Raw genomic sequence first — 144,179 nt, forward strand, 5'->3', positions numbered from 1 at the left:
GTGCTTTGCGCTTGGGAATCCATTTATTATCAGCCAGTCAGTTTTGTTTATGTACAATAAGGAACATTAATTATAAGAATGAAACTGCAAGAGGTCACCTTGAATTTAAAAATAGAACACTATGTGCTTCGTCCAGCTGACTGCTGAATTTTTCTGCAGGCAAATCCATATTGAAAGCCTTTGAATTCCTTTAACCTTTCATCCTTCCATAAGCTTGGTCTTGCGATTAACCAGTTTTGGGGGCACTTTACATTGCAGTTTATTATGGTAATGTGTTCTGGGTTTTACTTGGCCAACAGACCCTAAGAGCAAAGCCTTGCATTAATCAGGCATTGAATGCTTCAGTTAATGTGTGTAGATGAAAATGTGCACTCCAGCAGATCATCTGTCATCATCCAGTGATTTTATACAATCGGTTTAAGTGCTTTCACACATTTTACATGGCTTGGAATATGTATGGAAGTGGATAGACATTTGTCAAGCACATTAAATTTAAACTGTTTGGCTGCTGTTCTGGATTCCCATGTTAATATTCTCCTGAAATCGGAAAATATTCAGCTGCAGACACAACTGCAAATCATAAGAAGGCAAAGACCCAAAATAAGAGGTTCTCCTTTTTTTCTCCAATCAAAACTACTCCATAGTGTTTAGCATACAGCAACTGCTCATCAGTAGATGTAAAATAAGGGTGGTTGTAAATAAACATTTGTTTGAATAGGAGTATCTATTATATTCATTATTCAAAACTGGAACCCACAAAATGGCAGGAGATGAGGTGGGTGTGGTTAGTGCAACTTGAAGCCAATCAGTAATGGAGTGATGTTCCTGACAAACTGGTATGGGAAGACCATGGTGTCAAATGCTGCACCTCAATAGAACAAGTGTTGCCTTCATCATCATCATCATCATCATCATCATCATTTATTTATATAGCGCCACTAATTCCGCAGCACTGTACAGAGAACCCATTCACATCAGTCCCTGCCCCATTGGAGCTTACAGTCTAAATTCCCTATTATAGACACCAAATAAAAGACATCACAAATATCAGAAAATTACCTGAAAAAGTATTATAATGATCAATGTCAATCTAGTATAACACACCAAAAATGGCAGGGAACAGCCCTAGGGTCAATTTTTGATAGCAGCCAATTAACCTAAAAGTATGTTTTTGGAGTGTGGGAAGAAACCGGAGCACCCGGAGGAAACCCACGCAAACACAGGGAGAACATACAAACTCCACACAGATAAGGCCATGGTCGGGAATTGAACTCATGACCCCAGCGCTGTGAGGCAGAAGTGCTAACCACTAGGCCAATGTGCTGCCCTGTGTTGCCTTAAAGCTATCTTAAAGCTATAAAAGGGCTGTTCCCTGCCATTTTAGGTGTGTTATACTAGATTGACATTGATCATTATAATACTTTTTCAGGTAATTTTCTGATATTTGTGATGTCTTTTATGTGGTGATTAGGACTCTGTTCCATAAATGGTTTTCTGGTGTTCATTGAAAGTTTTTGTATTTGTTGTTGTTATTATTATTGTTTTATTTCTAAGGTTCTTCAGCGCCAAGCATTAGGGCAAACGGATGTACAAGTTAGACAAAATAAATGCTCATAAGAGAGCTTACAATCTAGTGGAAAAAAGGCATAGCTGAAACATAAGGAATGAGTGTGGCTCATAGCGGAGATTGGAACAGTTGTGAGGATGTACTGAGTACTAAAGATGGGAGTAGGGTAAACTCTAATAAAGAGGTTGGATTTCAGAGAGCTTGTAAAAGTTTGAAGTCTATGGTAGAGTCTGATTGGGTGTGGTAGGAAATGCCATAAGTGAAGTTCTACTAGTACATGTCTCACTTTGTTCCCACTTAGTATTCTTTCTACACTTGTGAACTCTTTTGGATATAGTGACACATAATTAGAGATGCTCACTGACCCCCGTGTTTTGGTTTGGTTTTGGGTTTTGCCAAACCGCCATTGCGTGTTTTGGTTTTGGTTTGGTTTTGGATCTGGATTACCGTCGTGATTTGGTTTTGGTTTTGGTTTTGGTTTTGCCAAACCGCCATTGCGTGTTTTGGTATTGGTTTAGTTTGGTTTTGTTTTGCTATTTGTTAAAATAATTACTTTTTTTTGGCCTAAAATAACATAATTTAGGTATTATTTTGTACCTACAGTATTATTAACCTCACTAAAACTAATTTCCAGTCATTTCCATTCAATTTTGCACACCTCATAGGTCACAATATGATTTTCATACACTTTCAAAGAAAAATTGCTGCATTTCTTGCCAGTGATAAGAGAAAGGCCATTGTCATGCCTGGGCATAAGACCAAAAATCCACCTCTTAAGTGTGGAATTATTTTTACAGAAATCCTGACAACAGTTGTCTAGCCATTTGTAGCGTTTTTAAAGCCACACTCAGTAGAGGTAGGGACCTTAACCATCTGAGATCCTCATCCATGTTACGTTATTTTTCAGCGAGTTCTTTGAAAGCTGTTGGGAAAATCAGAAACTTAGGTTAAGAAAAAATAACAACAAGCAGTCCAGCATCATCTGCCTCCCTTCTCTCATCTACATCCCAGCACCTGCAGTCTACCCCCCCCCCCCCCAACACCTTCATCATCAATATCCCCATAACCAATAATTTACAGTTAAACAATCCTTTGCAAGAGGAAGCAAGTATGAAATCTGTCACCCAGTCGCAAAGCGGATCACAGACGCCATAAGGACTATGCTAGTATTAGATCTGCGTCCAATGTCCATTATTAGTGCAGCTAGTTTTAGACAGTTACTTGAGGTGTTCTGTCCCTATTACCAAATTCAATGACGACCCCATTTTACTCGACAAGCTATTCCTCACCTCTACCAGACAGTTCTTAAAAATGTATTCATTGGGCTACAAAATGACATTCTACCCACTGCGGAACTGGGCAAAGTATAGATTATATGACTGTAACAGGCCACTGGGTTGGTCATTCGCCTTCACCAGCAGGGACAGCAGCAGCATGTACCCAAGTATGTCACATTTTTCTGAAATAGGCTACTTTGTGTATCAGCAGCTTCACTAAGAGGCATACAGCTGACAATCTGTTCCAAAAACTAAGGGATGTCATTGAAAGATGGCCAATCCTGCTTGGACTCTCCTGAGGATATGCCATTTCTGATGACGACCCCAATATTGTTCAAGCATTACAGCGGGGTTGAATTCCATCACATTTCCTGTTTTGCACACACAATCAACTTGGTGTTACAGAACTTTTAAAAAATGACATGCAGGGGATGCTGTTTGTGTCCGGAAAAATTTGGGGGCAATTTCAGTTTTCTGCAACAGCATGTAGGAGAATGCAGCAGCTGCAAGAAGACTAGCATTTGAGTAGAATGTACTTTCGTCCAGCGAAGTAGTCACCTGTGAAGAGAGTGCAGACACGGTTAGCTTGAGTCAAGTGATTGCCTTAATACATTTTCACAAGGAGCTATAGAAATTTAACGTGTGACATAAAACAAAGTAAATGTGCTAACTATATTTTAATTGTGGACGAAATACTTAATTTGCTTCGCAAGGATCCAAGACCTATCGACATCTTGTTGAGACGTCTTCTCCTTCAGTTTCTCAGGCAACTGCTTGTTGTACAAAAAATTGCTTTCCCAAGACACCCAGTGGTGATGCAGATGAGTTTGCCTGCAAATTCTACAGACAAGCCTGCTTGTCTTCCTCTTCATCAATGACTCTTAGCAATTGAGCACTCGACTTTGGGTGTATATTACACCCAAACCGTATTAGTGCAAATTAGGAAAAATACAGTTTAATCCCTGCTAGGCCCTCCACCATCCTTTGCATGTTAATAGTAGGATTGGTTGCAGTTATGGGCAAGGTCACACATTTTTTTTTGTCAAATCCTTCAAACCAGCCCAGATGTCAAACTGTTGTGGTCTGCCACCTGCGTCATCTCTGCTTGTGTTTGGAAAGTGCAAATTGGTGGCAGAACCTCACGTGCCAGAACTGCTGCCACTGGTGCCACACTGCTGCCTCTGGTGCAGGACTTACACAATCAACCGCATCTTCATCAGCGCCCTCGTCGGATACCCAAATCTCCCTCACATCCTCTTCTAAAGACAAAGTGTCATCATCACTTGGTGTATCACCGGCTACACTCGGGCTGTTCAGGCACACATCAGCAGAACTGCTGAAAGGGCCCCTCTTTATGGGTACACTAACAGAATGCTCACGATTACACATACCACTGTTGGATGGACTCTCCACAGGGATTGGTTTAATTTGTGATTTAGAGCAAACATTATCCTCTAATGCCTTACTGTTATCTTGCAGCTCGGCTTTGACGCGTAACAGTAGTGCACCACTTGTAGGCTCGGTAACATTTTTGGATCTGCCACTAACAGAGAAAGGTGAAGGCCTCATTCTCTCTTTGCCACTGCGTGTGTAGAATGGCATGTTGGCAATTTTTTTTTTTTTATCGGCACTTAACTTTTCCTCAGTTACATTTCTTTTTCGCTTTAACGCGGTAAAAAAAAATTTGGGTGTGTGTTTTTTTGACTGATTTCAAAAGACTGTGTAGTTTGACATCGCCTTTCCCAGATGACGTACTGGGAACACTACCATCAGGACTGGTGACAGAGCCTGGTTGCTCATTCTGCTCATATGTGGACTACTTTGAATCCATTATGAGCCCAAAGCACTTGTAGTTCTACAAATTGTTTTAGATACTGCTGACAAATATGACTTTTGACAGCCAGAAAAATTAATGCAAAAGAATGGGGGACACCCCAAAAGCACTTGGGAGTGCTAAAAATTATTTTTTGAGACTGCTGACAAATAGGACTTTTGACAGCCAGAAATATTAATGCAAAAGAATGGGGGACACCCCAAAAGCACTTGGAGTGCCAGAAACTGCACAAAAAAAACCCTCCTCTTACTGCTGTAACAACTGGTATTAAGATTACAATGATATTGCATACAAAAAATAATGTGTCCAAATACTGATCTGTCCCTGCGCTGATCTAGCCAGTGTGACCTAACCCTGCTCTCACCCTCTGTCAAATGGCGATGGATTGCTGTGGAGGCTGGTATTTATAATTTTCAAATCTCGCGAGAACTGAGCTCAGAAATACGAATACGATGACGTTTTGTCTCGATTTCGAATCCGAATGGGCGGGAGAGTACCGAGCGTGCTCGGCTCGGTACTCGGATAGGCTAAATTCGGATGAATTCGGATCTCGGGAACCGAGCCCGCCCATCTCTACACATAATACATGTGTTTAATACACTTGTATGAGACAAATTTCACAAATCGAACTTGTTAAATAATATAGGTTAGAAAAGTGTGGCATAGGTGATTGATAGGAGGATGACTTGCTCACTTTCAGGAGAGGGCTGGCAAATCTTAGCCTGGAGGACAAGACTCGACTCAGCAACTTATTTTAAAGGGAACAAAAATGCAGGTGGGCCAGTGACCCAGCCCACGGTAGCCCACTATGGGACTGGCCCGGGGGGCAGACGCCCTCCAGCCCAGCTTGCTCCTGTTCCCTTACCAATATCATTATGATTGACATCCCTAATTACTAACAGTGCTTGGTGTTCAAACAGACAAACCATGTGAGAAAACATGAAACCTTTTTTATTTTAAGTGATCTCAATCTCCATGACTGAAATCTGAAATGACACTATGATTTATTTACGTCTACTTTGCGTTTGAACGTTCACCCTAGGATAAAAAAGATATATTTTAAGCATTCAGCAGTTACATTTTTCTTAACATTTATTTGGTAATATATAAAGCGAGAATAATGGTTGGAAATGTGATTCATGAGAAAAAGCCACCTGCTTCCAAGTTGAAAATAGCGTTGGTGCTAAGCTGCCCGCATATGTTTAGATTTTGCTTGGTCAGTTCAAACCAAACTGCCCAATCATGATACAGTGTGTGGCCCAATGGTAAATAATCAAAATCCGTTCTAATTAAATTTGATCTGAAAAGATGGACTATATTGTTAGCTGATGACCCCCATGTGAGCTATCTTCTGATCTTTAAACCTGTTTCCTCTTCTTTAATTCAGGAAGAGTGTCAAGGCAAGAGGTTAAAGTTCAGCTAAGTGGCACGCCATATAAAGTGACCCCCTTACGTGCACAAGCTCACAATATTAAACAATAAATACTATTGCTGTATGGCTTCGCTAACATTTTTGCCAAAAGAGCTCCCAACAAGCCTCCCTTTCTTTTTAACTTCACTACCTAATACTAATTGTACCTTATTTATCTAAGTTAACATTCAGAGATATAAGATGAACACTGAAACATTGCAGCCTGTAGTTCAAGTTTGAGGTTTCCATCTATACAGCTAATTGTATTTTTTTTTCTGTTTTTTTTCAGAGAACCCATTGGGAGGAAGAAGCTGGGTAAGGCTCTGACAAATGTTTTAGCTAATACATATATGGGATCTTTTATCCAGAAACCTTTTCCCAGAAAGGTCTGAAATCAAGCAAGGAAAAAAGTAATACATTTCTGCAATTGACAAGATCATTGAGTGCTTCCTCCTACACTCATTGGTGCTCATGCTGAGTTGGAGATATATGAATAACAATAAAGAAAAGCTCTAAAAAATGCATGTAAAATAGTGTTAGGGGAAAATGGGTAGTTTTTTAAAAGTAATTTACAATATTTTAAGCATAATGCTTCAAATGATGTAAAACATATTAGCTGGACCCATTCTAGATAATAGATCCTACACCTATGGCTATAAAATCTTGCATATTTCTATCCCCGGATGAAATGATCACTGGTGGTATGAGTAGGGCTTTTGTGTTTTGTGTGAACTGCACAATGAGGTGGTGATTTAGCAAAGCACACCTGAAAAGATATAATGTAGAGTTTTATATGATAATCAGCTTGAGATTAAAGGGGATGGGAAAAAAAAGCAATGCAGGAGGCAGTCGCTGCACCACCGCTAACTGGAGAGTTCCCTGAGGTAGGTAAGAACCTCTCCCAGATATATTGACTAAAGCTGCTGCAGATCTCGGGGCTGTTTCTTTTATTGCTAGGAATTACAGTCTTTTATGTTAGTGGAGGCCAGGTCAGGTAGGTTTTACTTTCGTAGAAAGCCCCTGCAAGGCAATAGTTTGGTCTGAGGAGTCCATCTTTTAGGACACAGCCATCTTGGTGCTGGGTCCAGGAGGGTGGTTTTTTTTTTGTTTTTTTTTTTGCTTTTATAAGGTGAACTTAGCACCTCCTCCTTGTCATGCTCTTTCACTGAGATTAAAGCATGTCAAAAGTAGCTGACCTCTCCAATCCAGCTCTCCCCTTCTATAATACTGGTGCCGTGAGTTATAGTTTGGAGGTAGTTTGAGTTATTCTTAAAGTTAAAAATAACTCAGAAACCACATCCAAACTGTTTTCCTGCTATTGTTTTTTATTTTTTACTATGATTTTCTGGGCTTGGCACTGTTGGCAGATTGACCTTCTTTCTTTTGTTTGTGTTCTGCTTATTGTATTTTTATAACCTTGCCTATCTGCTATCTCAGACAATTGAAATTCTTACAGAGCGGGCTGTGAAGGTGTCTTCTGTAAATTGTTGTAGATGCCAAGTTAAATTACCTCTGGCACTTTTCAGATGTGGATGCACAGCCTGCCAGTTTGAGGATCATGTGCTGTGTATGCCTGGGAACTCTGGTACCAATGTGGCAGAACTGACCTGGGCTAAGTCTTTAACCAGCTCCATTGTTAAGATTGCTCAGGTCACCCATTCTTGTAAGAGGAGTTCTTCTCAGGTTCTGAGGAAGGTTCTTTTGCACATATGTCCCCTTTTGTTGTAAATAGCCACAGGCTTGTGGGTTCCGTGTGGGCATCTCAGGAAGAGCCTGCATGGGCAAGAAGTCTTGTGACTTCTGTTCAGCGATTAGTCAGATTTCCCTCCTCTGTTGGATTCTGTAACTCTATTCACCTTCTTGCAAACAGAATTCTGTTTTTTTTTTCCCCCATTGTGGTCATGAGTCAGATTCTGACTTAGCGTTGGGTTTGGATTTATAGGGTTCCTAATACTTGGAAGAAGATCCTTATAGCTAACAAGAGGTGGATAATCTCGGCTGTGACCCAGGTATTGAACATCCAACATACAGAGGTTCTGGATCCTTCTGAAACTTCCCTATTCAAAAGGACAGCTTAGAGAATGGTATATTTTATTTCTTCCCAGCTGGATGATTTGCTTGGCAAGGTTTGGACCACTCTAGACCATAAATTCCAGGTGTCCTGTAAGCTGCAGAATTGTTATCCTCTTTCTGTTGATGAAATAATTGAATGGGAAATGCCTACCAAGGTGGATGTCTCAGTAGCTAGGTTGCCCAAGACGACTGCTATTCGCATTCCCAATGTGACGAACATTAAGCCTGGCGCTGACCATAAGATAAAAGGATCCTTAAGCCCATTTTTGTAGCTGCAGGGGCCTTTTTGCTACCCAATTTTTCCGCAGCATGGGCTGTGAAGAGGCAGTCAGAACAGCTGTCAGAAGGCTTGATAGCTGACCCGGATGTGCTGCTTTTACTGGAGCAAATTCAAGGAGCCACAACGTATTTGCTTCTAGATGTCAGACTGATTTCAAAATAGGATAACTGATTCAGCAGTTTTGGTTCGTTACAATGTCTATAGCCTGTGGGTATCTATAATGTATCTTGGAGACAATTACCAAGTGGTTTCCCCCAGACAAGACAAAACCTCTTGCAATGTGAGAAGCATTCAATCTCTGATTTCTTAAGGGGTAGTCGTTCTGGTTCCAGAGCACCAGGTGTCTTTGGTGTTTGGTGTCTTTGGTGTTTTACTCAAACCTTTTCTTGATTCAAAAACCTGGTGGTTAGTTCAGGCCTATTTTGAAACACCAAGCTCTCGGTAGACCAATTCAAGATGGAGTCTATGAGAGTGGTAGTTAGGGTTTTCACCAAGATCATGGCAGTCAAGGCATCTTTGCTGTGATCCAGGGAACTAAAATTATACCCTACTGGGACGATCTGTTGATCAAGGCAAAATCACCAACTGTGCTTCTGGCCCATGTGCCGGAGACTGTAGACTTTAGAATCACATGGGTTAATTCTCAGTCTCAAAAAGTCCAAATTGACACAGTCAAAATGGATTATCTTTCTGGGTCTTTTCTTCGACACCCAAAAACAGAGGATGTTCTTTCCATTCTGTCCTTTTGGAGTATAGTAAAGTCACTCACTGACAGACTTCTGAACATTTCTGCATGAGGGTACTGAGCAGAATGGTCTCATCATTCGAGGCAGTTCAGTTTGTTAAGTTCTATGCAAGAGCGTTCCAATTAGAACTTATCTTGAAGTGGAACAAATCTCGCCTTTTTCTTTCCAGCCAAGCAATTCACCTTTCCCAAACCTTGTGTCATTCTTTCCTTTGGTGGCTGAGGAAGGAGAACTTCAGCAAAGGTCGCCTTTTTCCATATGGGAGTGGACACCACCCTGTCCTCCTTCTTGCCCGCTTTCAGGGTCTCTGCGTCGGTACTCCTGGTAAACGTGTTTCAATTGCGAGCAGTGTTCTGTGCAGTAATCAGCTCGGAATATTTATTTGCAGGGAAGGTCCGTGAAGATACAGTTGGACAGTGCCATGGCCTTGGGATACCTCATCCTCTAGGAAGGCAAAAGAATTCACCTCACCATGCAAACGAGATAAACAGGATCATTTGTTGGGTGGAAAGAAATGTTCAGGCCATTATGGCAGTTTCCTTCCCAGGGATAAAGGACTGGAGGCAGACTTTCTGAGCAGACAGACTGTTCATCCAGGGAGATGGTCTCTTCACACAGATGTCTTTCTCCAGATTGTGGAGCCAGCCCAATATGATGACATCTCGGTTGAACCACAAGGTGGAGCATTTTGTTCAAGGGCAAAGAACAAAGGATGGTCTTAGTAAATGATATGTCAATCCACCCATGTAGTTTCACCACTGTATATTAAAACCCCCATTATTTGGAAATAAAACCTGATACACTATATTCTGGTTCTCTTTTTGTTACATATACACCTGAGGAATCAACTGACTTTTACTTATGAAGATTTCAACATTAACAAAGACACAACTGCTTTTATTTTTTGTTTTGGACATTTTGATGTCATTTATAAATATTTCTTATGTTTAACTTTGATAAAATCATTTATCTTTTGTTACAATAGAGTGACTGAAGGCAAGCGCCCATAAATGCAGAACACCTATTGATTTTAATTTGCTAGGTCAGTCCAATGGCAAATTCATCTAATTTACCGATTACCTATTTCCTCAAGTAGCAATGCTTCCGAGGATTCAAAAGTGAAAAGAGAGGGGTTCCAGGTCATTCTTCTAGCTCAAGATTGGCTGCAAAGAGCCTGGTACACTGACATCCTCACCATGTCTGCAGTTCAGTCGTGGCATCTGCCTCTCAGGCCAGACTTCTTAGGGACTTTCTGCATTAAGGTTTACAGGGTCTAGCTTTAAAGTGTTGGCTGCAGAAGCCTTGATTCTCAAAGCAAAGGGTTTTGCCCGACAGTGTGATCCAAACCATGCTCAGTGCAAGGGAACCAGTTTTGGCCAAAAATTACCAATGTATGTGGATGAATTATATTGCCTTGTGCAAAAGGAAGGGGTTTTCTAACTCTTCTTTTCCAGTGCCCAGGCTCCTTGTGTTCTTACAGGGTGGGCTGAACGTCGAGTTGAGCCTTAGCTCCATTAAATTTCAGATGTCAACTATCTCTGTCTTCTTGCAAACAAGATTGGCCTTGTAGCTAGATGTTAACACATTTTTACAGGGTGTGCTGCACGTACATCCTCCTTACACTTTTCCACAACATTCTTTATTTGAACATGGACTTAAAATTTTTGACTTGGAAAACTGTTTTCCCTTTAGCTATGTCTACTGTTAGAAGAGTTTCAAGCTGGCAATTTTGCCCTGCAAGTGTCCTCTTCTTATATTCCATAAGGATAGGGCAGTCCTTCATACCAGGCCTTCCTTTCAGCCTAATGTGGTTTCAAACTTTCACCTTATCCAACATATAGAGATTCAGGCCTTGGTCTACTGTAGATCTCCAGAAAAAGAGGGCTCTCTTCCGTCTCTTGATTTGGTCAAGGTTTCGAGTATTTGTGTTCATAGGACATGAAAGATTCACAAGACAAAGACTCTTTTGGTTCTCTATGAGGCCCATAAAATAGGTTGGCCAAGGAATCTGTTGTGAGATGGATCATGGATTAGATCAGTAGTCCGTCAGGCTTATAGATGAGCAGGGCAACCTGTACCAGAAATTCTCAGGGCTCATTCCGCTAGGTGGTTGGAGGCCTCATGAGTGGCACGGGATGGGACCGTGGCTGAGCAGCTGTATTGGGCTATGACCTGGTCCTCGGTTCACACATTTACCAGATTCTATAGATCTTATGTATTTGCATCTAAGGGTGCTAGTTTTGGAAGGAAGGTGCTTCGCACCACCTCTGCGGAGTGTACCCACCCATAAGGGTTGCTTTGGAATGTCCCCAATGTTCCAGTGTCCCTCAATTGGATACGTGAAAAAATGGAATTGTATACATGCATTAAATCCTTTTCTCCAGATGCCCTCCTTTTACACTCTAGTTCTCTTTGTCTGTTTGGTGTTGTTTGAGAACATAATTGCTCTCCTCTTTTTGTTGTGTTTCCCCTTCTCTGTCCTGTGAACTTGGTTAAAAAGTAACTGGTGTGCACTCCGGCTGACACAGGGTAGAAGCTACAATTCAAATTCAAATATTTAAATTGCCCTTGCTCCTGACTGCACTCTATACCCCAATGTTCCGGTGTCCCCCAATGGACCACAAGAAAAGGATCTAAACAACATTCACCTTTGCCATAAGTGTGCACTCTTACAGCTAATCAGTCAGCACTTGCTGGTTCTTTTATCGGGTGAAATGCTTGGCATACTCTTTAGTTGGTGCTATATGATGGTTCAGATGGCACTCTAACATATTGCAAAATGTTTTAAACTTCTGGATGCTGCAACATCAAAATTGTGTGTTTGCAGTTTGTACATTTATTTTTAAATCTTTAATGTAGGTAGTAATGGCAAAGGTGTACTGTGTAATTAGATTCACCTGTCTAAATAGCATGCCATCATTCAGCTTGTGTGCCTCAATAAAAGCCTCATAATGGGTTATACACCCTCTACAGATTGGGAGGTGCCTCTATTTCCCATTTTAGAAAGTCGGGAGGTATGGTAATGGGCTGTAGTGTTCAAGCCATTTCTGGAAATTTGCTACTATAAGAACACTATCATAGTCTTTGATGCAAACAGTATAATGGTGGAATGTGCCATTTTCTCTGGCACTCGGTACGTAGTTCCTACTTTAGTATGCAGTCATGAATAATATATTTGCTTATACTGTGCAAAGAAGCTGGAAAATAAAATCCATGATACATGTATATTTGTAGATCATCTTACACTGCGTCTAGTTTCAATACGAGGTGGATGAGAGGATGTTGGCAAAACACATACTGTTAAGATACATGGTAAACCTTATGCAGAGAATAGGGTATGCTGCTTTTAATGAGCAGTGTATCACAATGTTTTCCTTTTTTTTTACCTGGCTGTTCTTTTATGAATGTTCATTTCTACCAGATAAAGATAAAAGTGGTGTGCAAATGAAAGTTTATTTCTAGAGTTTGATAGACTTTTTACACTATATTAGCCTTCTATGAACAAATGTATTGCCATGGGCATATATGATAAGTGTTTCCGATATACCCACACTGAAAGTATATGTTATTTGTACTTTAAAAAGATTCATAGTACAATCAAGTGAACTACTATACACAGAATATGCAATCAAATATCCTATGTTCCTATATATACTAAATTCCTTATCAACTTCATATACATATTTAATTTCCTACAGTAATTTTGAATTTGTTAAATTAAGATGTTACTATCTCTAATAACTATTTTATATTGTTCTGTGATTTTTTTTTTTTTGTACTTAAACCACCAGATTTATTGAGCACAAAAACCTTTCTTTCTGCTAACAGATGTGAAACTTTTGAGTGCTGCACTTCTTGTGCTCTGTTGCCCTCTAGCTGTGACTAAATGTAATAACTATGTGACTGTACTGTCATACATGTTTATGTAGAAATATTCTTAATATTGCACCTTCTTGAACCTTCATCTTGGCGGCAGCTCTGATATTACTGATGAGAAAAATGTGAGCAGCTGACCATTATATACAAGAGTCCCTGATCCTTACATGTGGCAACGTTCCCCTGTAGTACAATTGCATATATATGGGATAATGTACCCCCAACTGTAAATTAGAACTCTGAGGAGTTCTGTGACAAGTTCACAGACAGTACTTTTTTATCACAGGAATGCAGTGGGGCTTTCAAGTTTCTGTAATATATACATTATATGCACTATGCTATAGTGCACACCTTGGGCCTGATTCATCAAGGAACGTAAATGATGATTTTGTGCGTATAATCTGCAAATTTAATCTGTGCATGCCCAGAACCAGACCATATTGAACTAAACACAGCAACATTCATTTCACCTATTTATGCAATGGACACTTACTATAGCTTACGATTTCCAAGAGGGAACGAGACGGGGAAGTGGCTTTTGTCCATAGTCAGTATGTAGTAAGGCTACGCCAAAAAGGAGCACAGGCAGTCACGTCTGATTCCAGCTCTGGCTGTCTCTAAGGCACTTGTTTTTCTGGCATATCTCTTGCTCCAGCTACAGGGCTAGTCTAAGTCCTGATTACTAGTGATGACGGTCCCGTATGCATGCTATAACGTCTGTTGGCAATCAGGAGCAGCTGTAAAAGTATGTTCAGTAGACATTAAGAACATCCTAATAAATGTATTTCATGGGGAAAAAAATATGTATAAAAAACAATATCTTTTTTTTCCTTTTACTGTTTTATCGTTATTGCCTATATTATAACAGGTGACATTAATTTAAAAAATTTGTGTGTGTTTTTTTGCAAAATAATTTATTATTATGGTATTGAGCGTATCCTGCAGTGTCTTGTGTAGTAGAGCTGAGCAGACCTACACCCGAATTAATCAGAGCACATATCTTCTGATCCACTCCTTATTGAGTTCAGTCGGTCGTATATACGAGCTTCGTGCATTTTAAAACAAACGCATGTTGCGCTCAGTGTGCACCTTGATGAATTAGTCCCTTATGTGCACTCTACCTTTATAATACACATAGTTTTTAAATAAATACTGGAGTGGTAGCAATAATGGTAAGGTATAAATGAAATGTTAGTTTTTATGTAATACAAGTTTATAGTGTCACTTGTGTATTATAAAATTGCATATATGTTCCTGCATGTATGCAGTGCATATTAGATATTGTAATTACCAGTGCAAATGGCACAATATTGCTCTTGGTGTCACTGTAACTATGATATTATGAGGGTATCATTATCATCAATAATTTACATTGACTTATTTGTCATTTTGGGCAGGTGGAGATTCCGCATCAGCTGATGCTTTTAACCTGGATCAGTATGTGGTGGTTGCAGCATATGACAAACAGGAGAGTTCAGAAATCAGCCTGGGTGTTGGGCAAGTGGTGGATATCATAGAGAAAAATGAGTCTGGTAAGAATACGTTTCTAATTAGATGATTAGCAGTGAGCGCACACACTATTCAGAGCTCTTGTGTGTGTGCGAAATCCAAGATATCGTCCAGCGACAATAACAATGTGGACTTTCAAATGTTGCCAGTTTTCTTGATCCAAAAAGCCCCCAATGTTTCATTGCCTTATAACTGCTTCTTTGTCAGGACGGATAAACTTTGGACGTCATCTTGTTTGCAATAATGGCGGCATTGTAGGGTTTGTTGGTACCGTAAGATGTAGGACAATTCCCCCCTCCCCCCACTGATTATTTTTTTTTGGGGGGGGAGGGGCAGACGGTGCATCTTATGATTGAAAAAATACAATATAGATTGAGCAAATGTCTTTTAGATATGTTGTGATCTAATGACTCCTTGAGTGCGCCCAAACTGTCTTGCGTGCACACACCCATTGTATTTCAATGGTAGCGGGGTGAATTTAAGTGCAATCGGCATGATGCTTAATAGCACGGTTTGGCTGTTAAGCCCATGCTCCATATGTGTATTTCCTTCTGTGACTTATATGGACAGTAAATAAGCTAGAGAATACAAATTTCTTGGTCACATAAATATTGTGGGGATTCCTAATATCCTTAATAATTTACAGATGTAATGTACATCACACCAATACATACGTACATGTGGGTGGACATAAATACACGTACATGTGCACATACATATTCACCACATGTTGTAAATCTACAACAAAACGCATGTAGGATCCCTGTGTAGAAGGTAGGAAAATAGGAAACAATGGTCAAATGAGGATTAGCTTTATAAAAACAAGGTGTGTATATTCAATCTTGCCTCGTATCTATCCAATTAAAGTGCACCTCCACGTTCCTGCCCTGTTTTTTGTTAGTTTGCACTACACATATGAAGAACTGGAAAGAAGTGTTGGTGTCTTCTGATGCTGGGACACTTTTTGATTTAGCTTTTTTTTCTTTACATTTTAAATTAAAGAGAATTAATTATGAAAAGTGAGGAAGAGATGGTTATGATAAAAACATATCTAAATTACCTTTATCTTAAAGCTTTAGCCTTTTATTTTCTCATTATTACCTTTCACTGGGAGCCACTTAATACAAGTGATATTCCGTTCAGACCCAGAATTGATTCTATAACAGATGCTTGCTGCCTTTGTAGCTTAGGGAAGAAGAATGTATAGATAATTAGAAAACTCTTTTCTTTTTTTTCTGTCTGGATTCTTAGCATTTTTGGCTGCTCCCCAGAATACGCCTAGGAGTCACTAGGAAAGAAAATAAGATTATTCCGTCTTCAATAACACAGTAAAAATATATTGTTATTCAATGTTTTGCTGTGTACTTAATAAGCAGATTATTTGTAGGAAGCCATTATAAAGACTGGTATTTGTTGGTTTCAGGCTGGTGGTTTGTGAGCACTGCAGATGAGCAGGGCTGGGTACCTGCTACTTGTTTAGAGGCTCAAGATGGGGGACAGGATGACTTCACTATTCAGCCTGAAGAAGGTGAGGATAAAGCACCAGTTTCTCTCATCCCATCACGTCATCCAGCCTAATACACACCACACAACATTAATAGGGCAGTGCATGGATACTGGAAAAACACAACCATTTCATGCTGATAATGATGATCTTTTAATGAGTTTTCCAGATAAAAAGGGAAAAAAAGTGTAGGATTTTGTTGTCTGTCATCACAGCTTTGTGTATGTGTCTCAGTGTGTCATGGTGCTGTAAGTTCTGCTACGGTGTCTAAACATGTCTTACTACTCTGTGTACTATATATATGTGTGTGTGTTGTGTCTTACTCTGCACTTCAAGGACATTTATTAGAAATATTGTGCCAGAAAAATGTTAAAAAGGGAAGAGAATTATAATGTTCGAATATCTACAAACTTGGATACCTAAAACGACCCCATTAAGAGAGCGGTTATTTGGAGAACTATGACAGCTCCTCATTTCCTGTTTTGTCACTTCCTGCTTTCCAACATGCTCCCAGCCCCATGGAGATACTGGTCCTTGCCTAGGCATGTCGGCCGCCGACGGACTCTTGGGGACTTGTACACCAGTGGATGGGGTCCAGGTGCAGAGTGGCTTGTTTTATTGTCTCTCTTTACTGTCTGCGTCTGCTGCTGTTTGCATGAATCTGAACCAATGGTGTTTGCATGACTTGCACGGAATTTTACTTTAATAGCAATTGAAATATTATAACTGCATGCCTAGGGATGTTTTTCATAGTGAACAAGATTCAATGAGAAGCAGGTTTTAATCTATTATCCAGACTACAAGTTTTAACGTGTCCATGGATTGTGGTTTTGTATTTGTATGTTCCTAAAGAGAAATATATAGCCAAAATATTTTTCAAATTGCACTTTTTCAGTAATTGGGGGAAGCTATTTTCCTGTTCACTCTTTCTACTCTACAAAATTTGAATATGGTATATTCAAGATCCTCGTTCAGAAAGAATTATGCTGCAAAGTAGACTGAAAATGGTTTCCCTCTACACTGCTACATGTGCAATTCCAAAACATTAGTATGGAAATTCTGTTGTATTTTATTGGAATGCTAGCTTGCATACAGTTTGAAACCAGTGGTTTGCTACCCCTCTTCTTAAATTGGATGAAATACAGCAATTAATGTTAATTGGGTAAACAAAAATCCATGCAAAAAGTTATTTTACGAGAGGTGGGATGTGTTTTATAAAAGTATTTATCTTTTCTTTTTTTTTTATTTAACCAGAGGAAAAATACAGTGTCATCTACCCATACACAGCAAGAGATCAGGATGAAATCACTCTGGACAAAGGAGCCATAGTAGAGGTCATTCAGAAGAATCTAGAGGGATGGTGGAAAATCAGGTATGGGGTTTTTTTTTTTTTTCCATCAATGTATGTAAGGCCATTTATAAAGTGGAATCTATCATTAAATCATGTGCTAATGCACTTTGCAACAAAAGAAAAATTATCTTTGAATTTTAAAACTATGTTTGAAACTTAATTTAGGGGATGTAGAACTACAATCGCCAGCATGTCCTGGCATCCGGGGCCAGCTGTGAACGAAGCTCCTGACCATATTTTTATCCTTTTCAACATTCATGTGACCAGTAAACAGACCCAAATCAACCAGTATAAAATGCAGCAACTATTTGGCTTGTAAAAAATACCAATTGGCCAGTACAATTTAGCACAAATTTCTGGGTAGATTCAATTAACCACAAAGTGTCTTGCGCCCATTCTGGAGACACTTTGCTGCGGATATTGTTACATAAATATCCGCTAATTTTTCCTCTCTCCCTATAGAGGAGCGAGGAAAAATGAGCAGATATTTGTTCCATATTAACTATAAAGGTGCACAGCCACGATGTTCTGCAGAACATCGCGGCTAATTGGATTTGCCCCTTGGCCTCTAAACAGGTTTCTCAAAATTGCTCATTGTTGAAGATCTCTGCTAAATACACTATGTAAGAAAAGGTGATATATCCCCTTTAAATGATTCTCAATGGTTGCATATTTGTGAGGTTCTCGCATTAGCCTCAGTTGTGGATTTGATAAATAGGAGACAGTATGTTAATTGGCTTGTCTTATTGCAGGTACAAAGGTGCAGAGGGCTGGGCCCCAGCATCCTATCTAAAGAAAGTCAGCGGGGACCTGCTAGCTCAAAAGCTGGCTTCAGGATCCAGTGCCAATTCCAGTGCTCTAGACTTGGATGGGATGTCCAGGCAGCAAAATTATGCTGGTCGAGATAGGGACCTTCCTGGTCGCCAGGTTCCTTTCACAGACTTTAAAAGAAGTGAGACTCCTGAATTACATTAGTACATGCCTAGTTATGAAGAAAAAACCACATGCTGAACCTAATGCATTGCTCTCTGGAGTAATAGGGCAAAAATAATTATGTCATGTATCAATTTCATCTCTGGAAGTACAATATTTAGATCTCAGTGTCTTCCCAGATCTGTTATACTGGCGCTGGATCTTCTGATGACATAAGGGTAAAACATGTTTTTATTAGGCATGTAAGAGTGGTTCTATTCCTCAGCAATGATTGCAGGCATTAGTTTTTGGGAGATGCAAGAAGAATATGCAGTATGCAAGATTGAACTATGTACCTACACCAATAAGCCACAACATTAAATCCTTCTGCCTAATATTGTATAGGTCCCACTTATGCTGTCAAAACAACTCTTACCCCTCGAGGCATGGACTCCGCAAGACATCTGAAGGTGTCCTGTGGTACCTGACAGCAAAACGTTAGCAGCAGATCCTTTAAGTCCTGTAAGTTGCAAGGTGCAGCCTCCATGGCTCTGACTTAATTTTACAGCACATCTCACAGATATTTGATTGGATTGAGAGCTGTGGAATTTGAAGGCCAAGTCAACACCTTGAACTCTTTGTCATGTTCCTCAAACCATTCCTGAACAATTTTTGCAGTGTGGCACGGTGCATTATACTGTTGAAAGAGGCCACTGCCATCAGGGAATACAGTTGCCATGAAGGGGTGTACTCTGTCTGCAACAATGTTTAGGTAGGTGGTACATGTCAAAGTAACATCTACATGAAAGCCAGGACCCAAGGTTTCCTAGCAGAACATTACCCAGAGCATCACACTGCCTCCATCTGCTTGCCGTCTTCCTAGAGTGCATCCTGGTGCCATCTCTTCCCCAGGTAAACAACGCGCACTCAATCGACCATCCACATGATGTAAAAGAAAACAAGATTCATCAATCTAGGCCACCTTCTTCAGTTGCTCCGTGGTCCAGGTCTGGCACTCACATGCCCAATGTAGGTGCATTCAGCGGTGGACTGGGGTTAGCATGGGCACTCTGACAGGTCTGCGGCTATGCAGCCCCATATGCAGCAAACTGCGATGTACTTTGTGCTCTGACACATTTCTATCATAGCCAGCATTAACTTATTCAGCAATTTGTGCTACATTAGCTCTTCTGTGGATTTGGACCAAGCGGGCTAGCTTTCGCTCCCCATGCTTGGGCGCCATGATTCTGCCGCTGGTTCACCGCTTGTCCGTCCTTGGACCACTTTTTTTTTAGCTATTACCCACTGCATACTTGGAACACCCCACAAGACCTTCCATTTTGGAGATGCTCTGACCCAGTCATCTAGCCATCACAATTTGGCCCTTGTCAAAGTCGTTCAGATCCTTACGCCTGTCTTTATTTTTTTCCCTCCATAGGACACATCAGTTTCAAAAACTGACTGTTCACTTGCTGCCTAATATATCCCACTCCTTGACAGGTGCCACTGTAATGAGATAATCAATGTTATTCACTTCACTCGTCAGTGGTTTTAATGTTGTGGCTAATTGGTGTATATAAACACACACACACACACACACACACACACACACACACACACACACACACACACACACGCGCGAGTCGGGTAGTCACAGCACCTAAGGATTGGTATCTAACGCTTTGCTACACCCCATCACTAGCCAGTAACAACTTATCCTATTATTTTATTCCAAAAATACAAAAGTGTCTTTCTGTTCCTGCAGAATCTCCTACGATGAGACAGAGACCACCTCCTCGCCGGGATCTTACTATTGTAAGTGTCTTTTTGTGACCCTGTGTTATTGTTGTTCAGCATTTTTGTTTTTCATTAAATAGACTAATTTTCCTCTTTGACATATTAATTAATTTTCTATTTTTAAACATGAGCTGTCACTTTATTATTCATATAGAAATACACTGAGCACATAGTATTAACATTTCTGAGTTTTCCTCTTCAGCTCCATTTTAGAGCCTCAGACGTGATGATTGTGCACCCTGTGTTATAAGGATCTGTCAATGCAGGAGAATCAGCTCAGGACAGTATTCTTTGCTCCTCCCTCTGAGATAGTGACTATACACAAGAGTCGTATTATATTATTTCTAGGTGCCCAATGAATATTCATGCATCCAGTGGTTGTGCCATTAGAATTCCACCTTGTAAGCCCCCTTCCCCCACCCAAATAATAAAAATACAACACAGACATTAAATCGCCCTTTGAAACCGGTGGTAATCGTTTTACCAATTACGAGAACTCCGACAAGGTTGACACCTACAAAAAAAAATCCAACTGGCTATAGAAACAAATGGAATAAAAACAGACCTACCTGAATGACCGATGGCACCAGCATGCTGACAGCCAGTGATTCTGAACACCCAGCTGTCCAGCACTTCAGTGTGACGTCAATGCGACTTCAATCAATGTAGTCGCAGATTAAGTGTTTAAACACTTAACCTGCGGGGTCCACACATTGCCGCTTTAAATTAACCTACATCTATGTCGCGCTGACATCACACTGAAGTGCCGGACAGCTGGGTATACAGAATCACTGGCTGTCAGCATGTCACTGCCATCTGGAGCTTCGGTATTCAGGTAGGTCTGTTTTTATGCTATTTGTTTTTTTAGCCAGTTGGATTTTTTTGTAGGTGTCAACCTTGTCGGAGTTCTCGAAATCGGTAAACCGTATGCAACCCTTTGAAACACAGTGCAGTTTCTATGATGGTGAAATATATGGACACAGCCTCTTTAATAGTGGGGGGAGGGTTTCTTTGGTTTTTACACCCTGCCCTGCCAAATTTTGTATAAAAATGATACAAAACAATGACATCTAATGCATTACGTCCTAACTACATAAATAATATCCTAGGATAATATAGGGCTCATCCACTGCCCCAATGTTCACAGGTATGTAATGTTATAAAAGTATAGCGTTTAATACTATCCATCATCGTGTTCTATGATTTCTGGGTTGTTGTGTCCAGCCAAGTGTAGGACATCCTCAGGGGAGGTAGTCAGACACATTTTTAAACCATGTTTAACAGATTATATCTCAGAGGAAACAAATAAGTGAATGTGGAATATATTCCTGTGACATATAATTATTGCATTTTCTAATGCAAAATAGAATGCTTTCACTGCTTTGAATTAGGATCCCTACAAAGCATCAATAATCTCTGACGTGAGTGATATGTATTATTGTTGCACAATAGCATGTGTGGAAATAAACTACACATGGGTAAAATAAAGCACTGTCCTTGTTTTATTTGGAATGCAGACATAGCTTAGTAGGACACTAATTGCCCATGTGCAATGATCCCTAAGGAATATTACATTTTTATTTGTTGCAGTGCAAGTATGTCAATACATAAGATTTGTCTACATGTTTTATTGGTCTTTTTGATGTATGTGTTGTCTTGTTTGCTAACTTGATACAACAGCCCAGAGGACTAAATCTCCCAAAGCCTCCTACGCCTCCTCATGTTGAAGAAGAGTATTACACTATTGCAGACTTCCAGACTACCATTCCTGATGGCATCAGCTTCCAGGCAGGACTGAAGGTTGAGGTGAGAGTTTCTTTATTAAATATACCGTAAGAGCTTGATTAAGTTTTAAGTTTTCTTTGTATCAAACTGTATACTAGACTGGGATCCACACCACCCTTGCCTGCTTGTCCCTTCCCCTCTCATTTAATGTGGTCTGTTGCACTTTACTCTCTCATTGACTCTCTCCTATCACCCATTTCTCTCTCATATATGGTCCCCATGTGTGCTTAAGGGTGGATGGAGGCTGGCCCTAGTGGAGAGCAGGAGAGGGGTGACATGAGAAACAGGAGGGAAGGACCCTGCCCCAACTAGATATGTACCATGTCTGTCAGCTTAGGCAACTTGCCCAAGGCTGAAAGACAGACATATTGCTAAGCCATTCAGGATAGGGGGCTGATCCCTGGGGAAGAGCCAGCTTCCAGGAAGGACCACTATACCAGGGTTGGCCCTCTATAGGCCAGAACGGACCGGCTAAGTCCAGGCTGGCCAGAACTGGGCTCCGGGTTCCTCTTTCCCATATTCTATAATAACTGGCTGCAGCCTTGTGCCCCATTGACTCATGGGCCCAAGTGTACTGCACATCTTGCACCAACTGTGGATATGTCACTAATAGTCTGTTAATATTTGCCAACTTGTACTTCCAATTACAGGAATCACAGACTCAGGCTTGACAAGATACTGTACAATAGATATACATATGCGCTCAATGCCAGACTAGGTGACACACTCGCAGCAGCGGGGGAACCAAGGAATCCCTCCTTGTAGATACAGTACAAATAAATATGTTCCAACTGCGCTCGCGAAGTGTTAATGAAGAAAAGGGGTGAATATTGCAGCAGAATAAATAAAACACATCACATACAAGGGCTGGATATGACAAAAATAAAGGTGGTGTATCAATGCATACCATAGAATGAACTGTAAATTAGTCTGAATAGAGAAAATAACCAAAAAGAGCAAAAAATCCTTGGCTCTGAGTCCACAAAAAAACACACAACGTCTCTGAAAAAACACTTGCAGGATTTGGAATTGCTGTCAATGGAGTATAAACCGATTAGGGATCAATCCAGAAATCCACACATGTCCACGTATGTCAGGATATACCTCAAAAAGAAGAGGTATATGTGATGTGTTTTATTTATTCTGCTGCAATATTCACCCCTTTTCTTCATTAACACTTCGCGAGCGCAGTTGGAACATATTTATTTGACAAGATACTGTAACCGGAAATTTGTCAGAAATACACCTGCGAGACTCCTGTATTTGTAAAAAGATCAAGAATATATTTATTTAATTTTTATTTATTTAATTTTTTTTTGGTATTAAATACTGTATATTGCTCATGCAGAACATTTTGGTCTTCCACTGTTTGGTGTGGAGTAACTAAGTTGTATCTGCAACTAAGCCCTTATGGCCACTGCCGTAAATTTCATGCATTGTACTAGCAAGTTTAATGCTAGTACATGAAGACATGAAAGAGTCTGGAGACCATTGATTCCAGTGACCTGATGCCCACTTACTATTTTTCTTGTGTTTGATAGCATAGTGATAGTGTTGCATTTTTTTGAAAGCTGCCTGCTCCATTCACTTGCACTTAACCACAAGTGAATGCATTTGGAAAGCCTAGACAACCCACAATCACCTCCAGATTCTCAATTGTGTGTTTGACATGTAGTTTCACTGGCATTTGTCTTTCATTTGTAGCACAAAGTAAACTCCAGTGTAGATATGAGCAAATGGAGGGATTAGTTCTAATCACAAGCCATTTATCTTAAATGTATGGATAGTTAAAAAGAAAGATGTCCACTTTTCTGTATTTAAATGTATATCCAATAATAATTAGATTTGCAAACATTGCAACTCTTGTTACTTCTGATCTGTATTGTACACAAACCGGGGAATTGGGGTGGCCTAATAATTCTGCGACCAACTGAAATTACATCTCTTTCGTCACTTACACAAATATGTAGTGAACACTATAGAATATAAATGTCCAGCAAGATGGAGTCCACTGCTTTATCTGGTTTCCAGCAAGAGAATAGCAATTCTCATAAGTCACCCAACCCCGTGAATCTGCTGTCTGAGACTGCTGCCTCTGTATGCCTCAAAGTAGACCGCCCTTGGCTGGTAGATACTTTATACACTACTTAACACTATTGTCAGTGTTTTGGCTTTAATAAAATGTCTTGTAAAAAACTTTTTTTGTTTTCTTCTACTGTGCTTTTATATGCTGTCACTTGTTTGGATAGAAGCTTTTAAAACCGGACTGTGGTAGTAATCTTTTTTACTGTACTGTATAAATCATTACTGTTTGTTTCCTGCTAGGTAATTGAGAAGAACCATAGCGGCTGGTGGTACATTCAGATTGATGATAAAGAGGGCTGGGCCCCGGCTACCTTTATTGACAAGTACAAGAAAACTAGCAGTGCTTTAAGACCCAACTTTTTGGCCCCTTTACCCAATGAAATGGCCCAGTTGTGCTTGGCAAATGCTTCTGGAGAGCTCACCTCTGCTGAAGAAACCCCTGGGCCTTGTAGGCCTCTCCCTGAACCACCACAAAATGGCACAGATACTGTAGCAAAGTGGTCAAAGGATTGGAAGAATAAAGATCAAAGCTTTAAAAGTACTCCTTTGGATAGCAAAGAACAAATGTTAAATAGTGTGTATGATGAGGCAGCGTTGGACGATGGGGAGGAGAAGCCAAGTCTACCTCCAAGAAGGGAATCCATGTTGAAAACAGATGATGTTGCTGAGCGACCAAGTATGCCACAGCTTCGTGCTCCCCCGCCAAAGCCACCAGCCAGCATGATCACAACTAGCCCACAAAGACAGTTCCCCCCAAAAGAGGTCAAGAAACCAGAGCTAAAAAATGACAAAAGCAAAATGTTTCAACTAAAAAATGAAATGGGTCTGGAGTGTGGGCACAAAGTGTCACCCAAAGAGCTGAAAAAACCAGTGCTTAAGCCTGTCACCAACAAACCCAAATCTGATCTGCCTTCAGAAAAGCCAGAGATGATGGTCCCAAACCCATTTCAGAAGTCCAAACCACAGGTTAGGCCCAAACCACTAGCTACAGCTAAATCTGAAGTCAGTACTGATGATAAGGTTGATATTTCAAACTTGAGAAGCAGACTCAAACCTGCTGCCAAATCGTTAGATAAAGCAACAGAGCAGGAGTTTTGTGTAGGCAGTGGAGCGAGTGATGCTCCATTGTATACTGCACCTTGTCTTGGGGCTGCTGGCAGACCCCTTGATAAACCAGATCCAAGACATCCGTACAAACAAGACAATGAAATTCCTAGAGAACCACCATCTAAAGCACTACCTGTACCTGTGAGGACTGCTGACATTGAAACAAAGGCTGCAAGAGATCCACCCCAGAGGCCTGTAGTCCCACCAAGAAGACCCCCTCCTCCCAAGAAAGTGTTTGCTTCCAGTGAAGCAAATGAGGGGCCAGCAACACAGCAAAAAGAGAATTCTGATTTTGTGACAAATAGACCAATACTAGTTCCACCAAAAGCCAAACCGTACCTTCCTTCATCAAACACTGATGACTCCAAGGTAAGAAATAGCTTTGTTCCAAAGGTACAGGCACCAAGGCAGGTAGAAAAATCGCTACCTTCAGCACCTCTTTCTGAGGTACCCAAAGATTCCTATTATGTGGCCATTGCCGATTTTGATGGAGATGAGGATACCAGCAGCTTTAAAGAAGGGACAGTATTTGAGGTTCAGGAGAAAAGCTCCAGTGGCTGGTGGTTCTGTAGGGTTCTTAGTGGAGGCCCATTTTGGGAGGGCTGGATACCTTCCAATTATCTAAGAAAGAAGCCATAATGGCCCGCTTAGTTTTCACAGTTCAATAGTCTCCCAGTTCATGTCTATTTAATTAGTCCATTTATTTATAGTTTTTTTTTACATAAAACCCTGCTTTTTGTTTAATACATTCCATTTTTTATTCACTTCTTTAGAAAAACAAGAAAACAGCTTGATTGTTAAACGAGGGGTAGGGCAGTTTTAGGTGGTATCAGACCATTTTAATGAGCTATAGTTCCCAAGAATGTTACTGAATCCTAGGGGCTAGAAATGGACTTAAAATTATTTTCTTTGGGGGCTTGCTTGTGGCTGAAACATGGAAGAGTTCTCCATATTTGGCTGCAGTACACGTTGTTTTTCTTTTTTTTAAATAACATTTTAGCCACTGTTGACAGTGATATAATGATCTTGGCAGTATAGTACAACGTTGGGGGCATTTACTATTCTTTTTTTGTTTTTAAAACTCGTGGGAATAAAACTGACTGTACCAACATAGTTTGATGCATAGATTATGGGTTACCACAGTGATTTATCAACCATTTTTGACCTGCAAACCCAAGTATCAGAGTGCCATTGCTCTGGGAGTACCAAAAGGGTAGGTTCCCAATATAATGCATTGCATATCTGATAGACGGTGGACTCCAAAAACAAATTCTAGGACCCCAATTGGCATCCTGACCAACAGGTTTCATACCCCTGGGTTAAAACATATGAAAACAAAATTGCATATGTTACTGCACTAGCTGGAATTAAGCTTACAGGTGCATATCTCCTTTTGCACTCTCAATGTCCATCTGGGCACAGCCACATCATTCCAATTAAATTAATTGAATGATTTCTTCCCCGGAAAAAGTCTTTTTATGATTTATCTGTGTTAAAATTAATGCAGTTCACATTCAACTGCTGCAATGAATACATGTTGAAAATGTAGATGCTTATAAACTTTAACCTCTGTTTTAACCAAAATAGCAGCTGCATATGCATGCAATTTTCTAGACCACTACAGCCTAGACCACTACTGGCGGGAAGATGGAAAGAAAGATTAAATAAATATGAGAAACCACACACAGTTGTAGTAAAGATTTCCTGCCTAGAACATTGTTCCTTGTTTCCCCTGGAAAGGTTCAGTATCTGTACTGCTGGAAGTCAATGAACTAAATCAGACAATGGCTGCCATTGCTTGTCTCTAACCTACAGTAACTATACAACAATGTGTTCCCAGCAGGAACCTATATGTCATGCAGCTGGAGCTCTCTTTGAATATATTTGAATATAGCAACTCTGAGTCCGTTTATTTCTAACAAAATTAAAATCTATCATGGAAGGGATATATTTAAGGTGTGTTATTCTTAAATGTTACAAACATTGATATATATATTTTTTTCAAATGAAGGAGCCGTGCTCCGTGTCTTTTGCCACTGCCTATAACTGCTCTAGAACTGTGATCTGGACGTCTATTTACAACCATGTAACAGTTCTGCCTCTTGTTTTTTGTCTTGTGTACTTTGATGTACATTAAAACATCAACAAGGCAAAACACATGCGCACATTGCACATTTTTCATTGTACTATATTGTATCCGTGCAGTATTATATAAACTGATGTGTTGCTTTACAAAGGAAGAGGTTGAATCCTCTTCTGCATGTTACCAGTAGCTTTGTCTAAATACTCTAATTATATGTATCACACAACCATCCTTTTTATGTCAATCTATTTTCTATCTGATTATTCTATGGTGCCATACAACAGCATCAAGATCCACTGGTCCTTTGTCCAATGAACACATTTCCATGTATATCATGTGAGATAACTAGTTATTTTGCAATGTTATTCTTCATCTAGGGTTGTAATTATGTGTGATGGTGCCTTTCTAACTGCCAGTTTGGCTATAAACCTTGTTAAATGTGGTGTGATCAAACCACAATTCCATGAGCTAAACCAAATTATTTTCATGCTCTTTACCCTAACTGTGATGGATCCACAGAGATTTTTCTTTCAGTCCCCATCATTGGGCCTTGATAATGCATGCTCATTTTGTAAAAAGAAAAAGTGTGTCCCACTTGGCTGCAATGAAGACACCAAAGAAGTAGACTTTTTATAACTAGTTATTGACATTTCTTCTATTTACATTAACTAACTGTCCATCATAAAGAATTATGTGGCTCACCTTTAATATAACTTGCAACTATGCAAACTCATTTCTATACATTATACCTTCAAATGTCAAGATATTCTGCCATTGGTGTCATGTCACCTGTACTATGACAATAAAGCTTTTATTTTAAATTTCACTTTGTGTTTTATATTCATTTATTGCCCGGAACTTTGCCAAAAATCAAACGAACTAACGGATTCATGTTACTGTGTTACTCCATTTCTCCACTTGGTGGCAGTAAAGCTTTATATCATATATTCATTGCCGTGTGATAAAATTGTCCATCCCAAGCCTGTAAACTTCTAACTTAGGGTTTGACAGGCAAGTTCTTGAAGAGCTCTGAAGGTGCCATGTATAAATTGCAAGGTTCTCTCTTAGCAGAATATGTCACATAATATTAACATAACTGATGTGGATGATTACATATTAACTTGACAGGGCTGCGTAATATGAACAGCGCTATATAAATAAACGGTAACAACTAACGAAAGTCGCTCTGACCATGTAAAATATAATTAAATACAGACACAAATAAAAAAAAAGTACAAATTAAATGAAAACATCTGTTTTCTCTTTATGAATCAAATGGGAATCTTCTTTCTTGCTGCAGTCCTAAGGAAATGAATGAACTGTCTTGACTTCATATCATATAGCAGCCTAACTAATGGAGTATAGTAAGTAGGAGGGGTTCTCCTCCTCATCATCAGTGCATGTGTTTCCACAAGCACCCGCAAGAGATATCCGTCCTGAGAGGTGTCTGTGTTAAGGTGTACCTTCATCATGTTCATGAGAACACGTCTTTATTGTACTTGGCCTATACTCTTCTCCCCCTTCTCTGAATTCTTAAGCTTGTAACCTTCAGTCCTCTGTGTATGAACATCACTGGTATTGGTTAGCAGAGTAGACATGCAAAGCAGTGCGCCTGTGTCCCATGCCATGTACCTTATAAAATCAATCCAACACCTGAGACTTTCCAGGTTTTTCTGATCAGTAAAGACAGAAAGTAGGCACTCTAGACGGTATATTATGTCACTCCTTCTTTCATCACTTGACTTTTACCTGCCTCTTCATAGCTGCGCAAGGGAGTGGTAATGATTCATTTGATTTCATTGATCAGGTTTACCTAAATGATCCCGCTGAAAAACCAAAGAGTCCTTATGTCGCACCAGGTTTGGCAGACCAACTTGGATAGTTGTAGCTCCTGTGGCAGTAATCCCACCATCTTTTGATCTGGAAGTGATGTTGGATTCCTGTGACATATTTTTTGGGCAGTGTGTTCCAGAGCAGCTGACGTCCTTTCCAGAGTCACCGGTATTAGGAAAGGCGCCAGCAGCTTTTGAAATCTGTTTTAGCTTGACTGGAAATATAGTACCCATGAATCTTAAGTACACATCCTGCAGCATGGATCTGGAACCTGCTAGAATGATACTTGATATTATGGAGTAGAATTAGGTAGGATTCTTATACATCCACATTTTCAGTATGTTTATTGAGCCTGTAGAAGGGAAGAAGACCTGTAATACCCATAACAGAATATGTGGAGCCTGTGACAAGAAGTCCTATGTATAAAATGTATGGCACATAGAGAAGATGCAGGGCAACAGGTTAAAGAATTTATTGGATGGATGATTTAGTATTTGTGTTAAGAAGAAGTTCCAAGCAAACCAAGGGGTTGAAAAAGTCCAGGTTGTAAATGTGTATGAAACGCTGATAAAAGGTAGTGGAACTATTACTACAAGCAAGAAAGAATTCTTCAAAAATGTGCTAGAGTACATTTATAAGTTGGCTAAAAATGATTAACCCTGTGGGTGCAAATATGCCACAAGTAATGAACTTCCTTCAGGAGGGTTTACAGAAGGACTTGCAGTACATTAAATGTGCATATTTCAGTACAAAAGATAAGCGGCAGAGGATTCAGTGGGAAAACACTAAGAAGCAAATAGTATTAGTCCCTGCTTACATCATGTGTGGCACCATGGGACCTTGATTTAGTCCTAGAGTATTTGATGCCAAAGCCATTTGAACCACTGCAGTAGTCACCACAAATAACTTGCACTCAAGATCTTATTGTTGGTGGCAATCACTTCTGCTAGAAGAGTGGGTGAACTTTAAGCATTATGGTGCAAACCACCACCTCTTTACGTATACAGTGACAAGGTAATAGAACAAACCCAGACTTTCCACCTAAAGTAGTGTCCATTGATTTTCCAGAACCTATTGATGGAAGGGAAAGGAATTTATACACACTGGTCATGGTGAGTGCAATCTCTGTGTATATTTCAAGGAATAGGAAAACCAATGATCTATTTGTAATCCTGGAAGTCTCTCTTTCCAAGGACAAAAACCATCAAGACACACTAGCAAGAGGGATCTGGCAAGTGATAGTGATAGTACAGGCCTACAGTGCTTGGATCCATCCCATCAGTAAGGTCTGCCATGGAGCAGGAAGAGGTAATAAGCAAATGTATACTCTCCAATAATTTCTAAAATAAAATAAAAAGTCAATGGAAAACAAAATATTCTGTGTTATATTCTTTTTAGAGGCAGCTTGGGAATTTACGGAATGAAAAGTGGTAGAAGGCGAAGCCACATTATATATGTTCTGGATTGTCGCCCTTTTTCCAGGAACTACACAGCTAAATAAGAGAACCCATCAGTAAGGGCTACCATGGAGTATATTCTGAAGAAAAGAAATTCTGTGAAAATAATTTGCTAGTCTCACACTACTCTTTACACCCAATCTTTATGCACGTATTAATATAAACAGTGAACTACAAAACAGTGCTAACTTTTTGCAGAAGAAAAGTGAAAAATAAAAACTTCAATCAATAATACAGTAAAACAATAAAAATATAGTATTGTTTCCTCAGAACATCGCAGCCAATTCAGTCTGACCCTTTGAGAACTAAGATGATATTTCATTTAATTCATTAAACACTGAATATTAGCAAAACATTAAAGAAAGGGTGTATGTATGTATGTATGTATGTATGTATGTATGTATGTATGTAGAAAGAGAATAATATAGAGAGTCTATATACAGACACACCTTCCTCCAAGTATGTATATTACTAGAGAACAAACCTATACAAATGATGCATTATCAATCATGAAATTGCTGCCTCCAAGCTGTTTATCCAAAACTTGATTTGATTCATTAAACCCCTCTCGATGTTCCTATGATATTCTAGAAGATGGGTATACAGTGCTCTTTTAGTTCGCCCAACCTAGAATTTATTGCAAAGGCATCTCAAAGTATAAAACACATAATAGCTAATGCAATTTATATGTTCTTGGACTAGGTAGTTATGTCCAAATAGATTTACATTCACTACTAAGTGTGCCATTATTTCATTGCAAATTAAACCAAAAGCAAAGGTTATCTGTGTGGAGTTTGTATGTTCTCCCTGTGTTTGCGTGGGTTTCCTCCGGGTGCTCCGGTTTCCTCCCACACTCCAAAAAAACATACTAGTAGGTTAATTGGCTACTATCAAAATTGACCCTAGTCTACTCTATACCTGTCTGTCTCCCTCTCTGTCTCTGTGTGTGAGTGTGTGTATATATTAGGGAATTTAGACTGTGAGCTCCAGTGGGGCAGGGACCGATGTGAATGAGTTCTCTGTACAGCGCTGCGGAATCAGTGGCACTATATAAATAAATGGTGATGATGATGATGAAGGTAGCTATGGAAATGACTTTTCCATGGTGCGTGTTACCTCTCCCAGTCCCTTAACTAACTGCCAAATTGTCCTCTTTTAAGGGTAGTTGTCATTTTGAATGGAAGATATATCATTAATATGCCACCTTTAACGTTATTGGGTACTTGCGAACAACAATTAGTCTGGTTAAAGTCTTGTGTATAGTGAACCATAGTCAGAAAGCTAATTAGAACATTATTAAGACCTGGGGGTAAATTCATCAAGTTGCGGGTTTGAAAAATTGGAGATCTTGCCTACAGCAACCTATCAGATTCTTGCTGTCCTTTTCTAAAATGTACTAAATAAATTAAATCTGAATGGTTGCTATAGGCAACATCTCCACTTTTTCAAACCCGCAGCTTGATAAATTTACCGCCTGGTGATATTAAAAGCAAAAATAGTTGACATCATCATGGTTTCTGACTGGAATGAAGACAGCCTAGGTGGAGGTAAGACAGGGACTTTATTATATTCCCTTCAATAACCCTCATGTAATGTGCCTGTTGCACTTAGCATATTATCCTTCCTTACCTTTTTACCAGTTCAGCGTGGTACACACCAATAAGCAGAAATTAAACCCCCAGTGCTCAAACTTGTAGTTGGAATTAGACAACTGGCATTGCACTCCTCATGAAAAAGCCTTAACTTGGTAGATAATTGTGTTTAAATGAGATGTGTGTGCCCAGGTGTTATGTCCCTGGCAACTGACTACTCAGTGCATGGCCAGAAGCATTTGATATGGTCCAGTCAACCTCTCTTCCAGGGTAGATTTCCTTTTATGTAAATCCAGGCTCCAATGAGTGACACGTCTGATCAGGCTTGTTTCCTTGCGTCTCATAGACCTGGACGTCATAAAAATTGATGGATAGCTTCTGGACTACAGTAAGGCCCTAATCAGATATTTCCGTCATTTGCAGGTCAACAGTAGACAAAGTTAATGGAGATGATGGCAATTCCAAAGGTCTCTTTATCAATACGTCATGAGAGCATAGTCCAGTCTTTCTGTTAGTGGCAGATCTAATTCATTAGGGTTATAGGCAATAGATCAGGCCATTTTAACCCCTTTTCTGCATGCATCTTGGCAAATGTATTTATTTAATAAACACAACGTTGTCTTTCTTCTTTCCACAAAGGTTGAAGGTAAAAAGGACTGTGAGATTACAGCTAGAGTGTTACATATTTTACCTCTCCTGTGAAATGTTTATTCCTAACTCAGTTGATCCACATCAGTATCCCAACCTTTTTTTTTTATTTATTTATTGTGCCTGTTTTGGCACATTGTAGAATCAAAAGGACAGTGATGTGTAGTCTTTATTTGTTTTCAATGCATTCACACAGGTGTTTAAGTAGGAATATATTAAAAGACATCAACAGCAAACAGACCTACCCTGAGAGAGTGAAAAGCCTCGGAGCTCCTTATTGGGAGGATCCTGGGCTTACTCCTGACACCAACAAATATCAATTCCTAACACCCTGTTACATTATGCCCCTGTTAATACAGTTGGAAATCAAACCATCCATAGTGGACTCCTCTAATCCCTGCCATATTTAGAGAAAAATAATCTGCATTTAGATGACGGGATCCAGATATGTGATCTATATCAAAAGCAACAGGCTGGAGAGCCAGATAACATATGTATTACATTCAGGGGCGGATCTAGGAAATCATTATACCCCGGGCGATGTAGGGGGGGCGATTTAGGCCCCGCCCCCTTTCCGACTTCTAAGGCTGCCGGCGGCTGCACAGTATGTGCAGGTCCGTTCAGCAGTGACAGTGTGCTGTCCCACTGCTCTGATTGTGTTTAAAACACAATCAGAGCAGCCGGGCAGCACACTGTCACTGCTGAACGGGCCTGCACAGTGTGTAGCTGTCGGCAGCAAGCCCCTGCTAGGGGGGGCGATCGCCCCCCCCCCTCCCCTGGATCCGCCACTGATTACATTACAATCTTTAATGGAGTTTAATTAGTTTAAAAGGGGCATGGCCCAGGACTAACTTAAACCGTTAAATACTGGACTGAATAAGTTGTTTCCCTTAGGTACCGTTTTCTACCAATAAAAAACACTGGCTATCCTACGTCATAAGGGATACAATTGCCCTCAATCCTACGTTTGAAGCATCTGCCTGTGAAACAAAAGGCTGTGAAATACAGGACTCTTTAAGTCAGGACCCCAAGATTAAACAAACAAACAAAAATCAGACCTTGGCCAATGGGGCCCACTCCACTATATTAACAGATCCTTTAAGGGCACTACTTTTGTTGAGAAATGAGGGCTAAAACTCTGATAATACCTGGCAATAATGAAAAATTGTTCATCAACATTTGAAAGGAAGATGGCACTCCATGTAGGCCAAAAGGCATAGTTGTAAATTGAAGAAAGGGAGTAGCAAGGGCCATAATAGGTTTTGAAAACTCCTCACAACTCAAACTTGCCAATACCCCTTTGTTAGATCAAGTGTGGTGATGAACCTGGCTGAGCTGGCTGGTATCAAATTAAAGGGGCAAATTATGTTATCACTAGTAAGATCAAAAGCAAGATGTATGCGCTAGGAAAAAATAAAGAATGCTACAAGATATCAAATGCAAGAAGCAATGTGCCAATCCCCTTGCCTCTTTAGAAAATACATTTCTTGTCCTGGATGCAGGATAAAATTGTGCAAGCAATAGCTTGAAACCCATCACCTCTTTGAGTAACTTCTACCCCTGTCCTGGATGCAAAATAGGTGGAGGGAATCACCAGGGTTAGTAATAGATCAAGTGGGAAACACTCAAAATATAAATTTATGCACTACAGTTTTTGTAGACATAGAGTACTTTGGGGCTTTGGGTAGCTCTGAACCATGTAGAAGACAGGTAACCAGGTATGTGTCCTGAGACTAGTTTTGAAATGTAAGTGCATAAAATGTTTGTTTTTATTCCATGGATAAAAAACAGCCAGGGAAAAGAAGTGTTACAAAAGAAATGTGTTGTGTCTATGCAATGGCTTAGATTCAGGAATCCTTTCAAAAAAAAAAAATCAGGTTTCACATGTATGTGCTATACAGTAGGTGAGAGATATCCATTGTGTCCAGACAAATGGTCTTAGTTAATTGACCCTGATTGCAATGAAGCTATATAGCCTTAGAACAATAGAAGGATTGTAGATAACCGTTGTTAGGGAATTTTTCCTGGTCACCAAGGAGTGAAAGCAAACTGAGTATTTTCTTTTATTGTTTTGTTTTTCGTTTTGTGATTAGTTTCCTGTCACTGGTTGATGATAAGGATTGAATGCAAAAAAAATATCATGTTTGTTTTTTTGTTATTTGAAACTAACTTTATTTTGTTCCTCTTTTCTGTAGATAAGGACAAACAAAGAAATATATATACTTAGTAATTAAGGGGATTGATAGAGGAGAACAAAATTTCTCTTGAAGGACAAATTAACAATGGGTCATTGTAACACTCTTTCTTCTATTTGCACTGCAGTGGCCTATGATAACATATTTGGCTGAAATTCATTCTTTAAAATGAAGTGTGCACATACTTTGCTCTAATGTTGTTTTATATATTTCAGGAGGACACACATGGGAGATGGAGTTTGTGTCACAAAGGGTTAATTTTGCACTTCTCCATTATAGTCATGAAAGTCTATTGCAAAGGTATATAGTTAGTGTGATCAGAAAATAACGAGTTCCGTACGAGCTAATGATGGACAACACTGGATTGGATGGGTGACGTAACTCCCAGTTAAACTTGAGAAGAATGGGGAGGGGTCGTAGTTTAGTGAATAGCAAAGGGGATTAGTGGAATAGTAGAACCATTTTCCCATAGTGTCCAATTCAGCTGTCATTTTGCTGTAAAATCTCCTGCTCTGCTTTTCTACTTTTCTGTTTGTCTGCAATCCTTTTTGTTTTATTATTCTTTGCTCTCCTATTTCTCATCCTTTACATCTCTGTCAGTATCTCATTATTTTTTTATAAAGAGATACAAAAATATGTAGACATGGTCTCACTCATGGGGCTAAGACATTTGTGACATCGGGCAGAATCAGAGGTACACACATTACATTGACATAGTCACGGAAGTAGCTAGGGTTTGTTTTTATGTGTATAGAAGCTGCTGATTTTAAGCAAGAGTTTTGTTATGGAAATATGATTCATGTTTTATAGATTGCATGTGGTATATTCCTTTTTGTCTCCTGTGTAAGGTGCGCCTCTATATGCATAATGGGTGGTACAGGAGACTCACTGAAGGTAAATTAGGTGGACATACAGATATGCATGATGGGCAGCACGATGGCGTAGTGGTTAGCACTTCTGCCTTACAGCACTTGGGTCATGAGTTCAATTCCCGACCATGACCTTATCTGTGAGGAGTTTGTATGTTCTCCCCGTGTTTGCGTGGGTTTCCTCTGGGTGCTCTGGTTTCCTCCCACAATCCAAAAACATACTGTTAGGTTAATAGGATGCTAACAAATTGCCCCTAGTCTGTCTGTCTGTCTGTGTGTGTGTGTGTGTTAGGGAATTTAGACTGTAAGCTCCAATGGGGCAGGGACTGATGTGAGTGAGTTCAGCACTGCGGAATTAGTGGCGCTATATAAATAAATGATGATAATGATATGCATCTCTGTGTAGAACATTGGAGTAGGATTTTTGCCACAAGACTTAACATAAGTGAAACCCTAGAACAAGTAAAATTTTCATGTTTTTATATTTTTCACCATTAGACAGACATGTACTGTATATTGTTATAATTGACGAAAGTGTTATAGAAATAGACCCCTTTTCCCTCCGCACTTAGCCAAGTAGCTGAATGTGTGGGATTGAAAATGGCATGTGAATTGGCAGAGGATAAATCAATTGTTATAAATTAGTCTTCAGTATTTTTCTAGTATAGGGGGTGACGTTGAGGCGACTGAAGACCTTTTTATGACAATGGTAGTACATAAGTAAAACACTCACATTACAAGTAGGACTTGTGACAGTGACACAGTTACCAATGTTTTGTTTTTTTTCTTTGTATTGTTTTAAATTGTACTCACACATAAATTAGTTAATATATGAGATTTGTGTTACCTGAAGAATAAACAGTCTGGAAGGCAAAGGGATGTGTTCAGGAGTCTGCTGGACCCTGGAGAGATGGACAAGGTACGCCTGTGGCTCCCAGAGTGTATCTTCCAGGCCTAGCTGAAGTAGCACCTGGTCTGACTCAGCTGGGTAAAGAAGGTATGTGCAAGCTGGTAAGAGCATACTGGTGGGCATGAGATGTTTCTTATCAAGTTAGTGGGAAGGCAATGTCCTGTCTTACTTGATTGAGAGAAAATGTCAGAAAGACAATACCAATAGAGCCACCCCATACCCCTCCTACAGGTGGATAATAAATCCACTTCATCCAATTACCACCTTGCAGGATCCTCAAGTATGTACTGGTGTACCCATGAAATATATCTGGGTAAAGGTTTATTGACATTTTTCTAATGTATTGCTGTGTCATACTCAGGGTTTTTGTTAGTAGATGTGGTATCCCTAGGGTTATAGAAAGTTATAGGGGTATTCATTTTATTGGTAATATAATATTTATACTAATATATTGTGGCAAGAGACCGCTACTGCAGAAGCACACGTGAACAACTTCTTCCTTTTTATGTAGTTTTATTGTCAGGATGGTAAATGTTTTGACACCATACAGATTTCACAGCAATTCTTGGAGACCCTAAACGCCAACTAGACATAGCTCAGCTCTCTCAAGACCACCCAGCTTCCCCAGCATTGGTCTCCGTGCACAAATGATACAAACAAGCTTTTATACCTGATACTCCTCCCCCAGCCTTAGCTTGATGGACAGGTGACACACCCACCTTCTCTTTAAGAGGAAACACCCATCCCTGGCTCTGTTTGCACTAACAGACACACCCTGTCTGTTTGCTGAGAGGAAGGATTTCAAATCATGTAAGTTTAACCAAACTTAAACTATTGCTTTTCATACATAAGTCTTTACATTCAATCTAGGTGCATTACTGCACAAATGTTTTACTCTACTTCCCTGCTTTCTCTGCATATTGCCAGCTAAATGCCTCCTTTTGTTACAATATATATATAATATATAATATATATAATAATTTATAATGTATGAGCAGTGATAGCAAGTTACATACTTTTGATCAGCCACAAACCAGTGGGAAAATAGAGTAACGGTACTAGATAGAACAAATTGAATGGTATGAGGGTTCAAACTTCATTGGAATGGCTGGTAGCTTCGGCCACTAGTCATCCCCACTCATAATCACTCCGAATCTGCCTCTTAACCTGTCATCTTTTGAAATATTTTTGACTTTTCTTGTGATGAGTTTGTAACGGAGAAACTGTTTTAGCTCTTGAAAGGAAAAGCAAATAGTGAGAGAGCAACAAAGAAGGTTTGAAACACTGTCTCTTGAGGTGTTATGTTGGACTGCGAGAGTATGTTGTGGAACTGTAATTTCCTACGCTCAGGTTGTTTGACAGACAGGTACCAAGTGTTGACAACCAGCATCATGTCCTTAGGGGTAGCAGAGAGACACTGGTACCCATTCCATCCACTGCAGAGGAGTCAACACATTTGGAGAAGGTTCCAATTACACTCGTGAATCTGTTCTGGGAGACCCCAATTGCAGTTAACAACACCTGAGCTAAGGACTTTGCATAGACTGTTGCCCAGCATAAAGTAGCAATTTTTCCTGTTTTCCCTGTCCCGTGTTTCTCTCATCTCATTCTCTTTTCAGGATAGTCAATTCTTTAAATTGTGAACAGGTGACAGAGGCTGATTCAGGTAGTAATATTGAGGAGTTGAGGATGAAGAAGCTATTAGCACAATCTGTCCAGCCAATTACTCTATTCAATTCAGGGCTAAAGGAAAATTTGCCAAACTTGGAGCTTGGAGACAGTGTGAGGGCTATTGTCTGAGGAGTATTGCATCTGTAAGTACTTTGACCCCATGGTTGAAGAGAGGTGCATCCAGCGATGCCAGTCCAGTAATATTCGGACTTGAGCAGGCATCCTTGAGAATGATTATCATTTTTTGGTGGGTAAGGTTTTAGACCAAACTGAGTGCTCGGTGTGCTCTAACGTGCCTCAAGTAGGACTAGTTCCCTTTCCACTATATATTCCTGAGGCACTCAGGATTATGGGGTGGGAGGTCACTAGGGCAAAGGTAATACAGCTATGTCCCTTAGATTGGAGTCTCCCTATATTTGGCAGGCCGATCACTGTTTCATGTACAAAGAAACATGAGTATTGGAAGATTGGGAAGAACGAACAGACAATAGCCCGCCCCACAAGTGTTGACGAAGAACTGTTGATATTATTAGATTGTATATACTAACTCAGGTTGAAGGAGATCGTAAATGACATTGTTGATAGGCATAGGTTGATGTTATTGGTGACAATGCATTATGCATTAAATGTTGTCTGAGATAAAAGACATGCTTCGGACAGATGAACATGTTAGGCATGAAGAACTGTAGTAGAATACTCTATATTGTTCATATATGTTCTATCGCACCCTTGAAGGGCATACAAAAGGTTATCTCCAAGCTCCAGAAGTATATGTTCCATAATAAAAGAAAATTGTTTCTAGGATTGTGACTCTCTTTTATGGTAACCTGACTGAGATCTACAGACAGTGTGGTCATACACAAAGGGGGACACATTACAGAACAATGAAACGTACTACTGAGATCCTGCAATAATATCTTTAAGGTGATAGTTTTGTGCACTATCAAAGGGTGGTGCTGTCAAAGTCGAATAATTGGATGAAAGAAAGTATATTGATTAATATTATTTTACCGTGCGATTGCATTCAGTGCGCCACGTGTCATGATGCAATCGCACGATCTATAAGGCATACACTTACACATTCACTTAAATAAATGTGGATTCGAACCTTAATAAATATGAACTCTATATAATAGTAAAATGTATTAGATTGTTTATTTATGCATCGATAATACTATAGTAAAGGTTTTTATGGTTCAGGTGTTTTAAAAGGTAAAGAGTTATATTAAAGTCTTATATTAAAGCTTATTTCACCAGCATTAAGCCAGTGTGGACAAAGTAGTGATCGCAAGATACAAGCAATATGAGATTAATACTCAAAAGTACTTTTTGTGTGGGTCAGTTTGAACTGGTCATTCAGAGTGAAAACATGTGGACAATATTTGGGGGAAGTTGCCCCTCACCCTTTGAAAGGATCAAATTCACTGACCTATAACCAGCAGGGAACTGGAATATCATTAACCCTGGACCAAGGAAGACCTCACTAAGTGTTCTCTGTATACTATATACAAGCATGCTGGCCTTTGTTGTCACTCTCTATGATCTGACTTCATGCGACCATGACTGGGTGAAGCAATTTAAGGAAAATGTAATGTATTCTGTGTTTTTATATTTTCCTGCTTTATTGCAACATCTTTAATGTGTAAAAATGGCTTGCTGTAAATCCTGCTATATTTTGCAATTAAACATCTTTGTGCGTTGGAACCACATCAATCGCATTGGACAATGGTTATTTGTAAGCGATAAAATAATTTTAATACTCATGTACCCATTTTTTTTTTTCAAAATAGGGCATCCAATATTCCAGGATCAAGACAAGAATGAACTGAGCTAAAGAAACAAGTTGCTACAAGTGGTGAAAGTGTCCAAGACAGGTAGGAGAGAGCAGGACAGTCTGCCAACTGACCTGAATCTGGTAGGCCAGTCCTGAATTTGGGTGACTGTCTAACTTAGTCAGGATTTGGTCCGACTGCAAGAACAGTTGGGAGGTATGTCCCGCTTCACAACGTACTGCTTGTGAAGGCAGAGCTGTGTGCATCTAACAGTAGTGCCTGTGTATTTATCTAAAATAATAACCATGTTACATAATAGGGGCCCTGCTGTCTTAAATACCCTGGGCCTCTGGGCCTTTATCCACCTTTGGTTAGGGGAAGGGAACTGATAGCTGCTCCCAGTTCCCAGACAGGACACAGACTGCAGAGCAAAGAGCAAGTCGAGCAGCTCTAAGTATCACAAGATTTGGTAATCTCATGAGACAAAGAGCTTCCCTGCTCACTTTACAGGAAGTTCCCACCCTTATGGATGTCAGCAGCACCAGAAGCATAGATAAGTACAGTGGGCTGGGGGTGTCATAATGTGCCTGGGGGGATGGCGTGATGTGGCTGGGAGGGCATGATAAATGTAATCTTTTATTATAATGTATGTATCAATGCCCCATGTTGGCCACACCCACAACACAATGTGGTCTCTGCCTTTTCAGCGCCACTGCTGCACGGCGGCAAACAGTTTCTTTTCCTACTGGAACTGAGATGGGCCTGTGTACTTTAAATGCCAGGGCTGATTTTTAGCCCCAGTCCGGCCCTGCTCACTTATATGTGAAATTGATCCAGATTAAGCAACCACCAATCTGTTTTAATCTGGAAAAATCCCTCCAGACCCTATATTGCAGTCCTATTATTTCCCCATATCCACTACTATCCTTCATTTTAATTAACAGTCGAATTCCTGGATACACTTTTCCACTAAAGATTTGTCTAACCCTTTCTTAAACATATCTGTTGAATCTGCCATTACACCCTTCCCTGGCAGTGAATTTCATATCTTGACTGCCCTTCCTTTGCTGGTTGTGAAACTTTCTCTCTTTTAACCTTAGGGAGTGACCACGTGTCCTGTGTATATTCTTTGGGGTAAAAAGTTCCCATGAAAGCTCTCTGTATTGACCCTTAATGTATTTGTACATAGTAATCATATCTCCTCGTAGACGTCTCTTTTTTAAAGTAAACATGCCTAAACTGGCTAACCTTTCCTCATAACTTAATGACTCCATACCCTTTATCAATTTTTTGCCTTTATCCTTCTCTGAGCTCTTTCTAGTTCCAAAATATCTTTTTTTATAGAGTGTTGCCCAGAACTGTACTTCATATTCAAGATGAGATCTTACCAATGATTTATACAGTGGCAAAATTACACTTCTCTTCTCTTGCATTTATGCCCATTTTTAAGCATGCCAATACTTTATTTGCCCTTGCAGCTGCTGCTTGACATTGAGCACTATTGCTAAGTCCTACTGTCTACGAGTACTCCCAAATCCTTTTCCATTATAGATTCCCCTAAATTAATCCCATTCAATTTATAGATTGCGTTCTTGTTTTTGATCCCTAAATGCATAACCTTACATTTATCTATGTTAAACCTCATATTCCATTTGGCCGCCCAATCCTCCAGTTTAAGTCCCGCTGTAGAGAAGCTACATCTTGTTCTGATTTTATTACCTTACAGTTTAGTGTCATCTGAAAAAATGGAAACTTTACTCTCTAAACCATCACAAAAGTCATTAATAAATATATTAAAAAGGAGTGTCCCCAGCACGGAAACTTGAGGTATTCCACTTAAAAATTTTGACCAATTAGAAAATGTTCCATCTATCACAACTCTCTGTTCCCTATTCTCTAACCAGTTTTCGATCCATGTACAAATGTTGTTTCCTAAACCCAGTTCCTTTATTGTGTAAACCAACCTCTTGTGTGACACTGTATCAAAGGCCTTTGCAAAATCTAAGAAGACCACATCTACTGTGCTGCCCTGGTCTAGGTTCCCACTAGCTTCCTCATAGAAAATAGATTAGTTTGACATGACCTATCCCTCACAAATCCATGCTGATTCTCACTAATAATCTTATTGCGCACCAAGTAATCCTGAATACTATCCCTTAATATACTTTCCAGTAGTTTCCCCACTATTGATTTCAGGCTTACAGGTCTATAATTCCCTGGTTGTGATCTTGTCCCCTTTTTAAACAACGGCACCACATCTGCTATTTGCCAGTCCCTTGGAATTGAGCCTGATAAGATTGAATCTATGAAATTTAAGAATAGCGGTCCATTTCTGAGTTTATCTCCATAAGAACCCTTGGATCTATGCCATTTGGACCTGGAGCATTATTTATCTTAATATTCTTCAGTCACCTTTTGGACTTCTTCCTTTGCCAGCCAAGTATTAATTAATGGTTCAGTTTTATTTCCATTTTTATGTATTATTCCTACCATTTGTTCCTCTCTAGTAGATACTGAAGAAAAGAAAGTGTTTAATACCTCTGCTTTTTCCTTAGTATCACTTATCAATTCACTCATCTCACTTCTTAGGGGTCCTGTATATTATCTTTTTTAATCATTTTGCCATTTATATACTTAAAAAACTTTTTGGGATTTGCCTTACTTTCTTTTGCAACTTGTTTTTCATTTTCTAATTTAGCCAATCTAATTTTCATTTTGCATGTTTTATACATTCCTTGTACCTACAGAAGGACTCCTCAGACCCTTCAGACTTAAACAATTTAAATGAACGCTTCTTCCTTTGCATTTCTTCCTTTACCTTTTTATTTAGCCATATTGGTTAAAACTTAATTCTTTTACATATTTTTCTCATAGGAATGAACTTATACACGTGTGTTTCCAACAACACAGCCCACTTTTCTTCCGTATTTTTTCCTTCAAAAACGTTATCCCAGTCTATGCACTTTATAGACTCCTTTAGCATATTAAAATTTGCCTTTATAAAGTTTAAAGTTGATCCAAAGTTTCTAGTTGACCCCTTATACCGTTGCTTCTGGAAACGAATTTCAAATGTGACCATATTATGATCACTGTTTCCCAAGTGCTCCTTTACTTGAATATTTGATATTACGCCTACATTATTTGTTATTACTAGGTCCAGTATAGTCTGGTTCCTAGTTGGTCCCTCTACTAATTGCAACATGTAATGGTCTTATAGCGTGCTCAGAAACCTATTTCCCCTAGCTGTACCACAGGTCTCAGTACTCCAATCAATGTCCGGATAATTATAATCCCCCATAATTAAAACTTGACCTAGTTGTGTAGCCGTTTCAATTTGCTGTAGAAGCTGGGCTTCCTCAATCATACTAATGTCTGGTGGTTTATAGCATATCCCTATCAGCAACTTCTCTGAACTTTTTCCTCCACTGGATATTTCCACCCACAATCCTCTATATGATCACCAATATTCTCGTAAATAACTTCCTGAATACTTGGTTTTAACTCTGGCTTAATATAAAGATATACTCCTCCTCTCCTTTTATTTACCCTATTCCTCCTGAAGAGAGCATAGTCTTTCAAGTTGACTGCCCAGTCATGTGTATTATCCCCACCAGGGGGTAAATGTATCAATGTCCAGATTCTTCAACTCCGGAGAGATCGGCGTCTTCAGCGCTTAAATTTAAAGCGGCGCTGCCTTGTAAAGGGAGCGCCGCTTTAAATTTAAGCGCTGAAGACGCCGATCTCGCCGGAGTTGAAGAATCCGGACATTGATACATTTACCCCCAGGTCTCCATAATACCTAGAATATCATACTGTTCATTCATTGCTACTCCCCCATTTTACCTGTCAGGCTTCTTGCATTTGCAAGCGTACACTTAAATCTTTTGCCTCTCTTAGGTATTTCTTTTTGCTTTAAAAGGGCCTCTCCTTATCGGCTATGCTTCCCTTCCCCCTCTCTCCACCCTCTTGACTCTTGTTAAATTCCTCCTTACTACTTTCAATATCTATCCCATGCTTTCCTCCTAAGTAGTTTCCATTATAGTGCCATTAATACTATATTTAGCCTTTGCATATTTGATACTCAAGTGCATTTTTTGGTATTAAACTGTAGTAGCTATGCTCTTGACCATTCCTCTAGTCTACCTAGATCATCAATCATTTGTTTTACCCCTCCTGGTGTGTCTATCCTGTTGCATATGTTTGTGTCATCTGCAAAAGGGCATACTTTCCCTTCAATACCATTTGCAATGTCAACAATAAAAATATGAAAAAGCACTGGTTCAAGTACAGGTTCCTGGGGTACTCCACTGGTAACCTTTCCTTCCTGTGAATGCACTCCATTTACTGCAACTTTTTGTTTTCTATCCTGCAACCAAGATCTTATCCATTCAACCAGTGGTCAAAGTGTGCCAGTATACCATACCGCCACTTCTGTCATTTTAGCTCCTGATGTGCAGCCTGTCACATCTATGTAATGTGTGGCTGCATAGTACATAGCTGTGACAAACTGTACATTCACGTATATAGCTTTGGACTTTTGAACTTTTTTGTACCTCTGCAGCTCCCGTACTTAGCTGCAAAGGAAAGTGAAAGTATGTGTTCCACCTGCATTCCACTCTCACCAAGTAAACAGAAAAGGGAGCAGAAGGAAAAGTAAAGCAGAAGTAGTAAAATAATGGAGAGAGAGAAGAAAGCCTCAGGAGCATAGGTAAGAGGAACAAAGGAGAAGAAGGTGCAGGGGGATATGTGACAGGAAAGATGATGTTGCAGGGATATAGGTAAACGGTAAAGTGTAAAAGGAGAGAAAGCTTAAGAATGTGAAGGTCAGGGATGCAGCCATCATAAAACACTATTAGTAATGAGGGATGGGAATGCACAGACACATTTTTTTGGGGGGGAGGGGGGGGGGCAAATCATTTGGGCACCAGTGTTAAAAAAAATAATTCAAGCTATCATACTCCATTCACTTATATTTTCCATACCCCCACTTCTAAATTTACACTTCAACCACTGCATTCAACAATATTAGAATCAAATTCTAAGATTTGGGTTTTATTTAACAGTCTGCAATGTGTGACAGTGTCTAAAGTCTACATAAACTACATATATGGCACCCCTTGATCTATTAAATTAGTCACCCATTCAAAAAAGTCATTAAGATTTGTTTGACATGATCTTCCCCCAGTAAATTCATGTTGTTTAGGATCCTGCAAGTTACTGGATTTGAGGTATTCTACAACTCTTAAGAGTGTTTCCATCAATTTCCCTAGTACTGATGTAAGGCTCACTGGTCTGTAGTTACTTGCCTCTTCCTTTACATTTGTGTAGTGGGACTACATTTGCTCTTTTTCAATCCTCTGGAATTACTCCTGTAACTAGTGACAGGTTGAATAATTCTGTAAATGATGTTACCAGCATCACTAGAAGCTCTTTTAGTATCCTTGGATGTATCCCATCTGGCCCCATTGATGTTTCCCCTTTGTTTTGAGAGTTCTGTTAGGACCTTCTCCTCTGTAAATGTACTTGTATCTGCCTCATTTTTACCAATGCAAGGGATGCAAATTAGTTTATTATTGTGACTGGATCACTGATAAATAACTTCTGCCATAAATTTATTTAAAAGGAAATTGTGCAGGGCGCTTTTTTTTATATAATTGCACATGCACTTATTTTTGATTTTGTGTATATTTTGAGATTTACCCTGGTCTCATTATTTCTGAGACCAGGGTAGAATTTGCTTTTTCTATTTTAACCTTTCTAAAGCACATGCCTTATTTCTGATGTATGTATCTGATACAATGAGCCTTTGTTTACAAAGTCTTTTGTGTATTGTGATGTGTTTTGTATGGAAGTGTCATTGTTTGGGGGTTTGTAAGGTTGCTAGTGGAAACCTCCAATTAGGCCTATGGGGAGGGAGACCAATAGCAGGAAAAACCTGCTCTGACCAAAGGCCCAGAAGGGGGTCATTACAGTGTGGCCTTTTGCAGTGTTTAAACCTTTCTGAACATTGTGAACAGCATGTGGTGCATGACATCACAGCGTCTCTAGAATTTCATAGATAAGTGTAAATATTGTTGGCTTTGCAATGCATGTAAATCCATGTTTGTGTAAACACATTACATAATGATTCTAAAAATAGTCTGCGTCTAAACTGTATAAAAGTCACTGGTTTGTATTGAAAACTTGTTCTTCTGATTTCATCTGACTTGAGTGAGCACTGATACCTTTAACCAGTGTGAGAGCAAATAAGCACCATGCTTCAAAGACCTGCTTGGAAACATCTTCAATATTGTATTCCTGTGACCTACACATTAGTCCAAAAATCTAATCCATTCCCACCTGTCCTGAGGTTTGGACCCAGCTTTTCCGATAACACCATTCTGCCTGCTACCCTGGTCAGTGTGATAGGCCAGGGGGTATCCATCCACAGCATCCCTGATCCAAGGGGTCAGGAATACCAGCCCAGGTACATCAGCAACGAGATACGCTAGCAGTGTCAGTTACCCAGAAGAAACCCAGTTCTGGATGCCGTTATAGGAGTCTAGTGGTGGCAGCATTTGTAAGCCCCTCCTCCTGCAGCAAGACGGCGCATTTGGGATAACAAAAGGGAATGGTGGCAAAGTAAGCCCAGCCAGTTCCCAGCAACAACAGACAGGGTGGCATAGGCGGTCCATCCTGTCACAATTATTTTTGCACATAAGTTAAAAACTGGCTGTTTTTCATGTAGCACACATACACTTGATAAATTAAAGTTGATTTAGGACATGCCCTAAACCAAAACTGTCATCTTATTTTAAATTTATCTCCCCCTCCAATGCAACATGGTTTTGCCAAGGTGCAAAGTTACTCCCTGGTTTTTGCTTTCCTTTCCTTAATGAATCAGGCCCAGAGAGTGAGACTATCTTTAGGCTTAATACTCCTTTTGTTTTTCTCCGTTCACTTATATACCTAAAAAAAAAAAAATTTTGCCTCCTTTACCATTTTCACATCTTTATTACCTCCTTAGCCTCCTACTGTCTAACAAGATACACCACTTGGTCTTTAGGAAATATAAGCAGACTCAGAATAATGAATACAATCTTTTTTGCTTTCCCAATACCTGCTAATTCTTTTGGAAACCACGCTGGCTTGGCCTCCTTTTCTTTGTGCTTTTCCTAACCCTTTTAATAAAATGTCTGTTGCTTTAAGTATTGTCTTTACATTCTAAAAGAGGTATCCTAGTGTTGCCTGTTCCATTTACTTGGACACACCATTACCAGTACTCTTCCAGGAGGAGCCAACAGTTCTGTATCATGGGAAAAACAGCAGGTGGGCTGGAAAATAGATCATGGATTAGAGCCAAATGGTTTTAACAAAACTGTATCTACAATTTGCCACTTCAGTTTCAGGCTCAATTTGTGTTGTAGAGAATGGATCCCACCCAATGAGAAGAGTCATTGTACTGTCCCTATAGGGACCAATCTAAATGTTACATTGTATAATAAGACCATGTATACAGAAGGACATATAATACAGCACAAGGAATAAGAACTCACCAGGGATGCGATCTTATTTGCAGAAGAAAGCTTACCTATGGATTGGTCAAGTTGTTGTTATTTGGCACTTCTGTTTACTGCAAATAGACATATTCAATTTCTTCTTAAATGTAGGATTGGGCATTAGAAAAATGTGTGAAATTGATATGTATTTTGCCATTTTACTTCTCATGTATGGAGTCAGATAGTTACATAGAAGCAGGCCCGGCGCTCCCATTAGGCAAGGTTAGACAATTGCCTAGGGCGCCGGGACCTGCAGGGCGCCTCGAAATGAAAAAAAAACGGAAATCCACGTGGAGGAGAGGAGGGAAGGGGCTATTGAATCTTACCTGCATGAAGCTGCTGCTCTCTGCTCTGTCTTCTCCCCTCCGCTGGCAGTGACAGGCCGTGATGATGATGTCATCATCACGGCAGGTAAGTTAAAGAAAGACATGGGGTGGGGAGGGAAGCGAAGCGGCGATTTTCAGACTGTGCCTACGGCGCCAAGGACCCTAGCACCGGCGCTGCATAGAAGCCTCATATCTTTATTTCTTGCACACATACCGTACATATCGATCTATTTATCCCTGTATATATAGACTATATGTATATATTCAGTTTTGTTTTATTTTTATATTTAACTTAAGACAGGTTTATTTTTGGATGGGTCACCCCTATAGCTAGCACTAAAGGATGCAGTTTAACTTAAATATAATCAAGCTTATTCTATCATATCCAGGACCCATGGAGATAATGGGGCCCGCAACATGGGGAACTAGCGAGCTGTGGGCCCGATTCACTCCTCTCTGCTCCGGGGCCCACAGCTTGCTAGTTCCACCTCTGATTTAATGGTAGGAGACCTGATTTGGGAGGTCTCTTACACAGGCCCGGCACTACCATTAGGCAGCTGCCTAGGGCACCGGGCTCTAGAGGGCGCCACTGGTGTCCAGCACTACTCTATTATCCTGTGCAGGGGCAGCTGCTACAGCCCCTGCACAGCTTCAAGTGGAGCGAGTGATCGCGCCCTGCCCCCACTCTGCCGATGGGAGGCACTGTCATTTCTCAGTTCAATTCACCCTCCTTCCCCCCTCACTGCCTGTCGGGCGTGACTTCATCACGTCCCGACAGGAACAGTGAGAAAAGCAGCATAGAGGAGCAGCTGCTGAAGAGATGACATGTAAGTAAAGAATGCTAGGGGGAGGGGCAGTGTGAGGGAGAGCGGACAGCGTGATACAAGGGGGGGCAGTGTGAAGGAGAGGAGACAGTGTGATACAAGGGGGAGGCAGTGTGAAGGAGAGGGGACAGTGTGATACAAGGGGGAGGCAGTGTGAAGCAGAAGGGGGGTCAGTATGAAGCAGGGGGGGCAATGTGAAGCAGGAAGGGGAACAGTGATGGAGGGGGGTGTGAAGCAGAAGTGGGAGTGTAATGGATTGGGGACACTGATGAAGGGGGGACAGTGTGCTGGATAGGGGACATTTTGATGCAAGGGGGGGCAGTGTGCTGCAGAGGGGAGTACATGGTGCTGCACGGGAGGAGGACATGGTCAAGCAGGGGGCGTGGTGCGCTGTGGGGGGGGACATTGTCAAGTGGGGGAATGGTGTGCTGTGGGGGGGGGCATGGTGAAGTGGGGGGGGGGCACAGTGTTCTGCAGGGGAAGCAGTGTGATGGGTCATTCTCAAAAGTTTTTTGATCCCACATCTTACACTTGGATACTTCCCCTCTAGAAATCCTGTGTTTGCCCCTGGACAGCAGTGGAGTCTGGACAGCATTTTACATGAAACATCACTGCAGCCAGACCGCTGGAGGAGGTAAGGCTTATCTTTTTTTTTTTTTTGTAACAAAAGTGTAGTGTGTGAGGGTCTTTGGTGATGAGGGGGGAGGGGGCGTTAGTTTAAAATTTTGCCTAGGGTGCCGAGAAACCTTGCACCGGCCCTGCTCTTACACTGCCCTCTGATGGTGGAAGTTTTTGCATTGTCACATAGACAATACAGTGGCATGACATTTGCCAGACCATGGGTATCACTCTAAAGACAACACAGAGCATATGGGTAATATTGGGACTTTTCTAACCCCTAACTCTGGTTTGAACAATTAAAGAAAATAAAAAACGTGGTTTAACTTGGTCTTTCAAAACACAGAAGTGACCCTTGAGCACCAGATTAGGCCATGCATCATTGATACACCCTATGGGCATAACAGATTTTAAAAAAAAGTCTGTATATTATAAATTACAATCACCAGAGTAAAACAACTTAACAATTCTCTACAAGCCATATTTGCTTTATTTGCCTTTGAACAGAAATAATTTTTAATGGAACATATAAAAATGTACAATGACAAAACAAAAAGCACAAACAAAATGAAAAGTGCAAAATAGACAACCAATATTAAGTCTTATATAGACTAGAATATATAATCTTAAAATGCATTACAAGCATCACAGTAAAGAACCATAAATCTTTATTTTTTTTTCCCAAAAACAAAAAACGTAAAGATCCGGGGAATAAAGTTGAAGTATACAATGTTCACTGAATTACCAAAAACAAAACATTATCAGTGGTAAATCTATAAAACATGAATTTGTGTTGAATTGGTAATAGGTAAGTAACTTTTAGTGTTTTATTATTATTATAACATGGCGTCTGAATATAAAAAGTGCACAAACAAGCTCAATAAGGCACAGACATTGTCTATACAAATTATTTACCATTCCATAAAACATTTCAAAATTACAAATCAATAACTTTAATTGTACAACGATTGTCTTCCTGGAGTGGGATGGGTGGAATAGGTGTAGCGAAAACAGAAACCAATTACAGGGAAAAAGGTTTGCTGATTATTTTGGCATGGTGGTTAAAAAGTGGAGGCACAATCTGGGAAAATTTTAATATCTCCAATTTTATCGTTAGAAATAAGGCAGTGAATATTTCTATCAGTTTGTCACAAAATCCTGAGATCGTTAATGAATAAGCAAGTCTCTAACACCTTTATACGAGTCAAAAAGAAAGATTGTGTTAAAATCTGGCTACTTTAGGCTTCGTACTGCCCAAAATTAAAAAGTATAATAGCATTTAAAATCAGAAGAATGGCTCATAATAGGATCACAGGTAAAGAGGACCTGTCTCCTACACAGTAGAGGCAGCGATTTCATGGATTTAAGAAATAATGAGACTGGAGCCTGTTTTAATAGCATATGTTCACCAGGAACTACTGCATTTATTCATTATTTACAAGCAATGACTTATATTTATGATGCAGATATTCGTTCCTAGTGAATTAAAAGGCTACATTCTCGGGAATATTAGTTGAGCCTACAAAATATGGATGCCTCAACTGTGTATAGGCAACAGGCCCACTTTATGAAGAGTGGTATTTGATACAAGTCAACAATTTTAACTCGTAGGCCACTTTAAGACCCATTGCTACCTGAATTTCTTTTTGGAGTGTATTTTTTATCTGTAAAGTTTAGACCAGAACCATGTTGTTTAGTCAAAGTCCACAAATAAAGAGGCAAAAGGTTTTGACCAAGCTCACTACATTTTTCTTTTTCTTTTATTTTATAGATGAATAGTCATCCCCACAAAACCAAGTAGTTCCAGATGATTTCATCCCTGCCAGTGACAGGAACAGTCATTTCTCTAGGGGCAAGCATGTGTAAAATACAAATATTGGTTGTAATGTCCATTATAATGGGGATGTAGGTGTACTGAGGCTACAGCACAAATCTTTTAAGGATTTGTAATATTTGTGTTATCTTTGTGCAGTGTTCCAAAACTATTATAATACCGGAGCGGGGCACTAATGTCTACAAACAAGTTAGGTTTTAGGGTTGTATCAGCATTAGTGAAGTTATTTTGTTGACTTTACCACCTTTATGTATATACCCAATAGTGGGTATTAAAATGACATAGATCATGCAACTGAATACAAATCTAGTAGTTATTAGTGATCTGAGTAGATGTACCCTTGTACTAATCTAACCAGAAGTCCAACATCAGTGCAAAGTTATGTAAAGATCTCTCTTCAACTAACATGCCTAAAACCCTAATTTTTCATCCTGTACACTTGCCACACCATCAGGTAAAACAATACTCTGTCTCATAAAAAGTTAATTGCTTCTACATCCAAGTGTTAATATCAGCTCCAAACCAAACTCAAGGTTACCTTGAAAAACGTTAGCTACTGCAACACACGAAATATAACACCAGGCTCTCTAACACACTGCCTGCTACGCCACCTCAGTAAGGCAGCCTACATCACACAAAGTTATATATACTTGTTCATTTGAAAATACATTACCACCATTTTCAGCCTCAAGGGTTGGGAATTGTATTATCTTATGTAAAGTAGTAATCCCATGAACAAATGGTGTTTTTTTTTGTTTTTTTTTAACATAAATCATGGTGGCAGGGTGTAAGAATAGGGTTTGTATTTACCATTATTCCATGGCTTGATTCTTCAGGCTGCTATTAATGATTTACAATTCTGCACAGTGTCATGGACTACAATGGCAACCACAGTCCCATGGCACATTATGTAATGAGCAGATAGGCTTTGGAATACCCCTCTTTGCTCTGTCTACTCTGTGCACTGTAAGATCCTCCCCTTCCTCCTACATTTCTGCCTTCACTTGAAAAGCAACCTCCAGAGAGATTTTGAAAATTAGATAAAGTTTAAAAAAGGTACCTAACTCGGTATTAGAAGAAACAAACCTATGTGAGATTGCCGTTTTAACCAGTTATATATGTTGTCAATCTTACAATTTATTTGTAGTATATACTGCTGCAGTTAATTTTGCATGTAGGTGCAGAATCTGTTTTCCAATACCCCAATGTCAAAATAGAGGTAATGAACACCATTTCCACAAAACCAGGTGTACTTTAAACATCACTAACAGCTATTATAAACACCTACAATGTTTAAGGCCAGCTAAGGATAACTACTTGTCAGTCACATTGCAAACATTACTTGTCCAGACCACAAAACATCAACCTCTATTTTATGCACAATAAATCAGGAGTATGCAGACTGTGAATTCAGTTAGGCACTATATAGATTGATGTCACTTATTTCTAATGAATTGACAGGCTGCAGTCAAATATTAGTTCAGCCTACAAAACAGCCTTCAAGTGTATGTAATTTAAAGCGTTAGGGTTTGTTTTTTTTGTTTTTACTTTAAAGGCAACAATTTATGAGAAGATGGAGAAAGAGTGGGGCCAAAACACCTCCTGTCCATTCATTTCTAAGTGATAAAATACTGCTGGCAGGATCTGCCCAATACTACAAAAAGTTTGTATAATTTTAAATAGGACAATCTACTTGAAAGCAGTGAGTAAAAAAAACTTCACAGCACCAAATTAAGCAGCAGTAAAATGATTCTTAAGAGGATGATTATATAAAAAGAGAAGACCTTACATTAGGGTCTGGGCATTTTACAAAGAAAGTAGTGATCATCACCTAATCTCCAGAGTGCCTCACGTGCAAGAAGTAATGTATCTTTGTGGGGTTTTTTGTCACTACACCACAAAACATTCTATAATACAGCTACCTCTTATTATGACTTTGTTTTAATCTACTGTTAAACGGAAGTCATTTATTACAGAAACACATCTAGGAAATCCCTATATAATTTGCTAAATGGTTATTTATTTTTCTGCCGCCATCTGGAGAATATAAAACACTTATTAATGTTATTTTTAATATATCTACTCGGCTGCTAGAGAATCCAAATAACTTTCTTCAAGTGAATTTGAAAGGAAACTAGTCTACGCAATCACATTGCCTTTGCTTTTCCCCTTCATTACAATAGAACTTTTCCGATAGTCAACAGAGCTATGAAACTTTCTAAAAAAAAAAACCAAAAAAAAAAAACCATTTTATATTTTTAGATGTTAGAAACCCAAAACTCTTGTTCTGAAGTAAATTCTTTTTTTTTTACCATAAGACAGCAAAGGAATAACATAAACAAATAAAAACAATTTACTAATTAAGTTTTTGGACCGGGGATATGACTCGTGACACTTGAAATTCCATGTAAAGCTGGCCTGCCTTTTAATAAAAAATATGCCCTATGACAAACTAAATCTCTATTTTTGGTGACACACTCAATTAGAAAAATATAGGTTTATATTTCAAACACATGGATTTTATAGGTAATGGAGTCTTAGAACAGAAAACATTACTTTATGTTCTTGCTAATCATCTGTGTTAGTGAGTGGTGAACACCGAGAACTACAAATAAGTAGCTCTGAAACATTTAACTAAGACAGTCCTATACCCATTTTCCAAACTCACAATCTAGCTCAACTCCTTAAATAAAACATTCCTTGTAATGGGTACTTGTAACGTACTGTGGATATAAAAAGTCTACCCACCCTTTCTAAAATTGCAGGTGTTTGTGAAGGCCTGAAATGAAGATACATAAAATCATATCTTTTTCCACCTTTAATGTGACTTTGCAACCAACAACATCCAAGTGAAAGACTAATGAAAATTTTTATCTTCATTTATTTTTCCTAAAAATTGTCTAATACCCTGGTTTCATAATTCGACACACTCTTTCATAATGGGGATATAGCTGTGTTCAGAGTTAACCACATTCAAAAGGTAATTATTATACACCTGCTAGAAATGAAAGATATCAATTAGCCCCAAATGAAGATCAGCTGCTCCTGTAGGATTTCCTTGCCATTTTCTTGGCTGCATCCTATTATGATAACCATGGTCCGCAACGAGCTTTCAAAACATCTACGGGATCTTATTGTTTAAAGGCATAACATCAAAAGAGGAGAAAATGTCATAGAACAGGGACATTACAATGCCAAGATCAGTTGAGACCACGGTTTAAATATTTGGCCTTAATTCTAAAAGGCAACACAGCTAATCACCCAAAGGACACGTTAGCTACTTTGAAGCATTGTGGTGGTTGCATCATATTTTGGGACTGCTTCTCTTCAGGAGGGATACAGAGCACAATAATTAGCTCTGAATATTAAGTCATGAAGATGAAGAGGAATTTTACCTTCCAAAGCAGACTTCCAAGGCAAGGATTAGCTTCAGAAAAAGGCAGATCAAAGTCTTGGAATGGCCCATTCAGAGCCCAGTCCTCAATCCCACAGACAACCTGTGAATGACCTATAGAGGGCAGTACACTGGAGATCCCCTTGTACCTGCAATTTCAATAAGGATGTGTAGACTTTTTACATAACCAACCTCAGTAGTGCAGGGAAAGAACTACCTCATTGTGGAAAAACATTGGCAAACATTTTGTTTGAAAATCTCTGTGATACCCACTTAACTGTACCTGCAGTCTCTGTCAAATTATTTGTGCCTGATTAATGACACTGGAAGGCACTACTCCTTTGTGTATGCACTGATAAAATAATGATTTGCTTAAATGGGCCTTGGGTGAGAACATTTTGGTCAGTTGCACCCCTGAGTAAAGGTACCTCCACAACCAACTTGTTGTTGTATTTGAGCAGTAAGTACACCCTGAACAATTGCTTTATGACCCTGTATTGGAGGTATTCCTTTATCAACTGGCCATGAGTAAGAATACTGGCACAAATTTGTGGCGCCACATCAATGCCTTAAGTTTAATCCCAGAGTGGACACATAAAGCACAGCTTTCATTGAGGGAAAGTCCCTGTTTGACAATCTTCAGAAAAGTCAGCACACAAAACATCACTGTGAAAATTCAGACTCTCCACGTTTAAGGACGGTATGTTTTAATGACGTCTTTTATCACCCTGCGACAGATGGGACAACAGGCGTTGACCTGCCTCTTCAGCTTCAGCCCACAACTGCTGCACAGACACATGTGGCCGCATGTATAGATGACTGTTTCAACTTCATTATCAAAGCAAACCGCGCACTCCCCATCTTTGCTTCCTTGGGGTTCTGGTGCAAATACAGGCGATACGGGAGGACTCAGTGGAGAACTAGGAGCGGTCACTGTAAAATGAAAGTAAGCAATGTATGAAGTACTGACTTAAGTGATGAAAACACCATCTGATAAGTGAAACAAAAATTTAGCTATGGCACTAAATGCTATTAGGAAACACAATTGAATAAAGTGATTGAACAGAAATAAAATATTAAAGCGATATTCGTAAAATAAAAAAATCCAGAATTCTGTAAATCTTTGATACGATCCAGCATTGTTAAAGAGATCTTAAATTGATAAATCTCAAAGAGAAAAAAATATATTTAGTGAAGTTCTGTTTAATAGTTGAAAAATGCTTATATGAAACATGTGGTATCACACTCACAAGATGCGAGTTGAAAGCGAGCCTTTCACAGATATCATCTGATAGAACTCCTTACGAATTTCAGCACGCTGTAAGGAGGCTCCTCTATAGATGAAGAAAAATTCTCTCTCCAGTGTTCCTCCAAATACACAAATGATGAAATGATAAAAAAAACTGCATAGTGAAGTATTGTTGGATTAAGGTAGAAAACACCAACCGTACAATTTCAATAAAAGGTAAATATGGAATGAAGAAAAACTGTTAAAAATGTATAACAATTTTATTAAAACATATATCCACAAAGGGAACAATGGGACTGGTAATGGAACAAAATGAAAACACTGGAACTGATGTCATTCAAGGTTGGCATTTCCTACCTCAATCCAACAATAATTCACTATGCAGTATTTTGATCACTTCCATAATTTGTCCATTTGGAGCAACACGGGAAAGAAAGAATTCTTCATCTATATAGAGGATCCTCATTACAGCGTTCTGAAATTCGCAAGGAGTTGCATCAGAGGATATATGTGAAAGGCTCGCTTTCTTCTTACATCACGCGAGTGTGATGCCACATGTTTCACATAAGAATTTTCACCTGATTTTATTTCTGCACAATCATTATTTAATTGTGGTTTCTAATAGTGTTTAGCACCATTGCTAGATTTGTTTCACTTTGTATTTGACATAGGAAAAGGTCGTTTCTTATTTCTAGCAAGGCACCTTGCCCCTAGTGTCAGCGGCTAGGTATACTACACTTTGCATTTACTACACTATGCGTTAAGATTTGCTCCCCTCTCCCTTAATTTGTAACTTTTTGTATTATCATTTTAGAGCTAAGCAAGCTCATGCCTTTACTTAGTCTACAATACAGTATAAGCCCAAATATCTGCATTCTCCAAAAGGGGGATAGTTTTGTAATGAAAGATATCCTAACTGCTGTGAAGCTGTAGCTCTACTGTACAGACTTGTTACATTTATCAATCAATGCTCTCTCCTATTGTTTCCACAGGACAAGAGTGGATTGCACAAGCCTCTATGTATTCCTTTCTCACTATTCCTGTGTTATATTCTGGAATCTGTTACTCTGTAGAGAAGATGGGGGAACAAAAGAGTAACCAATATTTCATACATACCCAGAGACGACTCAGATGCTGAAGAGGAGCGGTTCACACTAAAGACCATATCCGAATCACTGTCATACTGGGAACCACTTGGAGAACCAGATGGAGAAAGAACACTGGACTGGACTGTGCCTGATGAGGAGAAGATTATGATTACTGCCACAATGCAAAGTAGTAAAACTAAATAAGACAATTTTTCTGGCTGCTTCTTTTTAGAATTGTGATGATTTTTCATTTTAAAGGAGAACCTAAGAACTGTTTTCACTACTGTACCCACTGCGGTAGACCATGCTGTGCACTTTAGTAGGAGGACCCTGAAATGAGATTGCCATCTCGGGTAGAAGGCTGGAGGGGAAATGGTGAAGCCACACCTTATTTCAGTCATATAGAAAAATCGTACAGAAAGTCTCTGCTAAACTGCTGTATGAACAAACGCAAAAAAACAAAACAAACAACAAACCTATAGGTAGGTTGAATTTAGGAAAATGGTCACTTCATGCATCCCGTTTTTTGCGACAAAACATAGTGGAGAAATGTGAGAGCAAACTGTACATCACACATATAAAGTAGTCACACAGAATCAATTACAGGAGTGTTATCATGGTATCAGTGTGCACATAAACATTAGTTCCTAAAGTTTATATATCCAAGTGCAAATGATCAGCACAACATCATCATATAAATGAAATTTGAAATTCAGGAGCCAGTGATAGAAGTTATCAATATCTTTTGGAAGTGAAGAGGAACAGACAGAGGAGTGTAACGTGCAGAGGGTAATTATAGTTTGCCAATTTCTTTTTTACATTCCTTTGTTTGATTGGTTTCCCATTTCAAAATATCCATTTTGTTTGCAATGACTTAAATGGAGTATGTTAATGGATATGGCTGCAGTAACATATTGGCAGTATGTTCCCACACTATCTCTAAACCACAAGCCTCCTCCGCTCGCCTGTAGGAGAGAACATCTGCGTTACAAAATACACGGCTAACACTATGCAACAGCCCACAAATAAAAATAACTGTCGGAGCCAGGATGCTCGTTCAAACACAGGGCAGAGAAACAGTTGTAAGGTCTTGGGAAAGGCACTCCATCTCATGGCATTTGTAGCCATGAGACAGGAAATGGTGAAGTCAGAAGCACCAGCACATGATTGGGAACAGACAGACATGCTCATTTTTATAGTGTCTATTTTGGAAAATGTTTGTCTTCTGCAGTCATTCTCTAGATTTTCACATGTCAAATAAACAGAAAGATCTACTGTGAAAACAAATATCTAACTACAAGAAGCTATCTAAAATAAATCAATATAGGCTATCCTCTTTCTCCAGAATTAGATTTCCGCTTGCTAAGAAAAATAGAACAAACGCACAATGTTTGCAGATTAGATGGTGTTGATGAGCTACTTTAATTGTTTATACAAATGGGCTTTTAGGTTGATTTATATGGGATTATAGATATTTGCTAGTGCTGATTCATCTTTGGAGAAGTTGTGTGCAGGTTAGATATAAACATTTCCCTTAACTCTTACCCAACCTCTGTGATCTTTAAGTTCCAGTGCAGCAGTACACAATAATTCTGCCATCATCCAAAGTGATATGCACAGCTGCAATCTTCACATACATATTAGCAGTCACAATAAGGCTAGTTTGAGTCAGGCACTGTTGAACACAGTAGGGTTTCCTAGTGTGTTAGGTGTACACCAGTTTCCGTAGTATATGCGAATTTGCACTGCCAACAAAAAAAAGTGCACGCCTATGCCCATATGCAGATTCGGTACTTGTGCCACCTTACGCTTAGAGAGGGAGAACAGGGGCGTGCAAAACACAGTACAGTAAGTGCATGTTTGCGTGATTTTATACTGAGGCAGAGATGCAGAAACCTCTCTTAATAGCCCTATCACTTGTGGTGCCTAAATTTTATGATTTCGGGAGTATATATTTTTTTTAATGTATACTTTACTGCTTTCATTTGTACATGTGGAGGAACATTATAGCTACTGTATTGTAGAGGTATACTTTGATCAAAACTAATAGGAATGTGTTTTTTGCCATTAAAAAATGCTTATGACCTGGTTGGGTGTATCTGGGTAGAAAGTAGGATGCCATTGGAGCATAAATACGCAATTTTTATGCACAGATTTTTTTCTGAGACATTTTTCTCTACATTCATGTGTCCGACTCAGCATAAGCCCCAATATTTACTCAGCCTATACTCCCCTCACACACTTCCTTTCCTCAAATAACCCTTGTACTAAGCACCTGTACCAACGTAACGTAAACAATGATTTGTTCATTGCTAAATTTAAAGACCACTACTTGCCTCTATTCACATTGACCTCACTGCTACATTTTACACTGCTGATCATGCTCATACAAAAGCTGCCTTCTCTAGGTCTTCAGGATATTGTCTTTTCCAGGGAAAGGAGGTGCCTGCAGACTATAAAACATACTTTTTCTACCCCTCTGGTTCCCCCATATTTGTCAGTCATATTTAAGCTTGTGTATATTCTATTTTAAAAAGTAGTTAAAATAACTGTTAGCTTGTATCGTTCGCATGTAGACTAGTCCATTGTTTCAGTCTAGGCAAAAAGGATTATTGTCCACCAGTCCTGTATGAATGTACTTCACACCAGGGGTTCTCCTGTCTTCCTTTACCTTTGATCTGTGTGTGCTAGCATAGGAAAAGGGTCCACAGACAGAGCTCTATGTTTAATTACAGAGGATGGCATTGTGGATTCAAATGCAAGTGTGTCTGGAGTGTGGTCTTTCCTGTTTACGCAAACTCTGCTGTCACATAACGCCTATTCCTATTTAAATCAGGCGTGACTAATCTGCTATCTCCTTGTCTGTAGGTTTACCTGTGAAAAGGTAAACACACAAAAAGGACCAATCAGGCCGGTCCTGGAATTGCTGATGAGGTCATTTCTGGGCTTAAGACACTCACAGAGGGCAGCACTACAAAGTGATAGCTGAGGTCAGGCTGGCGTTGAGATATAATAATCTCTGCCCCTGACAGGAAAGGGACAAATCGGTCCCTGGAGTACTGCCGTTGCCCCAATCTACCTCTCCAGGTCTTGGGGAGCTGTGTGTCCGCCGAAAGCGGCAGCAGTCCCTGAAAGTAACAAGGATTCTGGTGAGGTGTTTTCATTCTACCCTGTATGCTGTCTATGCCAGACTGTAGTGTCACGTGTTGCAAGTTATTATTTAAATATGTTTAATGCCGTTTGTTGCTACCATTTTGTTAAATAAACTTGTTTGTTTTATTTCAGATATTTGCCTGGGTGATTTTGAACCTTGGATAGGTACCGAGTAGGCCAGCTGTGCGGCCCAGAAGGTTACACTAAACCGGGTATCCTCACAGCATCCTACCTATCAAGTTGATCCTTCAGTGTTTGTTTCGTTGGAGCCACCTCTTCTCCGCTTTCTCTAGCCGTTGGCATACCATAAGGCTCAGTCACCACTGTTTGTCCCCATCTATACTACTTCCATTCGGTTTTAATGCCATTTTGTGTTTGATACAAATATATCTATCCTTTCTGAATTTTTCACCATCTGTGTTGACCCAAGACACGGAATGACTTTTTGGCATTTTATCTTGGATATCCTCTCACCAATCTTTCAAAAGCTGGGCGAACAATATAGCCGCCAACCAGCAGAAGCTGCTTACCAGACATTTCTAGTTCTGTTGAGAACACGTAAATAAACCCTATCACTCAAACTTACTGCCTTGATGTCATCCTTTATTCAGTCTTTCCCCCCCCCCCCCCCCATCCAATCAGTTTCCAAATCCTGTTTAATGCACCTAGGAAATATCTTCAGAATACGTACATATCATACACAAGACAAAGCAAAACTTAATGAACGGCTGCAATTTCCTATTTACTTGTCTTCCCCTAACCAAATTTGTAATTTTCCTTGTGAAATGTGTCATCTACTGCTTCTCCATTGTGTCAGTCCCTACATTGGTGGCCTTTACTTTATATAATCAAATATAAAATAAGTCTGTGAAAGTACAAAAAACATTGACAAAACTGCACCAACATACATCTCTTCCCTTGTTTCAAAATATCTCCCAACTCAGTCCCTCCGCTTTGCCCAAGATCTGTACCTTTCATCCTCACTCATAACTTGCACCCATTCTCGAATTACAACACTATTCAAATCAGCAGTTGTTCTACAGAATTCACTTCTTTGTACAGCAAGACTTTGCCCAAGCCTCCAAACCTTCAAGCATTCTGTGAAAAACAGACCTCTTCAGGCAAGCTCAAATTCCCAAACCACCATCTTAACCTCCCTAAAAAATTCCACTCAAATACCACACCCTACATAGCTCACACAAAACTTACATTTATTCTTTTTCTATACTCAAACAGCCTACTGACAACCAAATCAATATTGCTGCATCACTATGCACTTTTTCTTATTGGTTGGACAAATATGAATTGTAAGCAGGGCCCTCTCACCTCTTTGTCATTTTGCTATTAACCCACTCTTGTTTTAATACAGTGTTTGTTGCCAAATGTAAGAATCTGCAGATTATGCTGGTGATATATACATAAGTAATAATAGATACCACAACATAGTAGTGTTGTATTTTTAACCATCGGGTACAGCAACACAATAAAACTATAAATAACAGTGTGGAAATAGAATGGAAGACAGTGTACAATAGTCTTAGTATCCGGAGGTCTTTTGCTTGGTTACATATGTATGGCTTTTTACATGTATTGTAAACTTGAAATGACCCAAGTGGAGTCTAACAGGCTATGAGCTATGTGCAAAACCACAGCAAATGCTGGAAAAATGAGGTTGTAGGAAGACTAAATTAAACACAGCATATACTAGTTCAAAAATGCAACTTTTTTTTTTATTATAAATAATCTTCTACTTACCCATAATTCTCAGTTGGTTGACAATCCCGTGGATGGAAAAGAACACCCAGAGTGGCTGTGAAGAATCCACACATATCAGCATCCCACGACTGTTTCCGTTTATACCATGGTGAATCTCCCCACTGGGCATAAATGAAAAACTATGGATATCCCCATTGCTCATTGTGAACAAGCCTTGATGAACAACCCAGTATTCCTTCCTGTCTAATAGATAATCTGGGTTGGATGGTAGATCATAGGTTCGTAATGTGCTTGGATCACAGGAGGTGATACCAAATGACAAGGAGCCATAGTAAGGCAATGGCAATTGGCCTGTCTCTATAAACAGGGTCTCACCAATGTGCATTGGCCGATCAGTGAATACTATCGTCCTGTTGCTCTCTTGCCAGTTAGTGTATGCCACAGTTCGTTCGGGTGACAGGGTGATGTCAGCACCACGAGTGGGGTGAAAATGCAGCTCTGTGTCCAACAAGGTGGGCATGCCTTGTGCACGCTGTCGCCTGTTTGGACAACAAGGTATGGCATGGTTATCTGTTGGTGGTGGCACTCTACTCAAGTTCAAGTTGGCAATTTTTGCCACCACCTGGTTGTTCTCTAGTTCATTATTATTGAAGTTTGCTGAATCATGGCTACTTTGGGGCAAGCAGGTGCTCAGCCGCGGACTGCTCAGTCGTCCTGGAGGCATGGTCTCTGCAAACATGCTATCTGTGGGACCAAAGAAAACAATTTTAGACATTTATGAACACAGAATAAAGATGAAATAGCAGAGTCTTCTGAAAAATTGGTTCTGTCATGAGATCAAGGATTAGAATTAGAGTGGGATGAGTTTCTTAAATACAGCAAAAATCAGAACTAAAAACAATAATTCTTTCAGGAAACCATTTAAACTCCAATTCAGGAAAATACAGCCTACCAATTAAAAAGGAAGCAGCAATTTTATCTCATGGGTGGGTAGAATATCAAAAATGTCGGTACTACCAATTTTTACACCCATTACAAACTCTAGCCGCGCTGGTGCCGCCTCGAACCCTCATAACTGTACAAACCTTGTGCAATGGGGTTATATGGAACAACCTCAGATCCGTTGCAATCTGCACATCAGACCCTCTATTTCTAGACTGCCATTGTTTCGCAAGTATTACCAAGCTACCTTAGCCAACTGATGTTCTGTCAAACCTTTTGTCACACTCTAAAAGGTAGGTTGACCTTGAAAATGACATGATCATCACAGGCTCGCTAGAGTTCTTGCTCTCTAAGCCGCACTGCCCGCAGCTAAAATGATCTCTACCGTTCGACTCTCTCTTTCTGTCTGGGACTCTGCAAACAAGGCTCTCAGCCTGTCGGAACATCCCCCTCCCCTCACCCCATTTGGCACCATCCTCTTTTCCTCCCTGGCCAGGGGAGAAAAAAAGTCTTCTACACCAAGGCGTGGCCTTGGTGTGGAAGGCTGCGGGAATCACACATTTCACTCAAATTGTGGGTGATTTTGGTCCCCATTCATTCTCATATATACACGAAAGACAACACATTCCCAACTCAAAATTCTTTCGACATCTCCAAATGCGACATTGCATCCAGTCATCCTCCTGTCCCCTTGCCCTCGATGCCTCTCCCCTTTTAAACGCAACAGCATGTACAACACTAATTATAAAGGGGCTATCTCCCTTCTCTACCACTCTGTACTGGTCCCTCAAAACCCCTCACAGGCTCCATACATTACTGACTGGGAAGTTGACCTGGGAGTATCCATAAGCAATGAATAGTGGGACACAATTCACATTTGAATTTCTAATTAAATTAAAAAAACAAAAAAAAACCCAAAAAACTCTTATAAAAAGGTTTTCACTAGGTGAGAGTGTCTGGTCCCAACCAGCCTACACACTATGTTCCCCACCACATCGGACACATGCTGGAGGCAATGTGAACACAGAGGTGATTTCATGCACAGAGTGGGCATGGCCTAGACTAACCTCCTTTTGGATAGCGGTTAGAGATCACATAGCAGAAGTTACCGGGCTCACTCTTAACTGGACTCCTGCTAACGTTCTCTTATATGCCCCCCATCCTCCACCTTGACGAATCCACAGACAAATTGATTCATATCTTCTGCGCAGCAAAGTTTCAAATAGCCCATAACTGGAAAAAAAAAAGCAGCCCTCCTTCCCACTAGGAGGTACTTAATCATATTTGGTTGGTATCCCAAATGGAATAGATCGCCAGTCTCCAAAACAACAAGTTGGCATCCTTTCACCAAATTTGTGATACTTGGTATTCGTACCACTCAACACCCCTGCGTGGAGTCCAGTAAAACCACTCCTTAACCTACCACAGTCACTCACCCATCCCCTTCCCCCTCTGGCATGCTCACCTCCTAATATTCCCCTAACCCTCTCATCCCCCATAGAGTTGCAAAATAACAATAGCTGCACGGTTTATGTACAGGCCACAAGCCCTTCCTTGGCTCTTTTTAACCAGATCGCTGGACTGGTTAGGAATATCTCCCTCAGATGGTCTATTATGTCGGTCCACTTTGTGTTATATGTACCTTGACTGCATAATTTTTTTTGCAATGCCATACCTGTTTTTATCTTTATGCTACTTTCAAACTTTTACAAATAAAAAGATTTAAAAAGGAACAGCACCTGATGAATAATTATGTGTCTCAGTGATGTCATCTAGTAAATTTGTGTACTCATATATTATGGTTCAGGCTACATTAATGGCTGCCTCCACTGTGTGTACTAGACAAGAGGTCTTTAATAAGAGCTCATTCAGGCCATAACCTGAAGACATTTCTTCATGGAAAACATATCATACATCCCATTTTCCATCCCCAACCAACCTTGTCAGGCTCAGCCAACAACCCGTGGTAACCCAGCTGTAGATGAACAAAAACTCCCAGCATGCTACGCTGCTGTATGACTAACATGCAAAACGTTCAGCACCAGCTGGAGTGTCACCAGTTACCTACTTTTGGCTTAGAGCATCAGTGGATTGAGCCAGATTTTGAAAACACAATACAGTAGTGTGATAAATGAGTAGGTGTCAGAAGCACTGCAGCTGCCTCATGTCAGAGATGGGAGTTGTGAAACCTCTCTTTCAGGCCTGAAGCTACACCAGTTTTTTGTTATAAACAAATAGTGTGAGAGCTCATTTAGATCCGAATGGAGTGAAAGGTGTATTAACACTCGTGGGCCTGATAAAATATTAAACAATGCTGAGAACATGACCTCATACTTTTAACTGATTAGTCATACTGGAACAGAAGCATTGTAAAGGACAGGGGTGGAAAATTAAAACAAATGTTAATTTACTATTTTCTTAAACGTAGAATAGATGCAAATAACCTTTCATTTCATTGTTCTGTGGATCAAAATAGGGGAGAAGGTTGTCTGTATTGTATATCAATCACTAGAATAATCTCTGCATTAAAAAACAAATTTCGGAAAGGAGTGGGGGAGGGCATCAAGCTTCACCCTGGGAGGAGACTACAAAATGTCTGTAGTCCAGATTAATTTGTAAACAAATGAAGGCGTTTAGCTTTAAAGATATAAATAAAATAAATGAGGAACATATAGAACATTTATGTTTAGTAGAATTTTTAAAGTGCAACCCCTTCATTATTTAATACAGTTATGTCTATGTATGGAGAGAGAGTAAAATGTGTTCCAACACCCATTTCCCCTTCTTTTTCTCCACAGCCATTTAAGGCAAGGCGTTTGCTCCAAGTGTTTACAGAAGTTCACTGTCCTTTTATAAGAAGGAGAAAAACTGTCCTAGGAAATCATAAACAGAAGCTAAACTAACCACATTACAGGTAGTAGTGACCAAGTTTAGAAGTTATCGTATTTGTGTGTCATTATAAACAAAAAAATATCTGCAAACCATGTGCTCCTCTGTGCACACTTAAAAAAAAATTGTATGTGAAGAAACAGGGACGTCACAGTGTTTATATCCAGTGAAAGATAGTTGAAATCCTGTGAACTTTGTTACCCAAAGCTCTGTTCTTTTTCAAAATCTTTCAAATACTCACCACATTTTATGAGGTTTTGCATTTTTCTTCCAACCTTCCTCATTTTAACTCTAAACCAAATCGAGGTTTGTTGAAAAAGAATTTACGCATTCACTACTAATTATAAACACACACACACATATATATATATATATATATATATATATATATATATATATATATATATATATATATATATATATATATATATATACACACACACACACACACACACACACACACACATGAGGATGCACTCAATTCACAATAAGTAAATAAAAAATTAGAGCTGTGTATAGTCCATAATTAAAAAAATAAATAACAGCATCCATACAATAATATGCCCTGCCCTACGATCGTTTCTCCTAGTTCGCCCCCGATGAAACGTTTGTAGGTCAGGGCATATTATTGTAATATATTTTGTATTTTCTAACTGCTGGTGCTGATAGAGAAACATATACATATATATATATATATATATATATATATATATATATATATATATATATATATATATATATATATATATATATATATATATATATATATATATATATATATATTATCACAAACACTTGCCAACTTTTTAAATCTGTACTCCAGGAGATCCGAGTACAGATCATATGACAAAGGGTAGGAGGGGGCATGACGTCATTATGGCACTAAAGCCCCGCCCCACCACATAAACAAAAAATTCACGGCATTGAATAGCAGGGGCGTGGCTTAATTATGAGATTAAGCCCCACCCCCGCCATTCAATGCCGTGAATTTCGTCTTTTTACAGGGTCCGGGAGGACTCCCCGAAATGATATATTTTTTAGAATTATATGTTCACTGGGTGGCACAGTTCTACTACTTTTTGGAAACACATATGCAAAACACTGAAAAATATGCAATACACAAGTTGCTATAAACACAGCCCTTTAACTCTTAACAAGCTTTAAATGTACCTATTAAGTTACTCTAGCTCCTGTAATCGCATTCAGAGTCCTTAATCTGTCATGTCACGGGTCAGAGTTCATTTGTCACAGTCTACTGTTTGGTCACAGATGTCTTAATCTACAGACAAGCCTGAGAGATGTTACCATAAGAGGAAATCTAAATGAGCTAATGCTTGTACAAGCATACATGAGGATATGAGCATAGGAATTTCTCAAACTCCCTGTAATCTTAACAACGACAGTGAAAGCCATCCAGAGATCCAAATTGCCTGGATGCGATTAAAGATTTTCATCTGATCTTTTAAGTCATTGTGATACTCAAGTCAGAAGACACATATAGCATCAGCAGGTTTACAATGTCTATTTTAAGTACCTAGTGTGGATGCTGGTGAAATTTAATACTGTGCATCTCCAGAAATATAACCACTTTCCAACAGTTTAACCCTCCCATCAAAGCAATGAGTAAATGACGGTATTGTGGAAAACAGCAGGCTTCTTGTGACATAATGCTTTGCTTAAAATGTTTGTTTAATGGAGAAGAAAAGCCATATATTTAATAAAATGCATCCATCATTATTGAAGCTGTTCTAAGCGCCTTTAAAAGGTCACCAACTTAAACAAAGCATTAAAATAGTTGTGGCATATTCACAAAGGATGTTGTATAAAAGGTAACACTACAAATAGTTTTCTAAATTACTTTTACCAAACTGAACACGATAAATGTCAGAATGTGATATTTAACAATATATTGAATAGAAATGGCTCCCTATTTAAACATTTGCAGCTGATCTATTGCATGTCTCCGAATTTTTGGACTGCAGTACATTCTTCAGTGCCTTCATACTCTCTCGACTGATGATAAGAAATGAAGTTCATGCACAGCTGTGACTTCACCTTTTGTGAGACGTCATGGAAGGGAGCAGCTGAGCAGGCCAACTGCTCCCAAAGTACAGACAGCTAAATCCAATGGTAATAGAGAAGTTATGGGAAACCTTAGTTGACATTGACGTGATGCATCAGGAGGAATGTGGCTCGTCAATGGTGGAACGCTTATTGTTATCCATTTCTTGCCCAAACTTTACTGTATGCAGGAAGTCAAATGTAACAAAAAAAGTAATACATTCAAAGCCATCAAACAGTCTTAGTCTCCTCTTATAATACCAAATTCAGCTGGCAGGCTACCTACGTCAGAGCATAAATACTCAGGCGCTTGTCTAAATGAGGTAATTTGTTGATCTGTTATTTCAATGGTTCTAAGTTTCCAAGATCTTACAAACTGAATTAGAACACTCCTGTATTTAGTGATAAGATGGGCAGCTGGAGTTTCTCGTGTAGGGTCAAGTGCTGGACTTTCTAAAAAACCCTATTTGATAACAGAGGAATGCAGCGTAAGAGGCCCTAAAGAGTCTCTTGTGGGAGATACAAGAGACTCGATATAACAAGGATACTGAGCCATGCGCAGCAAGCAAGAGGGAATGTTTCATCACATAAAATGACAGCCCGATTTATTATACGTTGTAACTCTAGCCACAGAAGGAAACATTTCAAATCACTACAATAAGACCCTGATGTGAGGGCAATTAAAATAGTTTGGTGTCTTATACCACATGCAACAGGGTGTACAAATGCATTTTCTATGAAACGTGCAAGATAATCGTACCATCCAAAGTGCTTTTTTTTTTTGCTACAGCTATGCCATTGTTGTAAATACAATTACTTGAAGGGTGCATACTATAAAATACCATGGATCTTACAATCATTGCCAATACATTCTGAATGTACACATAAAAAGTTGCTGCAGCCCAGTATGACATCTTTAGTAAAATCCTGTTGAAATCAACAGGCTCATGTAATGCCGAATGACAAATATGTTTAAAATCAATGAAGTATTATCACTAGGTATACACATATTGCTGCTGTTCCATTTGTTTTGCAATATACCTAGAAGACATTTAATATGTGCAAAACTGAACTGGAAAGGTTATTGCAGAGAGAAGGCAAAAAAGGAGTGATACGGCTTTCTGAATTCCAGGTAAAACGCATTCTTAGCGAGCTTAGCTCTGGCAGCATATGAAACATTACATGCATGAAATATATAACTTTACAAACAAACAGAACTTGGCGAAAAGCAAAAAAAATTACCTAGTATTTGTATTTCTTGGGTAATACCATAGACATCAATCAAGGCCCACAGAGGACTGGAGACTTTAACACCACAATGAAACAGTATGGGCTCCTCATCATTCACACTGTAGAAAACTCTTCCATGGCGGTCTACCCAAAATGCCAAAATATTGTCCCGCTGTGCAAATCTCTCAGGTAAAGCTTTCGCCCAGTACCCAGGCCGGGTAACTAGATCAGGGCATGCATATTTGGGTATATCTTCTAACTTCATCTGTGCTGGGTCATGAATTGTGAATCCAAAACGTAGAGCCCCACTCCACCCATGGTGTACAGATACCAGCTTCAGGCGGACTTTTTCATAAAGATGAATGGGTCGACTTGTAAAAGTGATTCCATTACAAAAGCTATTGCGTCGGACAGCTTTTCTTCCATGTGTGTCTAGTCGGATATTCTTTCCTTTTGTTTGGCAATGAAAACGTGGAGACTCTGTACGAGACAGGACAAGTCTCCTTTCCTGGCCACAGTGAAGAAATGTGTAGCATGGTCTGTTGGCTACTGGACGACTGTGATGGCTTGTGTCTGCAGGAGAATAAAAATATATGTTTAATGATTATCAATATCTTCACTAAGACCGAATGAGATGGAATCCGAAGACATTTGTTTAATGTTGGAATAGGAAAACAGGTACATCAGGGGTGAAATATATACTTCTGCCTAATACCAAGTTTTTTATTTAATAAGAAGCAAGTACAGAAATGGTTGGACCATGATGTAATGTGTGTCTCTGAATAGGCTAAACCAAGATTTTGTGAATTAATGCATTTCAGAACAATCCATTAATAGTCAAAGAGTCTAATAAATGCTTATCTGCCCAACACCACATTATATGATGTGTGAAAGCACAGCATAAAACCATATTGGTAATTCATTCTGCACACACCCATTACACAATATGTTTTTTTTTTTAGAAGTCTGTATATATATCTCAAAACTCAAAAGATGGAAATAAAACATCCCCCTAGAGCATTATTCGGTGGGAAGCTGGAATTTACTTTCCTATCCATTTACCCCAAAGAGCAGAATGGTTATTTTGCTTGTGGAAATATGTAGCAGCCATTTCCTTTATTATATATGACTTTGTTCCCAATCACAAGGGCCACTGTTTGGCTGAAATATGGAGGAGGACAGGTAATGTAAATTCATCCCATGGATGTTACGTGTTGCTCCCCAAGCCTTTCCTTCCTTCCTGGGGCCTTCGTGTTGGAAACGTTTAACCCTTTGATCTGCTACAACACTTGTTTGCAGCTGGAGTATTACAAAGGATGAGGACAATGGGTTTTAATACGCTATCCAAATACTGTACTACTAATTTGACCTGGAATTCCTGTGTACAGTACATCCACATTTTTTTTTTTTATAAAATAAATAACATTACTGACATTAATGATTGGATATGGACATTGGATGGAAAACTAACCATAACAGCACCACTTTCATTCAATAAATCAACTTTTCTGATATTTTTTTTTCCTTTTACAGACCAGAGAACTTGTGAACACCCTTCAGAATTTCATGGATTAAGTATACATTATTTTTTAGAAAATAAATGACTTAATGGGACACAAACATGTGTTCTTAACTATCAACTGCAATGTAGAATTCAAATCTGATGTCATTTATGTACATATCTGCTACGACAGCCAGTATTTTGCGAATATGGTAATAAATTTGTACTTATTATATATACTTAAGGTGGTTGTAAAAAACACACTGAAAATTAGAAAACAAAGGTATACAAACTTAGAAAAGTCATACATTTCCTGGCATAACATATGGCTGTGAATTTTCTGCATTCTCTTGCATATGTCATTCTCTTGCACAGTTCTAAGGGGTCTACATGGCAACAGTTGTTGTGGATGGTATATTTAGCTCTACAGGCTTCTAAAAATGTCACAGGCGCAGAGGAGGTGGGGCACAATAGAACACTGTATGAGCTCCATACAAATCAGCAACAGTGGCACAAGCTACACTTCCTTCGGGAGTATGTCACCATTATTATTCTTGCCTCAGTCATAAAAGAAATTGGCCTTTGCAACTGTGAATTATTTGTAAAATCTAGCAAAGCAAAAGTACAGTAAAAATTTTTTTTATATATATATATACACACACATATATATATTTTACACACATATATGCAAACACAGTCTATACACTGAATTGTTATAGATATTTTTAACTTGAGGAAACTCACTTAACCAAGTTTGTTTGTCTTTTTTCTTCAATACTACTTGAGTGTTTCATTACAATGATTGTCCTAGTCAACCTGTATGTTATAACAACTAAATGTTACTTTGCACAGGCTTTAATAGGAATGGGTATATATGAGTATAGGGACATTAGTGGGGAATTGAACAGCATTAGAGCATCACTGTGATGCAATGTCAAGCAATTTTTTCCTGAAAAATATAAAAATAAAATTAATAGTTGTTTAGTAAGTGGGGAAATATATATTTGTTTTGCTACAATATACTCTATTTTAGTGTGGAACCTACATGCAGGACATACATATTTAAAATTGTGTGTACATGCCCCATTTAAACTGTTTAGAAAACAGCCAGTATAATGTATATATTTATATTATATATACACATCGCATAACATTTTGTTTATTTTCTCAGCACATAGTAAGTGACTAAATATAACAAGCCTCTGCTTGCTCACATATCAGCTACAATGATTGTGCTGAATTTATACTATTCTGCTGATAAGACAAATGCAGGCAGGTGCTATGGCACTCACTATACCGGAGGGCAATGCTAATACAACAAGATACAGAATGCAGTTAGACTGTTATTTATACATTGGATTAATGTATAAATGTATCCCTCATGGAATGCATGGTCAATAATCACATGACATCTAATATGTACTATTTCTTACACCATAAACACAAGTGCTGAGCCAATTCTAATCAATAGCGTAAATGAAAGCAGTTGAATTGCTGGCTTAGGAGCATAATGTTTCTCACCATAGTAGCCATCACATCCTTTTTTATATTTTTTGTTTATCTATATGCCCATTTTATTGCCCAACATACACACTGATACTGTACAGGCAGATACCACAATTCATCACTACCTGACTCAAAGAAGCCCACTATCTAATTTCTATAGTAGAAAAAAAAGAAGAAGAAGAGGGAGCAATGGAAACCCAGGAAAAAAACAAAAAACCAGTCAAACGTCTATCACAATTGTGCCTTTATAAACTTATTATTATGCATTTTTTATATGATCAGTCACCTTTATTACTAGAGATACACATTAGAGTTGTATGATTTGTACATTTGCCTGTGAAGTCACTGAAGTATGCTTACTAGAGCAGGCAAGTTACGGTATATGGCATTCCCCCATCTCCACCGAAATCTTTTGTCTTCAGTACAACAGGACCAACACTCACCCAACCTTATGCAGCAGTAAGCACTGACAAAACATTAAAAACATTTCAGCACTAACATCCAAGTTTTCCACTCCTTCTTTCACCATTCTGTATGCTGGGGCACCACTAACATGGTGATTATTTTCAGCTGGATGGGCTGGAATGACCACTTGGGGGAATGAAGGAAAAAAGCAACTATACTGCAGGACTCTCCTGATGTAGTCCAGTAGTGTATAATGACAGTTGCATGTCTATCACTGAGTTTTGCATGTAAATGTCATTTAACATTGCAGGACTTGGTCAGAAGGAATCCTGCAGTGTAGCAGCAGTTATCCCTATGAGCCCACTTCTGGTTTAAAGAGTAAAAGTGATGCACCCTTTTCAACCCTTTATGTTGAGGGGTGTTAAATACTGTTCTTGATGAAGCCCTGCACAACAGGGGGAGAGGAGCAGATGTAGATCCATAGTGAGTGGAAAAAAAGTGTCCGGTTTATTGGTCCTTTCAGCCAGTGTATGTGGTTATTTTTTGATGATGCCAAATATACCCTGTATGATCTGGCTTGTTCAGGGTTGGCCACACATGTGAACTGTCAAATATGACAGCAGTCCAGCTGCTGGTCCCAAGCGAAAGGATCACCCTATGATAGGCACCTTTAGTAAAACAAACAGTGAGTATGTGCCAGATTGTAAAGATGCAAGTACTAGGTGTCTATTGAATATTCATATTCCCAACTCTCATGGAAGGATAATACTGTCTTTCAGGGACTGTGGAATCCAGTCATTAGAGAAGTTATTCATTTCATAGGAGATGAGGTTATTTAGAAAATATATGAAGTGTCAGCTCTTCTCATAAAAATCTAATGTATAGACACTATGGGCCTGAGTCATTAAGGAGAGCAAAGCATAAAAAAGGAGTAACTTTGAATCTGGGCAAAACCATATTGCATTGGAGGGGAGGTAAATTTAAAATGTGGGGACAGATATATATTTGAGGTAGGGAATGTACTAGATCAACTTTAAATTTCAGTGTAAAAATAAATCTATCAAGTATTTGTGTGCTAAATGAAAAAACAGCCAGTATTTATCTTATGTGCAAAATAATAAAGTAATTTGCATCCCTTCCATTGTAACATGGTTTGTCCCGGAGTACTCCTTTTTCCTGCCTTACTTTCCTTAATGACTCAGGCCCTATATATGAGCCCAGAAAGAAGCAATAGTTAAGAGTCATAAATGCTCAACAAACAAAACTAGTTTCTGGATATTACAGCAATATTGATCACATGAAAAGGCAACAGTAAATCTTGTAATGCTATAATCTTTAGTCTTCTATTAATGAAGCCTTGAAATTTGGGACGTTACAGAATAAATAAGAAAATATTTTAATTGCACTCTATCAGCTTGCCTTCTCATATAGCACAATATCAATCTACAGTCATGGCCAAACGTTTTGAGAATGACACACATATTATTTTTCACAAAGTCTGCTGCCTCAGTTTTTAAGATGGCAATTTGCATATACTCCAGAATGTCATTTAGAGTGATCAGATGAATTGCAATTAATTTCAAAGTTCCTCTTTGCAATGACAATGAACTTTATCCCAAAAACATTTCCACTGCATTTCAGCCCTGCCATAAAAGGACCAGCTTACATCAGGTCAGTGATTCTGTCGTTAACACAGGTGAGTGTTGACAAGGACAGGGCTGGAGATCACATTGTCACACTGATTGAGTTAGAACAACAGACAGGAAGCTTTAAAAGGAGGTTGGTGCTTGAAATCATTGTTGTTCCTCTGCTAACCATGGTTACCTGCAAGGAAACACATGCAGTCATCATTGTTCTGCACAAAAAGGGTTGCACAGGCAAGAATATTGCCGCTAGTAAGATTGTACCTAAATCAATCCTTTATCGGAGCATCAAAAACTTTCAAGAGAGAGGTTCAATATTTGTGAAGGAGGCTTCTGGGTGCCCAAGAACGTCCAGCAAGCCCCAGGACCATCTCCTAAAGTTGTTTCACCCACGGGATCGGGGCACCACCAGTGCAGAGCTTGCTCAGCAATGGTAGCAGGCAGGTGTGAGTGCATCTCCATGCACAGTGAGAAGACTTTTTGGAGGATGACCTGGTGTCATATTGTTTGGGGCATCTGGAAAAATGCTTGTCTGGAGAAGGAAAGGGGAGCGCTACCATCAGTCCTGTGTCCTGCCAACAGTAAAGCATCCTGAGACCATTCATGTGTGGGGTTGCATCTCAGCCAAGGGAGTGGGCTCACTCACAATTTTGCCCAAGAAAACAGCCATGAATAAAGAATGGTACCAAAATATTCTCAAAAAGAAATTTCTCCCAACCATCCAAGACAGTTTAGTGACGAACAATGCCTCTTTCAGCATGATGGAGCAGTTTGCCATAAGGTAAATAATAACTAAGTGACTCGGGGATCAAAACATCAAAATTCTGGGTTCATGGCCAGGAAACTCTCCAGACCTTAATCCCATTGAATAATTGTGGTCAATCCTCAAGAGGCGGGTGGACATACAAAAACCCACAAATTCTGACAAACTCCAAACATTGATTAGGCAAGAATGGGCGGCCATCAATCAGTATGTGACCCAGAAGTTGATTGACAGCATACCAGGGCGAATTGCAAAAAGAAGGGTCAACACTGCAAATATTGACTCTTTTGCAAAGGCTTTTATTGACAATTACATTAAGTTTATGCACTTATAAAATGCTTGTAATTTTACTTCAGTATAGCATAGCAACATCTTACAAAAAAGTCTAAAAACACAAGCAGCAAACGTTGTGAAAACAAGTACTTGTGTCATTCTCAAAGCTTTGGCCATGACTGTATTAGTCTCAAAGGTTTTAGGAGATGCTGCTACTAAAAACCAGTATGCACTGGGCTGACTTCACCTAATAACTAAAACATAAAAAACAACCATGAGCATTAAGCCCATACTCTTTGAAATAACTTATTTGAAGATTTAAAAAAAATATCTCCTAATTGCTATGTTAGGAGATATTATGTATGCCCTGTTCATCACTGTCTTTAAGGAAGAGATGCTACCTATTTTAACACTGGCACACCTCCGAAAACACCAGTGAGTACAAATTTAACACTAATGAAAATGCATATGAGAAATCTGACAGCCATTTGTTACTAGCATGTGGAGCTCACTAGGAGCTTCATGAAGGCCTCAATAATGTGTTTAACAATAACAACAGGATGTGGATAGAACAAGGTACATTCTGAAAACAGAAGACAAATGGAATGCTACTGCAACGTTAGTTGCAGCAGTAATGGGTATGACTTGCAGTGTCCTTTCCAATTACATACATGTTACAAGCAATCCAGACGCTAGTAAACCACATATAATTAATGTCAATGAACTTGGAGGCTTCAAGAATGAATACAAGCCCCCTAAAATATGGAACATTATAAGAACTTGTGATGATTAAGAAACTTACAAAAAAATATACCTTGAACATAAATGCATTATACCAATTGATTTATTTATCATACAAATAAAAATTATTATTATATACAATGTTATTTTTGTATGGATGTTGAGAATACAGCCTAAAGTAAACAGAGCACACACTGACTATACAATATACACACGCTGGAAATCAATGTCGTAGGATCAGGACTGGTTGTCCTAGTATTAATATAACAGTATGCTTTATCATTGCTCATCCAACTTAAGACCAGTGATGCCATTTATAATGGGTGTTTTCTGCTTCAACATGTATTTCAAGATACTATTGCAAAATACAAGACACTCCTCCAATTAAGAGAGGACTAGTAGCATAATATAATTGTGTTTTTATATTCCCAATGTGGACATGGATTAGACCATTTCCACTCTTCAAGCAAAAGATTATATAAATATTTCGCCATCTATTCTCCCCTTGATTGGAGTAGAGATACTAAACACTGAATACATACAGCACACATACAGGATGTCTATATGTTTCCGGAGTTCCACTGATCTACATTAACATTGAAATATTTTATTTTGCAAAATATACCCACATGCTCCAAAATTCCCCCACATGCCACCAAGATCTGACACTTGCTCTAAAATAGGACCACATGCTCTCAGAACCCCACTTGCTTGCAGAGATTAAGCGATTTCAGGACCAGCAGTCTGGGGCCACAGGTGAAGGCTCCGGCCCACCAGACACCTGTTGCCCACCACCGATTTAGATATTTAAAAACATTTTTGAATATATTTAAAGGAAAAATAAAATCCTCTTTAGTTTTGCTTTACTTGAGCAATATGGAACAAATACAATTATACATGGTTACATATTACCCAGAGCATATGTTTGCAGTTATTGAGTTCTAGCTACCAAGTACTTACACAGAAATATGCTATTGTAATTGGAAATAAAATGTGTTTATGCTTTATCACCTTTTTCATATTAAATTACAGGCAATCAAAACCCTCCCAACTGCAGGCTCTGGTGCTGCTCCCCTGTGGCCTCCCAAGTATAAGGGGGAGCAATGTGGAAAAGGAAGGAATGAGTAAGTGAATATTTGTGCTCAATCCCAACTAATCAGCCAAAAGGCCCCGAAGACACAGACAAACAAAGCAGAGTATTGTTTAAGAGAAGATCGGTGCAGAAATAAAACGTAGAAAAGAAAAGAAAAAAAAATTATTCCGTCACACTATTATACTTTCCACATGAGACTTTCCAACTCGCAACCAGACAAGTTCATTATACAAGATGCTGTGAGAAATTGTTTATTACACTAATCTCACGACAGCAGGAAAATCTCTATGTGGTGCAAATGTGTACAGCGCAATAACTCACAGACACTATCTATTGGGCCAATCAATCACTGATTGGTTGCTATGTGTTACTGCACTGAGCTAGTAACTATGTTACATCCCTACCTCCCCCAACCCAAACCATGAACCAATCAAGTTCTGTATTTCCAAGGGGCAGAAAACTAGTCAGGTAATTATGTAAAGCTGTACAGCTAGTAAATATGTCGTAACAGGTCACAATACAAAATCCACATTGTAGTTCCACAGATGGGTTCTTATGATGCAGCTGTAGAATGGAAAAAAATTGGATATAAAGGACTCAATTTTCCATACATAATTCAATCTCACGTTTGAGCCGCAAAATTACAACCTATTCTAAATATCATACTGCAATAGCACATCCACTGGGTAGCATAAATATGGCTGTAGTTTCATACAGAACCTTGCTATTAATCTTGTGTCCGTTACAGTCGCCATCACTGTATCTATGCACGTCACACCTTTAAACCATTTACAATGACTCATAGAAGGGCTGGCAGGGACTATTAACGCCCTGTGTAATAATTAAAAAACACCATCACCAGGGAGAAGAGACAAAACGATGTCACTTCAGGGATCCCAATCTTATCACCGCAAATGGCTCTGGGAGGGGGCTGGTGGGGAAACTATTTTTGGAGTCCTCCTGCCCATTGAGCCAGCAGCGTTCCACCACCACACCCAATCCATAACCACCCTTAAAGTGAGATGTTTGTTTTTACTACATAGACTCTATTAAAGTTACTCCATGCTGAAAACATAGATAAAAGGCGGACAAATCTTTACCTGGGAATCTAAATGTACAGCATTTGTTGGAACAGGAACTGTCTTTGTTAATGGTTTTAAGGGCATAGTGAACTTATTCACCTTTCATTGGACAAGTAATATCTATCGACAACGTTAAATAGTGCTGCAATCCAATAACATTTAGCGTGCTCACACAGGCAGGGGTCTCCCCAGCTTGACAAATGAGTGCCAACTTATACTTAGGGCTGGGACCTGATGTAAAAATGATTGCACAGAAGTAGGAAACTTTACTGCACATAATTCATAATAACAGAAAATGATGACAATGATCTCTAAACAGGAGAGACTAATAAGCTAAATGCTGGCATAAAGATCATTTGTAATGCTGGCCATACCCTGCAAGAAAAAGCCAATATCAAATATTGGCTCAATATTGCATTGTGTGTGACCCTAAAACAACCACTCTGTGTGATGGTAATCAGAATGATCACTTTGAGGCACCTGATTAGAAGTTGACCACAAACTGTCTGCAAGTGTCTGGTCCTCAGGGGAGTACAGCTGTGAGAGTCCCCCTGGACTGTCTGGGCCCTTTAGTCTGACCAACCATACCCCTTCTTCTCTGCGATGCTGTGGCTCCCAGGCTCTGATAGGCAGAGAGCGTGTGGCGTGGTGACGTCATCATTGTGCGCTGCGCTCCCACACAGTGACCGCACGCAATCAGTGAGCGGGAGCCGCATTATCACGGAGGAGACGGTAATTTAATTGGTCATTAATCTGATAGGGGAGGGGAAGGGGGAGATACGAGTTCAGATTAAATCGGGTAATTCTAAAGAGGCAATTTTGCTTGCACTTGTCAAATGTCCCTCTTTGGTCAGTTGACATATTTGGAGGTATGCAATCCTCTTGTTCCTGCCAAATACTTCAAGAGATATCATTACGAAAATGCAGACGATTCCTCAAAACATCCCGCTGATTGTCCAACACTGTGAATGCTTAGACAACAGCTTAAAAGCTGCAGATTGGAAAGAAAAAAAAAACGAACTTTATGCAGGTGCAAAGCATCAGAAATATGACAATTTCACACATGACTAACAAATGAATATTTTCCACTGTTTACTGGTACTCACTGAGGGCAAGATGTACTCTAGAGTAGTGAGGTATGTTTTATCTTCTGTGCACATCTAATAACTTTTATAAAGCCAATAAAAATAAAAAATGTACAAAATACTGATTGCACTCTAACATAACAGGACATATACAGAGATATGTAAATATATTAAAATTGGTCTTTGCAACAAAACATTTACACATATATTTGTTCATAATATAATTGTTTTGGTTATATTTTAAAAACCATGACTTGCAAGATGACAAAAGATCAATTGGTGGACATTAACATGGGAGACATGGCTTGTAAACATCTCATGTAGAAAAGCCATCACAGAGATAAATGAGCCATAGCCTGCAATAAATTATGAATATTGGCAGATCAGTCACTTCGTTTTTATTATTACAAATTATTGTTAGAATTCAAATAGTTTATTAAAGAGTGTCATTCTCAGTTACATACTCACGAAGGAAGTGGTTTTTAAATCTTGATAGATTTAAACTGCTATTCTGGCACAACAAAGAGCGATGAGTCCAGACAATTTTGTACAGTAAATGTGGTCAAATTCAGAGCAACCTGGCCAGCCACAGATTAAAATCTGCTAAATGCGATGCTTGGGGGCACATGGGAGCTATGCAATGTGGTCCAGATTGTGTTATTGTGAAATTAGGACAAATAAACTCCACCTGCCCACTGGGTGACTATCACTGGAGTTGTTATTTCTAAATAATAATTAAAGAAATGTATTCCACTAAAATGGGATGCAATGTTTAAGTTCTAGTTAGCGAATATATTCTCCATGTGCAGCTATGTTCTACACTGTAGTTTTATGTTTCCACACAATTACTATGAATCATTAGTTTTACAGTACAAAGTTACATAATTCTGAAGCATAATACTGTAATTAGAAATACCCATGTACAAATACCATGACATTCCCTGTATACATATCCATCCACCCACATCATACATTGCTGCCATGTATTAATTAAAAATGCCTGCTGATCAACTACTACCTAACTTAGCATAATGGGATGATGTTGGGATATTGAACCAAGGATCAAGATTTGAAGAGAATAAATTAGAAGAATATCGTCCACCGCACAGTCCTTACTTACAAAGTGGATCTGTCTGCCCATTTTCCCTTGGGCACTGTCATATCTGTGTTATAGACAGGCAAATCAATGCCATTTATAACTAATAAAATGGCAGCAGAGGAGATGTGTGGCCAGGAGGATCACTCTCTTGATGCTCTTGCGGATTGCTATTGCTCACCATCTCCACCTACACCTCCCTGATGTTCAGCAGGCTCTGTAAAAAATGTGGGGGTAATAGGTTCAGCTAACTGCACCTTATAAACATATTTCCAAACATGAAACACCATAATGTTGTTAGGAAGTTATAATATTTTACAACGAAAGTAACATGTATACAAGTCTTTATGGTCAGGATTGATTAGAGAGGTATCACTTAAGCCATGTGGATAAGACCATGAGCAAAACAACCCTCAAACAGACCAGCTTCGTTTAGATCATTATAAAACTATGTAATAGAGATTCACATCTTTAATGGGCTACAACTGAGTCTAAATTAGCACCATCTGTTTGCCAGGTTTTTACTTCTGCCATTTAAATGAAGCAATATACCATAATGAGACGATATCACCATTATTGTGTGCACTAGTCAAGTTCCCCTGGATCTTTATTCACTAGAGTAGTAGATTTTGCTAGTTGAACAGAGATAAATGTCGGATTCAGAGCAATAATCTTCACACCACAAACAAATGTGGTTACTAGTTTGTGTGACAAACAGCTTTGCAAATAACAGTACAGTTCTATTTTCTAATTTAAAAAAAACAAAAAACCAAGGGGATCTTTTAAATTAAAAGTCAGCTAAGATTCATGTTGCATTGGAGAAATAAAGAAGAAGAACTCCAACAATTACTCCATACAATGAGAACTGTAGAGAGTATGTAAATCCTGGTGATGTTTGAAATGCCTCCTTACCCCCTTGTTTAGAGGATGGCATTTCCTGAGATTTAAATGTGATTGCCATTCAAAGTCTGGTATTCTGTACAGCCGATTAGATAGCTACTCACAGAAAAAAGGTGTCCTCCCAACAGAATATGTATTGAGGATTTCACTCTGTGGGGGACAGATGACATTTAATTACTGAAATAGAAATTTCACATGCACATTAGTAATAGATCTTTAACACAAGCTATGACATGGGTCCTTGAAGACTGAAGTTCAGTAACCACAAAGCACACAAATTATGGATTTGCATTTACTTGGTGAAGGCAGGTGCCGAATTTGAGACTGTTTAACAGGTGCGCGTTCAAAATTCTGTTTGCAAGTAAGCTGTTAACAACAAAAAAAAAATCACCTGGCAACTAAGTGGAATGTTTTGTTTCACTGCTTATTCACTGGTCAATTAAGAACAATCCTATCATATGACCATGTTCCATTCATCACCTCTCTGTACTCCATAATTAAATACACATACAAGCCTGGGCACAAGCAGTCCATAAAGATTATGCCCAGGAGACATAGGTCATTACAAAAGACAGAATTATATTAAAGAAAATTAAGTCAACAAAGTTTTGCAGGGTTTTTCAAAAGGTCAGTTAACAAAATACCTGTCTACATGTGATATATAGATCTGTAAACATAGCCATTAGTCAGAAAAGTGCCTGCAATCATATTAAAGACACATAGAGAAACTGGTGTTTTATGTGTCTGCTCGGGTGTGTTTATAAAGATTTAAAATTCCATTTGAAATGATGGCAGGGGAGTGCGTAGTAGTAGTGAGATTGGATAGGAAAAACAATTTTCAACTTGATATTAGATCTATCTATGCCGCACTAAAATACACAATAAATGCTGTTCTTTCTACTTTTCTAAATTAAAAACTGGGAATGTTAGCCCTACATATCGCAATATATGTTATGCTGAACAACACACCAAAGTCTTCCCCTTCTGGTCAGTCCCAACATGATCAAATGCTATGCTTTTTTATTTGGGCTAAAGGCTTTCCTGCACACAGGTTTTAAAGGCAAATCTTCCCCAAGCGCTAGAAGCCATGGGAGACCTGGGACTCACCCGACACAAGTTGGAATTAATGTATAGAACTAAAGATTGGGGTGCAAGAGAGATGGGACTTACATGGTATAAACAAAAGAAACTCTGCACTCTCCATGTACAAAGTGGGGTGTTAAAGCAGGTTGCTCAAAATTGAATAAACAAAACACATGAATATTCTGCACATACACAATTAATGTTGTAGGGGGTACCTTTTCCATTATATTAGAAGTCACCTTTGAATTTTCTGACCTCTGTAAAAGCACTTGGTATTAACTCCTCTGACTTCTAAAATCCCTGCAAATTACAGTAGGGGGTGCATTACCTCATATACTGTACTTTCAGCTCTCGCTAGCTTTCAGCTCTTCTTTTGTATCTTTCCATCTCCAAATGTCCTCAACCAATTTAATCCCACTAAAAATCAATAATAAATTGTATGTTACATTGATGTCCCTACAATCGTGGGCAAAAGTTTTGAGAATGACACAAGTATTGGTTTTCACAAAGTTTACTACTACAGTGTTTTTAGACCTTTTTGGTAGATGTTGCGTTGGTATACTGAAGTAAAATTACAAGCCTTTCATAAGTGTCAAAGGCTTTTATTGATAATTACATTAAGACTCGTTCACAACTACTGAAACTCTCTCCTTCAAATTCTTGATGATCCGATAAATGGTTGAATTAGGTGCAATCTTACTACCAGCAATATACTGGCCTCTGAAGCCCTTTTTGTGCAGGTAACCATAATTAACAGAGGAAGAACAATGATTTCACGGACCACCCTCCTTTTAAAGCTTCCAGTCTGTTATTCTAACTCAATCAGCATGGCAGAGTTACCCATACTTGCCAACTCTCCCGGAATGTCCGGGAGACTCCCGCATTTTGCGAGAGTCTCCCGGACTCCCGGGCGAGTGTGGCAATCTCCCGAATTCTGCCCACTTCACTAGGAAGTGCCCACTTCCTAGTGAAGTGGGCAGAATTAGATCCCAAACGCCGCGATTCCCGATGAATCGCGGCGTTTAGCCCCGCCCCCGCTGTCAAATGACGCAATTTGCGTCATGACGTCACAGGGGGCGGGGCCGAAATGACGCGATTTTGGCCGCCCCGCCCCCTCACGCCCCCCTCCACTGGCTGGCTCCCGGAAGAGAGCTGAAGAAAGTAGGTAAGTATGGAGTTACCTCCAGCCTTGTCCTAACCTGTGTTAACGAGAGAATCACTGACCTGATGTTAGCTGGTCCTTTTGTGGCAGAGCTGAAATGTTGTTTTTGGGATAAAGTTCATTATCATGGCAAAGAAGGACTTTGAAATGAATTACAATTCATTTGATCACTTCATGACATTCTGGAGCATATGCAAATTGCCATCATAAAACTGAGGCAGCAGACTTTGTGAAAAATAATATTTGTGTCATTTTTTTTTTTTTACTAAAATAATAATATTTAACATAGTGTAGTACAAACTTACTTTAAAGACATTTACCAACAAATAAAGGGCCAACCCCTAGTTTAATAATAGAGTATGTATTATATAGTATGTAATAGTATATTAATAAGATCCAAAGCTCAACAGAATGGAAAAAAAAAATAGCTTACATGATTTAGATGCTCTTTTTATAGTGTTTATGCATTAATCTCATTCTCAGACGGCTCCAAAGACTTATATAATTGGAAAAGGGTTTTATAATATGGTATTTATTTTTGAACGCTTCTCTATACCATTATTTATGTACATGAACAGCGAGTGAGTCATTGTGGAGAACGTAATTCTAGTCACTGATATGTATACACAAAGATCTTATGATAACATAAAATTCGAAGCTACACACAGATGCCAAGTGCTACTTACCAATGCTAAAACGTTATAGTGAAAATGTGCTGCAAATACTCATTATCCTAAAAAATAATAAAAAAATCCCCCCATAAAAAGACAAAAACAAAAAAATCCCATTAAGATAACTTATTGTGGGTGTATACATTGCAGTGGTGCTTGCGAAGGGAAAAATGTAGGCATTACTGTTCACCAAAAAACATAAAAAAATATACTATAATTCTGCCCATAAATATAAAAATCTATTGTATATTTAATTAAAGATCATTTGACCGCAAAGCTTATCCATATTCTGGTCTATTACTGTCTCCATAATGGGAGCTAAATAAATTTACTTAGAAATATAGTATATTTTCCCCTTTTAAGATGCCTAGTGCCCACAAGTTAGATATATAAACTGTTACTATGAAACAAACAGCCACATTATCAATAATTGTATATTAATTAACCTAGCTCTGGCAATCCAGAGAATGGAACAAGGGATATCAAGTAAGTCCTAGCTTCTGTGCTGCTTTAATTACATGGAGGATGTGCGCACACACATTCCAAATCAATAATATCAGAGAGGAACCTCTAGTCTTACATTGGGACTTCATTTTAGTAATACAAATTACTGCACCGCGAACCCCCCATAAAAATATATTTTCATAGCAGTGTGCCTTTAAGGATATTTCAGGGAGTCCTTTATGATTGGTGATTGCAATTCTAATCTCCATGACTAATCACACAGTGCAAAACAGTGCAAAAATGCACAAGAAAATATACATACACACACACATATGTTCCCAAGAAAGAAATGTTAACAAACGTCTCTAATAGAGGGAAAGCAAGATGGCATGGATCCCAAAGTCAATTACTGGCTGGCCTTTCCCAAACAGAGCTCAACATTCTGGCACAGCCCTCTGTTTAGCACAGCCCTCCACCAGGGTGGCCTCCGTCATTTACCCACATCCTGTCCTTTTCCATCCGTAAGCCTCCTCATTCTTCACTCCCCAGGTTTGACCACGTGCCAGACAGACAGTAGCAATCCCAAGCACACAACTCAACAGTGGCAAGACATACTGTGGAACCATGGATTATGTGAAGTAGAAAGTTGCTTTGACTGCTTAGAAGTAGGTTTTACCCCTTTTAGAAAATCTTAACATAAGGAGAAAAAGCGCAGGTCACAAAGAGTCAATTATAAATAACAAAAAATGAGGACTTGCACAGGTTTTTAATTGAAGCAAATGCATTAGAACTTCCAGATATTTGAAAAGGCCCTTACAATAGGGGTATGGGCTTAAATTTGCAGGTTTGCGGATATTCCAGACAATGCATCTGGTGAAAATAGAAAATACGCGACTACAAAGTCAAACCTACTTCCTTCCACTTTAAGACCACACCCTCATTAATTTCAACTTATATTGTATTCTATATGTCAAAAAAATAAAAGTGCCATATAGCACCACAAGTAAATAAATTACAACAGCTCTTTCCCATCACAGACATAGTTAAGTTGAATAATGAAAAAAGGATTGCAGAAAATAAATAAATTAGTCCATAAAAGTTTTGATGTTTCACCCAATTCAATGGAGTTGCCAGACCCTGTGCAAAAACAGAAAGTTGGATGAGCCGATTCCCCAGCCATTTTTCTTAACTATTGAGGAACTGCTACCAGCTATTGCCCTTACAGCGTGATTTAAAATGCAGTTCAACAGCAGCAGAAAAAAAACCATAAACATACCACCACTGTACTATAAAATCTTTTTTTTTTTTTTTTTTTTTGCTGTAATAGAATGGGGAATCCTTCTGTCTTTGCAATCCAATGAGAGAAAAAAACCAGGGTAAAAGCTGATGCAAATGTTGACTATGAACACCTGTCATTGAAAGACTGGGACCCGAGTTGAGTGCGACTGTACTTAGCAGCTAGCCAATCAGAAGAGGCCAGCTTGTAATTAGATGAGCAGCCAATGGGACGCTCAGTTACTCAGCACCAGTGTTTGTAGTGTGCAGTTGTGGCTTTTATGATGTGTTTTTCTTACATTGAATTATTTCTTACATTGAATTACAATGGATCAGGAACAAATAAGGAATACTGTATTTAGAATACAGTGGAAAACAAAGGTTTGGGAGTGTTTTATTTGATGTGAAATACTTTTGTGTCAAAAATGACAAAAAGTGACAAAATTATTATAGGAGTGATACCTTTATTGGCTAACCAAAATACATTGATTATATTTGCTAGGTTTCAGAGCACAGAGGCCCCTTCATCAGGCAAGTTTATTCAAATAGACTTTATTTGACAACATGTGTATAATGGACAGTCTTAGGGATCTTGGTCCAGTACACTGGATGGCAGAGCTGTCACTACAGGGGTCCCAGACTTTTTAATACCCCAAACCTCACAGCCAAAAGGGGCTGGGAAGAGTTCAAGCACTTTTCACTCAGTGCTGAGGAGACAGGAAGCACATTGTTTTGTTTTGGTTTTGAACCCCCTGTCCCATAAAGGCATCAGCCTCGTGCTGACAGCACAGGTGTTGGCTCTCGCCATGATAGAAGGATCACACGATGGAGGCTTCTGTGCCATAATGTGCTATCCCAACCTTTCCAGCATGGTGCTTATTCCTACTTTAGCAATGGGCATCCTATTTTAGTGGAGGATGCCTAGTGCTAGTTAAGGATTTAGAGGGGAGCCCATTTTTTTCTTTTATTTTTTCTTTTCTTATTTATTTACTAGCTGAACTTCTATTATTCAAACAGACCATTCATTTCTGCACCCTGGAAATGAAAGACTATTGAAACCATCAAACCCATGCAACCGCATCCAGCACATATCCATCAAAGGTATACCGCATGTGATCTACATAGTGCATGTATGCATTTTCATATGCAGCTTGCGGGTGTAAAATATATATATATATATATATATATATATATATATATATATATATATATATATATATATATATATATATATATATATATATATATATATATATATACATACATATACAGACAATTCTAGTGGGTAACTGGCCACGAGCACTGAAAAATGTATTTTATCAACAAATTATTACTTTTGGTGTTCTCTGCTGTTACCACAGACCTGAGTTGCTGCTAACAGAACATTATCAGACGTTCGTTAATCTCAGCAGCTACAACAGCAACATCTGTTCGTACCTAACCGCTGCATCCGTTTTTAAAAGGTTTTTTTTCTTAAAAATTAGAAAAAAATAAAATCTACATTTTATTTATTGATTACAGTGAGATTCAAGCACATTTGAGTTTGTATCCTTTAGGTGGCAAAAAGCTTTTTGCCACCTAAAGTTTGGCAAGCAGACCCAGGCAATAATTTAATTTTCGTTAAGTTTAAAAAAACAGCAACAGTAAAATCCAAAGAGAATTTAAATTGGACTTTTCTTGCTCGTGTACATGGAAATTAATGTAGGACTTTTCATTCCTGCTTTAATTTCAGATTTTTGGTCATTATCACGTGAAAAATGAAGAAGCTAAAATTAAACATTATTACGTGCAAAAACAGGGCTTTGAATGTCAAAGGGTTGTTATAAATGTAATTTCATGTATGTTCTCCTAAAACTAGAGTGGCTAATTTGCACATTGTCAATACAGAACAGTAAAACTTCAGTGGGAATGTCTCTCTAGCGCTTCAAATTGCAAAACTCTTTGCTGCACTTATGAGACTCAAAGGTACATCTGTAGATGTGACTTCTGCCTGCACTGTCATGCACTGAATAGTCAACAGGTACAGTCTGTCCTTCTGGATTACAGTAGCTGCATACGGTCCCTAACGAGTGGCTAAATAAGTCTCCTACCTTTTTTCAACTGTATGAATTTGGAATGCATCTTCATGCAAAGCAACAAAGATATGTATCTAGTGTCACTTAGCAACGACATACTTTGGTATATTAGAATTGCGTTGAGCCAAAGGCATGCATTAAATTAAGCTGTAACTACATTGAAAACAACAACAAAAAGGATCATACATTTTCTTCCGCCTGGCTATGGCAATAAGGACATTCGCTTCTACCAGCCAGCACTCACTGACACTGGCCACAAACATTTTCTCATTCTTATGCATGGTGTGGCTTCAAAGACATATACAGGGTTTATAATAACACCATTCTCAGTTTATTTGACCTGCATGGGATCCCATCAGAACACTGTGGGAGAAGCTTCAGTAGTCTGTAGTGGAATGGGGAGGTAATACGTTACTTTATAACAGAGGTGCAGTGGGATGTCAAAGCTACACTGAACAATGTATTTTACCTCAATGGTTTACAGTGGAAAATGTCAGTTCTGGACATAGTGGTCATTTATGGTCACTGGCTCATGCAGCTCTGAAGACAAGACTTAAAGAAAAGCATGACAGGGCACAGGTGTCAAAATATAAAATTAACAACTGCATTCAAAGAAAATTAAACTCCAAATTAATTGGAATGATGTTATCTTAAAAGTACCAGTAAACTTTTATATACAAAAAAGGCAGCTTACAAAATTCCCAAAATAAGATTTCAAAGTTCCCACAACATGGTAAGTGTAAGGATACTAGATACTATGTTATGTACCTAATTGCAAGGCAATGTTCTCTTCTCAGTCATTTCATGGTACTCAACACTCAAGAGACTTTTATCTGACTGCAGTACAAAGTTCTGAGCTGTGATCACCAGAAGCCTTGCTTCCCACTTCTTATCAAACCATAATCTAAAAATAAATTCCTGTAAATTTTAGGACTTCTTAAAAAAATAAATTTAACATTAAAGTTGCTTTAAGTAATTTAATAAAAAGGTATAGAAAATAAATCTGTCTTGTAGTTCCTCTTTTACGGCTCAAATATTTTTTAATGTGCAAAATCGAATAATGTAACCTCTCTAGTTTCTCCAGTTACAACTGGAACAAGTAATATACAATGAGAAAGAGGAATTCAGAAAAACCAGAGTTTCAACATTACATTGTTTGTCATCCTTGAGGAAACAGAAGCAAAAAACAAAAAAACTCATGATGGCCAGTAGATAATTTTACACACTTTATAATATCCATTAGTATTTAACACTTAAACTGGTCCAAGGAGCTTGCTAAGCAGAGCTCCATCTATCCCTAAAGGACAGAGCAGAGCCTGGACAGCATTTAATCAGATACAATAGTTCTATCGTGTATCATAACCTAAAGGGTAGACAATACTCATTTGTCCACGTAAATCACAGGGAAGGAGGGCTTTTCTTTTTAAATTAAGCTGGCCAAACACCCTGCAGCCAATTTCATGCGATTAAACGGATATGAAAGCACATATCTCCAAATAGTAGTAAATGAGCCCATCACAGTGAATAGAGTAATTATTGGACATGGTAGAAAATGACTGCCATCCAACTGTATGTGGTCATCTTCCAACATCACCAACAGGCCTCTATGAAGCTAAATGTGACCTGCCTAAATTGAGCAATGATGCCATATCTCTCTCTCAGATCGGAACACTGTCAGGGAGAGGGATGGGTAACATGGTACAGCACTCTAACCCTCAAAAGGGCTGCACATTACCCTCCAATCTCAGTAATAAGTTAAAAACAATACATTTAATCAAAAAAAAGTGTCACCTTTCTGTAATAACATATCAGGGATTTTAATCACGTGTTACAAGCAATATAAAGCAAAGCTGACAATAATGCTGGAAGGAGCTGAGGTCCACAGGTGAAGGCTCGGAGGGCTGTCTGCTGTCTATCATTGCTCTAGAATATCTTGTAGGGGACAAAATGCAGATCATCTGTAAAATACCAGAGTAAGAAGATTGCCTAATGAGAAGGTATTTTCATTCAGCAATAACTTACAGTCCATCAAGCTGAAAACTTTGTTCCCTGCTGCTTAAATACAAGATATGTTTCACATGTGAGAGCGCTTGCCTCGGTAATACATTCCTAACCCTTTCCAGATATTAAGAGATCATAAAAAGGAATTATTAAATAACTGCTCAGGATGTTGACAGCTTCCTCCCCCTTTATCCCAACAGGCATTTTGGAAAATTTGTTTTGCGCCAAGTCTAAAAACAGGAAGGACTCTCCCACCTCGTATTGATTTACAAGTAACATCTTTCTGGCATTGAGAAGAGGCTGCTCCATACATACAATACAATTCTGTACACGCCTCCACCCTGCAGCTACAAGGGAAAAAAAAAAAAGAAAAGAAAAAGGCCCATTATGTGACTTCACGTGCTTATTTACTTTTAATTGAAGATGGCCTAGATTTATATTATTCTAATGAGTCAAGGTGGAGTTCAACATAAAGAAACAAGCATGCCAGAGAAGGGGAGGCTAGATGTATCAATCGGTTAATGTTTAAATAGATGTCAAGACTGGGCAAGTGCATGACTGCTCTAGAAGATGGAGTGCCCAAGAAATCAACCTGCACTATCTGGATATTATAAATGCAGAAAAACGGTTGGCAACCTGCTGACTTGGATCCTCAAAAGCAGCCTCTCAAAGTCTCTAAATTACAACACATTATAGGCCATTAGTAGTAGTTATGTCCAATAAAAGTGTTAGGCTTAGTACTAGTGCCCAGTAATAAGCCATCAATAACAACAGTATTATTCCACTAGTAGTACCAGCACAATGTGCTGCTGTGTCCTGCTAGCTGGAAGTAACAATGCTCTAGTCGCACCAAGTGTTCCATGTCCCTTGACAGGATACAATTTTTGCATTGTTGGTTTTTAGTGACCAATTAAACGATAGCTATGCCTGCCCAGCAAAATATAAAATGATGAGGATTCTTAGCGTTTCTTGAACTGTGCCATTTCTGACCCTCCTCCACTACTTTCCCAGAGACTCTCTTTGTCCCACATTCGGTGGGTGGAGAAAAGGAGAGAGGAAACACATAATTAAAACAGAAAAAAATAAATCCCTCCCCTTAAATAGGACACATATCACTGTTTATTTGTAAGGAATCACAAAACTCTTCAGCGCTGGACAGTCAGAGTTACAGATCATACATAAAAAAAAAAAAACACATAAAAACAGAACAAGTACATATGAGGCTGACAAAGAAGGTGTATACACAAGACTGAGGGTAGTGAGGGATCTGCTCAGGAACATACAGTCTACAGGGAGAGAGCAAAGCAGAGACAATAGGAGCAACAGATGCACAATTATACATATATCTATTGTAATGCTACAGACTAATGAATATTGGTGTATGGTCCTCTAATAATTTCTTTTGCACCTAGTGTCACATTGATATAATTAATATAATACGTAATGTTTGTTTCCATTCTTGCAACAAAGTGTTTAGCAGTGAACAATAATGAATCATCCAGTTCCACCACTAACAGTTGATGGCATGTCAATCTTTCTATTCTCTACTATAACCTATGTACACATGCAGTTTAATTAACATCACAGGAAAAGGGACACAAGTGACTCATCCAGGATTCAACTTGCTGGCACGCTAAACTGCATGTATGTGCATACAGAACTTCCAGGTTGTACCATACTATCCAATCCCATGCTGTGTTAAGCCCTACATGGATAGTAACACTGGGTTTGAAAGAAAAACACACAATGGTTTACATTGCAGTTCTTCGCAAATCAGTAATTCAGATGCCTAAAACAAGCTTTGATGTATGGCTATCCATGCTGAAAGTCAGGTAAGATAGAAAAATATACCAAACTTGGTTAATCTATAGGTTATCCCAAATTGCAATTTGTTATAATAATCAGTGCCACTGCTGCCCTACTTGAAATCTATTGCAATAATGTTACATTTCTCTATATTTTCAGTTCAACAATATTAATGATTAACTTTCGTGAAAACTGCAATAGAAAGAAATGAAGTGTTAATCGGAAAGCCAAGCTGCAATTTGTCCGATTTCTTTTTTCTTATCCATTGTGCTAAGCATTACTGCGCTCTTAGAATTCCACAGTGCAGAAGAACTGTTGGACACAGTCAGTGTTTTGCTAATTCATCACCCTGATAAGACAAAACCAGTTCTGGCATGGTGTGCTGGAGAATGTCTCCACTTCCAAACTCATGTGTTAATGCACACGAATTACCAACAATGGCGCCAATAATATTAAGTGTACTGCACAAAGAAGGCCCAGCATCTTGCCTCCTGGTCATTGTTCTCAGATATGTGCAGAAGTAAAAATGTACATCTCATTTTTTTTCTTGTGCATTTGTTAAAAAATATTACAATAAATACATTTATAATGGGTCATGCAGTTTTTTTGTTTTTTAACATCTATAGAGGCGTTCTTAAGCCTAAGCAGCTAGCTATCATTGCACTGGGTACAAACCATGGCGAATCAAATAAGCCTATATGTGGTTATTTAATGCATAGATCAGTTTTATTTTTTTCCAGCAAATAACCCCAGGGTGTCCAGACATCCTTTCCAATTACATGTAGAGCTTTGTCTGAAATTGATTTGCTCTTTGGCAGTCAAGTGATCCATGTTATCTCCAGCCTTGGGAAGAGGAAAGGATTTCTGCTAATTAAGTTTGGGATGTTTACAAAGTAATACTTCAGCGACTAAATTTTATGATGAGTCCCTTGGCAAAAATTCATAAGTCTCCTCTTTGTCTTTCAGCCGTCCCTCCGGCCTGGTGTTTATGAAGAGAGAACATTGTTATGGAAGACAAAATGTGCCCTCAATCCACCAACACAGATGAAAATGAAGGGAGAAAAAAAAAATGTGCTGAAAGAAATACTAATATCCTCAAAAATAGTTATTTGGGAACCGTAAGGAAAAATATATCCTGCTTACTACTCGGATTTAAGTTTCACCTCACTTGCTTTTTAAAAATTCTTAGTATAATAGGAATGTACACAAATAAAAAAATTGCATGACCATTAGTTATATTGGCGACAGACCTAGAAATATAGAATTTGACGGCAGATAAGAACCGCTTGGCCCACCTAAACTGCCCATTTTTTTAACCTATAATAACCTTAAACCCTAATGGGTCCTTTAATCTTTCTAAGGATATCCTTATGTCTATCTCAAACATATTTAAATTGCTCTACTGTATTAGCCTCTACCACCTCTGATGGGAGGCTATGCCACTTATCCACTACCCTTTCTGTGAAGTAGTTTTTCCTCAAACTTCCTCTGAACCCACTTCCCTCCAGTTTCAGTGCATGTCCTCGTGTTCTAGTACTTCGCTTCCTTTGAAGAATGTTTCCCTCCTGCACCTTGTTAAAACCCTAGACAAACAGACAAAGAAGAAACAGACACCCACAAGTATCGGACAGAACATTTAGAGTTGGGAGCAATGTATATACATGAAGAGACCTCAGAAGAGCCTTCCCTACAAGCCTAACAGCTAAAACAAATAAAAGCACATCTTGCAGATGATCTAAATGAAAAGGTCTCCCAGTGGCCTGGTCCTATGGAACTGGTGGTTAAAAATATTGTTCTTGTGTAAAGATGGTTATAATCGATCTGGATTATGCCAAGGTGGCAGACAGCTCTTCCTTTGAGAGAGCAGTGATCGGTTCCTTCACTTACTGATTCTAGCAACTGTTTGTGCCTGCTTCCCTGGGGTGAGACTCTCTGGGCTGTTTGTTGCTCCTAGCCCAGACATGTCCCTCTTACAATCAGCCCTGGATTCACTGGCCGGAAATGGCTCCCACAGTGCTGTCGATTGGAGTAAAAAGGATTTCATTGGGCAGACAGTAGATCTCACATCCAATTTTGAGAGGAAAGGGGGTGGGCAAATAATCAGGCCGCCCCATGAGCCATTAAGCCCAAGATTAAATGAAATACTATTCATTGGTGGTATCATAACACAGCCCAAAAATGACCAGATAAACATGCAGAATAATCAAATACTGCCTTGGCTTTACAAAGCATTAACTTTTAAACAATATGTATTGTTTTATTTATTTTTATGTAAAGGTATTTGAAACAAATACTGTTTTTGAAATAAGGGAACGTTCTATTGAATAGAATTTAAGTCCTTCATGTTAGGCGACATCATACTTTTTTAATTTGTCTTTTTTTTTCTTAACTAAGACAACTTTATATTTATATGGAAAAGTTGGTGTCCTACTTATGAACTCATTCGGACAAACCTGCTGCAATTGTTCACCCTGGCTGTTGCACAACACTATCAAAGTACAGTTTTGGCTATACTTGTGGACAAATTGAGCAGATACAGTCACTGAGGGTCTATATTGAGCAACTGGATACCACAGTCTATGGCTGTGCTCCCAACCAATAAGTAGTGACAGAAGGACTGCTATAGGGAATAGCGGATAGTGAATGGCATTTAAGAGGCACAGCTATAAAAAATAAAAATTTGAAAAAATAATATTTTTTTTGTTATATAACAACAACAACATGTCCCCCTGGAAACAAATCCACCCTAAGTATAGTACATAAAATTATTGATGAAGTTTATAAAACCAATGGCAAATCAGTCATTAAAATAAAAATCCACAAAACAAGCGTAATATTTTGTACGTCTTACCAGAAAACGTTTTGTTCTGGCAAATTAATTAATCGAACAGTGCATTATGTATTTTTAGTGACGTTGGAAATATTCACTCGAAAACAGCTCAGTTAATTTACATATGCATAGTGATTAAAGACTGCTGTGTTCTTATATTATAATCTGCATAGAAGAACAGTGTATCCAGCAGGACAGTAGTAAGGGTCTGGATACGCAGCCTTTCAGGGATAATGCCTGCCTATCTTTAAAGCTGATGCTCATGAATCACCAGCACACTTAAAAGAGGAATTTCTGTGACATGTAACAAAGATGCTTGCGTCAATCTGAACAGTTCTCCAATCTTTTTTTTTTTTTGCACAAATTGGAACAGAGGAATTCCCTAGAACATGAACCCAAATTATTTGTATAGGAACCTAGAGATGGTGTGCCAGTGAAGACCTTGGTTCATTGCATTTTCAATGCAGTGAATCTGCTAAATATCTATGGATGCTGGTTAAAGCTAAATAACCACAGAAGCTAGCCAACCCCATCTATAAGCTTCTACTCTAAGTTGACCTGATCAACCTAATTTCGATCTATTTTGTGCTAAGTTTTTTGTAGCTAGTTGAAGTCCTCAACATGACAACCCACCAACTATCCTTGACAGGACTTTGTGGATGCTGAAATTGGGCATTTACATTTTCTCCTCCATTGAGTGTTATCGATAAATGTTAGTAGCTCACAAAGCTTAGCGTTATTAGTCAATAGCCCATATGTGATATTATTGCTTAGGGTCTATTTCATGTTTTGCTACCAACACCTGAAAAAAACATCACTCAATTTTAAAATTTCCTTAGAGATTTGTACTATTTTGATAAACTTGCACATGATGACCTCAATATATTTAACAATGGAATGTTTATCTTGCTCATGAACCAGCCAGTTGTAGATTCTACGTGTAGAATGTTGTCTAATTATCATATAAGCAGATGGAGGAAACACAGGAAACCTTGTTATTACCATCTGCTCTAAAGATCACCTTATTCAAAACAAGTTTATTTATATAAAACTTATTTTACCCATTCCCATTTCTTTCGTTTCAGCCTATTCATGTGCCTTGTGGAAAGTGGCACTTTCACTCATGTCCATACACAGTGCAGCTCTTGCCTAAAGTCCTTCACAATCTGAACACAGATTTTCTATTCATATTTAAGACTTGTGGTTGGTGTTAGAAAAGTCAACAAAATTATAAGTTCATTTACACTAATAAATAAGTTTTCTCTAAGGGGTTGTAGGGAAACAAAGTCTCCCAACCTTGACAATTAGAACAGTGATCTGCCTTTCTAGATCAACAAACCGTACCTGAAAATAAACAAATTCAAATAGCAAGTTAAGGGACTCTTCAGCCGAATGTCCTTCCTGTATCCCGCCTTGGGTATATTTTACTGTTGTGCCTCATATATAAAATAAAAATTCTTGGAATTAGTGATCCTTAAATCAGGGCTACTAACTAATGAAAACGGACTAAAACTAGAATGGAACAAAGCCACAACCCAACCACAACACAACCAGGGCCGGTGCTAGGGTCCATGGCGCCCTAGGCATTTTGAAAAAATCGGCGCCCCCCCGCAAAAACGACGCCCTCCTCCCTCCTCACCCCGTCTTTCCTTACCTCACCACCGCCGCCTCTCTGCTCCGTCTCCTCCCCTCCACTCCACTCACTGACACTAGTGAGTGGAGGGGAGGAGACGGAGCAGAGAGGTGGCGGTGGTGAGCAATAGCCTCTTCCCCCCTCCCCCGTGCATCTGAATGCTGTGCGGCGGCCGTGACAGGTATGGTCAGCGGTCGCCGCACAGTTTTAAAGTAATTTTCATTCTGGAGGGCGCCCTATGCAAGTGCCTAACCTTGCCTAATGGGAGCGCCGGGCCTGGGCACAACAACCTTGTTTGGAAATGATTACAAACAATGGAATGGGCAGCACAGTGGCGCAGTGGTTAGCACTTCTGCCTCCCAGCACTGGGGTCATGAGTTCAATTCCTGACCATGGCATTATCTGTGTGGAGTTTATATGTTCTCCCTGTGTTTGCGTGGGTTTCCTCCGGTTTCCTCCCACACTCCAAAAACATACTGGTAGGTTAATTGGCTGCTATCAAAATTGACCCTAGTCTGTCTGTCTGTGTGAGTGTGTGTCTATATTAGGGAATTTAGACTGTAAGCTCCAATGGAGCAGGGACTGATGTGAATGAGTTCTCTGTACAGCTCTGCGGAATTAGAGGCGCTATATAAATAAATGATGATGATGAATGGAATAAAGTAAATTTTAACCCACAACTTACTACAAAATTTATATAAGTCACATGACTTAATAAAAGAGAGAAAGAGGCTTTTTTAGTAAGTTACGTTGAGGTGCGTTCAAGTGCATGTGAAAGCACAAACCAAGGAGGAGATTTAATTCAGTGCGAAGTGTCTCATGAACATCCATGGAGACACATCAAGCCGATGTTATGGCGGGAATCCACGCTCTGTTTTCCTTGCATATCATAGAGTTTTAAAAATAACCCAGCGGAGATTACGATCATAATGGCTGGCAATGTGCGCAACCGGACATCACTGTCACGTCAGCAGAGCCCATTACCAGCAATTGACCCCCCCAACCCATGACATATGTACAAGATCTTTGATAAGTTTACTTGCATTATATGAATTATGAATTTTAGTCCAGATATAATTTGCACTTTGACCACAAAATTCCTTGTCCTCTATGTACTGAGTAAAATCTGGATCCCGTCATCCTCCTAAGCCCCTCAATGGAGAGGATAACATTCATATTTTATGCATAGCTTAAATGAGGACTATACATTCAATAATTGCATTCACAATAATACCTTATACAGGATCTTTAGCATGTTTATTGGCTTTCAAAATATTAATATTAATTTTTGAAAATAACTTTTTGAAAGCCATAGCAATACCCAATGGGCAGAGTAACTATTAGGACATGATTCACAGCAGTTCATCATTTACAGTACTACATCTTTTTTTTTTCCTTTAGTTCATCTCACTTTCTCCACACACAAATTTTCTTTACTACGATTACCACAGAGACAGACGTTCATGAGCCCTGCACAGATTCATTTAATTAATATCTCTTGGCAGAAAAGCATGGCAGATCATAAAACCTCATCAAAGAGAAACCAGCATGTAAACACAGTCCTGTTATACAGACATGAAAAGCCCAAATAAATGCCTCACAGAACCCTGTTGATTTGGATTTTTACAGTCCACATTTTTAAAACTGGCTCTTGCACATGAAATTATTAAATATATGACTAAAAGTAAGAAAATCATCACTGATGAATAAGTAATGTATAGATACAATATCAATATAGTATGGAGAATAAAAAAAGAGAATTCAGGTATGGCATCTCTCATCATGAAACCTGTTAACCAGAAGGTTCTGGAAGCCAAATGTTTGCCGTCACTGGTAGAGGATGCCCCCTCCTGCAGTCACTGGTAGATGATGCCCCCTCCTGCAGTCACTGGTAGATGATGCCCCCTCCTGCAGTCACTGGTAGATGATGCCTCCTCCTGCAGTCACTGGTAGAGGATGCCTCCTCCTGCAGTCACTGGTAGAGGATGCCCCCTCCTGCAGTCACTGGTAGAGGATGCCCCCTCCTGCAGTCACTGGTAGAGGATGCCCCCTCCTGCAGTCACTGGTAGAGGGTGCCCCCTCCTACAGTCACTGGTAGAGGGTGCCTCCTCCTACAGTCACTGGTAGAGGGTGCCTCCTCCTACAGTCACTGGTAGAGGGTGCCTCCTCCTACAGTCACTGGTAGAGGGTGCCTCCTCCTACAGTCACTGGTAGAGGGTGCCTCCTCCTACAGTCACTGGTAGAGGGTGCCTCCTCCTACAGTCACTGGTAGAGGGTGCCTCCTCCTACAGTCACTGGTAGAGGGTGCCTCCTCCTACAGTCACTGGTAGAGGGTGCCTCCTCCTACAGTCACTGGTAGAGGCACTCCTAAAAATATACTAATCAAATGATATGACAGGGGCAATATTTGTAAATACTTTGTTAGTTTTTTTTAATGTAATTTAGTATTTTAGACATGGCACTATAAAAGATTAGAAAACCACTTGTCTGGAAAACTAAGTATAAAACATTCCATTAATGATCCTATATCTGCATAACTAAATATAGATCTTTGCGTGCATTTAGAACCCATATATAAGATATATGGACGTTATACACAATATTTTACACATTGGTATTGACTGCCACTTACAATCTACTAATGTTATTACAATATTAATCAACAGTATTATTTCCAGTATCTGCTCATAAAATGTTATCGACTGTAAATCTATAATAAGATATTGGACCTAACCATTAGTGAGTCATTTATATTTATATTATTAAGTATTTTATATTTTTAATCATATTATTCAAAGTTATATTATTATATCTATATATGTTTTCTAGCGCCTGTTTGTCAAAAATATTTTTCTATTAATATTTTGGGTTTGCCCTATACAGTTTCTTTGAGCAGGTCATAAAGACACATCAGCGTTCTTTGTGCTTATTAAGTTGAATGCCTCCCGTTTACTCCAAGAAACTTTTTATGGCTTAACTACATCAGATTTTTAAGAAAAAGCAACCCCCCCATCCCCGCACATGTCCCACCACTCTGCTGATAAAAAAACCCATTGGGAATTCAAATAATGTGCTTTTGGGGAATCACAAATTAATTTCAAGACACAGAAAACAATAGTTTTAGAACCCCATCTTTTGTTACTTTAACCCATTAATTGTTGGCAAAACTACAAACAATGTAACTGTCTAAGAGATGTACAGTTGTGCTCCAGTGAAGTCAAATGGGTTAAGAATAAAAGCTTTCAATTGCAGTGGCACAACAGCGAAAATTTATCTTAAGGGCCAGCTGACAACTCACAATATCCATGCACACGGACCATCTGCCAGGGGCTCTCATTGTCCTGCTGCTTTCAGCTTTTCAGACTGTCTTTAAATACACAGTCCAAAAACAATACTACAGTCAAATCGAGTTTCAAGGCTACCTATGAAAAAGTTGCTCATGTCCGAATATACTTTAATAATATTTCTGACATTACATTAAACGCATTATCAAACAGGATACGGATAATAAAGCGGCAGTTAGAGATAAGAGAACAAACATAAAATCAGTGCTATGAAATGATTGTATGCTGTGCCTTGAACAGCTTTGAAATAAATGTAATGGGGGAAGGCGGCTGAATGTCAATGCCATGCTATTCTGGTCCTGATGGTGACAAAGAGGGTTTGAATCAGCTTGCATTCGGTGGACAGTAGTAGCATGGAGGCAGCATACAATAGAGACTCGGAAAACCTTTTACTTACTACAATGTGCATATAAAATATCTAGGTTCATCCACAGAACCATTCTGCACATGTATGCTGTTCAGGAGAGGGTTAAAGTGACAAGTGGTTTCAACTGAATTTATGTCTGAAGTTTAATTCTGTCTAGAACAAGCATTGTGCAACGGCCTTGGTTCAATTTCAGCAGCTTCGTTTTCTTTGTACCAAATGTGCACACGTGTGGGACAATGGCAGCAGCTTTTCTGTGGCATCTGTCGCCTCAACTAGTATGGGCACATGCCTAATCCCTGCAGAAGAACGGTCTGCCTGCCAAGTTTTCAAAGACTGGGTAGCCTTCAATTACTTTACCCATCCTGTGTATTAGCTAAACTGTAGTCCATCATTTTTTACATATTTATTCTGCCTACAATAATAACATGGACAAATAACTCTTTACCCACAGAATATCTAGGGATATAATTTTCCAAAACATTTCCAAGACATTATGCCAAAGCATATGCCTTGTTTCTACTCATTACTTGTCAAATCAAAAGACCACTATACAGAGCCTTGTAACTGTAAAAACCAGGCAAAGAAAGAGTTAAGAGCATTCAATCATGATCTGGTTATGTGAAACCGCTAATCTTTTTAATCCTTGGTTACACATAGGCAAACATGAATTATGGTCTTTTATTGCCCAGTGAAACATCACAACTGTTGTGCAGAAAGTCCAGTAAGCTGTTCACACAATATAACCAAGTTATTACATAATAATTTCTGGCCATAAGATGGAAACACAATCAAAGATGACCAAAATGAGCCAATTTGGAGCTTACAATACGTACAACAGAGTGCAATATCTTTAAATATGGATAAAACATATGATTGACAATCTGCCAAGTGCTAGACGTTCCACATAATTACTTCAATATAACTACTGGATTTTACAATAAAAAAAAAGAAGCATGAAATAGAAATGAACCTGTGGATGAAATCAAATCTCAAACCGGGCTATATTTTACTGTACAACATACAGAATTCATTCAAAGTATTTACAACAGGTGTATTTCAAGATATATATATAAATAATATATTATATATTAGTGGGGAGTATTTATCAATATTTATGGCACATTCAATGTAATGAAATGTGTGTCATGAAAGGTCAACTATGAAGGAATATAGTTTTCCTTGGGTCATATTCTTATTCTCGAATATAATAATCCATAAGGACGTCAGTTAAATCTAACGCTAGATATATATCCAACTCAGCCTGCTCTGTTCAGCACTCTAAACCAGTGAATCCCTCTTATATACCATTAGGGTAGGGTTATCTTATGTGTCAAGCATGTACAGCTACTGCCCCACCTACAGCTTATTGGACCAGGACATTAAGAACGGTATGGGGAGGCTTCTGTCATACACAAGGTGACGTATAACATACTTCCATATGTATTTTCCTGAACATCCATTACTGCACCCAAAACCTCAGCAAACAAAACTGTGGAGACAAATAAAGGTCTTCCTTGTGTGGCCCTTCTCAGCCATGTAAAAGGCATTGCTGAGGCAGCTCTGCCTCATACTACACTGTCTGTGTTCCCCTATAACTGTGAAGGGTCACCACTGAAACCAGACAGTAGACTATCACAGCAAAGTGCAATGCTATAAATGTGGACATTTCTGTCACAGGAATCTCTAACCAACATATGACCATTTACAGAGAGTCAGAGCACCTGGATCTGGCCTGATAGATTGGTACAGAATTGGCTCAGTGAGAAGCTGGCACCACAGCTACATAGTAACCTTCCCCTTAGCAACATGGGAACAGCCGTTAAGAATTAAAAAAAAACCCCACACATAACAACTTAACTTTACATGATGCCCCGCCCACGCTGCATTATAACATTGTATCTCACCGCACCGCCTGCTCTCACATTCTATAACCCACATCACACACTCACTGCCGATCTGAGAGATATATCCTGGTACATAGTACAGGTAATGCCCCGCGTCAATATCCCAAACAGTAGCGGCTGCTCCTAAAATGCAAACCTTCCTCTGTTTAATGATCAGGTAAAACCTGTACATGATCCTGCTACAATAAAGCCGGTAGGACACTGGTAAAGGGATCGATGTAGACACTAAACTACTATCAACATAATGAAATAATAAATATCATTCACGTGACCCTCTACCAGGTATCTCTGTAAGATCAGACCTGTGATCAGCAGGAGGGTCAGCAGATAACAGACAGACTACTGTAGGTCTAGGTGACATGGACACATGAACATGACATGAATGGCATACACCTCTTTGCCGGTCTTAAGTCTGTCATCTGCACAGACTCGACAATCCATAGATCCCTGTGATCGGGTAGATCCCATGTAATCCAGTGCCCAGCACGCTGAATGATGCCCAGCCTCACCTGGCAAGGTTTTGTGCGCGGTGTTCCCCATAGCAGAAGGTGCACAGCTTATAGCAGCGGGAGGAGATCACTGAGCCCTTTCCTGGGCAGTGAAGGTCCATTTAACACCTTGCTCCCGATGCGGACTGCACAGTGGTCTCCTGTCAGCGCTGACCCCAGGTCTGACGGCTTCTCCGCTCCCTTCCTCCGTGCTGAGCAAATCCCTGAATCAAGTGATTGGATTCACAGCCACCGCCGCTCCAACACCGGGAGGCGGGGCCACCAGACTGACGCCACGCCCACAGCCAGGCACCCAGCCCTATCATCCTGCATTAATGAGGCTCAGTGGGGGGCTCAGTGTCAGCTGCAAATACACTATTGGTGCGACAAATAAATGAACACAAATGTAATTCACAGCTTTGGATACGTGGGAGCTGCAGTGGTTATGTTATTTATTTTTTATTTGCTCTTCCTGCATTTCTTATTTTTAAATTAATTGTGCCAGAGAGATTGTTAAACTGAGTTATGCAGTAGTATTATTATAAAAACAATGGTATACTGTCTACTAAATGACTGTGTATGAATGGTCAAAATGTGCTTGTTTTTTTTCTGGTAACTCCTGACAGCTTTAGAAGTGCTCACTTTACAGAACACTTTCTGTGGTTTGTATAGCAAGGATAACATCAAAGTACACATTTACACGTCTAGTTCAGTGGCGCACGCAGGGGGGGTTTCTGAGTCTCTAGAAACCCCCCCCCCCCCCCCCCCAGGCCCGGCTCTCCCATTAGGCAAGGTTAGGCACTTGCCTAGGGCTTTGGAGGGCGCCACAGAATACTAAAAGACTTTAAAACTGTGCGGCGACCGCTGACCATACCTGTCACGGCCGCCACACAGCATTCAGATGCACGGGGAGGGGGGGGGGGAGAGGCTATTTTGTCACCACCGCCGCCTCACTGCTCCGTCTCCGCCCCTCCACTTACTAGTGTCAGTGAGTGGAGGGGAGGAGACGGAGCAGAGAGGCGGCGGTGGTGAGACAGGGTAAGGAGAGGAGGGAGGAGGGCGGCGATTTTTGCGGGGGGGGGGGGTGCCGCTTTTTTAAAAATGCCTAGGGCGCCGTGGACCCTAGCACAGGCCCTGCCCCCCCCCCGCGCTAACTAAGTGGCCACTATAGCTGCACTGTCCTATACAGCAGCCGCGGCGCTGTCAAAGAAGCATCCGCGGCGGTGCTGTATTGTATACAGCACCGCCGCAGACGCTTCTTAGACAGCGCCGCGGCTGCTGTATAGGACAGCGCTGGCGAAACGGAGCATGCGCAGCAGCTCTCTCTCTGCTTTTTTTTTTGGGTCGCGGGGGGAAACCCCCCCCCGACAATCCTCCGTGCGCCGCTGTAGTTATTTAAAAGGGTGATAATGGTGATTTTCTATCAATAATTCATCATCAGTTATTTATGTAGCACCACTGATTCCGCAGCACTGTACAGAGAACACATTCACATCAGTCTCTGCCCCATTGGAGCTTACAGTTGAAATTCCCTAACACACAGACAGACTATGGTCAATTTTTTGATAGCAGCCAATTAACCTACCAGTATGTTTTTGAAGTGTGGGAGGAAATTGGAGCACCCGGAGGAAACCCACGCAAACACAGGGAGAACATACAAACTCCACACAGATAAGGCCATGGTTGAGAATCAAACTCATGACCCCAGTGCTGTGAGGCAGAGGTGCTAACCACTAGCCACTGTGCCATTTATATATAAAAAAAAATAGTGTAGGGGCAGCTAAGATTGCTCTGCTTCCTCAGGGATACTGGCTCGGAGCAGTAAGACTTAACGCTTCGGCAGCCCTGTCTCCGGGGATATGTGCAACCTGGCTAGCCAGCTTGTGCATGCGCAGTACAACTGAAGTGCACAGATTTGAGCTTTCAGTTCCACTAATAAACAATAATAACAATAAAATTTAACAAAATAGTTAATAAAAAGATAAAAAATATTTGAAAAATAAATAATGAACTGGTGATTGAAAAATGCTTTATTCAAATAAATAATTTTTTCACAATTTTTTTTTTCAGTTATCACCATTCTGAGATGGGGATAACAGATCAAGGATTGTACCAGTATAGCAACAATAATTGTTATCACAGGCGGTAACCCCTTGTTAGATACTGTGTTAAGGTACTTTATGCTTATTACTTTAACATGCTGCTTCACCACTTTGTACTGCTACTTTGCTCATTACTGTCCATGTCTCTCCACACTGCTCCATCACTTGGTCCATAACCCAAACTAAATTGTCTGACATTTACCTGCAGTCTCTCCATCGTCCTCTAGAATGTAAGCTCTCACGAGCTGGGTCTGTCAGCCATCTATATCCTTGTATGTCCTTTGTCATATCTGATGCTGAATTAGTTCTATATGCCGTGCAGTTTTTACCGATAATGGTATCCATAAATTATTCTGCTCAGATGTACCCACATACCTGTTATTAAACTTACTGTATTCACGCAAGTCTTTTATGTCTATTGTGTTGGTTGCTACAGAAATTGTTGCGCTATACAAATAAACCATAATTATAATAGCACAAAAACCCTACCGCCAGGGAAAAACATTTATTCGTGACCATAGGGCTATTTGCAGTTTGAGAAATAGATCAGTTACTGTTCACTTACCACAGTTGGACATTTTCTGCACTACCACAACGGTGGTCTTTTGAATTTTAAGAATGTGTAGCAAAAAATATTTTTTTATTATTATTACAGTACAGTGTTAGCCAGAAAAATCTATGTGATGTTAAATACTTTCATGTCAAAAAAGACAAAAGTATTATAGGAGTGATATTTTTATTGGCTAACCCCAATTTGTTTTTATTATATTTGCTAGCTTTCAGAGCACAGAGGCCCCTTCATCAGGCAAGTTTACAAATGAATGACTGAATAAAAGACCCAACATTTAAGAGCTGTTACATCAATAAATTTGTACAAAGGGGTATGGGGGAGATGGTGAAGAATACATCATTAAGATAAGCTAAAGTAATAAAAAGGATGTTTTCTTTATGGATGGAAGAGTAAAAGTCCTAGGAGTTCAGAGGTCTGCACTGTGCTGTGGGGTGTGAAGTGTGTCCATGTAGTGGGTCATAAATCCAGGTGTTAGATTGAATCCTTTTAATCAATGAGTGGAATGTTCTTCTCAGCTTGAATTCCCATGTTTTTCTATCCCTGTCATTTTTAGAAAGAACTTTCAGTATTAGAACTTTTAAATCTGTCATACTGTGTCCTGGTCCAGAGAAGTGTTTACACTGTTCATTTTTGCAAGGAAAGGTGCCAGTCTCTGATGGTGATAGGAGGGCATTTCTAACAAGGAGATTCCTTAAGTTGGGAAGCTGTATGAAAGGAGAGGTAAATCTGGGAATATTTCCTTCAATCTATTGTCTCTCTGAAATATGGGTTGAAGGTCATCAGCAATTTTCCCCAAGATGTTCATATGGGGATTATGAGTGACCACTAGGGGCACCCTGCTCTTATCCTCCTTCTGTTTGTAATCCAGGAGGCTACTCCTTGGGATCCTTGTGGCTCTGTGGATCTGTTCATCTATAACTATTGGATGGTATCCTTGCTGTAGGAATGTACTCCTCAGTGATAGCAGGTGTTTTCTGTCTTCACTGTCTGAACAAATCCGAATGTATCTCAGAGCTTGGCTGTAAATGATGGACTTTTTTAGGTGTCCTAGGTAAAAGCTGTCCCATCTTTGATATACTGTGCGGCCTGTAGGTTTATGATACCGATGTTTGTATAGTATTGTTTTAATTGTATAGGGTCATGTCCAGGAAATGTATCTGAGATCATAGTAGTTAAGAGGGAGTCTAATGGTTGGGTGAAATTTGTTGAAGTTTTTATGGAAAATCAGCAGCTGACTGGATTTATGACATGGACACACTTCACTCCCCACAGCAGAGTGCAGACCTCTGAACTCCTAGGAGTTTTGCTCTTCCATCCATAAAGAAAAACTCCTTTTTATTACTATAGCTTATCTTAATGATGTATTCTCACCCCTACAAATTTCTTGATGTACCAGCTCTTAAATGCTGTGCCTTTTTTTCTTCTTCAGTAATTCATTTGTAAACCTGCCTGATGAAGGGGCCTCTGTGCTCTGAAAGCTAGCAAATATAATAATTATTGTTTTTGGTTAGCCAATAAAGGTATCACTCCTATAATATTTTAATATTTAAGAATGGCATGCAGAAAATCAGTTAGTAAGGTAAAGTATTAAAGTTATCCTAAACAAATATGTTTTACTATTCCCCCACATACTGACAAGTGAACCATGGTTTTGCAGGGCAGTCATACTTTTACACACTGCCAACAAGCAGTTCAGATGTAGATGGAGTTTTCATGGAACATGATAACATCACTTGTATGACACAGCCCTTCATCTCAATGCTGTACTTATTGGACATGGTTTAAATTACTTGAGCCTGTAGGCACACAGCCATTTTTTTCCCAGAAAACTTGTGATTGTAAATAGCCTTTCAGCTTTTGCTGCACATACCCATACCACCGACACTTACAATTTTATAGAAACATTACCAAATTTTGGTGACAGAAAAAGATGGGGGTTACAGACTAAGCTGCCTTCAGAAGATACTGCTGGGTACCATGTAGGGAGCCTGGGAGGTTGATGGTGGGGGGGCCTCCCAACAACAGATGTCCTTATCTCCCACTTACTTATTGTTAGCAGAAAGAGCCATCAGTGGGGAGGATTTCAGAGGGTGGATTTTAAAAATAATCCTGACAAATATAGCCTGTAAGGACAAGGGGGCCCAGGTTTTGCAATTTTATAGGTTTCCCTCCATTGGCTTTCAACAGGAAAGAGGGGCTAAATCCAAGGGGGATAGACACACTTTTGCAAGCAACCCCACAACTTATCATAGCCCTTTGTTCCTGCATTAGCAGGTTTATTGTCCGCAGATCTCCATATCAGCCAAATTGGAGCCATTTGTATTATTATGTTTTATTTATAAAACGCCACAAGGTTTCCACTATGTGCTAACCCATTAAGTACATAATGATAGGAACAATGGGTACAGATATAGAGAAAAAACTGTGAGGACAGTGTGAGCAGACATAAGGTAGAGGACCCTGCATGTGAAAGCTTACATTCTAACGAGAGCGTGTACGGTGAGACAAAAGAATGACCATGATGTAGAGAGCCCTAGATTGGGCAATGATAGTGCAGGGGCCTTGGTGGTACAGAGTCTTGGATGGTCCAGATCAGGAAGAGGCCTATTTGGGCTACCTCCAAGATGGTGCAGAGCTATGTCATTGGGGTGTCTGGGGAAAGATCCCGTCACCATGCTTTGTCCAATCCAGACGATCTACCTTGGTCAATAGCAGTCCAACACCCACAGTTCCCAAGGGACTTGACCCATCCTGGGAGAGTGAGGATTTCTAGGGGTAAAAGACCATGTTTTTAATGAATGTGAGAAGAATTGTGGACAGCGGCACAACAAGCAACAGTTGGTTCATGCTATGCTATTTCTATTAGATCCTAGATTAGTAGCTGGTGTGGGCCTGCCATAAGTGGGGAGACTCTCAGATCTAGTGTTGTCTGCTATTAGCAGCTGTGCGAGGGACATCAACCCATGTGCGACTATGTGAAGTATATGAAACCCAAGGAAATGGGAGCATTTGGTTGATGAACTGTGATTATATGCTCTTTGTGAGACTCATGAGGTGGCTAAAAGATGGTAATATTATCCAGTTGTTCTCTGTAGGTTTCCCTTATATGCTAGCTTGTTCATTTACCATTTTGTGGAATTGTTGTATTATACCACTTTCACACTGCTGTCCTGGCAATATCCTGGGTTTATGAACCCGGGATATTGTCGGGTGACAGTGCAGGACACCCTGGCAAATTCCCGGATAGACCGTGTTCACACTGAACACAGGTCTACCCGGGTCTCCCTGCCAACATCACTAGAGGAGTTTTGATTGGCTCCTACTGTGATTTTTTTTTTTTTTTTTAAACTTTCCAATAGGTTTCAGTGAGGCCTGGGTTGAAAAACCTGGGTCTCACCGCTCAGACTGGAGACTACCTTGGTCGGACCCATGATTAACCCTCCAAAAGACACGGGTTTAATTCCCAGGTCATAAGACTCAGGTAGATTTCCCTGAACTCGTTCACATTGAGCCTCACTCCGGGTTTTTGAGGCAGTGTGAATGGGGTAATATATGCTGGTGGTTAAAATAGTGATTAATTTTTCATCAATCTCCGTGAGTTAAGATTCCTAACGTGTATTTGTATTATATTCCTTAGTCCCTATATAGGTGTCCAGATTGGTCAAGTTGCCACTCATTCACAAGTGAGGGGAATCCAGATGAAATTGGGTTCTACAATGATGGTGATGATAATGATCCCTGGGTATCAACATACAGCCTTTAAAAATACTCATAATTTTGAGAATTACAATGACGTTAGATATAAGACAAGGTAGTGAGAGTCAAGGGAACATGTTAAGATAGAAACAATACATTACATTTGTGGAACTACAAGTCTCAGCAAGCCCTGGCAGCTATCGATTGCTTGGGCATGCTTGTGCTTGTAGAACTACAAGTGCCAGAATGCTAGGGCCCTGCTGGATCATATAGTTCTACCTGCTAACTAAAGTTAAGTACAAAAAAACCCCTCTGCAAATTATACTGTTGTGCCTGTTATTCTTAGTACAAACATTTTTTTCATTATACAATAAAGCCATAACCCTCTTAAAGCCTTTACAGAATATTTCACAAGTGAATTTTTCCCTCATATCAAACTTATTGGTTCCATTCAGCATCATATAATAACATATCATACGCTTTTCCGAACTGCATGTGTGCACCCCTTAGATATACGTCTGAATTTACACAGGTATATTTAACATATGCCTTTAGGAGGCGTATCTTTGCGTGTCCCATAGGACCAGTGCATGTTTCTAAGCTGATGATGAAGGACACATTTCTGCCATAGACTAATCTATATCCAAAACAAACATTTCATACAAAAAACTTTTGTTACCTTTCCACTTGATTGTATATTGTGATTAGTACAACATTCTTCCCGATATAAAATCCAAACAAAATAAGACAAATATGGTGCAGTATATCCAATATAGTTGTTGATAACACCACATGTTGACCTTTTTGGTGAACACAAAATAAAAATGGATACAATACCACGCCATCTTCCAGTAAAAATGTGAATAGATGTTTAAAATGAAGCGGAGACCTTTTAAGAAATCAAGGATGGCATTGAAAAAAAAGTTAAATAGAGACTGAAATAAGGTCTCCCTTAAAGCAGTAGAGCCCCTTACGTGATTGCACTCACGTATGTCTCCTTATATATAAGCCTTAAACAGATATGTATTAAATCCTTCAGTAGGTTAGACACACCAAAGCTTCTTCTCTCAGATTTCCACACCACAACATCGCTCCCAATTATGTGGATAATATGCAAATAAAATTAAAATAAAGGGAATAGTGTACAAGCCTATAATATATCAAAGTAGTGGTAAGAATGCACTCACATGCTAAATATTACACATGCACAATACAAAAACGAAAGACACCCCTTATTGGGGAATAGCGTTTGCTGCTACCAGAATAGAATAGTTAAAGAGCAGGAACACATGAAAATTTTTTGCAAACAATTTTTCCTCTTCCTCATATGTTGTTATCAATTGCTGGCCTTATAGGATTCTGTTTCCCCCAGTGAAATAACCAGCAGGTGATGACCATATTTAGCCAGGTCTTTTTCAAGGCCATGAAATGGACCCTAAATACAGAATCCTATAGGAATGTGAAAGGTAACGCGAAGCATTCTTTTGCAGAATTTAAACATTGCCAGTTAATCTGAATAACCACATTTATATTACAGCAGTATTTATTTACAAGTGCAAACACATATAGAACAGAAAAAAAAAAAAAAAGTTCAGAACCTAAACTAAAAATCTGTGGGTGTAGTTGATCCAAGCAGAGGTTGCTCAAAGCTGAGGATCCCTGTTCATTTGGTCACTCTGATGGCCTTGATGGCTACAACACATTCTTCATTCATTTCACACAAGACTCATCAGAATCTCATGGAATGATGCAAGCCTGAGTGTCCTGTGATTTGCCCAGGATGTTAGTTGGCATTATCTAATAACCTTGTATGCTTGAGCTCAAATCAAAGGTACAAATAGGGCTCTATAAGCGTATATGTGTCTCTGTAAATATAGGAATCAAAGAAAACAAAAAAAATTTGAAATAAATATAGTCATACCTTAAAAATGACAACTGTATGAAAAATAAAGAAAATTTTCTTTCGAGTCAAGGCACTTGTATTACCTGGTAAGAGATGGGAACACTGATCAATGAGAGTAGATTGGTGCTTGTAGCCAATGGCTGAATGCCAAGGTAATAAGAAGCAGACAGAAGATGGCACCTGATCACTCAAGAATTGCAGTAGTGGGGCCCACAAGGATTTCCCCGGTAGCCTAGTGGGCCAGTCTGAGGTGGACTACAAATTTTCTATATTGTTATTTCTAGGTGGTAGCTAATCTCTGCATTGCAAAGTATGCTTTACAGATGTACTTATGTGCTTTATGGAAGTTGGTTTTAGGAAGTACTACAGTAGGAATTGCTGAACTCAATATTTTATATATTTTAATATTATAGTGCTATTTGAAAGAAATTAGAAATTTGCATTAGAAAGAAATGGTTGTTGTATAAACGTGAAATGATTTAAATAATTATATTTTCAATTTATTTCCAAACAAATTGATTTGATATTGTTTTAGATTTTCTGTCCAAATTAATTGCTTTCCAATAAGCCCCCCACCCACATCCTCTCATGGACATCCGCTCACACTCCACCTCACCTACTGCTGCTTTTACTATCCGATGCGGCAGGTACATAGAGGGCTCTACACTAGCACCGTCATGACATCATTAGTTGACATCTGTGTTAAGAGATGCAGTAAGCCAGGCCATATGAAAACATTGAGCTTCATTGCACAGTTCAGGCCCTAGGGTGGGGGACGGGGCTTTCAGATACCAGAGCTAAACAGGGTTTTTACCACTACACCAGTGGGCAAGACACCCTTAAAAATAGCGTCAGAGGCATCTCAAAATACTTCTATCCTTGCCCCGGTGGCATATTTGCCAGCTTTATCTCAGGTATACATAAACCCACATATACAAATCCAAGTGATAACAAACCTTTTTGTTTGTAACATTTGTTTTGGGAAAAACACAGTCACTATTAGTGTTTGTATGATACAGCAGATTGTTATGAATCACCCTATGAGTTAAGTTACCAGAACCTGTTGACGAGAGCTTCACCTTTAGCAACCCTCTTTCCCATGGAACCAGATATGTTCACCAGTACTCTGTTGTTCCCAGGACTTAATCTCGAGTAGTGATAACTTAACTCAGGTAGGTGGGCACCACAGAGGACTTGGTAACAGGATGCTGAGCAGAGATCACAGAGGACTTGGTAACAGGATGCTGAGCAGAGATCTCTATAGCATTAGGGATGCAGGATGCACCTGGACCAGAATATACGGAGTTGCAAGAGGATGTAGTACCAGGCTCCACCATTATAACAGTTTGGTAGTGTAGAAAAGAGAATGGATTTGGGGAGCAACATAGTGCAAGGGAAGGTGCCAGAGCAAGATCGAGCTGTCAATCCGGATGGTGAAAGACCACTGACACAGGTAGCAGGCACCATGATCCTGGGGCTCGGTGGTAGTCTCACAGACAAAAGTCAAACAACAGGCAAAGGGTCAGTCCTGGCAGCGATAAACCTAGTCGGGGTCACAAGTAAAAGGTCTGTCTGTCACGACTGATAGTGGGTGTATGACTGGTAGAAGGTACCTGCTGTTGTTGGCGCAACTCAGAGGAAGGCGCGGAGTCTAACGTGCCCCTGGTATTCACCAGGAACCCCCGCAAGGAAGTATGGACTCCGCTGCAGGGACACGCAGGTCGCGGTCCTTCCTAGAGTCCACAGCGAGATACAAGGGGGTGTCAGACAGGCCGGTTCAGCAACGTTCAGGTAGAGGAGGTACAAAAGGGAAATCCAGAAGAATGGTGAGGCAAGCCGAGTCGGTAATCTTCAGGGAGCGCAGTACAAAGGCAGAATCCAGATAGGGGTGGTCAAACGGTCCGGGTCAAAAGGGTCACAAGCAGCACGAGGAAGGTCAGGAACAATATAGCAACTGGTACACACAAACGCTGGAGGCAGGAAGACCTGATACTCTGGCACTGACTAGAGGACAGGAAGGGGTTTAAATAATGTGGGGATCCAATCAGCATCAGCGCTGCAGCGCTGTCATGCCTGCCGCCGGGAATACATAGCGTCCCGTTGCCTAGCAACGGGGCGCGTCATACTGCGAGGGAATGGATGGCAGGGGGAATCCGGAAATGACGCGTCTGGTTGCCTAGCAACCAGACGCGCGATCAGACAGTCAGGCGGCCGTGCGGACGGCGCCTGACAGTATACCCTCCTCTTCCTCCTCCTGTTTGAAGGAACTTTTTGAGAATTCTAGGAGCGTGAAGGTCCTGCTTGTCCACCCATGATCTCTCCTCTGGGCCAAATCCTTTCCAATGGACCAGAAATTGCTGTTTGCCACGAAGAATGCGAGAGGCCAAGATCCGACTGACTTCGAATTCAGTTCCAGAAGAGGTTTGTATTGGCGGGGGACGACCGGGAGGTCGATAGAATTTATTGAGTATCAGTGGTCGTAGTAATGAGACATGAAAAGTATTATGACATCTCAGAGAAGGAGGAAATTTCAATTTGAAGCATACAGGATTAATGACTTGCATGATGGTGTACGGGCCAATAAATCGAGGAGCCATCTTCATAGAAGGAACCTTTAGTCTTAGGTCCCGGGTGGATAGCCATACCTGGTCTCCCACCTTTAAGAGAGGAGTGGCCCTCCGATGACGATCTGCAAAGATCTTGTGATGCTGAGTAGCCTTGAGTAAAGCCGTCTTAGTCTTAGCCCAAATGAGAGAAAATTCCCGATAAAGAGTATCTACGGCTGGAACCGGTGAAGAGGACACTGGAAAAGGATCCGGAAACACAGGGTGACTTCCGTATACAATAAAGAACGGAGAGAATCCGGTAGACTCATGAATGTGTTGATTATGGGAGAACTCCGCCCAAGGAAGGAATTGAGACCATTTATTCTGGTTGTCGGAGGTAAAACAGCGGAGGAATGTCTCGAGATCCTGATTGATTCGCTCCGTCTGTCCGTTGGTTTGCGGATGGTATCCCGAAGAGAATTTCAATTCTATGTTTAATCTCTTACAAAAGGTTCTCCAAAACTGGGATGTAAATTGGACTCCGCGGTCCGAAATGATCTCCTTCGGGCAACCATGTAGTCTGAATATCTCCTTGATAAAGATATCTGCCAGACGACTGGCCGTGGGCAGTCCAGTTAGAGGAATAAAATGTGCCATCTTCGAAAATCGATCAATAACCACCCAGATAGTGGTAAACCCTGCACTGAGGGGTAGGTCTGTGATAAAATCCATGGCCACACTTTCCCAAGGAGCATCGGGGATAGGAAGTGGACGAAGAAGGCCTGCCGGGACTCTTCTACAAGTTTTGTGTTGAGCACAAGTAGTGCAGGAAGCAATAAATCTCTCAACATCGGCACGTACATTAGGCCACCAGAAGCGTCGGCAAAGCAGCGATGTTGTCTTCTTTATTCCAGCATGGCCGGCAATGCGGGATGAATGAGCCCACTGCAGGGTCCTGAACCGGAGATGGGGTTCCACGAATGACCGGCCTGGAGGAGGAGAGGACGTTTTGGTCCTAGTAAGGGCTACGATATTAGAAGGATCAATAATATGCTGAGGAACCAACGGTCTTAAACGATCGGAATCGTCAAATGAGCGAGATAATGCATCAGCACGTCCATTCTTGGCTCCCGGGCAGAATGTGAGCTTCATGTCAAATCGAGCAAAGAAGGATGCCCAGCGGGCTTGCCGAGGATTAAGGCAACGAGCCTCTTGAATGAACACTAGGTTCCGATGGTCGGTAAACACAGTAACAGGAAATATAGCCCCCTCCAACAGATGTCGCCACTCCTCCAGAGCCGCCTTGATGGCCAGTAATTCCTTGTCCCCTATTCCATAATTACATTCGCTTGGAAGAAATCGTCTGGAGAAAAACCCACACGGGTTGTGTGAGCCAGCCGGAGACTCTTGAAAAAGCACCGCCCCAATGCCTACTGAGGATGCATCTACCTCTAAGAAGAAAGGTCGTTCTTGATCTGGCTGGGACAGAACTGGGGCTGAAGAGAATGCTTTCTTTAACGTTATGAAGGCAGACATGGCCTCCGAAGACCAGACCCTAGGGTTGGCAGTCTTCCTGGTTAACGCTGTAATGGGGGCTATAATGGTGGAGAATCCCTGAATAAATTGGCGATAATAGTTTGCAAAGCCGATGAACCTTTGAATAGCTTTAAGGCCTTGTGGCTGAGGCCAGTCCAGAATAGCTGACACCTTGGTGGGATCCATACAAAGACCTTGACCCGACACGATGAAACCAAGAAAAGATACCTGACTAATCTCAAACACACATTTCTCCAGCTTGCAGTAGAGGTGATGTTTCCGAAGTCTACGTAAGACCTCCTTTACTTGTTCCCGATGAGTCTTCAGATCTTTAGAAAATATTAATATATCGTCTAGATACACTACCACAGAAGTGTATAACAGGTCATGAAAGATATCGTTAACGAAGGTTTGGAAGATGGCTGGGGCGTTGCAGAGGCCGAAGGGCATCACCAGGTACTCGAAATGTCCATCTCTGGTGTTAAAGGCCGTTTTCCATTCGTCTCCTTCTTTGATGCGAATTAAATTATAGGCCCCACGGAGATCTAGTTTGGAAAAGATTTGAGATCCACTGAGTTTGTCAAAGAGGTCGGAGATGAGAGGTAGTGGATATCGATTTTTGACAGTGATGCGGTTGAGAGGACGATAATCAATACAAGGCCGAAGAGACCCATCCTTCTTCTTAACAAAAAAAAACCCTGCACCCGCTGGGGAAGTAGATTTGCGGATAAATCCCCGTTTCAGGTTTTCTGAAATATATTGAGACATGGCTGACGTCTCTGGACGAGATAAAGGGTAGGTCCGCCCTTTGGGGATGGGTTGGTCAGGAGATAAAACAATAGCGCAATCCCAGGGACGATGAGGAGGCAAGATCTCCGCTTCCACTTTACTGAATACATCCTGGAATTCCATATAGGCCTCAGGAAGGTGGGTTAGCTCGGAATGAGCCATTACTTGACATTTAGGAGGCAAGACTCTAGACAGACATTCAAAGCGACATCCTTCACCCCACGACATAACTTGAGCGTGGTCCCAATCCATCTGAGGAGAATGTTTTCTCAGCCATGGTAGCCCCAAGATGAGGGGATTAATGGACCTCGGCAACACCAAAAGTTGGATCATTTCGCTATGAAGTACTCCTACCCTCAACCGAACAGGAGAAGTCACGGAGGAGATGGAGCCGTGAGTGACACGACTTCCGTCGACTGCCGTCAGAGATAACGGTTGGGGCAATGGGTTCAGAGGTATTTGGAGCTGCGAAGCTAGATCCGCCGAAATGAAGTTCCCGGAGGAGCCGGAGTCCACAAAGGCCGTGGTGGAAAAGGTACCCTTGGGGGTGCTCAGGATGACAGCCATCTGAAATTCTGGGGAATTTTCTTTAGAATAGGGAGCAACTGTGGATTCTCCTAAAACGGCCTCCCCGCCACCGTTTAGGAGGAAGAGTTTCCCGGTTTCTTGGGACAAACTCCTAGCAGGTGTCCCGGATCTCCACAATACAGACACAGGCGTTGTTTGAAGCGTCTCTCCCTCTCTTCAAGGGATAATTTAGAGCGTCCTACTTGCATTGGTTCGTCCACTGGCAGGATGGGATTTTGGAACTGGGGTGCTAGCCGTGGTATGAACCGTTTGCCAGGGGAGCGTTCCTGCGTGCGCTCTTGGTAGCGCAAATCCACCTTGATGCACATGGAGATGAGAGAATCTAACTCAGCCGGGAGTTCTCTGGAAATTAACTCATCCTTAATCCGGTCCACCAGACCTTGCCAAAAGGTTGCCACCAGTGCTTCGTTATTCCATTTTAACTCGGAAGCCAGGGTTCGAAATTGAACTGCGTATTGCCCCACGGACAGGTCACCTTGGCGGAGGTTTAACAAGCTGGTGGCTGCAGAAGCAACTCTTCCGGGATCATCGAAGACTTTCCTGAAAGCTTCAATGAAAGAGTTGGAGTTATTAAGAAGTGGACCCCCTTGTTCCCATAAAGGTGAGGCCCAGGCAAGGGCTTGACCACTGAGGAGGGAGATGAGAAAAGCTACTTTGGTGAGTTCTGAAGAAAAGGCCCCTGGGTTGCACTCAAATTGGATGGCACATTGGTTCAGAAAGCCCCTGCACTTCTTGGGATCACCGTCAAACTTTTCGGGTGTCGGGATGCGTACACCAGAGGCCGCTGTAGAGACCGTAACCACACTGGATGCTGTGGATGCCGCAGAGGTTATGGCTGGTGTAGCGGGTGCAGCATTCTGAAATGTATCGAAGCGGGTAGCAATCCCTTGGACACATTGTAGAAGATGCGCTTGGGCTGCTTCTTGTTGCTCCACTCGTTGGGCCAAATGCAGGAGTAGGTCACGAGCAGACGGTTCACCAGACCCCTCCGTTGTCATGGCCAGAGTATACTGTCACGACTGATAGTGGGTGTATGACTGGTAGAAGGTACCTGCTGTTGTTGGCGCAACTCAGAGGAAGGCGCGGAGTCTAACGTGCCCCTGGTATTCACCAGGAACCCCCGCAAGGAAGTATGGACTCCGCTGCAGGGACACGCAGGTCGCGGTCCTTCCTAGAGTCCACAGCGAGATACAAGGGGGTGTCAGACAGGCCGGTTCAGCAACGTTCAGGTAGAGGAGGTACAAAAGGGAAATCCAGAAGAATGGTGAGGCAAGCCGAGTCGGTAATCTTCAGGGAGCGCAGTACAAAGGCAGAATCCAGATAGGGGTGGTCAAACGGTCCGGGTCAAAAGGGTCACAAGCAGCACGAGGAAGGTCAGGAACAATATAGCAACTGGTACACACAAACGCTGGAGGCAGGAAGACCTGATACTCTGGCACTGACTAGAGGACAGGAAGGGGTTTAAATAATGTGGGGATCCAATCAGCATCAGCGCTGCAGCGCTGTCATGCCTGCCGCCGGGAATACATAGCGTCCCGTTGCCTAGCAACGGGGCGCGTCATACTGCGAGGGAATGGATGGCAGGGGGAATCCGGAAATGACGCGTCTGGTTGCCTAGCAACCAGACGCGCGATCAGACAGTCAGGCGGCCGTGCGGACGGCGCCTGACAGTATACCCTCCTCTTCCTCCTCCTGTTTGAAGGAACTTTTTGAGAATTCTAGGAGCGTGAAGGTCCTGCTTGTCCACCCATGATCTCTCCTCTGGGCCAAATCCTTTCCAATGGACCAGAAATTGCTGTTTGCCACGAAGAATGCGAGAGGCCAAGATCCGACTGACTTCGAATTCAGTTCCAGAAGAGGTTTGTATTGGCGGGGGACGACCGGGAGGTCGATAGAATTTATTGAGTATCAGTGGTCGTAGTAATGAGACATGAAAAGTATTATGACATCTCAGAGAAGGAGGAAATTTCAATTTGAAGCATACAGGATTAATGACTTGCATGATGGTGTACGGGCCAATAAATCGAGGAGCCATCTTCATAGAAGGAACCTTTAGTCTTAGGTCCCGGGTGGATAGCCATACCTGGTCTCCCACCTTTAAGAGAGGAGTGGCCCTCCGATGACGATCTGCAAAGATCTTGTGATGCTGAGTAGCCTTGAGTAAAGCCGTCTTAGTCTTAGCCCAAATGAGAGAAAATTCCCGATAAAGAGTATCTACGGCTGGAACCGGTGAAGAGGACACTGGAAAAGGATCCGGAAACACAGGGTGACTTCCGTATACAATAAAGAACGGAGAGAATCCGGTAGACTCATGAATGTGTTGATTATGGGAGAACTCCGCCCAAGGAAGGAATTGAGACCATTTATTCTGGTTGTCGGAGGTAAAACAGCGGAGGAATGTCTCGAGATCCTGATTGATTCGCTCCGTCTGTCCGTTGGTTTGCGGATGGTATCCCGAAGAGAATTTCAATTCTATGTTTAATCTCTTACAAAAGGTTCTCCAAAACTGGGATGTAAATTGGACTCCGCGGTCCGAAATGATCTCCTTCGGGCAACCATGTAGTCTGAATATCTCCTTGATAAAGATATCTGCCAGACGACTGGCCGTGGGCAGTCCAGTTAGAGGAATAAAATGTGCCATCTTCGAAAATCGATCAATAACCACCCAGATAGTGGTAAACCCTGCACTGAGGGGTAGGTCTGTGATAAAATCCATGGCCACACTTTCCCAAGGAGCATCGGGGATAGGAAGTGGACGAAGAAGGCCTGCCGGGACTCTTCTACAAGTTTTGTGTTGAGCACAAGTAGTGCAGGAAGCAATAAATCTCTCAACATCGGCACGTACATTAGGCCACCAGAAGCGTCGGCAAAGCAGCGATGTTGTCTTCTTTATTCCAGCATGGCCGGCAATGCGGGATGAATGAGCCCACTGCAGGGTCCTGAACCGGAGATGGGGTTCCACGAATGACCGGCCTGGAGGAGGAGAGGACGTTTTGGTCCTAGTAAGGGCTACGATATTAGAAGGATCAATAATATGCTGAGGAACCAACGGTCTTAAACGATCGGAATCGTCAAATGAGCGAGATAATGCATCAGCACGTCCATTCTTGGCTCCCGGGCAGAATGTGAGCTTCATGTCAAATCGAGCAAAGAAGGATGCCCAGCGGGCTTGCCGAGGATTAAGGCAACGAGCCTCTTGAATGAACACTAGGTTCCGATGGTCGGTAAACACAGTAACAGGAAATATAGCCCCCTCCAACAGATGTCGCCACTCCTCCAGAGCCGCCTTGATGGCCAGTAATTCCTTGTCCCCTATTCCATAATTACATTCGCTTGGAAGAAATCGTCTGGAGAAAAACCCACACGGGTTGTGTGAGCCAGCCGGAGACTCTTGAAAAAGCACCGCCCCAATGCCTACTGAGGATGCATCTACCTCTAAGAAGAAAGGTCGTTCTTGATCTGGCTGGGACAGAACTGGGGCTGAAGAGAATGCTTTCTTTAACGTTATGAAGGCAGACATGGCCTCCGAAGACCAGACCCTAGGGTTGGCAGTCTTCCTGGTTAACGCTGTAATGGGGGCTATAATGGTGGAGAATCCCTGAATAAATTGGCGATAATAGTTTGCAAAGCCGATGAACCTTTGAATAGCTTTAAGGCCTTGTGGCTGAGGCCAGTCCAGAATAGCTGACACCTTGGTGGGATCCATACAAAGACCTTGACCCGACACGATGAAACCAAGAAAAGATACCTGACTAATCTCAAACACACATTTCTCCAGCTTGCAGTAGAGGTGATGTTTCCGAAGTCTACGTAAGACCTCCTTTACTTGTTCCCGATGAGTCTTCAGATCTTTAGAAAATATTAATATATCGTCTAGATACACTACCACAGAAGTGTATAACAGGTCATGAAAGATATCGTTAACGAAGGTTTGGAAGATGGCTGGGGCGTTGCAGAGGCCGAAGGGCATCACCAGGTACTCGAAATGTCCATCTCTGGTGTTAAAGGCCGTTTTCCATTCGTCTCCTTCTTTGATGCGAATTAAATTATAGGCCCCACGGAGATCTAGTTTGGAAAAGATTTGAGATCCACTGAGTTTGTCAAAGAGGTCGGAGATGAGAGGTAGTGGATATCGATTTTTGACAGTGATGCGGTTGAGAGGACGATAATCAATACAAGGCCGAAGAGACCCATCCTTCTTCTTAACAAAAAAAAACCCTGCACCCGCTGGGGAAGTAGATTTGCGGATAAATCCCCGTTTCAGGTTTTCTGAAATATATTGAGACATGGCTGACGTCTCTGGACGAGATAAAGGGTAGGTCCGCCCTTTGGGGATGGGTTGGTCAGGAGATAAAACAATAGCGCAATCCCAGGGACGATGAGGAGGCAAGATCTCCGCTTCCACTTTACTGAATACATCCTGGAATTCCATATAGGCCTCAGGAAGGTGGGTTAGCTCGGAATGAGCCATTACTTGACATTTAGGAGGCAAGACTCTAGACAGACATTCAAAGCGACATCCTTCACCCCACGACATAACTTGAGCGTGGTCCCAATCCATCTGAGGAGAATGTTTTCTCAGCCATGGTAGCCCCAAGATGAGGGGATTAATGGACCTCGGCAACACCAAAAGTTGGATCATTTCGCTATGAAGTACTCCTACCCTCAACCGAACAGGAGAAGTCACGGAGGAGATGGAGCCGTGAGTGACACGACTTCCGTCGACTGCCGTCAGAGATAACGGTTGGGGCAATGGGTTCAGAGGTATTTGGAGCTGCGAAGCTAGATCCGCCGAAATGAAGTTCCCGGAGGAGCCGGAGTCCACAAAGGCCGTGGTGGAAAAGGTACCCTTGGGGGTGCTCAGGATGACAGCCATCTGAAATTCTGGGGAATTTTCTTTAGAATAGGGAGCAACTGTGGATTCTCCTAAAACGGCCTCCCCGCCACCGTTTAGGAGGAAGAGTTTCCCGGTTTCTTGGGACAAACTCCTAGCAGGTGTCCCGGATCTCCACAATACAGACACAGGCGTTGTTTGAAGCGTCTCTCCCTCTCTTCAAGGGATAATTTAGAGCGTCCTACTTGCATTGGTTCGTCCACTGGCAGGATGGGATTTTGGAACTGGGGTGCTAGCCGTGGTATGAACCGTTTGCCAGGGGAGCGTTCCTGCGTGCGCTCTTGGTAGCGCAAATCCACCTTGATGCACATGGAGATGAGAGAATCTAACTCAGCCGGGAGTTCTCTGGAAATTAACTCATCCTTAATCCGGTCCACCAGACCTTGCCAAAAGGTTGCCACCAGTGCTTCGTTATTCCATTTTAACTCGGAAGCCAGGGTTCGAAATTGAACTGCGTATTGCCCCACGGACAGGTCACCTTGGCGGAGGTTTAACAAGCTGGTGGCTGCAGAAGCAACTCTTCCGGACGGCGCCTGACACTGTCCAGGCAGTGAGCAGGGGTAGTCAGGTCACAGGCAGAGGTCAAAAACCAAATATCAGCCAAGAGCAACCTATTCTTAGGCAGAGCTGCAAGCATGTGCCCACTAAAACCAGCAAAGGCTCAGTAAAACAGACAGGTATTTAAAGCAGTAGAACCCAATCAGGGCTGGTGTCAGATTGAGCTGCAGGTGAGTAGAGTTCAGGTGATCACACCCAGGATGACAACAACACCGCAGCAGCCAAATGAAAACAACAGTTACCTGTGTTCCTAATACAGATATAATATTCCTTCTTGTGTAAGAATGAAAGAACTATTTTCATCAGAGCGTATTTCTACCTTCAACTCAGAATCAGTCCCATTGTGCAATACTGAAATGCAGTAAGTTGTGTAGACTTACAACAGACATCCCTATATAGTTTGCTTAAGAGAATTATCTAATTCAAAAGGTGTGGTAATCACTAGCCATAAAATGGATAACCATTACTAGTAATATGAAGTCTGTCCATAACAATTTAAGATCAATTGTACGAATTTCAGCAGCACTATTTACTACTCATGCAATGATTTACTGTACTATTCCTATCTTCATTCCTATACCAGTGCCAGACAACAGAGAAGAATGTAGCGACTGGCATTGTCCAATGTCTATTTAATAGATTTTAAATTCCACAAAATAACAATATACAAATACAGTGTAGAATGGCATTCTGTAAAGTGGCGAAGCAAAAGCGGAACTGGAAGATTGTATCACCAGAACTTTCCACCGCAGCAAAATGTTGCACTGTGAAACGTCATTTGTGGGAAATATCCTGTATTAGAAAGGTCAGTTATGAAACCAGGACACAGAACGATACAAGTTTTTATCCACAAAATACAGTAATTGATGTACCTGAGTGCGCTGTCTGATTACTGTTCTATCCACTGGTGTTGTGTCGATTTCAAAATAAAAGGCCAAATGGCAATCTCAGAATATCAAAAATAAAAAAATTAAGCACAGTATCAGTTTGAGAATATGTTCTATAGACTGTGAAAAGAAATATATGTGAATCACCAAATGGAATGTTTGCCTCAGTTTATAAAATAATACTCAAATTTAAAAAAAGACAAACTAAAATTAATTTACACTACAGCAAAAGTTTTGATTATATTAGTCATGCCTCTATTTTCCAGTACTTCAAATATTTTTTCCTTCAAATAAGATTACATTTCAAGTTCGTTGTCTGTTTTGTAAACATTTCCTTTCAGTCTACTGTGCTGTTGCTTGGCAAACGGAAAACTTTGCAGGCAATATATACATGAATACCAGAAGATTGCACTCTCAGATATCTCGCCCTCTGCAATGTTAAAGAACAAGTGTCAGCAGTTGTAAATCAGGTTAATGCAGAAAATTACACAACATACCTACACTGAGTGCAAAACATCCGCTGTACAGTATAAAACCAGATTTGGACTCCCTGCTAGCCTCAATAAGCACAAATGTTTGCAGAGGAGCAGAGATGTACGCAGGCAGAGGGGAGACATTTAGAGGAGGGAAGGAATCCTAGCAATATACAGAGGAGGTTCACCGGTGTGCCTCACTTTGGCTGTACTGTAGAAATTACATTTACTTTTGTAGTGTGAGATTACTGGAAGGAGATAAACAGTTGCAGAGGGCACATTTTTCAGGACGCACGTTGCTGTGCCCAGGAGTAGGCGCAAATTTCCACTACACAAGAGGACTTTTGCACCGACTTAGTGCTGGTGATTGTCAGGTTTCATCCCATTGTTATCGTGATTAACCTAAGACAGAAAAGAGGCTAAAGTGAGCAGCATTTTCGAAAAATGAAAAGTTTATTTTAATGAAATGTGGTAGAAGGTTAGAATTATTATTTTTTTTTTTTTAACTTCTTTGTACATTTCTAGGTTGCAGAGTAATATTCCAAAAGCAGAGGGTATGTGAGCTGTGTGGGCAAAGCAGGTGCTCCCATGTAAAATGAAGGCGTTTTTCAGCGCGCTTCATACATGACATCCAATTTCTTAATTTCTAACCTGCAATCTACTATCAAGCCAGGGCTTACTGTATAGCAAAAGGAATGAGTAAATTAATTTCTAGGTATATTTTGTTGGAATGTGTGTAAATTACTTTATCTCAACTATGTCTGTGTACAAGTAACTTTGAAGTGGTATTGACAAGAATCAACCTGTAATCAACCTGTGGTTGGCCTACCAACCATCCACTTAACCCCCATCTGCTCCGCTCGTTCTCCCTTCTCTCCCCCTTGCCTTAACTGGCTCCTCTTGAGCCTGGTCTGTTTTCCCTCCCTTAGGATGTAAGCTCGCACGAGCAGGGCCCCCTCCCCTCCTGTCTCCATACCTGTTCTTCCGCTCCGTCTTTACTGCATATGACTGGCTGGAGTTTCTGAAGTATTGGTACTTTTTGTTCATTGTTCTGTATGGTTTCACCCTGTATTATCTACTGTTTGTACTGTGTGCGGTGCTGCGGAAACCTTGTGGCGCCTAACAAATAAATGATAATAATAATAATAATAATAATAAGGAGCAAATACAAAGAAAAATCTCCCAGCACACTGCTATAACCAGTAACAAAGCTGCTCTTTCTACTTGTACATAAAATTGCGGAATTCTTAGTTGCACACATTTGCAAATGCACAATAAGTCACCCATCCAGCCAAGGCGCTTCTGCTAATAGGGCAGTCCTAATTCTAATCAGCGAGAGTCCCTATTTTTGGGCCCCCATCAGCTACTTATGCCAGAGCAAGCCTCTCAGATAAACAAAACAGAAAATAAATGTTTTTAGGAGCAACCTGTAGCAAATCTGTGCATTAGAATGCATGTGAAAGGGGACATGATGACATCATGATGGGGGTCATGGCCACGCCAAGGGGGACGTCCCTAGTGCTTTTGAAGTGCAAGGCAGCCCCTTACCCACCTCCCCTCCAAATACTCATTCACTGCTGCGCTCAACGATGGCAGGTGACATGCAAAGTAACTGAGAAAGGTACAAACATCCTGTCACTCACCGGAGTGTGAGTGCCTCCACTCTGGTACGTGGTTCTCCATCTTTCCTGCTCACATCTGTGTGGAACCGCGGCCATCCGCCATCCTGTCGCACTGGGCATGCGCAGGTCCCTTTAACAACTACACCTGACCACTAATGTGATTGATGGATCAATCACCCCTCCCTAATTAAGGCACCTGCAGCCTTAGGTAGTGGCCTGATCTTGAAGTCTCACTCCCAGTGAACTTCTATAGGTGTGTGCAGTTTCCAAACTGCTTCCAGCTCTACTCCTGTGTGCAGTTTCCAAACTGCTTCCAGCTCTACTCCTGTGTGCAGTTTCCAAACTGCTTCCAGCTATACTCCTGTGTGCAGTTTCCAAACTGCTTCCAGCTCTACTCGTGTGTACAGTTTCCAAACTGCTTCCAGCTCTACTCCTGTGTGCAGTTTCCAAACTGCTTCCAGCTCTACTCGTGTGTACAGTTTCCAAACTGCTTCCAGTTCTACTCGTGCTTCAGCTTCCACGCTGCTCCCTGCTCAACTCAGCGGCGGTTCCCATACCGCTACAACGCTTCACTTCTCAGCTGATTCCGGATCTACACAACTGGGTATGCTCTACTGACTATTGACTATTGCCTATTGCTCGCATACCAGTTGTATCCATTGTTGTTTGCTGCACAGGGTACAAGTACCCATATAGACTGTGTTACTGCATTGCTTCATTTAGGACAGGCTTTCACTCAAGCTATGATATCTCCTCACGCTACTACTTAGCGTTATTGTGCATATCTGCTGTGACCAGCTTCTCCTCACTGCAAGGCATCTACTCCATACAGACTATTCATTGTGCCTTCCATCTCTGCCTCACAAGACATTGCTCTACTTGCGCTGTTTCCATACAGCCACAGTTTGCCTTTCAACTTCACTCTCCTGCACCTGGACAAGTCCTCATTCCTTCTCACAGCAGTGGTACAACTTGCTGCACACAGACCACTGACATCCCTGCTACCTACCCGCACCTGGACAAGTCCTCCTATCACAGCGGTGGTACAACTTGCTATACACAGACCACTGATTCTCCTATTACCTACCTACACCTGGACCAGACTCCTCACCATAGCGGTGGTACAACTTGCTGAACGCAGACCACCGACTGCCCTGCTACCTACCTGCACCAGTACTATTCTTCCCATCACTACAGTGGTACAACTTGCTGGACGCAGACCACTGACTACTCCTCTACCTACCATCACCTATCCACGTCCACTCCTCGTGTCTACATTATCTTCAGCCTCCAGTTTACTGCTCCAAGTCGCTGACTTTCCTCTAACCATAGCTGCAAGTCACTGACTTCCTCAGACTATCTCTACTCTCCTGTTGTTGTGTCGCTCCAATCATTCACCTGCCTGCTTTGAGGTGCGTGCCATAACCCCGCCTCTCTAACAGAGATTCATCTGGTGAAACTCGGGTAAGCAACTCCTAGTGCCCGTGACAGTAAGATCAGGCCATGACAGACCCAGGATTGTAACCAACAGCTAAGGAGATGCTGCAGCATCTGATCACTTGGGTAGAACAACAGGATGTTCGGCAGCAACATCTGTTCCAGTGTTTCCAGACTCTGGCCACCCGAGGAGTTCCTCTACAAACTGTTTCATCGACTATTGAACCTCAAGCGCCTTCTCCTTCCCCAGTGCCATCCCAGGTGTCTACTGCTTCCACGCTACACCTGCCTACTCCCTCAAAATATGATGGAGATCCCAAGGCGTGTAGAGGTTTTTTGAATCAGTGCTCTCTCCATTTCGAGCTTCAACCTCACCATTTTGCCACTCACCGTGCCAAGATTGCCTACCTCATTTCTCTGTTTTCCGGACAGGCTCTTGCGTGGGCCTCCCCTCTGTGGGAGAGAAATGACCCCCTATTGGAGGATAGTGCACTCTTCATTTCCATGTTCCGCAAAATTTTCGATGAACCTGGCCGCGTTGTCTCTGCGGCTTCCAGCATTCTCCGATTACGCCAAGGATCACACTCTGTGGCCCAGTACGTCATTCAGTTTCGGATACTCGCCTCTGAACTACAGTGGAACACCGAGGCCCTGATAGCTGCCTTCTGGCAGGGTCTGACGGATAAGATCAAAGACGCACTGACCACACAAGAGTTACCCTCCTCCTTGGACGATCTAATTTCCCTATGTCATAGGGTAGACATGAGATTCCGTGAGAGGGAGTCTGAAAGAACAAGCACCTCTAAGGGGTTCACTCGCCCATCACCTCAAGTTCGTCACCTTCCCCCTCCAGTGGAACCCATGGAGGTAGGACGTTTTAAGTTAACATCTAGAGAGAGGGATCGACGAATACAAAATAGACTCTGCATCTATTGTGCTGACCCTACTCACAGCCTGAACTCATGTCCTAAGAAGTCGGGAAATGCCAGGCCCTAACCAGTTCTGGAGAGGTAAGGTTAGGGTCGCTGGACTCCTCTCCATCTTCTATGGATTCCAAAGTGTGTGCATTTGATGTTACCATCTTCTCAGCCACCAAATCTTTTATCTCTCAAGCACTTCTGGATCTCGGTGCTGCCGGCAACTTTATCTCCAGTGCTCTTGTTAACCAGTGGTCCCTACCAGTGGCCCCGTTAAAAACCGCCATAGCGGTCACCGCTATAGACGGCTCTCGCATCATTAATGGACTTATCACCTACTGTACGACTCCTTTGACCCTTAAAATTGGAGCCTTACACCGAGAGAAAATCTCTTTGCTGGTCCTTCCTGCTACTACTAGTCCCATCGTTCTTGGCCTTCCATGGCTTCAGCTTCATTCACCACAAGTTGATTGGAGTACTCCCCAAGTCACATCCTGGGGCCCGGATTGTCATCATAGATACATAACCCGAGTGGTACCACTCAAAATCAACAGATCATCTATAACACCTGGTCCTCCGGGTCTTCCTCCACAGTATGCCCCGTTTGCTGACGTGTTCGATAAGGCGCAATCTGAACGCCTGCCACCTTATCGGGCATGGGATTGTCCCATAGATTTACTACCTGGCAAAAACCCTCCTAGGGGCCGTGTATACCCTCTCTCGCTACCAGAGACACAGGCTATGTCAGAGTATATCAAGGACAACCTTCATCGCGGATTCATTCGACCTTCCAGCTCTCCCGCTGCAGCGGGCTTCTTTTTCGTGAAAAAGAAAGATGGGACCTTAAGACCCTGCATTGATTATCGGGGGCTCAATGCCATAACCGTAAAAAATCGGTACCCGATTCCTCTTATCACCGAACTCTTTGATCGTATAAAAGGTGCTCGGATTTTTACCAAACTTGATCTCCGTGGCGCTTACAACCTAATCTGGATCAAGTCAGGCGACGAATGGAAGACAGCATTCAACACCAGGGATGGGCATTACGAATACCTAGTTATGCCCTTTGGACTGTGTAATGCCCCAGCTGTCTTCCAAGGATTCGTGAACGAGATCTTCCGGGACCTATTATACATGTGCGTTGTAGTCTATCTGGACGACATATTTTAATCTTCTCTCAAGATCTTGTCTCCCACCATCAACATGTGGCAGAAGTTCTCTCCAGATTGCGGAAGAACCTCCTATTCTGCAAATTAGAAAAATGCTCCTTCGAATTATCCCAAATTCCATTCTTGGGAAACATCGTGTCCGGAGTAGGTCTGGAGATGGACCCAGACAAAGTTAATGCCGTTCTACTTTGGCCCCAGCCAACTACCCTCAGGGCTATACAACGCTTCCTGGGGTTTGCGAATTATTACAGACGTTTTATCCTGAACTTCTCATCTATTGCTTCTCCTATTGTGGCCCTGATCAAGAAGGGCGCCAATACTAAACACTGGTCCTCCGAGGCCATTCACGCTTTCCAAAGCCTTAAAGAAGCATTTTTTACCGCCCCTGTTCTTCGGCAGCCTGACGTAAACCTTCCGTTCTTTCTCAAGGTGGACACCTCCAATGTCGGACTAGGAGCTATTTTCTCCCAAAGATCTGAGCAACAGAAATTCCATCCTTGTGCCTTCTACTCCCGGGGTCTTCTACCCGCGGAAAAGAACTACACCATCGGTGACAAAGAACTGTTGGCAAAAAAAGTCGCATTGGAGGAGTGGAGATATCTACTGGAGGGGGCTTATTATCCGGTAACCATCTTCACCGACCACAAAAATCTCCTCTATTTACAAACAGCCTAATGTCTAAACCCTCGACAGGCGAGGTGGTCACTTTTCTTTTCTCGCTTCGAACTCATTATAACGTTCAAACCTGCTGCAAAGAACAGGAAAGCAGATGCTTTATCCCGGGCATTTGCTCCTCCTTCTGACATCTTGGATTCTTCCGATCATCCTATACTGGATCCCAAATGTGTGACTTTGGCCACTTCGTCCACCAATGTGCTACCGTTTGGGAGAACTCTTGTTCCGCCATCTCTACGCAAGAGAATATTGTCATGGTACCATTCTTCACGCTTCTCTGGACATTCTGGTGAACGAAAGACTTTTGAGATCCTTTCCCAGAGTTATTGGTGGCCTTCTATCAGAAAGGATGTCAGAGAATTTGTGGCCGCTTGTGAGATCTGCTCTCAATTTAAGTCTTCCCGCAGAACACCAGTGGGATTGCTCCAACCACTATCTATCCCTACCAAACCTTGGACCCACATAAGTATGGACTTTGTCACCGAACTTCCTCTCAGGCAAGAGATGTAATACCATCTGGGTAGTGGTGGATAGATTCTCCAAGATGGTTCACTTCGTCCCTCTCACCGGATTACCATCTTCTTCTACCTTGGCTGACCATTTTATTAAAGAGATTTTTCGAATTCACGGCTGTCCGTCCGAGATTGTGTCCGATAGAGGAGTGCAGTTCGTCTCCAGATTCTGGCGAGCCCTTTGTAAGAACTTGGGTATCCGACTGTCTCTATCATCGTCTTACCATCCCCAATCAAACGGCCAGACCGAAAGGGTCAATCAAGATCTCGAGACCTTCATAAGAATCTTTTCCTCAGCCAATCAAGATAATTGGGTAGATTTACTCCCGTGGGCTGAGTTTGCCCACAATAACATGTACCATGAGTCTTCAACAAAAACTCCTTTTTTCGTGGTTTACGGTCACCATCCGTCTCTCCCAGAGTTTCCTGCCCTCCCTCCCACCCAAGTCCCTGCGGTGGAGAGACTTTGTCAAAACTTTAAAACCATCTGCACTCAGGTGAGATCATCCCTGAGGAAAGCATCAGCCAGATACAAATTCTTCGCAGATAAAAAGAGGCGAGCCATTCCACCACTCAAGCTTGGAGACCGTGTATGGCTTTCTACAAAAAACATCCGCTTGAAGGTTCCGTCCATGAAGTTTGCGCCACGCTTCATCGGACCATACAAGATCACTCAAGTCATAAATCCAGTATGCTTCAAGCTACTATTACCAAAGAACCTCCGGATCTCCAATGCCTTCCATGTCTCTCTGCTCAAACCTCTTGTTATCAATCGTTTTTCTGCTCCTCCTTCTGTACCTAAACCAGTACAGATTCATCAAGAAGAGGAGTTCGAGATCTCTCAGATCCTGGATGCTAAAATTTCGCAAGGAACTCTCCGATTCCTCGTTCATTGGAAGGGCTTCGGTACAGAAGAACGCTCCTGGATTCGCGCTGAGGACCTCAACGCTCCAGCCCTGCTTAAAAAATTGTACCAAAAATTTCAGGCCAAAGTGTTCTGTGCCCACCTTTAAAAGGGGGGGTACTGTCACTCACCGGAGTGTGAGTGCCTCCACTCTGGTACGTGGTTCTCCATCTTTCCCGCTCACACCTGTGTGGAACCGCGGCCGTCCGCCATCCTGTTGCACTGGGCATGCGCAGGTCCCTTTAACAACTACACCTGACCACTAATGTGATTGATGGATCAATCACCCCTCCCTACTTAAGGCACCTGCAGCCTTAGGTAGTGGCCTGATTTAGAAGTCTCACTTCCAGTGAACTTCTATAGGTGTGTGCAGTTTCCAAACTGCTTCCAGCTCTACTCCTGTGTGCAGTTTCCAAACTGCTTCCAGCTCTACTCCTGTGTGCAGTTTCCAAACTGCTCCCAGCTCTACTCCTGTGTGCAGTTTCCAAATTGCTTCCAGCTCTACTCGTGTGTACAGTTTCCAGACTGCTTCCAGCTCTACTCCTGTGTGCAGTTTCCAAACTGCTTCCAGCTCTACTCGTGCTTCAGCTTCCACGCTGCTCCCTGCTCAACTCAGCAGCGGTTCCCATACCGCTACAACGCTTCACTTCTCAGCTTATTCCGGATCTACACAACTGGGTATGCTCTACTGACTATTGACTATTGCCTATTGCTCGCATACCAGTTGTATCCATTGTTGTTTGCTGCACAGGGTACAAGTACCCATATAGACTGTGTTACCGCATTGCTTCATTTAGGACAAGCTTTCACTCAAGCTATGATATCTCCTCACGCTACTACTTAGCGTTATTGTGCATATCTGCTGTGACCAGCTTCTCACTGCAAGGCATCTACTCCATACAGACTATTCATTGTGCCTTCTATCTCTGCCTCACAAGACATTGCTCTACTCGCGCTGTTTCCATACAGCCACAGTTTGCCTTTCAACTTCACTCTCCTGCACCTGGACAAGTCCTCATTCCTTCTCACAGCAGTGGTACAACTTGCTGCACGCAGACCACTGACTTCCCTGCTACGTACCCGCACCTGGACAAGTCCTCCTATCACAGCGGTGGTACAACTTGCTATACGCAGACCACTGACTCTCCTATTACCTACCTACACCTGGACCAGACTCCTCACCATAGCGGTGGTACAACTTGCTGAACGCAGACCACCGACTACCCTGCTACCTACCTGCACCAGTACTATTCTTCCCATCACTACAGTGGTACAACTTGCTGGACGCAGACCACTGACTCCTCCTCTACCTACCATCCACTCCTCGTGTCTACATTATCTTCAGCCTCCAGTTTACTGCTCCAAGTCGCTGACTTTCCTCTAACCATAGCTGCAAGTCACTGACTTCCTCAGACTATCTCTACTCTCCTGCTGTTGTGTCGCTCCAATCATTCACCTGCCTGCTTTGAGGTGCGTGCCATAACCCCGCCTCTCTAGCAGAGTTCCATCTGGTGAAACATGGGTAAGCAACTCCTAGGTGCCCGTGACACATCCCAACTTTCTGATCTGCTGGCCAAAGGTGCTTGTGGTTGGAATGGTGGTAGAGAGCCCTCAAATCCGAACAGTTGGAAGTTATGGAATGTTCATAAGGCTGATATTAACATTTAAGCTTCACCAAAAAGTCTAGCAACCTCACTTTCAGAGCATTCACAGCGCATTGGAAGCATCCTCACCAACATTAGAAAATTCATAAGGCTAGAATTAACCTTTAGCCAATCATTGCATTAAATAGTTCACAATGCAAGTTAATAAAGCCAGCAGCAAGGTATATGGCAACACAATGTGTATGAAACACAATTCTGTATGAAACAAAGTCCACAGATCAAACTTGTTTTTAATTATTACTAACCAACTCCCTCTGCAGCCAGTTCTGTGGCTTGTCTCCGGAACAATGGGAAGGTATTACTAGAATGACAACCTTCCCTTTGCAAAATAGTTACATTCAAGCTCCATGTTACATCCTCAAATTGGACTTCTCTTTTTTTTTTTTTTTTACAAAAATAAGAAAAAAAAAACACTTTATGAAGACCATTGTTATTCTGTTTTTTTCTTCTTTTTACCTTTTATATTGTCATGTAGCAACATTTTGCTATATCAATATTCCCTTAAGGCAGAGGAGAGCACGGTCTTCTCTCCCCTGCTTTGACATTTCACCCTACCATACTATCCCACCCAGGGTATATCCAGTGGTGCCGAGAGGGGGATGGAGCAGGTGCAAAGTACTGCGGCCAGGTCTGCCTGTCTAGTGGGAGGAGCCATCAACCTGGTGTGGCCATGCCTCCTTCAGGGGCTATGAAAGGGGACCCAAGTAGTTACTGTATCGGGGCCTGAAATTCCGCTTGGTGGCCCTGGGTATAACTAGAAGTTTTGGGTTCTCATGTCCCTACTCTCACTTACTGTAATGAGCAAGTCATCTTCCTATTCTTCCGCCACTACCCTCTCTCTGAGGTCTACCTATTATTACTGTAACAAACCTTAAACCTGAATTGCGCTTAAATTTTCCTGTAGAAATTAGTGGTGTTATGCTCTCAGTAGGTCAATTAAAAATTCTCTTGGTTTAGATAATTCAACTAACATGTTGTACATTTTTAGAACCTCTGTGACAGGGCTGCTACAAGATACATAATACTACTGGTGTTTTCCCTATGACTAAGATGAATGGTTAGTAGAACTGAAAAATAAAAACAGGAAATTAGACACTACGCATTACCATATTCTAGTTTGTTCTATAACTACGTGGTTTATTTATTTTCTTTACAATGCAGTGAAACAGGACTTTCCTGTTATCTAATTATAAGAACTAGGTAACCAGATCTGTGAGTATTTATACATATGATTGTATATGTAATCTGGAGAAGTACAACCTTAATTATTGTCCATGGAGTCCTGCCCACATGTAATACAAGGAACAAAAATATTTCAGCATTGTTGAGCCATAGTAGAACTGTAAATTTGAACTGTAAAAATGTTTCAAAGTTAAATGTTATTCCATAAGGAAAACTTCATATAATCATGTGATAAATCATGAACTACTTCATTGGAAAACATCTTGAGGGATCCTTATTTTAACCACTTGATGGTCAAATTGGTTTCGCCCCTTCATGACCCAACCCAAGGGCAAATACAGGTTTTCTAGAGGGGGTTTCCATGACAAACCGCTAGAATGAACATGACTAACCCCCTCCCACCCACTTCAAATACACTGACAATGCTGCGTGCTCTACTGTTATGTGCACACAGCTCCATCTTCACAGCAGTGTGAAGCAGGACATACCTCCCAACTATCCTTGCAGTCAGGACAAAGTCAAGAATTCCAACATTGGGACTTTCCCACCCGAATCAGGACAGTTGGCAGACTGACTGCCTGCTCTTGCTGTCAGGGCCGGATTTACCGCTAGGCACCTGCCTAGGGCCTAGCGGCTCTCGGGGGGCCCAGCTCGGGGGGGACAGGAGCAACTTAAAAAAAAAAATAATAATTCGGCCCCTCCCCCGACTCACGGCAACCCCCCGCGAGTGAGTCGGGGAAGGGGGGGTCAGGTGCTGCGAGTCGGGGGAGGGGCCACATGTGGCTAGTGTGGTGGCTGATCTCCTCCCTCCCTCCTCTGTGTGGCCTGCTGTGTGTCACATGGGACGTGCACCACATGACAGGTGCCGTCCCATGTGTGAAGGGGATGAAGACTCCAGTCCACAGCTCCTAGATGGAAAAAGGTAAGTTGGGGGAGGGATTGGGTAGTATATTAAGTGTGTGTGTGTGTGTGTGTGTGTGTGTCCCTGTCCGTGTCCACTGTCTGTATGTATTATGTGTGTGAGGGGCCACTGCGTGCGTGTATTATGTGTGTGTGAGGGGCCACTGTCTGTGTGTATTATGTGTTTGTGAGGTGCCACTGCGTGCGTGTATTATGTGTGTGTGAGGGGCCACTGTGTGTGTGTGTGTGAGGGGCCACTGCGTGCGTGTATTGTGTGTTTGAGGGGCCACTGTGTCCGTGTATTATGTGTGTGTGAGGGGCCACTGCATGCATGTATTATGTGTGTGGGGGCCACTGTATCCGTGTATTATGTGTGTGTGTGTGAGGGGCCACTGCGTGCGTGTATTATGTGTGTGTGAGGGGCCACTGCATGCATGTATTGTGTGTGTGTGAGGGGCCACTGTGTCTGTGTATTATGTGTGTGAGGGGCCACTGCGTGTGTGTATTATGTGTGTGTGTGTGTGAGGGGCCACTGCGTGCATGTATTATGTGTGTGTGAGGGGCCACTGTGTATCTTGCAATAAGTGAATCCTCTAGGCCTCCCTCCCCCCAACTAGCACCTATGTTAAATGAACACCATATACGTTTAATAATTATGCCTCTATTGATACCATCTATCTGCACCCAGCACAGACATAGAATTAATAGCATTCACATTTAATAAATAGACCAATTACTCCCCCAAACATGAAACACATTAAATTAATAGTATTTACATTAACTAAATACACCTATTTGCCGCCACCCCCTCCCACATATAGCCCTATATTACATTAAAGGCATGCACATTAAATAAATACACATATTTCTCCCCTTAAACAGCCCAAACATTAGTTTAATATCATTTACGTTTAATAACTAAACCTATTTCCACCAATTCTACCCGAGAATTAAATAATTAGTATTCACATTTAATTAATAGCCCTCATTCTCACCAAACACAGCCCCATATCCAATTAATAGTGCAAAACCACCCCAGCATTAAATAGTCTACCCCCTTCATATGAATAGGCATTGCCATGAACCCACTATTGAATTAAATAGCCCTGCTATCAAATAAATTGTCTCTTCTAATAAATGAATGCATCCTACCTACTATGATTAACATCCACAAACACCATTACAAATAGCCCAGCCCCCACCAAATTACTGCATCAGCTTCTCCCTCTCACCACTCACACTTCTCTTTTTCCACCAGCACTGTGTTAGATACAGACTCTTCTGTCTACCTCTGTTGTTTCCTGCACAGTGGGAGGGTGCGCAGGTCATGTGAGCGTTCCACCAAGGCCGTCTTAACAGCATTATTGACCCCCAGACAAAGCAGAGCACTGGGGCCTTATCTACACAACCACTCACAGGAATAAAAATGTAAATTATCGATAAACTTAAGCTTATATTTATTGGTTCCTCCAACAAAATTGTCACAACAAGTAGGGTCAGAGGAGTACCCGTATAGTCTGCTCACATTGGCACTACCTCATAGAAGGGGCAGAGTCTAACGGAGTAGGAGGTTTTCGCCAGAGGCTCCCGCAAGGGCGCTTGGTCTTTACAGCTCCCTGACCGCAGGTCGCGGTGCTCCTAGGAGGGGATGAGCGAAACTGTAAAGAGAACCAGGACTATAGCTGAAGATGCATCAGATGAGGAGCAGCAGGATGGCTGAGAGATTAGTAGACAGTAGTGCAGTGTGCTGATTAACACTAGAGGCAGGTAGCGATGGTAGCAATAACCGGCAGAGCGTTTACTGTGATGATCTGTTGATAGATGTGCTGGAGACTTCAGAGAACAGTAAATAATCTGCAGAGTGTTACCACAGGGTAGTGGGCAATATAACATGAGCCTTGAAGTTGAAAAACAAGAAATTCAACATAAAGATGGTTCTCAGTTGGTAAATCATACAGACGGAGATGGCACAGTATGAAAATACTATGAATAATTTATTATTAATCCGTTGTTCAACACAAACGTTTTAATAAAGAGGGTTTGAAGGTGCTAAATAAATCTCCCGGAATAATGTACTGAAAGGTTGGCAAGCCTATGGGGCCCCTATGCTGATGGTGCCCCAAGGCAACTGCCCACTGTAACTATGCGTTAAGACGGCTCTGTGCCCAACATGAGATGAAGTCAGCGAAGCAGGGGCGGGCACGTACTGAGGAGAAGGTAGGAGAGGATTCTGCCGAATACAGTGCTGTTGATCCCAGGAGAAGGACCAGTATGTTCTGGGCTGCAGAGGGAGTATTTATATAGAACCTATATATGCAGGAGGTCTAGCCAATAACGAATGATACTTTAGTATTCATGTGATATCAGTGTTTCACTGAAAGTAACAGATTTGTGCTGCATTTTAGCTAACAGACACTATACTAGTTGCTAACTACAAACCTCCAAAGACACTTTATAGAGGCTACTACTACTTCTACTCTTTCTAGGGAGGTAAACTATTACATCTCTCACATTGATACAATTGTGGAGAGTCAGTCTATTTTACAATTTCCATTCATATTCAAACTAAATGTGATACAATATATTGAGCCTGTCTGTTATAAATAATAGAGATGAAAATACTGGGATAGAATATTGATACAATTGATAGGGCACAGCAGTATTATTCTGCAACTTTTAAATCACGTTAGCACAATAAATGCACATGTACCCCTGTATGTTTTTAATATTTCAGTATTTGACCTATTTTTAATAAGTTATCAATAAAACGTTGAATATATTTTAAGTACACCTTTCATCCCTGAGTTCCCCTTTAGAAACATATCTTAATTCCATATGTTTGCTAATGTATTCAAGTTGTTAAAGTTATGCTAGAAAACATATATGCTAACCTAAAGAAGAAATTCAGCAAGTAAATAATAAATCTAGCCAACAATATAACCAAGATATAATAAGAGTTTTTATTCAATCTTTGTGTTATATTACATTTTAGGTAATGGGATGTAGGTGAAAAACTTTAGAAGTAATAGGGCCCTTAATTTGTTTTAACCAAATAATAAAGCACACTGTATTATTTTAATTTTACATACTAGTTCGTAAAATTTAATTCCAAGCCACCAAATCATCACTGTGTACAGTGGCCTCTAATCCTGTTTTGTGCAACATCGTAATAACATGTAGGACAAGTCTCTAGACCTCTGCGGTTGATTCTACCTCTTGGGAAAGTATAACAAGCTGCAATTTGCTTTTTTCAGCGATTTTCTCGGGCGAGTTTGAACCCGCCGATGTATGAAAGTGAAAGTTGTTTGTAAATTGCCAGGAAAATTATGTAACCAAACTCGACACACTACAAATTGCTGACCCTACTTTCGGCCATTCTAAGAATACAAGTCGCCATATGTGTGAAGTTCGATTTTGGAAACTTGCCCCTGATTGCTGTGAAAATCGCCAGAATTAACAGGCTGCTTTGGATAGGTGAAATTAGCAAACACATCAGTTTTATACTGCTGGCCAATGTTAACATAACAGGTAGCACAACACAAATTTTAATTATAAGGGTAATTATGATTTCTTGTTTAGAGGGGAATAAATTATTATTAATTATCTTAAGGGTGCCAAATTATTTTATGAATAAATTAGTGTTCCAAATTTCATTAATGGTTATATGTAAGGGACTTTTTTTTATTTAATTATATTATAGTGGCATATTATTTCAATACCAATGGGGTAATGATATTTTTATGATGTGGCAACACTACATATTTACAGATAGAGACACAATTTAAAGTATATACTTGTGTCCACGTGCATGCTGCCACTTGTAGTGCTAAAAGTAATTTAAATGATGTCCCCATCTGGAAATATTAATGGTTTGCACATCAGAAAAAAAATATTATTTCCTGTAGCGTGCAATAAGTTACATGCATGTGTTTTCACTGTTGGAACTGAGCATAGCATGCAATATGGTACACAAAGGTGTTAGAACTGCTTAAACAGTGAGTAGTGCGGAATGAGGTACACAGATATTTAGGCACTGTTTCAATAGTGCATAGCCTGCAAAAAGGTACACAGTGGTGTTGACACTGTTAAGGCAGTGAATGAATTTATACAATCACAGTGACCCTATTGAGCAGAGATAGACAACAAGTGTAGTGGGGTACACACACAGATGACAGTAACTAGTAGGTAGGAATGGCACAACCAGATACTCTGACCCACACCGGACTTCAGCAGGGATCCCCACAAGAGGATATGGACTTTGCTGAGTGAGGACCCAGGTTATGGCCCAGTGTAGTTGGTTCCCTCCAAGAAAGTAGCAGAGTACTTAGCTGGTATTAGGACTCTGCCGAAAACACGGCAGATGGAAATGCAGGTATTGGTGTGCTGCTGTCGGGGCGACTAAAAACAGGAGTTGAAGAAACACGAAGAGCTGCTATACATCCTAGTATAGTCCTTGAGTGGGTACATCAATGTTGGAAACAATTGATACTTGGGCATTGAGGAATGCACTGAGCAGGTTCTTATAGAGGCTGGTTGATTGGGGATTCCCAGCATATGTCATCAGTACTGGAGGATAGTAGAAACACCCAAGAGAGGTGTTTAGTCATCTCTAGCTTGAGCCCAGCTGGGTTTAGTTAAGGATTCTATTTGGGAAGGCGAGTGGACTGCTGAGTGTTGGAGGCAGACTAGTGATGTCCAAGACTGCTGGTACCGACATGATGTGCCCGAGCCTGCAGACATGCATTCACTTTTTGATCATGCATACGGCTAAATCACACAAATTACACCGGTGGTAGTCATCATTATGTTGAACACCATTCCCACAAGAGTTATAGTGACACTAATATGCCGATCGCTATAACTCTGACTTGTAGGAAATGCAGACTTACCTAAAAACAGATACTCAATATTTCCGATAGCAGTGTTATAAACGGTGACAGCAGAATTTTGCCCTGGCAGCATTTGCTGCTGTCGCCGTTTATAGTACTACTGTTGGAAATATTGAGTATCATCATAATGATGTACTCCACCCAATTACACTAACTGGTCTAGTACTCACTCTGCATCAGCCACTCTAACATCAATGTGTGTGATAAAGGGAAGGGTTCAAGCAAATCTCATTCAGTGGCAGGAAAAACTGCGTGGATTCGGATTTCTAAGTGATAGTTTGTTAATACAACACAATGTGATAGTAAATTGCAGGAATTTGCTTTCATACATAGTTCTTTATTGAAGTTGCATTACTTCCACCTGATAAACCACTTTTTGCCTTAACAAGAAAAGTTTTTAAGCAACTGATTATGGGATACTCTTTTTTACATATTGTATTCACATGTCATTTCCACTATTCACCCATCATATTTTTGGGCACCATGCTGTCCTAGAAATCAAAGTTGGCAGCACTTCATACACCATCAAGGACATGCTTTCCACATGAAATAAAAGCTGACAAGCCTGGGAGATTTCACTGGTGCTCTGCTGTATGTCACCTGCACAAGCCATCCACACCTCATCTCGTAAACATAACAGTAGAGAAATGCACTTCAGTGAATAAGGATAGCAGGGAACCTACTGTACATCCCTAACAATTACCTCGCTCTACAATATCATATGGTGACATTTTTTCTTAGATACAATTCAAATATTTAGGACAAGAATATCAATAATCATTGCAGCAGTCTCCGCATAACATACAAATAACATACATTTCATATATACATACACACACACAGGGTGTCATGGGCTCATGGGAGCACGTGGGGAGAGAAGGTTAGTCTGCAGAAAAGCTACTGTAGCACAAATTGCTGAAAAAGCTAATGCTGGCTGTGACAGAAATATGAAATTAAAAGAAAAAAAAAAAAAAGAGTTTAATTTGGTAGTGCACATATAGTCTGTAAAAAATATTTTTTAGAAGATTGTTCGTTTCTTAATATTAAAAGCAATTTAATTTCATATTCCTTAAAACATTTTTACTTAAATGAAATCAGTGAAAAAGTAGCGTAAAGTGATAAGTGAATTACAAAACTGATCATTAAAGACGCTGAATGCACAATGCTTTTAATGTCAATTGAGGTGTCAGTTCAGTATATAAATCATTAGATATTTTATCTTCTTATATCTCCATCAATTTATTCTTTATTATTGAGCTATAACTTATTCACATAATACCATTAGATATCATATAATCTTGCACAATATATTTGGTCCTGATACTCCAAAAATTGAGCTCTTATGTTTTTTAAAAAAATTTCGGTACACAGACTAAACGGAGATACTAAATCTACACACGTATCTACTTTTTCAACATTAGCAGTTCACTCTTCACCATTCCCATAGATCTCACATGAGGAAGGATAAATTATTTATAGACACAAATTGTATTATATTGACACATTGTTTCCAGACAAGTTGTATGGTCAAAGAACTTAGTGGCGAGTGTGTGAGTATGATGCACTGTGTGTTCTGACACCTTTCTACCATAGCCAGCATTACCAGCATTTGCAGCAAGATGTAGCTTGTCTGTGGGATTGGACCAGATGGGCTAACCTTCACTCCCCACGCGCACCAATGACCTTTGGGTGCCCACGACCCTGTCACTGGTTCACTGGTTGTCCTTCCTTGGATCACTTTTGGTAGGTACTAACTACTGAATACCGGGAACACCCCACAAGAGCTCTCGTTTTGGAGATGCTCTGACCCAGTCATCTAGCTATTATAATTTGGCCCCTATCTAAGTTGCTCAGAACCTTGGCGCTTGCCCATTTTTCCTGCTTCCAACACATCAATTTCATGAACTGACTGTTCACTTGCTGCCTAATATATCTCACCCCTTGACAGGTGCCGTTGTAACAAGATAATGTATAGGTTATTGTCAATATGTTATACATGTTATTCACTTCTCTTGTCCGTGGCTTTAATATTGTCGCTGATTGATATGTATGTGTATATATATATACAAGTTAACCCGTGCATGATACTCATGCATTCTAGTCAAATCAAGCTACTTAAGGTGTTAAAAAGGTTCTTGTCATGCATTTGGGCCATAGCCCAGGCCTCAACCACCAACCACTCCCCACTGTCACCCCCGGCAACCACCAACCACTCCCGACTGTCACTTCTCCTTCAAGAAATATATATATATATTTTTTAAATCTTTATAAACACTTTTAACAACTAACAAATTAAATTAACAAATTAAAAACATCTTAGTATACCAAATTTCAGCCCTTTCTGATTTTTTTTTTCCACACACACTAAGAATTTAGTAGGTCAGTGTATAACTGCGCCCAGCAGGTGGCACTGCAGCTTGGTTTTATTTTTTCCACACACACACAGACAGACTAACACACGCCACTAGACATTTATATTATAGATATATATATATATATATATATATATACACACACACACACACAAACACACATACACTCACACATATACACACTGTGTATACATATATATATATGCATGCATGCATGCATACATACACACACAATTATAATGATGGCGAAGGGGGCATTTCCAGGAACTCCATGTTACACCACCAGAGCTTGCTGTAACTTGTAGTTCAACAACAGTTGGAGGGCCATACTCTGCCTATCTCTAAATTGAAGGATAATTCCTTGTCAAATACACTTGCTTTAGAAATGTGTTGTTGGGCCTCTGGCAACAATTTATTGTTTTTTAAATGGGTTTATAAGGTCAAATATATAAGTATTCAGGGCACATGTCATAGAAGGTTCATGTGTTTATTGGAAACCATCCAGTACTTTTGCATTGTGCTATTCTTAAGTGTATGGAGGAGAGCATATTTCCTCTTAATATGGTCTACTTATTTTTAACACCAGCTCTGTTTTGCATCATAATTTACTTTACGGGAAAAATCAATTGGTTAAACCAAAATAAAAACATTAATGAGAATAACTAATCTGATTAAAACAACAACATGAAAGTTAATGAAAAGCTTAAAGACAAAACAAATCTATAATATGTGAATGATTGATGCAGGTGTTCATATAGAAACTCTTTTACATATAAGCCATCATGTAATTGGATGTATTCACATACCTAGCTAATGGTTATTAGGGTATAGGTTGCAAAGTAATGTGTGATAAAATAAACCTCATCACCATGTATTTTTGGTGAGTTTCGAGGACACCAGTTGCCTACAGACAATGTAGTTCTTCCTTTTAGAGCAGTGATTCCCAACCTTTTTCGACTTGTTTACCCCTTTTGAACCCATTTCTATAAATTGTTCCCCTTGTTTTCTAATAGCTGTTTTTAAATACTGACACATTTGTTTACTGCCTGTCATTATGTATAATAGTGTAATTGAAGAAATAAGTTGGAATAGGAAAATGACTACACTAAAAGTACAATAGATTTAATTTTACAATATTTTTAACACAAGTACTTCACAAATTTTTATTTATTAATAATAATATTTGTCTTACCTGAAAAGTCTCTAATAACTGTTCTACAGGTTACTATCCAATTAAAACATTGTTAGTGAGATCAGTCATCCCTCATGCCTCAGCCATCCTTCCTGTCTCATGCCTCAGCCATCCTTCATGTCTCATGCCTCAGCCATCCTTCATGTCTCATGCCTCAGCCATCCTTCCTGTCTCATTCCTCAGCCATCCTTCATGCCTCATGCCCAAGCCATCCTTCACGCCTCCTGTCTCAGCCATCCCACACCCCTCCTGTCTCAGCCATCCCTCGTGTCTTCTGTCTGAGCCATCCCTCGTGTCTTCTGTCTGAGCCATCCCTCGTGTCTTCTGTCTGAGCCATCCCTCGTGTCTTCTGTCTCAGCCATCCCTCGTGTCTTCTGTCTCAGCCATCCCTCATGTCTCAGCCATCCCTCGTGTCTTCTGTCTCAGCCACCCCTCGTGTCTTCTGTCTCAGCCATCCCTCACGCCTCCTGTCTCAGCCATACCTCGTGTCTTCTGTCTCAGCCATCCCTTGTGTCTTCTATCTCAGCCATCCCTCGTGTCTTCTGTCTCAGCCATCCCTCGTGTCTTCTGTCTCAGCCATCCCTCGTGTCTTCTGTCTCAGCCATCCCTCGTGTCTTCTGTCTCAGCCATCGCTCGTGTCTTCTGTCTCAGCCATCCCTCGTGTCTTCTGTCTCAGCCATCCCTCGTGTCTTCTGTCTCAGCCATCCCTCGTGTCTTCTGTCTCAGCCATCCCTTGTGTCTTCTATCTCAGCCATCCCTCGTGTCTTCTGTCTCAGCCATCCCTCGTGTCTTCTGTCTCAGCCATCGCTCGTGTCTTCTGTCTCAGCCATCGCTCGTGTCTTCTGTCTCAGCCATCCCTCATGTCTCAGCCATCCCTCGTGTCTTCTGTCTCAGCCATCCCTCGTGTCTTCTGTCTCAGCCATCCCTTGTGTCTTCTGTCTCATCCATCCCTCGTGTCCTCAGTCTCAGCCATCCCTCGTGTCTTCTGTCTCAGCCATCCCTCATGTCTTCTGTCTCAGCCATCCCTCATGTCTCAGCCATCCCTCGTGTCTTCTGTCTCAGCCATCCCTCGTGTCCTCTGTCTCAGCCATCCCTCATGTCTTCTGTCTGAGCCATCCCTCGTGTCTTCTGTCTCAGCCATCCCTCGTGTCTTCTGTCTCAGCCATCCCTCGTGTCTTCTGTCTCAGCCATCCCTCATGTCTCAGCCATCCCTCGTGTCTTCTGTCTCAGCCATCCCTTGTGTCTTCTGTCTCAGCCATCCCTCGTGTCTTCAGTCTCAGCCATCCCTCGTGTCTTCTGTCTCAGCCATCCCTTGTGTCTTCTGTCTCAGCCATCCCTCGTGTCCTCAGTCTCAGCCATCCCTCGTGTCTTCTGTCTCAGCCATCCCTCGTGTCTTCTGTCTCAGCCATCCCTCATGTCTCAGCAATCCCTCGTGTCTTCTGTCTCAGCCATCCCTCGTGTCTTCTGTCTCAGCCATCCCTTGTGTCTTCTGTCTCAGTCATCCCTCGTGTCTTCTGTCTCAGCCATCCCTCATGTCTTCTGTCTCAGCCATCCCTCGTGACTTCTGTCTCAGCCATCCCTCGTGACTTCTGTCTCAGCCATCCCTCTTGTCTTCTGTCTCAGCCATCCCTCATGCCTCTCCCCTCATCCATTTCTGTTGAAATGACAGGCTGCTCTCTTTACTTACCTACACAACAATGGCTTCTGCATCCTTCGTGCAGCTCCTCTAGGCGGCTGGATGTCGGCAGCTCCTCCTCCATGGGCGGTTCAGTCATGATCCCACATGACTGAACAGCAACAACTTAACAGCGCAGGTGCAGAGAGCTGCAGCCGCAGCTTGGCTCTCTGTGTTGACAAAAATTTTAGACCAGGTCACCAGATGTTCACAGCCCTAATAACGGAGCGGGCAGGGCCAGTTTGATGCCATTACTTATTATATTTACCGTACCCCTGAATCGCCCTGCACATTCCCCCAGGGGTATGCGTACCACCGGTTGGGAACCACTGTTTTAGAGAGCCAACAT

At 40.7% G+C, this 144,179-nt stretch overlaps 2 protein-coding genes and 1 long non-coding RNA gene across 4 annotated transcripts in view; 2 read left to right on the top strand and 1 right to left on the bottom strand.

Annotated features, from left to right (window-relative positions):
• The window catches only part of SH3PXD2B (SH3 and PX domains 2B), a 146,796-nt gene extending 118,773 nt beyond the window's left edge, over nt 1–28,023 (top strand). The window contains exons 6-14 of one of the 2 annotated variants that reach the window (XM_075209626.1): nt 6,379–6,404; nt 14,462–14,596; nt 15,997–16,101; nt 16,592–16,675; nt 17,332–17,449; nt 18,181–18,380; nt 20,106–20,155; nt 21,818–21,943; nt 24,248–28,023. In XM_075209626.1, the coding sequence (XP_075065727.1) occupies nt 6,379–6,404; nt 14,462–14,596; nt 15,997–16,101; nt 16,592–16,675; nt 17,332–17,449; nt 18,181–18,380; nt 20,106–20,155; nt 21,818–21,943; nt 24,248–25,753 (2,350 nt within the window). In that variant the 3' untranslated portion in view covers nt 25,754–28,023. The remainder of the gene's footprint in view (nt 1–6,378; nt 6,405–14,461; nt 14,597–15,996; nt 16,102–16,591; nt 16,676–17,331; nt 17,450–18,180; nt 18,381–20,105; nt 20,156–21,817; nt 21,944–24,247) is intronic. The other variant, XM_075209627.1, reaches the window with a different exon arrangement.
• A 16,731-nt stretch (nt 28,024–44,754) lies between these two features.
• LOC142152708 (uncharacterized) lies at nt 44,755–60,749 on the top strand. Its single transcript, XR_012691381.1, has 4 exons — nt 44,755–44,852; nt 55,416–55,624; nt 56,920–57,497; nt 60,301–60,749. It is a non-coding gene; the product is annotated as an uncharacterized LOC142152708 (long non-coding RNA).
• NEURL1B (neuralized E3 ubiquitin protein ligase 1B) lies at nt 49,924–102,439 on the bottom strand. Its single transcript, XM_075209628.1, has 5 exons — nt 102,199–102,439; nt 69,019–69,579; nt 61,924–62,628; nt 57,044–57,163; nt 49,924–55,611 (listed from the first exon to the last, which is right to left on the bottom strand). The coding sequence occupies exons 1-5, from the start codon at nt 102,227–102,229 to the stop codon at nt 55,370–55,372; spliced, it is 1,659 nt and encodes a 552-aa protein (XP_075065729.1). The 5' UTR covers nt 102,230–102,439; the 3' UTR covers nt 49,924–55,369.
• Between the last annotated feature and the right edge of the window lie 41,740 nt (nt 102,440–144,179).

The sequence above is a fragment of the Mixophyes fleayi genome, chromosome 4 (genome assembly GCF_038048845.1).
Source record: "Mixophyes fleayi isolate aMixFle1 chromosome 4, aMixFle1.hap1, whole genome shotgun sequence".
Lineage (NCBI taxonomy): Eukaryota > Metazoa > Chordata > Amphibia > Anura > Limnodynastidae > Mixophyes > Mixophyes fleayi.

What these genes read in the sequence shown, in the direction of transcription:
- NEURL1B (XM_075209628.1), bottom strand. Translation starts at nt 102,229, where the DNA reads ATGGGGAACACCGCGCACAAAACCTTGCCAG. An exon ending in CCAAGAAATACAAATACTAG is followed by an intron (nt 62,629 to 69,018) that starts GTAATTTTTTTT and finishes TTGGTCCCACAG; the next exon opens with ATAGCATGTTTGCAGAGACC. An exon ending in CAACCAACTGAGAATTATGG is followed by an intron (nt 57,164 to 61,923) that starts GTAAGTAGAAGA and finishes TCTCCTCATCAG; the next exon opens with GCACAGTCCAGTCCAGTGTT.